Source organism: Stigmatopora nigra, unplaced genomic scaffold, assembly GCF_051989575.1.
Source record: "Stigmatopora nigra isolate UIUO_SnigA unplaced genomic scaffold, RoL_Snig_1.1 HiC_scaffold_30, whole genome shotgun sequence".
Lineage (NCBI taxonomy): Eukaryota > Metazoa > Chordata > Actinopteri > Syngnathiformes > Syngnathidae > Stigmatopora > Stigmatopora nigra.
The window spans coordinates 1,554,990-1,696,604 of NW_027551609.1; the positions used below are offsets into that span (position 1 = coordinate 1,554,990).

Sequence of the window (141,615 nt, forward strand, 5' to 3'; positions counted from 1 at the left end):
GGTTATTGTTAGGGGTTGGGGTTATGGTTTGGGTTATGGTTGGGGTTATGGTTGGGGTTATGGTTGGGGTTATGGTTGGGGTTATGGTTGGAGTTATGGTTGGGGTTATGGTTAGGGTTATGGTTAGGGTTGGGGTTATGGTTGGGGTTATGGCTAAGGTTGGGAATATGGTTTTGGTTGGGGTTATGTTTATGGTTGGGAATCTGGTTATGGTTGGGGTTATGGTTTACGTTAGGGTTATTGTTAGGGGTTGGGGTTATGGTTTGGGTTAGGAATATTGTAAGGGATAAGGGGTTATGGTTTGGGTTTTGGTTATGGTTCGGGTTAGGGTTATTGTTAGGGGTTGGGGTTATGGTTTGGGTTAGGGTTATTGTTAGGGGTTGGGGTTATGGTTTGGGTTAGGGTTATTGCTAGGGGTTATGTTTTGGGTTATGGTTATGGGTTGGTGTTACGGCTGGCAGCCTGGACACACACTATGTAGGAGGTGTGTGCTTTCCTTTCTTTACCGGTATCTGCCACTGTGGCTCCACCCCTGTGACAGAGCCCCTCCCAGGCCAACACGGCTGTAATTAATTCCCCAATCATCCCTCCTGCCCTTATTTAAAGCCTTTTCAGTTGTCAGTTCACCCTTTGCCCTTGCCCTGGCCTTTGCCCTTGTCCTTGATGCCTTGCTGAGTTGCAGGCTTGTGAGTATGTTACTCCCTGTTATATTTAGTATGTGTTGTTAATGATTTTGGGTTGCATAGGGGGACTTCTTGAGATAAGTTTAGACACCCATGGGTATACATATAGTTTGTGCATTTAGACACAGTTATTCCCCTGTCTAGATTATATTACATCAGTTTAACAGTGGCATCCTTCGGTCTTATTTCCTGTATTTTGTGGGTGTTCATTTGAACACCTGTCTGGGAGGGGTTTTTTACCGTGTTTATTTGAGGGTGCCACTTTAATATCTCGTGCTTCCCCTATGTTATCCCGTAGTCTGTTTTATTGACTTTATTGTAAATAAAAATAACTGAAGGCTACTTGCAATGTGTGTCCGAACTCATCTTTGACCGAACCTGTCTGCTGTGATAGTTGCGACTCCCTGGTATATCATACCCCAGGGGGAGTCGTAACAGTTGGGTTAGGGTTATTGTTTGTGGTTGGGGTTATGGTTTGGGTTAGGGTTATTGTTAGGGTTATGGTTATGGTTTGGGTTAGAGTTATTGTTAGGGGTTGGGGTAATACCTTGTGTTAGGGTTATTGTTAGGGTTTAGGGGTTATGGTTTGGTTTACGGTTATGGTTAAGGTTATGGTTGGGGTTATGGTTTGGGTTAGCGTTATTTTTAGGGGTTAGGGGTTATGGTTTGGGTTATGGTTATTGTTGGGGTTACTGTTATGGATGGGATTATGGTTTGGGTTAGGGTTATTGTTAGGGGTTGGGGTAATAGTTTGTGTTAGGGTTATTGTTAGGGTTTAGGCGTTATGGTTTGGTTTACGGTTATGGTTAAGGTTATGGTTGGGGTTATGGTTTGGGTTAGCGTTATTTTTAGGATTCAGGGGTTATGGTTTGGCTTATGGTTATTGTTGGGGTTATGGTTATGGATGGGATTATGGTTTGGGTTAGGGTTATTGTTGGGGGTTGGGTGTTATGGTTTGGGTTATGGTTATGGTTTGGGTTATGGTTATGGTTGGGGTTATGGTTTGGGTTAGGGTTATTGTAAGGGGTTATGGTTTGGGTTAGGGATATTGTTAGGGGTTAGGGGTTATGGTTTGGGTTAGGGTTGGGGTTATGGTTGGGGTTATGGTTGGGGTTATGGTTGGGGTTATGGTTATGGTTATGGTTGGGGTTATGGTTGGGGTTATGGTTGGGGTTATGGTTGGGGTTATGGTTGGGGTTATGGTTGGGGTTATGGCTATGGTTGGGAATATGGTTTTGGTTGGGGTTATGGTTATGGTTGGGAATCTGGTTATGGTTGGGGTTAAGGTTTGGGTTAGGGTTATGGTTTGGGTTAGGGTTATGGTTTGGGTTAGGGTTATGGTTTGGGTTATGTTTTGGGTTCGGGTTATGGTTTGGGTTTGGGTTATTGTTAGGGGTTTGGGGTTATGGTTTAGGTTATGGTTATGGTTGGGGTTATGGCTATGGATGGGATTATGGTTTGGGTTAGGGTTCTTGTTAGGGGTTTGGGTTAGGGTTATTGTTAGAAGTTAGGGGTTATGGTTTAGGTTAGGGTTATTGTTGGGGTTATGGTTTGGGTTAGGGTTATTGTTAGGGGTTGGAGTTATGGTTTGGTTTAGGGTTAATGTTGGGAGTTAGGGGTTATGTTTTGGGTTATGGTTATGGTTGGGGTTATGGTTTAGGTTAGGGTTATTGTTATGGGTTGGGGTTATGGTTTGGGTTAGGGTTATTGTTAGGGGTTATGGTTTGGGTTATGGTTATGGTTGGGGTTATGGTTGGGGTTATGGTTTGGGTTAGCGTTATTTTTAGGTGTTAGGGGTTATGGTTTGGGTTATGGTTATTGTTGGGGTTATGGTTATGGATGGGATTATGGCTTGGGTTAGGGTTATTGTTGGGGGTTGGGTGTTATGGTTTGGGTTATGGTTATGGTTTGGGTTATGGTTATGGTTGGGGTTATGGTTTGGGTTAGGGTTATTGTTAGGGGTTAGGGGTTATGGTTTGGGTTATGGTAATGGTTGGGGTTATGGTTTAGGTTAGGGTTATTGTTAGGGGTTGGGGTTATGGTTTGGGTTAGGGTTTTTATTAGGGGTTATGGTTTGGGTTAGGGATATTGTTAGGGGTTAGGGGTTATGGTTTGGGTTAGGGTTATTGTTAGGGGTTGGGGTTATGGTTTGGGTTATGGTTGGGGTTATGGTTGGGGTTATGGTTGGGGTTATGGTTGGGGTTATGGTTGGAGTTATGGTTGGGGTTATGGTTAGGGTTATGGTTAGGGTTGGGGTTATGGTTGGGGTTATGGCTAAGGTTGGGAATATGGTTTTGGTTGGGGTTATGTTTATGGTTGGGAATCTGGTTATGGTTGGGGTTATGGTTTACGTTAGGGTTATTGTTAGGGGTTGGGGTTATGGTTTGGGTTAGGAATATTGTAAGGGATAAGGGGTTATGGTTTGGGTTTTGGTTATGGTTCGGGTTAGGGTTATTGTTAGGGGTTGGGGTTATGGTTTGGGTTAGGGTTATTGTTAGGGGTTGGGGTTATGGTTTGGGTTAGGGTTATTGCTAGGGGTTATGTTTTGGGTTATGGTTATGGGTTGGTGTTACGGCTGGCAGCCTGGACACACACTATGTAGGAGGTGTGTGCTTTCCTTTCTTTACCGGTATCTGCCACTGTGGCTCCACCCCTGTGACAGAGCCCCTCCCAGGCCAACACGGCTGTAATTAATTCCCCAATCATCCCTCCTGCCCTTATTTAAAGCCTTTTCAGTTGTCAGTTCACCCTTTGCCCTTGCCCTGGCCTTTGCCCTTGTCCTTGATGCCTTGCTGAGTTGCAGGCTTGTGAGTATGTTACTCCCTGTTATATTTTGTATGTGTTGTTAATGATTTTGGGTTGCATAGGGGGACTTCTTGAGATAAGTTTAGACACCCATGGGTATACATATAGTTTGTGCATTTAGACACAGTTATTCCCCTGTCTAGATTATATTACATCAGTTTAACAGTGGCATCCTTCGGTCTTATTTCCTGTATTTTGTGGGTGTTCATTTGAACACCTGTCTGGGAGGGGTTTTTTACCGTGTTTATTTGAGGGTGCCACTTTATTATCTCGTGCTTCCCCTATGTTATCCCGTAGTCTGTTTTATTGACTTTATTGTAAATAAAAATAACTGAAGGCTACTTGCAATGTTTGTCCGAACTCATCTTTGACCGAACCTGTCTGCTGTGATAGTTGCGACTCCCTGGTATATCATACCCCAGGGGGAGTCGTAACAGTTGGGTTAGGGTTATTGTTTGTGGTTGGGGTTATGGTTTGGGTTAGGGTTATTGTTAGGGTTATGGTTATGGTTTGGGTTAGAGTTATTGTTAGGGGTTGGGGTAATACTTTGTGTTAGGGTTATTGTTAGGGTTTAGGGGTTATGGTTTGGTTTACGGTTATGGTTAAGGTTATGGTTGGGGTTATGGTTTGGGTTAGCGTTATTTTTAGGGGTTAGGGGTTATGGTTTGGGTTATGGTTATTGTTGGGGTTACTGTTATGGATGGGATTATGGTTTGGGTTAGGGTTATTGTTAGGGGTTGGGGTAATAGTTTGTGTTAGGGTTATTGTTAGGGTTTAGGCGTTATGGTTTGGTTTACGGTTATGGTTAAGGTTATGGTTGGGGTTATGGTTTGGGTTAGCGTTATTTTTAGGATTCAGGGGTTATGGTTTGGCTTATGGTTATTGTTGGGGTTATGGTTATGGATGGGATTATGGTTATGGATGGGATTATGGTTTGGGTTAGGGTTATTGTTGGGGGTTGGGTGTTATGGTTTGGGTTATGGTTATGGTTTGGGTTATGGTTATGGTTGGGGTTATGGTTTGGGTTAGGGTTATTGTAAGGGGTTATGGTTTGGGTTAGGGATATTGTTAGGGGTTAGGGGTTATGGTTTGGGTTAGGGTTGGGGTTATGGTTGGGGTTATGGTTGGGGTTATGGTTGGGGTTATGGTTGGGGTTATGGTTATGGTTGGGGTTATGGTTGGGGTTATGGTTGGGGTTATGGTTGGGGTTATGGTTGGGGTTATGGCTATGGTTGGGAATATGGTTTTGGTTGGGGTTATGGTTATGGTTGGGAATCTGGTTATGGTTGGGGTTAAGGTTTGGGTTAGGGTTATGGTTTGGGTTAGGGTTATGGTTTGGGTTAGGGTTATGGTTTGGGTTATGTTTTGGGTTCGGGTTATGGTTTGGGTTTGGGTTATTGTTAGGGGTTTGGGGTTATGGTTTAGGTTATGGTTATGGTTGGGGTTATGGCTATGGATGGGATTATGGTTTGGGTTAGGGTTCTTGTTAGGGGTTTGGGTTAGGGTTATTGTTAGAAGTTAGGGGTTATGGTTTAGGTTAGGGTTATTGTTGGGGTTATGGTTTGGGTTAGGGTTATTGTTAGGGGTTGGAGTTATGGTTTGGTTTAGGGTTAATGTTGGGAGTTAGGGGTTATGTTTTGGGTTATGGTTATGGTTGGGGTTATGGTTTAGGTTAGGGTTATTGTTATGGGTTGGGGTTATGGTTTGGGTTAGGGTTATTGTTAGGGGTTATGGTTTGGGTTATGGTTATGGTTGGGGTTATGGTTATGGTTTGGGTTATGTTTATGGTTTGGGTTATGTTTATGGTTGGGAATCTGGTTATGGTTGGGGTTATGGTTTAGGTTAGGGTTATTGTTAGGGGTTGGGGTTATGGTTTGGGTTAGGAATATTGTAAGGGATAAGGGGTTATGGTTTGGGTTTTGGTTATGGTTGGGGTTATGGTTCGGGTTAGGGTTATTGTTAGGGGTTGGGGTTATGGTTTGGGTAAGGGTTATTGTTAGGGGTTGGGTTTATGGTTTGGGTTAGGGTTATTGCTAGGGGTTATGTTTTGGGTTATGGTTATGGGTTGGGTTAGGGTTATTGTTTTTGGTTGGGGTTATGGTTTGGGTTAGGGTTATTGTTAGGGGTTATTTTTTGGGTTATGGTTACTGTTAGGGTTATGGTTATGGTTTGGGTTAGAGTTATTGTTAGGGGTTCGGGTTATGGTTTGGGTTAGGGTTAGGGTTATTGTTAGGGGTTATGGTGATGGTTTGGGTTATGGTGATGGTTTGGGTTATGGTGATGGTTTGGGTTATGGTGATGGTTTGGGTTATGGTGATGGTTTGGTTTATGGTTATGGTTGGGGTTATGGTTAGGGTTATAGTTTATGTTAGGTTTATTGTTAGGGGTTGGGGTTATGGTTTGGGTTAAGGTTGGGGTTATGGTTAGGGTTATGGTTTAGGTTATGGTTGGGGTTATGGTTGGGGTTATGGTTGGGGCAATGGTTGGGGTTATGGTTGGGGTTATGGTTAAGGTTATGGTTATGGTTGGGGTTATTGTTGGGGTTATTGTTGTGGTTATGGTTGGGGTTATGGTTGGGGTTATGGCTATGGTTGGGGTTATGGTTTTGGTTGGGGTTATGGTTATGGTTGGGAATATGGTTATGGTTGGGGTTATGGTTTGGGTTAGGGTTATGGTTTGGGTTATGGTTTGGGTTATGGTTTGGGTTCGGGTTATGGTTTGGGTTAGGGTTATGGTTTGGGTTAGGGTTATGGTTTGGGTTAGGGTTATGGTTTGGGTTATGGTTATGGTTGGGGTTATGGTTTAGGTTAGGGTTATTGTTAGGGGTTGGGGTTATGGTTTGGGTTAGGGTTATTGTTAGGGGTTATGGTTTGGGTTATGGTTATGGTTGGGGTTATGGTTATGGTTATGGTTTGGGTTAGGTTTTGGGTTAGGTTTTGGGTTAGGTTTTGGGTTAGGTTTTGGGTTAGGTTTTGGGTTAGGTTTTGGGTTAGGGTTCTTGTTAGGGGTTGGGGTTATGGTTTGGGTTAGGGTTATTGTTAGGGGTTAGGGGTTATGTTTTGGGTTATGGTAATGGTTGGGGTTATGGTTTAGGTTAGGGTTATTGTTAGGGGTTGGGGTTTATGGTTTGGGTTAGGGTTATTGTTAGGGTTTAGGGGTTATGGTTTTGTTTACGGTTATGGTTAAGGTTATGGTTGGGGTTATGGTTTGGGTTAGCGTTATTTTTAGGGGTTAGGGGTTATGGTTTGGGTTATGGTTATTGTTGGGGTTACTGTTATGGATGGGATTATGGTTTGGGTTAGGGTTATTGTTAGGGGTTGGGGTAATAGTTTGTGTTAGGGTTATTGTTAGGGTTTAGGCGTTATGGTTTGGTTTACGGTTATGATTAAGGTTATGGTTGGGGTTATGGTTGGGGTTATGGATTGGGGTAGCGTTATTTTTAGGATTTAGGGGTTGTGGTTTGGGTTATAGTTATTGTTGGGGTTATGGTTATGGATGGGATTATGGTTTGGGTTAGGGTTATTGTTGGGGGTTGGGTGTTATGGTTTGGGTTATGGTTAGGGTTATGGTTATGGTTGGGGTTATGGTTGGGGTTATGGTTGGGGTTATGGTTGGGGTTATGGTTGCGGTTGGGAATATGGTTTTGGTTGGGGTTATGGTTATGGTTGGGAATCTGGTTATGGTTGGGGTTATGGTTAGGGTTATGGTTATGGTTGGGGTTATGGTTGGGGTTATGGTTGGGGTTTATGGCTATGGTTGGGAATATGGTTTTGGTTGGGGTTATGGTTATGGTTGGGAATCTGGTTATGGTTGGGGTTATGGTTTGGGTTAGGGTTATGGTTTGGGTTAGGGTTATGGTTTGGATTCGGGTTATGGTTTAGGTTAGGTTTATTGTTCGGGGTTGGGGTTATGGTTTGGGTTAAGGTTGGGGTTATGGTTAGGGTTATGGTTTAGGTTAGGTTTATTGTTAGGGGTTGGGGTTATGGTTTGGGTTAAGGTTATTGTTTGGCGTTGGGGTTATGGTTTGGGTTAGGGTTATTGTTAGGCATTGGGGTAATAGTTTGTGTTAGGGTTATTGTTAGGGTTTAGGGGTTATGGTTTGGTTTATGGTTATTGTTAAGGTTATGGTTGGGGTTATGGTTTGGTTTTTGGTTATTGTTAAGGTTATGGTTGGGGTTATGGTTTGGGTTAGTGTTATTTTTAGGGGTTAGGGGTTATGGTTTGGGTTATGGTTATTGTTGGGGTTATGGTTGGGGTTATGGTTATGGTTGGGGTTATGGTTGCGGTTATGGCTATGGTTGGGAATATGGTTTTGGTTGGGGTTATGGTTATGGTTGGGAATCTGGTTATGGTTGGGGTTATGGTTAGGGTTATGGTTATGGTTGGGGTTATGGTTGGGGTTATGGTTGGGGTTATGGCTATGGTTGGGAATATGGTTTTGGTTGGGGTTATGGTTATGGTTGGGAATCTGGTTATGGTTGGGGTTATGGTTTGGGTTAGGGTTATGGTTTGGGTTATGGTTTGGGTTATGGTTTGGGTTCGGGTTATGGTTTGGGTTAGGGTTATTGTTAGGGGTTTGGGGTTATGGTTTGGGTAATGGTTATGGTTGGGGTTATGGCTATGGATGGGATTATGGTTTGGGTTAGGGTTTTTGTTAGGGGTTTTGGTTAGGGTTATTGTTAGAAGTTAGGGGTTATGGTTTGGGTTATGGTTGGGGTTATGGTTTAGGTTAGGGTTATTGTTAGCGGTTGGGGGTATGGTTTGGGTTAGGGTTATTTTAAGGGATTAGGGGTTATGGTTTGGGTTTTGTTTATGGTTGGGGTTATGGTTTGGGTTAGGGTTATTGTTAGGGGTTGGGGTTATGGTTTGGGTTATGGTCGGGGTTATGGTCGGGGTTATGGTTGGGGTTATGGTTGGGGTTATGGTTGGGGTTATGGTTGGGGTTATGGTTGGAGTTATGGTTGGGGTTATGGTTAGGGTTATGGTTAGGGTTGGGGTTATGGTTGGGGTTATGGCTATGGTTGGGAATATGGTTTTGGTTGGGGTTATGTTTATGGTCGGGAATCTGGTTATGGTTGGGGTTATGGTTTAGGTTAGGGTTATTGTTAGGGGTTGGGGTTGTGGTTTGGGTTAGGAATATTGTAAGGGATAAGGGGTTATGGTTTAGGTTATGGTTTGGGTTATGGTTTGGGTTATGGTTTGGGTTATGGTTTGGGTTATGGTTTGGGTTATGGTTTGGGTTAGCGTTATTGTTAGGGGTTGGGGTTATGGTTTTGGTTAGGGTTATTGCTAGGGGTTATGTTTTGGGTTATGGTTATGGTTATGGGTTGGGTTAGGGTTATTGTTTGTGGTTGGGGTTATGGTTTGGGTTAGGGTTATTGTTAGGGGTTATGGTTTGGGTTATGGTTATGGTTTGGGTTAGGGTTATTGTTAGGGGTTGGGGTTATGGTTTGGGTTATGGTTTGGGTTATGGTTTGGGTTATGGTTTGGGTTATGGTTTGGGTTATGGTTTGGGTTATGGTTTGGGTTATGGTTTGGGTTATGGTTTGGGTTATGGTTTGGGTTATGGTTTGGGTTATGGTTTGGGTTATGGTTTGGGTTATGGTTTGGGTTATGGTTTGGGTTATGGTTTGGGTTATGGTTTGGGTTATGGTTTGGGTTATGGTTTGGGTTATGGTTTGGGTTATGGTTTGGGTTATGGTTTGGGTTATGGTTATTGTTAGGGGTTGGGGTTATGGTTTGGGTTAGGGTTATTGCTAGGGGTTATGGTTACTGTTAGGGTTATGATTATGGTTTGGGTTAGAGTTATTGTTAGGGGTTGGGGTTATGGTTTGGGTTAGGGTTATTGTTAGGGGTTATGGTGATGGTTTGGGTTATGGTGATGGTTTGGTTTATGGTTATGGTTGGGGTTAGGGTTATGGTTTAGGTTAGGTTTATTGTTAGGGGTTGGGGTTAAGGTTTGGGTTAAGGTTATTGTTTGGCGTTGGGGTTATGGTTTGGGTTAGGGTTATTGTTAGGCGTTGGGGTAATAGTTTGTGTTAGGGTTATTGTTAGGGTTTAGGGTTTATGGTTTGGTTTACGGTTATGGTTAAGGTTATGGTTGGGGTTATGGTTTGGGTTAGCGTTATTTTTAGGTGTTAGGGGTTATGGTTTGGGTTATGGTTATTGTTGGGGTTATGGTTATGGATGGGATTATGGTTTGGGTTAGGGTTATTGTTGGGGGTTGGGTGTTATGGTTTGGGTTATGGTTATGGTTTGGGTTATGGTTATGGTTTGGGTTATGGTTGGGGTTATGGTTTGGGTTAGGGTTATTGTTAGGGGTTATGGTTTGGGTTAGGGATATTGTTAGGGGTTAGGGGTTATGGTTTGGGTAAGGGTTGGGGTTATGGTTGGGGTTATGGTTGGGGTTATGGTTGGGGTTATGGTTGGGGTTATGGTTGGGGTTATGGTTGGGGTTATGGTTGGGGTTATGGTTGGGGTTATGGTTGGGGTTATGGTTATGGTTGGGGTTATTGTTGGGGTTATGGTTGGGGTTATGGTTGGGGTTATGGTTGGGGTTATGGTTATGGTTGGGAATATGGTTATGGTTGGGGTTATGGTTTGGGTTATGGTTTGGGTTAGGGTTATGGTTTGGGTTAGGGTTATGGTTTGGGTTATGGTTTGGGTTATGGTTTGGGTTCGGGTTATTGTTAGGGGTTAGGGTTATTGTTTGGGTTAGGGTTATTGTTAGGGGTTATGGTTTGGGTTATGGTTATGGTTGGGGTTATGGTTATGGTTTGGGTTAGGTTTTGGGTTAGGTTTTGGGTTAGGTTTTGGGTTAGGTTTTGGGTTAGGGTTCTTGTTAGGGGTTGGGGTTATGGTTTGGGTTAGGGTTATTGTTAGGGGTTAGGGGTTATGGTTTGGGTTATGGTAATGGTTGGGGTTATGGTTTAGGTTAGGGTTATTGTTAGGGGTTGGGGTTTATGGTTTGGGTTAGGGTTATTATTAGGGGTTATGGTTTGGGTTGTTATGGTTTGGGTTAGGGATATTGTTAGGGGTTAGGGGTTATGGTTTGGATTATGGTTATTGTTGGGGTTATGGTTATGGATGGGATAATGGTTTGGGTTAGGGTTATTGTTAGGGGTTATGGTGATGGTTTGGGTTATGGTGATGGTTTGGTTTATGGTTATGGTTGGGGTTATGGTTAGGGTTATGGTTAGGGTTATGGTTAGGGTTATGGTTAGGGTTATGGTTTAGGTTAGGTTTATTGTTAGGGGTTGGGGTTATGGTTTGGGTTAGGGTTATTGTTAGGCGTTGGGGTTATGGTTTGGGTTAGGGTTATGGTTTGGGTTAGGGTTATTGTTAGGCGTTGGGGTAATAGTTTGTGTTAGGGTTATTGTTAGGGTTTAGGGGTTATGGTTTGGTTTACGGTTATGGTTAAGGTTATGGTTGGGGTTATGGTTTGGGTTAGCGTTATTTTTAGGTGTTAGGGGTTATGGTTTGGGTTATGGTTATTGTTGGGGTTATGGTTATGGATGGGATTATGGCTTGGGTTAGGGTTATTGTTGGGGGTTGGGTGTTATGGTTTGGGTTATGGTTATGGTTTGGGTTATGGTTATGGTTGGGGTTATGGTTTGGGTTAGGGTTATTGTTAGGGGTTAGGGGTTATGGTTTGGGTTATGGTAATGGTTGGGGTTATGGTTTAGGTTAGGGTTATTGTTAGGGGTTGGGGTTATGGTTTGGGTTAGGGTTTTTATTAGGGGTTATGGTTTGGGTTAGGGATATTGTTAGGGGTTAGGGGTTATGGTTTGGGTTAGGGTTATTGTTAGGGGTTGGGGTTATGGTTTGGGTTATGGTTGGGGTTATGGTTGGGGTTATGGTTGGGGTTATGGTTGGGGTTATGGTTGGAGTTATGGTTGGGGTTATGGTTAGGGTTATGGTTAGGGTTGGGGTTATGGTTGGGGTTATGGCTAAGGTTGGGAATATGGTTTTGGTTGGGGTTATGTTTATGGTTGGGAATCTGGTTATGGTTGGGGTTATGGTTTACGTTAGGGTTATTGTTAGGGGTTGGGGTTATGGTTTGGGTTAGGAATATTGTAAGGGATAAGGGGTTATGGTTTGGGTTTTGGTTATGGTTCGGGTTAGGGTTATTGTTAGGGGTTGGGGTTATGGTTTGGGTTAGGGTTATTGTTAGGGGTTGGGGTTATGGTTTGGGTTAGGGTTATTGCTAGGGGTTATGTTTTGGGTTATGGTTATGGGTTGGTGTTACGGCTGGCAGCCTGGACACACACTATGTAGGAGGTGTGTGCTTTCCTTTCTTTACCGGTATCTGCCACTGTGGCTCCACCCCTGTGACAGAGCCCCTCCCAGGCCAACACGGCTGTAATTAATTCCCCAATCATCCCTCCTGCCCTTATTTAAAGCCTTTTCAGTTGTCAGTTCACCCTTTGCCCTTGCCCTGGCCTTTGCCCTTGTCCTTGATGCCTTGCTGAGTTGCAGGCTTGTGAGTATGTTACTCCCTGTTATATTTTGTATGTGTTGTTAATGATTTTGGGTTGCATAGGGGGACTTCTTGAGATAAGTTTAGACACCCATGGGTATACATATAGTTTGTGCATTTAGACACAGTTATTCCCCTGTCTAGATTATATTACATCAGTTTAACAGTGGCATCCTTCGGTCTTATTTCCTGTATTTTGTGGGTGTTCATTTGAACACCTGTCTGGGAGGGGTTTTTTACCGTGTTTATTTGAGGGTGCCACTTTATTATCTCGTGCTTCCCCTATGTTATCCCGTAGTCTGTTTTATTGACTTTATTGTAAATAAAAATAACTGAAGGCTACTTGCAATGTTTGTCCGAACTCATCTTTGACCGAACCTGTCTGCTGTGATAGTTGCGACTCCCTGGTATATCATACCCCAGGGGGAGTCGTAACAGTTGGGTTAGGGTTATTGTTTGTGGTTGGGGTTATGGTTTGGGTTAGGGTTATTGTTAGGGTTATGGTTATGGTTTGGGTTAGAGTTATTGTTAGGGGTTGGGGTAATACTTTGTGTTAGGGTTATTGTTAGGGTTTAGGGGTTATGGTTTGGTTTACGGTTATGGTTAAGGTTATGGTTGGGGTTATGGTTTGGGTTAGCGTTATTTTTAGGGGTTAGGGGTTATGGTTTGGGTTATGGTTATTGTTGGGGTTACTGTTATGGATGGGATTATGGTTTGGGTTAGGGTTATTGTTAGGGGTTGGGGTAATAGTTTGTGTTAGGGTTATTGTTAGGGTTTAGGCGTTATGGTTTGGTTTACGGTTATGGTTAAGGTTATGGTTGGGGTTATGGTTTGGGTTAGCGTTATTTTTAGGATTCAGGGGTTATGGTTTGGCTTATGGTTATTGTTGGGGTTATGGTTATGGATGGGATTATGGTTTGGGTTAGGGTTATTGTTGGGGGTTGGGTGTTATGGTTTGGGTTATGGTTATGGTTTGGGTTATGGTTATGGTTGGGGTTATGGTTTGGGTTAGGGTTATTGTAAGGGGTTATGGTTTGGGTTAGGGATATTGTTAGGGGTTAGGGGTTATGGTTTGGGTTAGGGTTGGGGTTATGGTTGGGGTTATGGTTGGGGTTATGGTTGGGGTTATGGTTGGGGTTATGGTTATGGTTGGGGTTATGGTTGGGGTTATGGTTGGGGTTATGGTTGGGGTTATGGTTGGGGTTATGGCTATGGTTGGGAATATGGTTTTGGTTGGGGTTATGGTTATGGTTGGGAATCTGGTTATGGTTGGGGTTAAGGTTTGGGTTAGGGTTATGGTTTGGGTTAGGGTTATGGTTTGGGTTAGGGTTATGGTTTGGGTTATGTTTTGGGTTTGGGTTATGGTTTGGGTTTGGGTTATTGTTAGGGGTTTGGGGTTATGGTTTAGGTTATGGTTATGGTTGGGGTTATGGCTATGGATGGGATTATGGTTTGGGTTAGGGTTCTTGTTAGGGGTTTGCGTTAGGGTTATTGTTAGAAGTTAGGGGTTATGGTTTAGGTTAGGGTTATTGTTGGGGTTATGGTTTGGGTTAGGGTTATTGTTAGGGGTTGGAGTTATGGTTTGGTTTAGGGTTAATGTTGGGAGTTAGGGGTTATGTTTTGGGTTATGGTTATGGTTGGGGTTATGGTTTAGGTTAGGGTTATTGTTATGGGTTGGGGTTATGGTTTGGGTTAGGGTTATTGTTAGGGGTTATGGTTTGGGTTATGGTTATGGTTGGGGTTATGGTTATGGTTTGGGTTATGTTTATGGTTTGGGTTATGTTTATGGTTGGGAATCTGGTTATGGTTGGGGTTATGGTTTAGGTTAGGGTTATTGTTAGGGGTTGGGGTTATGGTTTGGGTTAGGAATATTGTAAGGGATAAGGGGTTATGGTTTGGGTTTTGGTTATGGTTGGGGTTATGGTTCGGGTTAGGGTTATTGTTAGGGGTTGGGGTTATGGTTTGGGTAAGGGTTATTGTTAGGGGTTGGGTTTATGGTTTGGGTTAGGGTTATTGCTAGGGGTTATGTTTTGGGTTATGGTTATGGGTTGGGTTAGGGTTATTGTTTTTGGTTGGGGTTATGGTTTGGGTTAGGGTTATTGTTAGGGGTTATGGTTTGGGTTATGGTTACTGTTAGGGTTATGGTTATGGTTTGGGTTAGAGTTATTGTTAGGGGTTCGGGTTATGGTTTGGGTTAGGGTTAGGGTTATTGTTAGGGGTTATGGTGATGGTTTGGGTTATGGTGATGGTTTGGGTTATGGTGATGGTTTGGGTTATGGTGATGGTTTGGGTTATGGTGATGGTTTGGTTTATGGTTATGGTTGGGGTTATGGTTAGGGTTATAGTTTATGTTAGGTTTATTGTTAGGGGTTGGGGTTATGGTTTGGGTTAAGGTTGGGGTTATGGTTAGGGTTATGGTTTAGGTTATGGTTGGGGTTATGGTTGGGGTTATGGTTGGGGCAATGGTTGGGGTTATGGTTGGGGTTATGGTTAAGGTTATGGTTATGGTTGGGGTTATTGTTGGGGTTATTGTTGGGGTTATGGTTGGGGTTATGGTTGGGGTTATGGCTATGGTTGGGGTTATGGTTTTGGTTGGGGTTATGGTTATGGTTGGGAATATGGTTATGGTTGGGGTTATGGTTTGGGTTAGGGTTATGGTTTGGGTTAGGGTTATGGTTTGGGTTATGGTTTGGGTTATGGTTTGGGTTATGGTTTGGGTTCGGGTTATGGTTTGGGTTAGGGTTATGGTTTGGGTTAGGGTTATGGTTTGGGTTAGGGTTATGGTTTGGGTTATGGTTATGGTTGGGGTTATGGTTTAGGTTAGGGTTATTGTTAGGGGTTGGGGTTATGGTTTGGGTTAGGGTTATTGTTAGGGGTTATGGTTTGGGTTATGGTTATGGTTGGGGTTATGGTTATGGTTTGGGTTAGGTTTTGGGTTAGGTTTTGGGTTAGGTTTTGGGTTAGGTTTTGGGTTAGGTTTTGGGTTAGGTTTTGGGTTAGGGTTCTTGTTAGGGGTTGGGGTTATGGTTTGGGTTAGGGTTATTGTTAGGGGTTAGGGGTTATGTTTTGGGTTATGGTAATGGTTAAGGTTATGGTTGGGGTTATGGTTTGGGTTAGCGTTATTTTTAGGGGTTAGGGGTTATGGTTTGGGTTATGGTTATTGTTGGGGTTACTGTTATGGATGGGATTATGGTTTGGGTTAGGGTTATTGTTAGGGGTTGGGGTAATAGTTTGTGTTAGGGTTATTGTTAGGGTTTAGGCGTTATGGTTTGGTTTACGGTTATGATTAAGGTTATGGTTGGGGTTATGGTTGGGGTTATGGATTGGGGTAGCGTTATTTTTAGGATTTAGGGGTTGTGGTTTGGGTTATAGTTATTGTTGGGGTTATGGTTATGGATGGGATTATGGTTTGGGTTAGGGTTATTGTTGGGGGTTGGGTGTTATGGTTTGGGTTATGGTTAGGGTTATGGTTATGGTTGGGGTTATGGTTGGGGTTATGGTTGGGGTTATGGTTGGGGTTATGGTTGGGGTTATGGTTGCGGTTGGGAATATGGTTTTGGTTGGGGTTATGGTTATGGTTGGGAATCTGGTTATGGTTGGGGTTATGGTTAGGGTTATGGTTATGGTTGGGGTTATGGTTGGGGTTATGGTTGGGGTTTATGGCTATGGTTGGGAATATGGTTTTGGTTGGGGTTATGGTTATGGTTGGGAATCTGGTTATGGTTGGGGTTATGGTTTGGGTTAGGGTTATGGTTTGGGTTAGGGTTATGGTTTGGGTTAGGGTTATGGTTTGGGTTCGGGTTATGGTTTAGGTTAGGTTTATTGTTCGGGGTTGGGGTTATGGTTTGGGTTAAGGTTGGGGTTATGGTTAGGGTTATGGTTTAGGTTAGGTTTATTGTTAGGGGTTGGGGTTATGGTTTGGGTTAAGGTTATTGTTTGGCGTTGGGGTTATGGTTTGGGTTAGGGTTATTGTTAGGCATTGGGGTAATAGTTTGTGTTAGGGTTATTGTTAGGGTTTAGGGGTTATGGTTTGGTTTATGGTTATTGTTAAGGTTATGGTTGGGGTTATGGTTTGGTTTTTGGTTATTGTTAAGGTTATGGTTGGGGTTATGGTTTGGGTTAGTGTTATTTTTAGGGGTTAGGGGTTATGGTTTGGGTTATGGTTATTGTTGGGGTTATGGTTGGGGTTATGGTTATGGTTGGGGTTATGGTTGCTGTTACGACTCCCCCTGGGGTATGATATACCAGGGAGTCGCAACTATCACAGCAGACAAGTTCGGTCAAAGATGAGTTCGGACACACATTGCAAGTAGCCTTCAGTTATTTTTATTTACATTAAAGTCAACAAAACAGACTACGGGATAACATAGGGGAAGCACGAGATATTAAAGTGGCACCCTCAAATAAACACGGTAAAACCCCCTCCCAGACAGGTGTCCAAATGAACACCCACAAAAATACAGGAAATAAGACCGAAGGATGCCACTGTTAAACTGATGTAATATAATCTAGACAGGGGAATAACTGTGTCTAAATGCACAAACTATATGTATACCCATGGGTGTCTAAACTTATCTCAAGTCCCCCTATGCAACCCAAAATCATTAACACCACATACAAAATATAACATGGAGTAACATACTCACAAGCCTGCAACTCAGCAAGGCAAGGGCCAGGGCAAGAAGGCAAGGTAAAAGGCAAGGGGGCTAGAAGCAAGGGCTGAACTGACTACTGAAAAGGCTTTAAATAAGGGCAGGAGGGATGATTGGGGAATTAATTACAGCTGTGTTTGGCCTGGGCAGGGCTCGGTCACAGGGGTGGAGCCAGAGCTGGAGATAAAACACCTCCTACTGGTGTGTCCAGGCTGCCAGCCGTAACACCTCCCCCCTCAAGAGTCAACCTGTTGACGAAACCGAACCACCAACCTGCCCCAATCAATCAATACACTCCTGTTAAAACTCTCCTAAACTTGAGATAGGGCATTGTCCGGTGGGCGTCCGCGCCAGCCGATGACAAGGCGCGGCCGGTCCGGCGGGCGTCCGCGCCGGCCGGTGATGAGCCGTGGCCGATCTGGCGGGCGTCCACGCCAGCCGAGGACAAGGCGTGGCCGGTCTGGCGGGCGTCCGCGCCGGCCGGTTATGAGCTGTGACCGATCTGGCGGGCGTCCACGCCAGCCAGAAACGAGACGAGGAAGAGGTCGGTCCGGCGGGCGTCCGCGCCAGCCGATGACAATGCCTGGCCGGTCTGGCGGGCGTCCGTGCCGGCCGGTGATGAGCCGTGGCCGATCTGGCGGGCGTCCATGCCAGCCAGAAACGAGACGAGGAAGAGGTCGGTCTGGCGGGCGTCCGCGCCAGCCGATGACAATGCCTGGCCGGTCTGGCGGGCGTCCGTGCCGGCCGGTGATGAGCCGTGGCCGATCTGGCGGGCGTCCATGCCAGCCAGAAACGAGACGAGGAAGAGGTCGGTCCGGCGGGCGTCCGCGCCAGCCGATGACAATGCCTGGCCGGTCTGGCGGGCGTCCGTGCCAGTCCTTTAAGTCTTGGCCAAGCCCCCTTCCTTTAGGAGACACTAGAATTTTAGAACGGTCAGGCACCTTACCCTGGTTGCTTGGAGGGTCGCCAACTCCCTCGTCCAGGGGTGCCAGAGCTTTGCCGCTCTTGCAGTCGCCGGCACCATCATCCAGGGGCGCCGGAGCATTGCTACCACTTCTGGGCGGGCAGTCGCTGGCCAGAACGGTGCTGGGCAGAACAGTGCTAGAAAGAACTGTGCCTGGAAGGCCGGCCGGCACCGGAAGCCTGGTTAGTGGCTTCGGCACGGGTGCGACTGGCGGCTCCAGGGGCGACAGGAGTACTTTGCGTGGCCTCGGCACCGAAACTTGGGGTGCTTTCTGCAGGCTGATCTCCGCGGCGGACATTTTCTTCTTGCTTTGTTCTTTTTCAAGCCGCTCTTGCTCCAATTTTTTTCTTTCTAAATTTTCCTGCTCCAAAATATTTTCTCTTTCAATCAGTTCTTTTTCTTTTCGCTCTGCTTTCAAGGCCTTTTCTCTTTCTAGTCGATCTTGCTCTAAGGCCTTTTCTCTTTCTAGTCGATCTTGCTCTAAGGCCTTTTCTCTTTCTAGTCGATCTTGCTCCAAGGCTTTTTCTTTCTCTTGCCTCTTAAATTCCAAAACTCTTTCTTTCTCAAGCCGTTCTTGCTCAAGACGTGCTTTCTCTAAACGTGCAAACTCCAAAGCTTTTTCTCTCTCTTGCCTCTTAGATTCCAAAACTCTTTCTTTCTCAAGCCGTTCTTGCTCAAGACGTGCTTTCTCTAGACGTGCAAACTCCAAAGCTTTTTCTCTCGCAAGCCATTCTTGCTCCACACGTGCTTTCTCTACACGCTCTAACTCCAAAGCTTTTTCTTTTGCAAGCCATTCTTGAGCTACACGTGCTTTCTCTACACGCTCAAGCTCCAAAGCTTTTTCTTTCTCAAGTCGTTCTTGAGCTACACGTGCTTTCTCTACACGCTCAAGCTCCAAAGCTTTTTCTTTCTCATGGCCAAACTCAGCCACGGCCTGTCCAGGCTTTAATTTGTGATTTCTGAACCTTTGGCGGTACGTCTCAGGCACCAGTCCGTAAACGCGCAACACTGCTCTATTTACCTTATCATATACCAACCTGTCTTCTATCGACAGTGTACTCAAAGCTTCGAGGCCTTTCCCTGTCAGTTTCCTTTGTAAGACTAGAGCCCAGCCCTCTTCTGGCCATTTATTGGACAGTGCTATCCGTTCAAACACACCAAACCACGCCTCGACGTTCGTTTCACTGAAAGGCTGTACAAGCGGAAGGTTTTCACTAACTTTAAACCCCCTACTTTCTACCATATTAGTACTCTTTAAGAGTTCAATCTCCCGCCTTTTTAGTTCAATCTCAAACTCCATTTTCTTGAGGGCCAGCTGATGAGCATACTCCCTTTCCCTAGCCTCATATTGCATACGTAATATCTTTAGAGCAATGGGGGCATTTTCCCCAATAGATACAGCACCATATCCCTCTGGTTTTCCTTTTAAACGAGCCCTGGGGTTTATAACTAGAGCCTTTACATTCAAGGTGACACCATCCCTGCCTACCTCATCTTTCTCCATCCTGCCTTCACCGGCCTACTGCACATGCAGTCCGTACCACCAATGACCAAACTGCTGCTGTGATAACAGATCTTAATGACATCCCGGACGAGCCCCCACTTGTTACGACTCCCCCTGGGGTATGATATACCAGGGAGTCGCAACTATCACAGCAGACAAGTTCGGTCAAAGATGAGTTCGGACACACATTGCAAGTAGCCTTCAGTTATTTTTATTTACATTAAAGTCAACAAAACAGACTACGGGATAACATAGGGGAAGCACGAGATATTAAAGTGGCACCCTCAAATAAACACGGTAAAACCCCCTCCCAGACAGGTGTCCAAATGAACACCCACAAAAATACAGGAAATAAGACCGAAGGATGCCACTGTTAAACTGATGTAATATAATCTAGACAGGGGAATAACTGTGTCTAAATGCACAAACTATATGTATACCCATGGGTGTCTAAACTTATCTCAAGTCCCCCTATGCAACCCAAAATCATTAACACCACATACAAAATATAACATGGAGTAACATACTCACAAGCCTGCAACTCAGCAAGGCAAGGGCCAGGGCAAGAAGGCAAGGTAAAAGGCAAGGGGGCTAGAAGCAAGGGCTGAACTGACTACTGAAAAGGCTTTAAATAAGGGCAGGAGGGATGATTGGGGAATTAATTACAGCTGTGTTTGGCCTGGGCAGGGCTCGGTCACAGGGGTGGAGCCAGAGCTGGAGATAAAACACCTCCTACTGGTGTGTCCAGGCTGCCAGCCGTAACAGTTGCGGTTATGGCTATGGTTGGGAATATGGTTTTGGTTGGGGTTATGGTTATGGTTGGGAATCTGGTTATGGTTGGGGTTATGGTTAGGGTTATGGTTATGGTTGGGGTTATGGTTGGGGTTATGGTTGGGGTTATGGCTATGGTTGGGAATATGGTTTTGGTTGGGGTTATGGTTATGGTTGGGAATCTGGTTATGGTTGGGGTTATGGTTTGGGTTAGGGTTATGGTTTGGGTTATGGTTTGGGTTATGGTTTGGGTTATGGTTTGGGTTCGGGTTATGGTTGGGGTTATGGTTTGGGTTAGGGTTATGGTTTGGGTTATGGTTTGGGTTATGGTTTGGGTTCGGGTTATGGTTTGGGTTAGGGTTATTGTTAGGGGTTTGGGGTTATGGTTTGGGTAATGGTTATGGTTGGGGTTATGGCTATGGATGGGATTATGGTTTGGGTTAGGGTTTTTGTTAGGGGTTTTGGTTAGGGTTATTGTTAGAAGTTAGGGGTTATGGTTTGGGTTATGGTTGGGGTTATGGTTTAGGTTAGGGTTATTGTTAGCGGTTGGGGGTATGGTTTGGGTTAGGGTTATTTTAAGGGATTAGGGGTTATGGTTTGGGTTTTGTTTATGGTTGGGGTTATGGTTTGGGTTAGGGTAATTGTTAGGGGTTGGGGTTATGGTTTGGGTTATGGTCGGGGTTATGGTCGGGGTTATGGTTGGGGTTATGGTTGGGGTTATGGTTGGGGTTATGGTTGGAGTTATGGTTGGGGTTATGGTTAGGGTTATGGTTAGGGTTGGGGTTATGGTTGGGGTTATGGCTATGGTTGGGAATATGGTTTTGGTTGGGGTTATGTTTATGGTCGGGAATCTGGTTATGGTTGGGGTTATGGTTTAGGTTAGGGTTATTGTTAGGGGTTGGGGTTGTGGTTTGGGTTAGGAATATTGTAAGGGATAAGGGGTTATGGTTTAGGTTATGGTTTGGGTTATGGTTTGGGTTATGGTTTGGGTTATGGTTTGGGTTATGGTTTGGGTTAGCGTTATTGTTAGGGGTTGGGGTTATGGTTTTGGTTAGGGTTATTGCTAGGGGTTATGTTTTGGGTTATGGTTATGGTTATGGGTTGGGTTAGGGTTATTGTTTGTGGTTGGGGTTATGGTTTGGGTTAGGGTTATTGTTAGGGGTTATGGTTTGGGTTATGGTTATGGTTTGGGTTAGGGTTATTGTTAGGGGTTGGGGTTATGGTTTGGGTTATGGTTTGGGTTATGGTTTGGGTTATGGTTTGGGTTATGGTTTGGGTTATGGTTTGGGTTATGGTTTGGGTTATGGTTTGGGTTATGGTTTGGGTTATGGTTTGGGTTATGGTTTGGGTTATGGTTTGGGTTATGGTTTGGGTTATGGTTTGGGTTATGGTTTGGGTTATGGTTTGGGTTATGGTTTGGGTTATGGTTTGGGTTATGGTTATTGTTAGGGGTTGGGGTTATGGTTTGGGTTAGGGTTATTGCTAGGGGTTATGGTTACTGTTAGGGTTATGATTATGGTTTGGGTTAGAGTTATTGTTAGGGGTTGGGGTTATGGTTTGGGTTAGGGTTATTGTTAGGGGTTATGGTGATGGTTTGGGTTATGGTGATGGTTTGGTTTATGGTTATGGTTGGGGTTAGGGTTATGGTTTAGGTTAGGTTTATTGTTAGGGGTTGGGGTTAAGGTTTGGGTTAAGGTTATTGTTTGGCGTTGGGGTTATGGTTTGGGTTAGGGTTATTGTTAGGCGTTGGGGTAATAGTTTGTGTTAGGGTTATTGTTAGGGTTTAGGGTTTATGGTTTGGTTTACGGTTATGGTTAAGGTTATGGTTGGGGTTATGGTTTGGGTTAGCGTTATTTTTAGGTGTTAGGGGTTATGGTTTGGGTTATGGTTATTGTTGGGGTTATGGTTATGGATGGGATTATGGTTTGGGTTAGGGTTATTGTTGGGGGTTGGGTGTTATGGTTTGGGTTATGGTTATGGTTTGGGTTATGGTTATGGTTTGGGTTATGGTTGGGGTTATGGTTTGGGTTAGGGTTATTGTTAGGGGTTATGGTTTGGGTTAGGGATATTGTTAGGGGTTAGGGGTTATGGTTTGGGTAAGGGTTGGGGTTATGGTTGGGGTTATGGTTGGGGTTATGGTTGGGGTTATGGTTGGGGTTATGGTTGGGGTTATGGTTGGGGTTATGGTTGGGGTTATGGTTGGGGTTATGGTTGGGGTTATGGTTATGGTTGGGGTTATTGTTGGGGTTATGGTTGGGGTTATGGTTGGGGTTATGGTTGGGGTTATGGTTATGGTTGGGAATATGGTTATGGTTGGGGTTATGGTTTGGGTTAGGGTTATGGTTTGGGTTAGGGTTATGGTTTGGGTTATGGTTTGGGTTATGGTTTGGGTTATGGTTTGGGTTCGGGTTATTGTTAGGGGTTAGGGTTATTGTTTGGGTTAGGGTTATTGTTAGGGGTTATGGTTTGGGTTATGGTTATGGTTGGGGTTATGGTTATGGTTTGGGTTAGGTTTTGGGTTAGGTTTTGGGTTAGGTTTTGGGTTAGGGTTCTTGTTAGGGGTTGGGGTTATGGTTTGGGTTAGGGTTATTGTTAGGGGTTAGGGGTTATGGTTTGGGTTATGGTAATGGTTGGGGTTATGGTTTAGGTTAGGGTTATTGTTAGGGGTTGGGGTTTATGGTTTGGGTTAGGGTTATTATTAGGGGTTATGGTTTGGGTTGTTATGGTTTGGGTTAGGGATATTGTTAGGGGTTAGGGGTTATGGTTTGGATTATGGTTATTGTTGGGGTTATGGTTATGGATGGGATAATGGTTTGGGTTAGGGTTATTGTTAGGGGTTATGGTGATGGTTTGGGTTATGGTGATGGTTTGGTTTATGGTTATGGTTGGGGTTATGGTTAGGGTTATGGTTAGGGTTATGGTTTAGGTTAGGTTTATTGTTAGGGGTTGGGGTTATGGTTTGGGTTAGGGTTATTGTTAGGCGTTGGGGTTATGGTTTGGGTTAGGGTTATGGTTTGGGTTAGGGTTATTGTTAGGCGTTGGGGTAATAGTTTGTGTTAGGGTTATTGTTAGGGTTTAGGGGTTATGGTTTGGTTTACGGTTATGGTTAAGGTTATGGTTGGGGTTATGGTTTGAGTTAGCGTTATTTTTAGGGGTTAAGGGTTGTGGTTTGGGTTATGGTAATTGTTGGGGTTATGGTTATGGATGGGATAATGGTTTGGGTTAGGGTTATTGTTAGGGGTTGGGGTAATAGTTTGTGTTAGGGTTATTGTTAGGGTTTAGGGGTTATGGTTTTGTTTACGGTTATGGTTAAGGTTGTGGTTGGGGTTATGGTTTGGGTTAGCGTTATTTTTAGGGGTTAGGGGTTATGGTTTGGGTTATGGTTATTGTTGGGGTTACTGTTATGGATGGGATTATGGTTTGGGTTAGGGTTATTGTTAGGGGTTGGGGTAATAGTTTGTGTTAGGGTTATTGTTAGGGTTTAGGCGTTATGGTTTGGTTTACGGTTATGATTAAGGTTATGGTTGGGGTTATGGTTGGGGTTATGGTTTGGGTTAGCGTTATTTTTAGGATTTAGGGGTTGTGGTTTGGGTTATAGTTATTGTTGGGGTTATGGTTATGGATGGGATTATGGTTTGGGTTAGGGTTATTGTTGGGGGTTGGGTGTTATGGTTTGGGTTATGGTTAGGGTTATGGTTATGGTTGGGGTTATGGTTGGGGTTATGGTTGGGGTTATGGTTGGGGTTATGGTTGGGGTTATGGTTGCGGTTATGGCTATGGTTGGGAATATGGTTTTGGTTGGGGTTATGGTTATGGTTGGGAATCTGGTTATGGTTGGGGTTATGGTTAGGGTTATGGTTATGGTTGGGGTTATGGTTGGGGTTATGGTTGGGGTTTATGGCTATGGTTGGGAATATAGTTTTGGTTGGGGTTATGGTTATGGTTGGGAATCTGGTTATGGTTGGGGTTATGGTTGGGGTTATGGTTTGGGTTAGGGTTATGGTTTGGGTTAGGGTTAGGGTTATGGTTTGGGTTATGGTTTGGGTTATGGTTTGGGTTATGGTTTGGGTTATGGTTTGGGTTATGGTTTGGGTTATGGTTTGGGTTATGGTTTGGGTTATGGTTTGGGTTCGGGTTATGGTTTGGGTTAGGGTTATTGTTAGGGGTTTGGGGTTATGGTTTGGGTAATGGTTATGGTTGGGGTTATGGCTATGGATGGGATTATGGTTTGGGTTAGAGTTTTTGTTAGGGGTTTTGGTTAGGGTTATTGTTAGAAGTTAGGGGTTATGGTTTGGGTTATGGTTGGGGTTATGGTTTAGGTTAGGGTTATTGTTAGGGGTTGGGGTTATGGTTTGGGTTAGGGTTATTTTAAGGGATTAGGGGTTATGGTTTGGGTTTTGTTTATGGTTGGGGTTATGGTTTGGGTTAGGGTTATTGTTAGGGGTTGGGGTTATGGTTTGGGTTATGGTTGGGGTTATGGTTGGGGTTATGGTTGGGGTTATGGTTGGAGTTATGGTTGGGGTTATGGTTAGGGTTATTGTTAGGGGTTGGGGTTATGGTTTGGGTTAGGGTTATTGTTAGGGGTTATGGTTTGGGTTATGGTTATGGTTGGGGTTATGGTTATGGTTTGGGTTATGTTTATGGTTGGGAATCTGGTTATGGTTGGGGTTATGGTTTAGGTTAGGGTTATTGTTAGGGGTTGGGGTTATGGTTTGGGTTAGGAATATTGTAAGGGATAAGGGGTTATGGTTTGGGTTTTGGTTATGGTTGGGGTTATGGTTCGGGTTAGGGTTATTGTTAGGGGTTGGGGTTATGGTTTGGGTAAGGGTTATTGTTAGGGGTTGGGTTTATGGTTTGGGTTAGGGTTTTTGCTAGGGGTTATGTTTTGGGTTATGGTTATGGTTATGGGTTGGGTTAGGGTTATTGTTTTTGGTTGGGGCTATGGTTTGGGTTAGGGTTATTGTTAGGGGTTATGGTTTGGGTTATGGTTACTGTTAGGGTTATGGTAATGGTTTGGGTTAGAGTTATTGTTAGGGGTTGGGGTTATGGTTTGGGTTAGGGTTAGGGTTATTGTTAGGGGTTATGGTGATGGTTTGGGTTATGGTGATGGTTTGGTTTATGGTTATGGTTGGGGTTATGGTTAGGGTTATAGTTTAGGTTAGGTTTATTGTTAGGGGTTGGGGTTATGGTTTGGGTTAAGGTTGGGGTTATGGTTAGGGTTATGGTTAGGGTTATGGTTTAGGTTAGGTTTATTGTTAGGGGTTGGGGTTATGGTTGGGGTTATGGTTGGGGTTATGGTTGGGGTTATGGTTGGGGTTATGGTTGCGGTTATGGCTATGGTTGGGAATATGGTTTTGGTTGGGGTTATGGTTATGGTTGGGAATCTGGTTATGGTTGGGGTTATGGTTAGGGTTATGGTTATGGTTGGGGTTATGGTTGGGGTTATGGTTGGGGTTATGGTTGGGGTTATGGCTATGGTTGGGAATATGGTTTTGGTTGGGGTTATGGTTATGGTTGGGAATCTGGTTATGGTTGGGGTTATGGTTTGGGTTAGGGTTATGGTTTGGGTTAGGGTTATGGTTATGGTTTGGGTTAGGGTTATGGTTTGGGTTAGGGTTATGGTTTGGGTTATGGTTTGGGTTATGGTTTGGGTTATGGTTTGGGTTATGGTTTGGGTTATGGTTTGGGTTATGGTTTGGGTTATGGTTTGGGTTCGGGTTATGGTTTGGGTTAGGGTTATTGTTAGGGGTTTGGGGTTATGGTTTGGGTAATGGTTATGGTTGGGGTTATGGCTATGGATGGGATTATGGTTTGGGTTAGGGTTTTTGTTAGGGGTTTTGGTTAGGGTTATTGTTAGAAGTTAGGGGTTATGGTTTGGGTTATGGTTGGGGTTATGGTTTAGGTTAGGGTTATTGTTAGGGGTTGGGGTTATGGTTTGGGTTAGGGTTATTTTAAGGGATTAGGGGTTATGGTTTGGGTTTTAATTATGGTTGGGGTTATGGTTTGGGTTAGGGTTATTGTTAGGGGTTGGGGTTATGGTTTGGGTTATGGTTGGGGTTATGGTTGGGGTTATGGTTGGGGTTATGGTTGGAGTTATGGTTGGGGTTATGGTTAGGGTTATGGTTAGGGTTGGGGTTATGGTTGGGGTTATGGCTATGGTTGGGACTATGGTTTTGGTTGGGGTTATGTTTATGGTCGGGAATCTGGTTATGGTTGGGGTTATGGTTTAGGTTAGGGTTATTGTTAGGGGTTGGGGTTGTGGTTTGGGTTAGGAATATTGTAAGGGATAAGGGGTTATGGTTTGGGTTTTGGTTATGGTTGGGGTTATGGTTCGGGTTAGGGTTATTGTTAGGGGTTGGGGTTATGGTTTGGGTTAGGGTTATTGTTAGGGGTTGGGGTTATGGTTTGGGTTAGGGTTATTGCTAGGGGTTATGTTTTGGGTTATGGTTATGGTTATGGGTTGGGTTAGGTTATTGTTAGGGGTTGGGGTTATGGTTTGGGTTAGGGTTAGGGTTATTGTTAGGGGTTATGGTGCTGGTTTGGGTTATGGTGATGGTTTGGTTTATGGTTAAGGTTGGGGTTATGGTTAGGGTTATGGTTTAGGTTAGGTTTATTGTTAGGGGTTGGGGTTAAGGTTTGGGTTAAGGTTATTGTTTGGGGTTGGGGTTATGGTTTGGGTTAGGGTTATTGTTAGGCGTTGGGGTAATAGTTTGTGTTAGGGTTATTGTTAGGGTTTAGGGGTTATGGTTTGGTTTATGGTTATTGTTAAGGTTATGGTTGGGGTTATGGTTTGGGTTAGTGTTGTTTTTAGGGGTTAGGGGTTATGGTTTGGGTTATGGTTATTGTTGGGGTTATGGTTGGGGTTATGGTTAGGGTTATGGTTATGGTTGGGGTTATGGTTGGGGTTATGGTTGGGGTTATGGTTGGGGTTATGGTTGGGGTTATGGTTGGGGTTATGGTTGCGGTTATGGCTATGGTTGGGAATATGGTTTTGGTTGGGGTTATGGTTATGGTTGGGAATCTGGTTATGGTTGGGGTTATGATTAGGGTTATGGTTATGGTTGGGGTTATGGTTGGGGTTATGGTTGGGGTTATGGTTGGGGTTATGACTATGGTTGGGAATATGGTTTTGGTTGGGGTTATGGTTATGGTTGGGGTTATGGTTTGGGTTAGGGTTATGGTTTGGGTTAGGGTTATGGTTTGGGTTTGGGTTAGGGTTATGGTTTGGGTTATGTTTTGGGTTATGGTTTGGGTTCGGGTTATGGTTTGGGTTAGGGTTATTGTTTGGGGTTTGGGGTTATGGTTTGGGTAATGGTTATGGTTGGGGTTATGGCTATGGATGGAATTATGGTTTGGGTTAGGGTTTTTGTTAGGGGTTTTGGTTAGGGTTATTGTTAGAAGTTAGGGGTTATGGTTTGGGTTATGGTTGGGGTTATGGTTTAGGTTAGGGTTATTGTTAGGGGTTGGGGTTATGGTTTGGGTTAGGGTTATTTTAAGGGATTAGGGGTTATGGTTTGGGTTTTGTTTATGGTTGGGGTTATGGTTTGGGTTAGGGTTATTGTTAGGGGTTGGGGTTATGGTTTGGGTTATGGTTGGGGTTATGGTTGGGGTTATGGTTGGGGTTATGGTTGGAGTTATGGTTGGAGTTATGGTTGGGGTTATGGTTAGGGTTATGGTTAGGGTTATGGTTAGGGTTGGGGTTATGGTTGGGGTTATGGCTATGGTTGGGAATATGGTTTTGGTTGGGGTTATGTTTATGGTCGGGAATCTGGTTATGGTGATGGTTTGGGTTATGGTGATGGTTTGGTTTATGGTTATGGTTGGGGTTATGGTTAGGGTTATAGTTTAGGTTAGGGTTATTGTTAGGGGTTGGGGTTGTGGTTTGGGTTAGGAATATTGTAAGGGATAAGGGGTTATGGTTTGGGTTTTGGTTATGGTTGGGGTTATGGTTCGGTTTAGGGTTATTGTTAGGGGTTGGGGTTATGGTTTGGGTTAGGGTTATTGTTAGGGGTTGGGGTTATGGTTTGGGTTAGGGTTATTGCTAGGGGTTATGTTTTGGGTTATGGTTATGGTTATGGGTTGGGTTAGGTTATTGTTTGTGGTTGGGGTTATGGTTTGGGTTAGGGTTATTGTTAGGGGTTATGGTTTGGGTTATGGTTACTGTTATGGTTATGATTTGGGTTAGAGTTATTGTTCGGGGTTGGGGTTATGGTTTGGGTTAAGGTTGGGATTATGGTTAGGGTTATGGTTTAGGTTAGGTTTATTGTTAGGGGTTGGGGTTATGGTTTGGGTTAAGGTTATTGTTTGGCGTTGGGGTTATGGTTAGGGTTATTGTTAGGCGTTGGGGTAATAGTTTGTGTTAGGGTTATTGTTAGGGTTTAGGGGTTATGGTTTGGTTTATGGTTATTGTTAAGGTTATGGTTGGGGTTATGGTTTGGGTTAGTGTTATTTTTAGGGGTTAGGGGTTATGGTTTGGGTTATGGTTATTGTTGGGGTTATGGTTATGGATGGGATAATGGTTTGGGTTATGGTTATTGTTGGGGTTATGGTTATGGATGGGATAATGGTTTGGGTTAGGGTTATTGTTAGGGGTTGGGGTAATAGTTTGTGTTAGGGTTATTGTTAGGGTTTAGGGGTTATGGTTTGGTTTACGGTTATGGTTAAGGTTATGTTTGGGGTTATGGTTTGGGTTAGCGTTATTTTTAGGGGTTAGGGGTTATGGTTTGGGTTATGGTTATTGTTGGGGTTACTGTTATGGATGGGATTATGGTTTGTGTTAGGGTTATTGTTAGGGGTTGGGGTAATAGTTTGTGTTAGGGTTATTGTTAGGGTTTAGGCGTTATGGTTTGGTTTACGGTTATGGTTAAGGTTATGGTTGGGGTTATGGTTGGGGTTATGGTTGGGGTTATGGTTGGGGTTATGGTTGGGGTTATGGTTTGAGTTAGCGTTATTTTTAGGATTTAGGGGTTATGGTTTGGGTTATGGTTATTGTTGGGGTTATGGTTATGGATGGGATTATGGTTTGGGTTAGGGTTATTGTTGGGGGTTGGGTGTTATGGTTTGGGTTATGGTTATGGTTTGGGTTATGGTTATGGTTGGGGTTATGGTTTGGGTTAGGGTTATTGTAAGGGGTTATGGTTTGGGTTAGGGATATTGTTTTGGGTTAGGGGTTATGGTTTGGGTTAGGGTTGGGGTTATGGTTATGGTTGGGGTTATGGTTATGGTTATGGTTGGGGTTATGGTTGGGGTTATGGCTATGGTTGGGAATATGGTTTTGGTGTGGGTTATGGTTATGGTTGGGAATCTGGTTATGGTTGGGGTATGGTTTGGGTTTGGGTTATGGTTTGGGTTATGGTTTGGGTTATGGTTTGGGTTATGGTTTGGGTTATGGTTTGGGTTTGGGTTATGGTTTGGGTTAGGGTTATTGTTAGGGGTTTGGGGTTATGGTTTGGGTTATGGTTATGGTTGGGGTTATGGCTATGGATGGGATTATGGTTTGGGTTAGGGTTCTTGTTAGGGGTTTGGGTTAGGGTTATTGTTAGAAGTTAGGGGTTATGGTTTGGGTTATGGTTGGGGCTATGGTTTAGGTTAGGGTTATTGTTAGGGGTTGGGGTTATGGTTTGGGTTAGGGTTATCTTAAGGGATTAGGCGTTATGGTTTGGGTTTTGGTTATGGTTGGGGTTATGGTTTGGGTTAGGGTTATTGTTAGGGGTTGGAGTTATGGTTTGGTTTAGGGTTAATGTTGTGAGTTAGGGGTTATGTTTTGGGTTACGGTTATGGTTATGGTTGGGGTTATGGTTTAGGTTAGGGTTATTGTTAGGGTTATTGTTAGGGGTTGGGGTTATGGTTTGGGTTAGGGTTATTGCTAGGGGTTATGTTTTGGGTTATGGTTATGGTTATGGGTTGGGTTAGGTTATTGTTTGTGGTTGGGGTTATGGTTGGGGTTAGGTTATTGTTTGTGGTTGGGGTTATGGTTGGGGTTAGGGTTATTGTTAGGGGTTATGGTTTGGGTTATGGTTATTGTAAGGGATAAGGGGTTATGGTTTGGGTTAGGGTTCTTGTTAGGGGTTTGGGTTAAGGTTATTGTTAGGGGTTAGGGGTTATGGTTTGGGTTATGTTATGGTTGGGGTTATGGTTTAGGTTAGGGTTATTGTTAGGGGTTGGGGTTATGGTTTGGGTTAGGGTTGTTGTAAGGGATAAGGGGTTATGGTTTGGGTTAGGGTTCTTGTTAGGGGTTTGGGTTAGGGTTATTGTTAGGGGTTAGGGGTTATGGTTTGGGTTATGGTTATTGTTGGGGTTATGGTTATGGATGGAATTATGGTTTGGGTTAGGGTTATTGTTGGGGGTTGGGTGTTATGGTTTGGGTTATGGTTATGGTTTGGGTTATGGTTATTCTTAGGTTCATTAATAATTACCTTCGTCCGTAATTATCAATAACTGCAGGAAGACATCTTATTCAATTATTGACATTTAATTAAATAGAAATGGATACAACAGATAAAAAGCCTCCGGAGGGGAGCGTTACAGCAAGCGTCACCTTACGACTTCCGAACGTTTTCTCGAATAGACATTTTCGTCCTATTCTTATGGTCACAAGTTACAGAGTTGTTGATCATTCCATCACGTATGAGTATAAACAACATCTGGGACTACAATAACAATCAAGGTATTTTACTAATAACAAAAACAGGGACTAGACCTAACAACATTTAGATTAGAGTAATTATACAACCTCCTTGACCTAAGAATCATATAATATAATCATAATCATATAATCGTTACATACAGAAAAACCCGAAGTGTACGGTTACATAACGATAACAATATTCTTGTTATTGTCCGAATAGCCCTGTCCTCGTCACCAAGGGCCCACCAAATCTCATGGACCGAGATTGGGTGGATTGTTTGTATAACCATCCTGGAACAGGCTGTCTAGGTTAAAGATGACTTGGCGTGACCTCAACACTTTTGAAAAACAGAAAGAGAATGATTTAACAAAGTAATGAATTAATACAGAGAAAAGAAAGAGATTGATTTAATAAAGAAATGAATTAATATAACTATTATAATAATAAAACAGAATAAACCCAACATTCCCCCGTTTTTATAATATGTATGTTATTAGTCATTTCTTAGTAATCACTAAATGGTAATGTCGGGTTACTGTGATTTTTCCCGCCTACTCCTTACTCCCATGGCTGGTCTGAAAGAGAAAGAACATAGTTATATTCGTCCAACTGGTCCTCGGACCGTACTCCTGGACCTCACTGCTTTCCCCAGGCCGTCCCATAAGATACAACTCATGTACTTTAGAATTTGTAGGGGCAATTGCAGTAGCTATAAGTCGGCTTAGCAAGGAGCGCAAACAGGGGATAATACAGCACCCACACAATGTTAGGGTAGCGGTAATTGTGCCTATAGTCATCATGAATGATGTAGCCAAATCTTTATATTTTCCAAAGGTCTTATCCCACCAATCTGACAATGCGGACGTATTTACTCCAGAATGCTCTTGCATATTGCGGTTCAGTGTTTGCAGGCCAGTAATGGCCCTGGTGAGAGATCCACTGGGTGACGTGTTGTTTGGTATGAAGGTGCAACATTCTTTTCCAAACATTGCACACACGCCCCCTGTTTCAGCAAGGATCATATCCAGCGCTATGCGATCCTGGAACGCCATCAGACTGGTAGCTGCCAGTTGCTCCTTTATGGCCACAAATCCCTGTTCAGTATAATTTCCGAGTTTTTGGACATTGTAATGTAAGTAATTTATTCTATCCACATTTTTGTTTGGGGTGATTAGAAGGAAGATAGACTCCCAACCTGCTGCGATTTGATTAGCCAGCTTATACTCATCTGGTACGCCCCGGGGGATGCCAATCGCATCAATGTATGTTGGATCTCCTTCCCTCCATGCCTCTCGACGATGTCGGGAGGGACGACCCTTCAGCATCTCCGAATTTTGAGCCGCCAATTGTATCTCCTCCACTGTGGATGGAAAAACAGACACTGGTAAGAGCAGTGAGACCAAAGCACATAGTCCTGCCGCGTTTTGACAGGAATCGTATATTTTATCTCCACCACACCACCACCACAGGTCAGATCGTGATATTAGGGGTGCAGTTGTTTTTAGAACGCCGGTACACCACTTCTCATTTATCGCCCCCAGCTTCAGACCATGCCCTGTAAGGTTTAAGCAGGAAAAATGATTAAAGGCAACATGTTTTGAAAATGTGGGTATCTCCTTTTCTCCTTTTGTAACAGAGTATACCTTATTCCACTTCTCACAATTTGGACTTACATCTTTTTTTGTCATTACCTCTATTACACAATCAAAAGTAATCTGTGCGGGTATTATTCGTAAAAGAGGCCGAGGCCCCATACATGCTACACAAGATTGATTTATAGCGCCAACTGTACTTCCCATTAGCAGTAACCAATTATTCCATGTTTGGGAAACCCCTGTCGCAGTAATGAATTCCTCATCCCTGGTCATTTTCCCCTTTAATCTGATTATGGCCGAACCGGGCGTCCCCTTCTCCAAATTTTCTCCCTCAAGATCCATAAGCGTTTTTATTTCTGTTGAGACACAAATGTAGAATTTGAAAAACATGTCTTCCCCACTTGCCCATGGTCTTAGGAAATACATTTGACAAGGCCCTTTTCCACATTTAATTTTTTCCGTCTGGATCACTATCTTTAATCCTTTCAACGTATGGGTTAATTTTATCAGGGGTCTGATGATTTTCGCGCAAGGTTGTGTACTCCACGTTTTCCAATCTTGACCAGTTTCTGCGACAAGGCTCCCCCAATCCTCATACTGAACCGTTATATACCACTCATACCCTCCCCCATAGGCTGATCCCTTGTATGTTGTTTGGGATAATCGTGTTTCTAGATTTAATTTCTCCCAGAAAAGGTAGATTTCCGCGGTCTTATTTTCTGGAAAACAGAATATTGTGTGTGCGTTTTCCCTTGGAACAATATCTTTGAAACACGTTTGTAAATTTGATTTGGTGGGTGTTATCATGTCGTATAATTTTTTCCCAGGGACAGCTTCCCTTTTTACCCTTTTGTAAGAAGGTGTATCTTCGATTGAAACGCCTCCTCCTCTTTCTCCAATTGTAGAAAGCAGCCCTACTGTGGATGGGAATAGAATCACAAACATCAATCCCATTGCCCTAAGGGCAATGATTGTTTTTGTTTTTAACATGACCTTTTGGTTTCTCTGGGAGAGTTTTCCTTTGGAACGTTTCAATTGAGATAACCTTCTTACTGTGGGAAAGATGGATCCAGGTAGCTCTCTCAGCTATCTTGATAGCAGTTGGGGTGGTCAGCAACACTTGGTATGGACCTTCCCACTTGGCGTCGCTCCAGTGTTTCTTTTTAATGCTGCGTATCAGCACCCAGTCTCCAGGAACCACTGTCGCTTCGTCCGTTTCCTGTTGAGAAGCAAAATCTCCCTCTGGTAACTTAAGTTCGGTGCGCTTTTCTAAAGATTTCCGCATGTAGTCTGCTAAATTTGCCTCATCATCCAATTCCCATTGTGTAGTGAATAATGGTAATTTGTAGGGTCTACCGAACAGGACTTCATATGGGGTTAATCCATTTGAAGCCGTGATGTTAATATATAATTTTACTAAATCAATGCATTCTGTCCATGGCCTTTTTGTTTCTTCCATGCATTTTTTTAGTCTATTTTTTATAGTTCCATTCATTCTTTCAACAAGGCCAGCTGATTGTGGATGGTATGCGCAATGATTTCGCAGCGGAATATGGAACCTAGTGCCAATTCCTTCAATTATTTTATTAACAAAATGAGTACCATTATCACTATAGATGGTTTCTGGTATTCCATATCTTGGAATTATATCCTTACATAATGCCTTTGCTACTGTTAAAGCATCCGCGGTTTTTGCTGGGAAAATCTCAACCCATTTTGAAAAGGCATCTACAATGACTAAACAATATTTTTTCCCTGCACTCTTACTTAATTCAATAAAATCCATATGTATTTTTTGAAATGGATATGTAGCTTTTGGGAATTGTCCGCGTTTTGGCCGTACGGCCCCTTGGGAATTATGCCGAGCACAATTCAAACATGCTCTACAGAAATGTTTTGCGTATAAATTAAAACCGTACGTCTTGTAGTGGCGTTGTACTAAGGCCACCATCCCCCCTGTTGAGACATGTGACTTCCCATGACTCAAAATAGCAGCCCATCTAAACAAGTTTTTTGGTAAGATTGGCTTCCCCTCGATACTGGTATAAACCCCATCTTTTAATTTTGCCCCATTGTCAATCCATTTTTTAAATTCCAATTGTGGACTCTGTATCTGCATTTTTGCCAAAATGTCTTCCGATAGTATATTGTTTTTATATACAGAGTCAATCATCCCAATAAAGGGTCTCCCCGCAGCTTCCTTCGCTGTCTTATCAGCAAAGGCATTTCCCAGGGAAACCTGATCCTTTTTTGAAGTGTGTGCCGCACATTTACAAACAGCGATTTGTTTTGGAAGCTGAACTGCGGCTATCAGTTGTTGCAATAATTTGGCATGAGTCACTGCTTTACCCGTAGACGAAACCATGCCCCTATTTGCCCAATAGCTAGCAAAAACATGGCACGACGAGTACGCATATTGACTATCAGTGTAAATCGTAACAACACCGTTGGTCATCAAAATGCATGCTTCCCTTAACGCAACCAATTCTGCTGCTTGTGCTGAGTAATTTGGCGGCAATGGTTCTGCTTTTAAAACTTTAGTCGCGGTGACAACCGCATACCCTGCCCTTAATTTTCCCATTTCATCTATCCTGGCAGAACCATCAACAAATAGGACTTCACCGCTGTCTAGCGGTTGATCTTTCAAATCTTTCCTACACCTTGTAGCCTCTTCAGCTAATGCTTGGCAATCATGCCGTTCCCCATCCCCTGGAATTGGCAACAAAGTAGCTGGGTTAATTTTGACGCACCTCTCGAGTGTGAGATGCGGTTGTGAAAGTAAAATGGCTATGCAAGACAAATGCCTGGCAGGGGACAAAAATTTCATATTAGTCTGTAATAACAATGCAGCCACTGCATGCGGCACCCTAAGGGTTAAAGAATGAAAAAGTACTATTGTGGCGCTGCTCTCTACTGCCATGGAAGCAGCCACAACTGCTCGCACACAGTGAGGTAGCGCGCAGGCCACCTTATCTAATCTGGTTGAAAAATATGCAACAGGCCTCAATTTCCCTCCGAAATCCTGAGTTAAAACAGACGTCATGTACTCTCCTCTACAGTCCACCATTTGTACAAAGGGTTTATTATAATTTGGTAACGCCAAAATCCCACTAGTAACTAGCATCTGTTTTATTGTACAAAACGCATTCTCAGCCTCTGCCGTCCAATTCAGAGCCGAGTTCATTTTTAACCCCTCTTCATTCATTAATTTAGAAAGGGGGGAAACAATTTCTGCATAATTTGGAACCCACGCCCTGCAGTAATTAGTAAGACCCAAAAATGACATGATTTGTCTTTTAGTTAGCGGCTTGGGTGCTTCCAACACCACCCTCTTTCTGTCATCCAAAATCTTTTTCCCACCTTTCACCAGATTATGTCCCAAATATTTCACTTGTTCTTTACAAAACTGCAATTTATTTCTGCTTATTTTGTGGCCCTCCGACGCCAGGTGCCTTATCAATGTTACAGTGTCCTTTTTACACACTTCCACACTAGGCGACGCCACAAGCACATCATCCACATACACAATAATCTGGCTGCCCCCCGGTGGCTGGAATCTTGCTACACTGCTACTCATTATCTGTGAATATATCGTGGGGCTTTCACAGTATCCTTGTGGTAATCTTGTAAAAGTATATTTTTTCCTACCAAACGTAAACGCAAACCAATATTGACTATCTCGATCTAATGGGATGGAGAAAAAAGCATTACTTATGTCAATTACCGTAAAAAATGCTGCCTCTGGATCCAAATTATTCAGAAGTGTGTGTGGATCTGGCACACACGGCGCGCGTTGAATTACTGCAGAGTTTACCGCTTGTAAATCCTGAACCATTCTCCATCCCACAGAAGGAGCCGCCTTTTTTACTGGAAAAATTGGGGAATTACAAGGTGAATCATCACATTCAATTATCACTCCCGCCTTTAACAAATCTTCAATTACCGGACTTATTCCTTTTAAGGCATCAGGTTTTAGTGGATATTGTCGTATACATGGCCTAAATTCACTTTTTGGTCTAATTACTACAGGTATAACCCCTTTAACGAGCCCTACATCGGAAGGTCCTTTTGACCATATTTCAGGAGGAACTGTTGCTAACAACTCCTCCTCCTCTTCCGATAATAGATATACTTCCCTAGTTGTTTGTGATTGTCAAAGCAGGTAAATTCCCACATTCACATTCACCCCCACCGTCTGAAACACTGCCTTTCTGTATGTTTCCGTACTTTCGCTATACTCAAGACCTGTATCCAACATTATCCAATCACTCGTCTCGCGGGCTGTTTGTATAAAGTCACGTATCACCTCCTTTCCCTGATTATGTGGCTTGCATAATACAATGTGTGAAGTTCCCCACTCGAGAAAAAGAATCTTATATTCCCTTGACAACTCGACCCCTGCCACAACTGTAGAAATTCCGTCCGTGTACATATATTCCAATTTAATTTCAGACGGCGTGACTCGTCTCAATTTGTTTTCATAAATTTCGTCAGGCCCCTCCGTCATTTTGTACCACATTATAACATGGAGGGAGTTTACGCTCGCCACACTCTGCCGCGTCTCAATCAAACTAGCAGCTGTAGATAACAAACTGTTTCCCACACAAGCCGGCGTATTATTAGACACATCCAGAGTATAGTAAAAGAAAGCAGGTTGCTCTACATGTAAAACATTTAATTGGCCACAATTAATTTCCTTTCGCCTTTTAACCACCATATTTCCACTAGCGGAGGGTACTAACGCCAATCCCAATTGTAATAGTCCATCCCTACCCAGTAAATTGACAGGACACTCTTTTACCACTAACACCGACATTTTACATGTTTCCCCTTCCGGATCCCTTATCCAAACCGGAAACGTCTCTGAAGCAGTAGCAACCTGTCCATCAGCTGTCGCCACATAAACCTTATCTTTCATGAATTTAATTCCCGGAACATCCTGTGTAATTGCAGTTTTACAAGCTCCAGTATCACACAAAAAGGTTAAACGTACCCCATTCACAAACAATGTAATTTCAGGTTTAATTGAATCAAGTGTCAGTATTTCCGCTAAATTTAGCTCCACTCCCCTAGACTGGACCCCACCAGTTGTCCCACTGGGCCCTGGCCCCACGCCAGGCCTTGCTGATTGAGTCCCAGCCCTAGAGGCTCTGTTGTCTGGGCTATCCCGCGAAATGTGCCCAGTTCTCCCACAAATCCAGCATACATTACTTTTAAGTCTCCGATATTTATTTAACTTACCCCCATCTTTTTTCCAGTTAATTTTGTTAAACTTTTTATGTCCTTCTTCTCTTTCTTGGTAAAACATTTCTTCCCCCGCAGAGGACGGCCCCCCATGTTTTTTACCTTTTTTCTTTAGCACCCCTTCTGCATGCAACGCTTGATTTACGTATTGGTCAAGCGTGCCCGTGGGCCTATCTACCCAATATTTCTCAATCCATTCCCGGAGGGCATGATTCGAATTAGCGTGTAACACATTTTTTAGTTGCTCTTGATAAAGGCTGCCCACCGTGTTATCCTCAGGAATGCCACTGTTGATTTTAAAACAAGCAGACATCCTGATTAAATATTCATCAAAAGCCTCATTATCTTTTTGTTTAGCTCTACCAATCGCAGTATAATTTGCTTTTGTTTTAAATTTTTTCGTGGCACGCTCTATCAGCTCACGCACTCTTATTTCCAATTCACGGCTATCATGAGTTAATGATCCACACTTTGATTTTGGATCCCAATCTCCTCTAATAGCATGCCAATCACCTTTTAACGCGGCCATCCAAATCTGCTGCGTTTCTACTCCATTTAAGTGATATGACCGTCTAATATCTTCCATCTGCACGACAAATTCCCCCACATCTATTTTGTACGACGTGACGCCGTCTACGGCTTTTTTCACGTCGTCCTGAGTCCAGGTTCTATGCACCAAAATAACACGGGGTTGGTCACTCTCCACATTAGGGTTAGCAACCTCGATCATGGGGAATTGTTCAAGCACCATGTTATTCATTAGCGGCTTTTCAGGCGGTGATAGCGTTTGTCCCAATGTTTTTGACCATTCCCCCACGGATCCCCCCGACCTGGTCAAACGGTCTTGTGCATCTGTTGGAAAGGGTACAAACGGATTTGTTGACCGTACCCCCCCAACCTTCCCCGACAATTGCTCATTGGTTTCCTCTTTTTTCACGTCCCGTTTCTTACCCACCGGGCCCGTCTCCGAATCCTCTTTTCTTTGGAAAAACACAGCCTGTTCTGTGCTTCCAGCCCCACCTTTATCAGCATTTTTGGCATTCCCATCACAACGTTTTTTCGCCATTAAAAACCAAAAATAGGTGTCATTATAACCATCCTTCTCCATTTTCCTTAGGTCCCCTTTATGTTTAGCGCGTATTTTATCTTGTAATTCAAAATTTTTTTGTAAATCAAGCTGGCCAGCAAACCCATAATTTTTTATCCATTTATTTAAATGTTTAACTTTTGAAGCGCTTTGTCTTTCCACAAATTTCCAATCCTTACAAGCTAGACATATTTTTGGATCGTCATCCAAACCCGTCTTGCCACACTTGTTTCCCATATTTTACTTTTATTTTTTGTAGTGAGTTCGTGTGCCTCACACAGTTAACTCTATTATTTATAATTATTATTAATATTATTATTATCTATTCGACTGTATCGACTGTATCTCCTAGGCCTTTCCTAATTTTACTGCAGAAAACACACAAACACCATACAACGTATATTCGTGCCTACCCTTTAGACACAGGACACTCCCCGGCCCCAATATTGTACCTCTAGTACAATATATTCGTGCCTACCCCTGAGACACAGGACACTTTCCAGCAAAGTGCCCCACCGTACCTGCCATTGACTAGTATAAACACAGGGTTTTATCGCCGTCACCCAGGACGCGAAACCAGCCCAACAATGGGCCTCACATACAATGTCCCTTTAACGCATTTGTAAACACCTTCACAACATGCAGACATTAATGTGGACTTACCCGAGATCCATCAGATGTCTCCCTCCAGCAGGAAAAGTCTTCAACCGCCGAGAATCCAGGCGCCCCCGTCGAAAACTCCGGCCCTGGAAAAGGGTATTGAAGACGCCGTGCACGGTCTTAATCCAGATGTCGGTCAGCAGCGCCTGGGTTCCCGCGTCGGTATATTAATAAATTAATAAATACCTTCGTCCGTAATTATCAATAACTGCAGGAAGACATCTTATTCAATTATTGACATTTAATTAAATAGAAATGGATACAACAGATAAAAAGCCTCCGGAGGGGAGCGTTACAGCAAGCGTCACCTTACGACTTCCGAACGTCTCCTCGAATAGACATTTTCGTCCTATTCTTATGGTCACAAGTTACAGAGTTGTTGATCATTCCATCACGTATGAGTAAAAACAACATCTGGGACTACAATAACAATCAAGGTATTTTACTAATAACAAAAACAGGGACTAGACCTAACAACATTTAGATTAGAGTAATTATACAACCTCCTTGACCTAAGAATCATATAATATAATCATAATCATATAATCGTTACATACAGAAAAACCCGAAGTGTACGGTTACATAACGATAACAATATTCTTGTTATTGTCCGAATAGCCCTGTCCTCGTCACCAAGGGCCCACCAAATCTCAAGGACCGAGATTGGGTGGATTGTTTGTATAACCATCCTGGAACAGGCTGTCTAGGTTAAAGATGACTTGGCGTGACCTCAACACTTTTGAAAAACAGAAAGAGAATGATTTAACAAAGTAATGAATTAATACACAGAAAAGAAAGAGATTGATTTAATAAAGAAATGAATTAATATAACTATTATAATAATAAAACAGAATAAACCAAACAGTTATGGTTTGGGTTATGGTTATGGTTGGGGTTATGGTTTGGGTTAGGGTTATTGTTAGGGGTTATGGTTTGGGTTAGGGATATTGTTAGGGGTTAGGGGTTATGGTTTGGGTAAGTGTTGGGGTTATGGTTGGGGTTATGGTTGGGGTTATGGTTGGGGTTATGGTTGGGGTTATGGTTGGGGTTAGGGGTTGGGGTTATGGTTTGGGTTAGGGTTATTGTTAGGGGTTGGGGTTATGGTTTGGGTTAGGGTCATTGCTAAGGGTTATGTTTTGGGTTATGGTTATGGTTATGGGTTGGGTTAGGGTTATTGTTTGTGGTTGGGGTTATGGTTTGGGTTAGGGTTATTGTTAGGGGTTATGGTTTGGGTTGTGGTTACTGTTAGGGTTATGGTTATGGTTTGGGTTAGAGTTATTGTTAGGGGTTGAGGTTATGGTTTGGGTTAGGGTTATTGTTAGGGGTTATGGTGATGGTTTGGGTTATGGTGATGGTTTGGTTTATGGTTATGGTTGGGGTTATGGTTAGGGTTATGGTTAGGGTTATGGTTAGGGTTATTGTTTGGGTTATGGTTTGGGTTCGGGTTATGGATTGGGTTAGGGTTATTGTTAGGGGTAGGGGGTTATGGTTTGGGTTATGGTTATTGTTAGGGGTAGGGGGTTATGGTTTGGGTTATGGTTATGGTTTGGGTTATGGCTATGGATGGGATTATGGGTTGGGTTAGGGTTCTTGTTAGGGGTTTGGGTTAGGGTTATTGTTAGGGGTTAGGGGTTATGGTTTGGGTTAGGGTTATTGTAAGGGATAAGGGGTTATGGTTTGGGTTAGGGTTCTTGTTAGGGGTTTGGGTTAGGGTTCTTGTTAGGGGTTTGGGTTAGGGTTATTGTTAGGGGTTAGGGGTTATGGTTTGGGTTATGTTATGGTTGGGGTTATGGTTTAGGTTAGGGTTATATTTAGGGGTTGGGGTTATGGTTTGGGTTAGGGTTATTGTAAGGGATAAGGGGTTATGGTTTGGGTTAGGGTTCTTGTTAGGGGTTTGGGTTAGGGTTATTGTTAGGGGTTAGGGGTTATGGTTTGGGTTATGGTTGGGGTTATGGTTTAGGTTAGGGTTATTGTTAGGGGTTGGGGTTATGGTTTGGGTTAGGGTTATTGTAAGGGATAAGGGGTTATGGTTTGGTTTATGGTTAAGATTATGGTTGGGGTTATGGTTGGGGTTATCGGTTAGGGTTATGGTTATGGTTGGGGATATGGTTGGAGTTATGGCTATGGTTGGGAATATGGTTTTGGTTGGGGTTATGGTTATGGTTGGGAATCTGGTTATGGTTGGGGTTATGGTTAGGGTTATGGTTTAGGTTAGGTTTATTGTTCGGGGTTGGGGTTATGGTTTGGGTTAAGGTTGGGGTTATGGTTAGGGTTATGGTTTAGGTTAGGTTTATTGTTAGGGGTTGGGGTTATGGTATGGGTTAAGGTTATTGTTTGGCGTTGGGGTTATGGTTTGGGTTAGGGTTATTGTTAGGCGTTGGGGTAATAGTTTGTGTTAGGGTTATTGTTAGGGTTTAGGGGTTATGGTTTGGTTTATGGTTATTGTTAAGGTTATGGTTGGGGTTATGGTTTGGGTTAAGGTTGGGGTTATGGTTAGGGTTATGGTTTAGGTTAGGTTTATTGTTAGGGGTTGGGGTAATGGTTTGGGTTAAGGTTATTGTTTGGCGTTGGGGTTATGGTTTGGGTTAGGGTTATTGTTAGGCGTTGGGGTAATAGTTTGTGTTAGGGTTATTGTTAGGGTTTAGGGGTTATGGTTTGGTTTATGGTTATTGTTAAGGTTATGGTTGGGGTTATGGTTTGGGTTAGTGTTATTTTTAGGGGTTAGGGGTTATGGTTTGGGTTATGGTTATTGTTGGGGTTATGGTTATGGATGGGATAATGGTTTGGGTTAGGGTTATTGTTAGGGGTTGGGGTAATAGTTTGTGTTAGGGTTATTGTTAGGGTTTAGGGGTTATGGTTTGGGTTAGGGTTCTTGTTAGGGGTTTGGGTTAGGGTTATTGTTAGGGGTTAGGGGTTATGGTTTGGGTTATGGTTGGGGTTATGGTTTAGGTTAGGGTTATTGTTAGGGGTTGGGGTTATGGTTTGGGTTAGGGTTATTGTAAGGGATAAGGGGTTATGGTTTGGTTTATGGTTAAGATTATGGTTGGGGTTATGGTTGGGGTTATCGGTTAGGGTTATGGTTATGGTTGGGGATATGGTTGGAGTTATGGCTATGGTTGGGAATATGGTTTTGGTTGGGGTTATGGTTATGGTTGGGAATCTGGTTATGGTTGGGGTTATGGTTAGGGTTATGGTTTAGGTTAGGTTTATTGTTCGGGGTTGGGGTTATGGTTTGGGTTAAGGTTGGGGTTATGGTTAGGGTTATGGTTTAGGTTAGGTTTATTGTTAGGGGTTAAGGTTATGGTTTGGGTTAAGGTTATTGTTTGGCGTTGGGGTTATGGTTTGGGTTAGGGTTATTGTTAGGCGTTGGGGTAATAGTTTGTGTTAGGGTTATTGTTAGGGTTTAGGGGTTATGGTTTGGTTTATGGTTATTGTTAAGGTTATGGTTGGGGTTATGGTTTGGGTTAAGGTTGGGGTTATGGTTAGGGTTATGGTTTAGGTTAGGTTTATTGTTAGGGGTTGGGGTAATGGTTTGGGTTAAGGTTATTGTTTGGCGTTGGGGTTATGGTTAGGGTTATTGTTAGGCGTTGGGGTAATAGTTTGTGTTAGGGTTATTGTTAGGGTTTAGGGGTTATGGTTTGGTTTATGGTTATTGTTAAGGTTATGGTTGGGGTTATGGTTTGGGTTAGTGTTATTTTTAGGGGTTAGGGGTTATGGTTTGGGTTATGGTTATTGTTGGGGTTATGGTTATGGATGGGATAATGGTTTGGGTTAGGGTTATTGTTAGGGGTTGGGGTAATAGTTTGTGTTAGGGTTATTGTTAGGGTTTAGGGGTTATGGTTTGGTTTACGGTTATGGTTAAGGTTATGGTTGGGGTTATGGTTTGGGTTAGCGTTATTTTTAGGGGTTAGGGGTTATGGTTTGGGTTATGGTTATTGTTGGGGTTACTGTTATGGATGGGATTATGGTTTGGGTTAGGGTTATTGTTAGGGGTTGGGGTAATAGTTTGTGTTAGGGTTATTGTTAGGGTTTAGGCGTTATGGTTTGGTTTACGGTTATGGTTAAGGTTATGGTTGGGGTTATGGTTGGGGTTATGGTTGGGGTTATGGTTTGAGTTAGCGTTAATTTTTAGGATTTAGGGGTTATGGTTTGGGTTATGGTTATTGTTGGGGTTATGGTTATGGATGGGATTATGGTTTGGGTTAGGGTTATTGTTGGGGGTTGGGTGTTATGGTTTGGGTTATGGTTATGGTTTGGGTTATGGTTATGGTTGGGGTTATGGTTTGGGTTAGGGTTATTGTAAGGGGTTATGGTTTGGGTTAGGGATATTGTTTTGGGTTAGGGGTTATGGTTTGGGTTAGGGTTGGGGTTATGGTTGGGGTTATGGTTGGGGTTATGGTTATGGTTATGGTTGGGGTTATGGTTGGGGTTATGGCTATGGTTGGGAATATGGTTTTGGTGTGGGTTATGGTTATGGTTGGGAATCTGGTTATGGTTGGGGTATGGTTTGGGTCAGGGTTATGGTTTGGGTTATGGTTTGGGTTATGGTTTGGGTTATGGTTTGGGTTAGGGTTATTGTTGGGGGTTTGGGGTTATGGTTTGGGTTATGGTTATGGTTGGGGTTATGGCTATGGATGGGATTATGGTTTGGGTTAGGGTTCTTGTTAGGGGTTTGGGTTAGGGTTATTGTTAGAAGTTAGGGGTTATGGTTTGGGTTATGGTTGGGATTATGGTTTAGGTTAGGGTTATTGTTAGGGGTTGGGGTTATGGTTTGGGTTAGGGTTATCTTAAGGGATTAGGCGTTATGGTTTGGGTTTTGGTTATGGTTGGGGTTATGGTTTGGGTTAGGGTTATTGTTAGGGGTTGGAGTTATGGTTTGGTTTAGGGTTAATGTTGGGAGTTAGGGGTTATGTTTTGGGTTATGGTTATGGTTATGGTTGGGGTTATTGTTTAGGTTAGGGTTATTGTTAGGGGTTGGGGTTATGGTTTGGGTTAGGGTTATTGCTAGGGGTTATGTTTTGGGTTATGGTTATGGTTATGGGTTGGGTTAGGTTATTGTTTGTGGTTGGGGTTATGGTTGGGGTTAGGGTTATTGTTAGGGGTTATGGTTTGGGTTATGGTTACTGTTATGGTTATGGTTTGGGTTAGAGTTATTGTTAGGGGTTGGGGTTATGGTTTGGGTTAGGGTTAGGGTTATTGTTAGGGTTTATGGTGATGGTTTGGGTTATGGTGATGGTTTGGTTTATGGTTATGGTTGGGTTTATGGTTAGGGTTATGGTTTAGGTTAGGTTTATTGTTCGGGGTTGGGGTTATGGTTTGGGTTAAGGTTGGGGTTATGGTTAGGGTTATGGTTTAGGTTAGGTTTATTGTTAGGGGTTGGGGTTATGGTTTGGGTTAAGGTTATTGTTTGGCGTTGGGGTTATGGTTTGGGTTAGGGTTATTGTTAGGCGTTGGGGTAATAGTTTGTGTTAGGGTTATTGTTAGGGTTTAGGGGTTATGGTTTGGTTTATGGTTATTGTTAAGGTTATGGTTGGGGTTATGGTTAGGGTTATGGTTTAGGTTAGGTTTATTGTTAGGGGTTGTGGTTATGGTTTGGGTTAAGGTTATTGTTTGGCGTTGGGGTTATGGTTTGGGTTAGGGTTATTGTTAGGCGTTGGGGTAATAGTTTGTGTTAGGGTTATTGTTAGGGTTTAGGGGTTATGGTTTGGTTTATGGTTATTGTTAAGGTTATGGTTGGGGTTATGGTTTGGGTTAGTGTTATTTTTAGGGGTTAGGGGTTATGGTTTGGGTTATGGTTATTGTTGGGGTTATGGTTATGGATGGGATAACGGTTTGGGTTAGGGTTATTGTTAGGGGTTGGGGTAATAGTTTGTGTTAGGGTTATTGTTAGGGTTAAGGGGTTATGGTTTGGTTTACGGTTATGGTTAAGGTTATGGTTGGGGTTATGGTTTGGGTTAGCGTTATTTTTAGGGGTTAGGGGTTATGGTTTGGGTTATGGTTATTGTTGGGGTTACTGTTATGGATGGGATTATGGTTTGGGTTAGGGTTATTGTTAGGGGTTGGGGTAATAGTTTGTGTTAGGGTTATTGTTAGGGTTTACGCGTTATGGTTTGGTTTACGGTTATGGTTAAGGTTATGGTTGGGGTTATGGTTTGGGTTAGCGTTATTTTTAGGGGTTAGGGGTTATGGTTTGGGTTATGGTTATTGTTGGGGTTATGGTTATGGATGGGATTATGGTTTGGGTTAGGGTTATTGTTGGGGGTTGGGTGTTATGGTTTGGGTTATGGTTATGGTTGGGGTTATGGTTTGGGTTAGGGTTATTGTAAGGGGTTATGGTTTGGGTTAGGGATATTGTTTTGGGTTAGGGGTTATGGTTTGGGTTAGGGTTGGGGTTATGGTTGGGGTTATGGTTGGGGTTATGGTTATGGTTATGGTTGGGGTTATGGTTGGGGTTATGGCTATGGTTGGGAATATGGTTTTGGTTGGGGTTATGGTTATGGTTGGGAATCTGGTTATGGTTGGGAATCTGGTTATGGTTGGGGTTATGGTTTGGGTTAGGGTTATGGTTTGGGTTATGGTTTGGGTTCGGGTTATGGTTTGGGTTAGGGTTATTGTTAGGGGTTTGGGGTTATGGTTTGGGTTATGGTTATGGTTGGGGTTATGGCTATGGATGGGATTATGGTTTGGGTTAGGGTTCTTGTTAGGGGTTTGGGTTAGGGTTATTGTTAGAAGTTAGGGGTTATGGTTTGGGTTATGGTTGGGGTTATGGTATAGGTTAGGGTTATTGTTTGGGGTTGTGGTTATGGTTTGGGTTAGGGTTATTTTAAGGGATTAGGGGTTATGGTTTGGGTTTTGGTTATGGTTGGGGTTATGGTTTGGGTTAGGGTTATTGTTAGGGGTTGGAGTTATGGTTTGGTTTAGGGTTAATGTTGGGAGTTAGGGGTTATGTTTTGGGTTATGGTTATGGTTATGGTTGGGGTTATGGTTTAGGTTAGGGTTATTGTTAGGGGTTGGGGTTATGGTTTGGGTTAGGGTTATTGTTAGGGGTTATGGTTTGGGTTATGGTTATGGTTGGGGTTATGGTTATGGTTTGGGTTATGGTTATGATTGGGGTTATGGTTATGGTTTGGGTTATGTTTATGGTTGGGAATCTGGTTATGGTTGGGGTTATGGTTTAGGTTTGGGTTATTGTTAGGGGTTGGGGTTGTGGTTTGGGTTAGGGTTATTGTTAGGGGTTGGGGTTATGGTTTGGGTTAGGGTTATTGCTAGGGGTTATGTTTTGGGTTATGGTTATGGTTATGGGTTGGGTTAGGGTTATTGTTTTTGGTTGGGGTTATGGTTTGGGTTAGGGTTATTGTTAGGGGTTATGGTTTGGGTTATGGTTACTGTTAGGGTTATGGTTATGGTTTGGGTTAGAGTTATTGTTAGGGTTTGGGGTTATGGTTTGGGTTAGGGTTAGGGTTATTGTTAGGGGTTATGGTGATGGTTTGGGTTATGGTGATGGTTTGGTTTATGGTTATGGTTGGGGTTATGGTTAGGGTTATGGTTTAGGTTAGGTTTATTGTTAGGGGTTGGGGTTATGGTTAGGGTTATGGTTTAGGTTAGGTTTATTGTTAGGGGTTGGGGTTATGGTTTGGGTTAAGGTTATTGTTTGGCGTTGGGGTTATGGTTTGGGTTAGGGTTATTGTTAGGCGTTGGGGTAATATTTTGTGTTAGGGTTATTGTTAGGGTTTAGGGGTTATGGTTTGGTTTACGGTTATGGTTAAGGTTATGGTTGGGGTTAAGGTTTGGGTTAGCGTTATTTTTAGGGGTTAGGGGTTATGGTTTGGTTTATGGTTATTGTTGGGGTTATGGTTATGGATGGGATAATGGTTTGGGTTAGGGTTATTGTTAGGGGTTGGGGTAATAGTTTGTGTTAGGGTTATTGTTAGGGTTTAGGGGTTATGATTTGGTTTCAGGTTATGGTTAAGGTTATGGTTGGGGTTATGGTTTGGGTTAGCGTTATTTTTAGGGGTTATGGTTTGGGTTATGGTTATTGTTGGGGTTACTGTTATGGATGGGAATATGGTTTGGGTTAGGGTTATTGTTAGGGGTTGGGGTAATAGTTTGTTTTAGGGTTATTGTTAGGGTTTAGGGGTTATGGTTTGGTTTACGGTTATGGTTAAGGTTATGGTTAGGGTTATGGTTTGGGTTTTGTTTATGGTTGGGGTTATGGTTTGGGTTTTGTTTATGGTTGGGGTTATGGTTTGGGTTATGGTTATTGTTAGGGGTTGGGGTTATGGTTTGGTTTAGGGTTATTGTTAGGAGTTAGGGGTTATGTTTTGGGTTGTGGTTATGGTTTGGGTTATGGTTATGGGTTAGGGTTATGGTTTAGGTTAGGGTTATTGTTAGGGGTTGGGGTTATGGTTTGGGTTAGGGTTATTGTTAGGGGTTATGGTTTGGGTTATGGTTATGGTTGGGGTTATGGTTATGGTTTGGGTTAGGTTTTGGGTTAGGTTTTGGGTTAGGGTTATTGTTAGGGTTTGGGGTTATGGTTTGGGTTAGGGTTATTGTTAGGGGTTGGGGTTTATGGTTTGGGTTAGGGTTATTATTAGGGGTTATGGTTTGGGTTAGGGATATTGTTAGGGGTTAGGGGTTATGGTTTGGGTTAGGATTATTGTTAGGGGTTGGGGTTATGGTTTGGGTTATGGTTGGGGTTATGGTTGGGGTTATGGTTTGGGTTAGGGATATTGTTAGGGGTTAGGGGTTATGGTTTGGGTTAGGATTATTGTTAGGGGTTGGGGTTATGGTTTGGGTTATGGTTGGGGTTATGGTTGGGGTTATGGTTGGGGTTATGGTTTGGGTTATGATTGGAGTTATGGTTGGGGTTATGGTTGGGGTTATGGTTAGGGTTGGGGTTATGGTTGGGGTTATGGTTGGGGTTATGGCTATGGTTGGGAATATGGTTTTGGTTCGGGTTATGTTTATGGTTGGGAATCTGGTTATGGTTGTGGTTATGGTTTGGGTTATGGTTTGGGTTATGGTTTGGGTTATGGTTTGGGTTAGCGTTATTGTTAGGGGTTGGGGTTATGGTTTTGGTTAGGGTTATTGCTAGGGGTTATGTTTTGGGTTATGGTTATGGGTTGTGTTAGGGTTATTGTTTGTGGTTGGGGTTATGGTTTGGGTTAGGGTTATTGTTAGGGGTTACGGTTTGGGTTATGGTTATGGTTTGGGTTAGGGATATTGTTAGGGGTTGGGGTTATGGTTTGGGTTATGGTTTGGGTTATGGTTTGGGTTATGGTTTGGGTTATGGTTTGGGTTATGGTTTGGGTTATGGTTTGGGTTATGGTTTGGGTTATGGTTTGGGTTATGGTTTGGGTTATGGTTTGGGTTATGATTTGGGTTATGGTTTGGGTTATGGTTTGGGTTATGGTTTGGGTTATGGTTTGGGTTATGGTTTGGGTTATGGTTTGGGTTATGGTTTGGGTTATGGTTTGGGTTATGGTTTGGGTTATGGTTTGGGTTATGGTTTGGGTTATGGTTTGGGTTATGGTTTGGGTTATGGTTTGGGTTATGGTTTGGGTTATGGTTTTGGTTATGGTTTGGGTTATGGTTTGGGTTATGGTTTGGGTTATGGTTTGGGTTATGGTTTGGGTTATGGTTTGGGTTATGGTTTGGGTTATGGTTTGGGTTATGGTTTGGGTTATGGTTTGGGTTATGGTTTGGGTTATGGTTTGGGTTATGGTTTGGGTTATGGTTTGGGTTATGGTTTGGGTTATGGTTTGGGTTATGGTTTGGGTTATGGTTTTGGTTATGGTTTGGGTTATGGTTTGGGTTAGGGTTATTGTTAGGGGTTGGGGGTTATGGTTTGGGTTATGGTAATTGTTAGGGGTTGGGGGTTATGGTTTGGGTTATGGTTATTGTTAGGGGTTGGGGTTATGGTTTGGGTTATGGTTATTGTTAGGGGTTGGGGTTGTGGTTTGGGTTAGGGTTATTGTTAGGGGTTATGGTTTGGGTTAGGGATATTGTTAGGGGTTAGGGGTTATGGTTTGGGTTAGGGTTAGGGTTATTGTTAGGGGTTGGGGTTAGGGTTTGGGTTATGGTTGGGGTTATGGTTGGTGTTATGGTTGGGGTTATGGCTATGGTTGGGAATATGGTTTTGGTTGGGGTTATGGCTATGGTTGGGAATATGGTTTTGGTTGGGGTTATGGTTATGGTTGGGAATCTGGTTAGGATGGGATTATGGTTTGGGTTAGGGTTCTTGTTAGGGGTTAGGGGTTATGGTTTGGGTTAGGGTTATTGTTAGGGGTTGGGGTTATGGTTTGGTTGAGGGTTATTGTTAGGGGTTAGGGGTTATGTTTTGGGTTATGGTTATGGTTTGGGTTATGGTTATGGTTGGGGTTATGGTTTAGGTTAGGGTTATTGTTAGGGGTTGGGGTTATGGTTTGGGTTAGGGTTATTGTTAGGGGTTAGGGGTTATGGTTTGGGTTATGGTTATTGTTAGGGGTTGAGGTTATGGTTTGGGTTAATGTTATTGTTAGGGGTTATGGTTTGGGTTAGGGATATTGTTAGGGGTTAGGGGTTATGGTTTGGGTTAGGGTTAGGGTTATTGTTAGGGGTTAGGGTTTGGGGTTAGGGTTTGGGGTTAGGGTTTGGGGTTAGGGTTTGGGGTTAGGGTTTGGGGTTAGGGTTTGGGGTTAGGGTTTGGGGTTAGGGTTTGGGGTTAGGGTTTGGGGTTAGGGTTTGGGGTTAGGGTTTGGGGTTAGGGTTTGGGGTTAGGGTTTGGGGTTAGGGTTTGGGGTTAGGGTTTGGGGTTAGGGTTTGGGGTTAGGGTTTGGGGTTAGGGTTTGGGGTTAGGGTTTGGGGTTAGGGTTTGGGGTTAGGGTTTGGGGTTAGGGTTTGGGGTTAGGGTTTGGGGTTAGGGTTTGGGGTTAGGGTTAGGGTTTGGGGTTAGGGTTTGGGGTTAGGGTTTGGGGTTAGGGTTTGGGGTTAGGGTTTGGGGTTAGGGTTTGGGGTTAGGGTTTGGGGTTAGGGTTTGGGGTTAGGGTTTGGGGTTAGGGTTTGGGGTTAGGGTTTGGGGTTAGGGTTTGGGGTTAGGGTTTGGGGTTAGGGTTTGGGGTTAGGGTTTGGGGTTAGGGTTTGGGGTTAGGGTTTGGGGTTAGGGTTTGGGGTTAGGGTTTGGGGTTAGGGTTTGGGGTTAGGGTTTGGGGTTATGGTTTGGGGTTAGGGTTTGGGGTTAGGGTTTGGGGTTAGGGTTTGGGGTTAGGGTTTGGGGTTAGGGTTTGGGGTTAGGGTTTGGGGTTAGGGTTCGGGGTTAGGGTTCGGGGTTAGGGTTCGGGGTTAGGGTTCGGGGTTAGGGTTCGGGGTTAGGGTTCGGGGTTAGGGTTTGGGGTTAGGGTTTGGGGTTAGGGTTTGGGGTTAGGGTTTGGGGTTAGGGTTTGGGGTTAGGGTTTGGGGTTAGGGTTTGGGGTTAGGGTTTGGGGTTAGGGTTTGGGGTTAGGGTTTGGGGTTAGGGTTTGGGGTTAGGGTTTGGGGTTAGGGTTTGGGGTTAGGGTTTGGGGTTAGGGTTTGGGGTTAGGGTTTGGGGTTAGGGTTTGGGGTTAGGGTTTGGGGTTAGGGTTTGGGGTTAGGGTTTGGGGTTAGGGTTTGGGGTTAGAGTTAGGGTTTGGGGTTAGGGTTTGGGGTTAGGGTTTGGGGTTAGGGTTTGGGTTATGGTTGGGGTTATTGTTGGTGTTATGGTTGGGGTTATCGGTTAGGGTTATGGTTATGGTTGGGGATATGGTTGGAGTTATGGCTATGGTTGGGAATCTGGTTTTGGTTGGGGTTATGGTTATGGTTGGGAATCTGGTTATGGTTGGGGTTATGGTTTGGATTAGGGTTATGGTTTGGGTTAGGGTTATTGTTTGGGTTATGGTTTGGGTTCGGGTTATGGTTTGGGTTAGGGTTAGGGTTATGGTTTGGGTTAGGGTTATGGTTTGGGTTAGGGTTATGGTTTGGGTTTGGGTTAGGGTTATGGTTTGGGTTAGGGTTAGGGTTTGGGTTAGGGTTTGGGTTATGGTTTGGGTTATGGTTTGGGTTATGGTTTGGGTTATGGTTTGGGTTATGGTTTGGGTTATGGTTTGGGTTATGGTTTGGGTTATGGTTTGGGTTATGGTTTGGGTTATGGTTTGGGTTATGGTTTGGGTTATGGTTTGGGTTATGGTTTGGGTTATGGTTTGGGTTATGGTTTGGGTTATGGTTTGGGTTATTGTTAGGGGTTGGGGGTTATGGTTTGGGTTATGGTTTGGGTTATGGTTATGGTTGGGGTTATGGCTATGGATGGGATTATGGTTTGGGTTAGGGTTCTTGTTAGGGGTTAGGGGTTATGGTTTGGGTTATGGTTATGGTTGGGGTTATGGTTTAGGTTAGGGTTATTGTTAGGGGTTGGGGTTATGGTTTGGGTTAGGGTTATTGTAAGGGATTAGGGGTTATGGTTTGGGTTATGGTTAATATTGGGGTTATGGTTTGGGTTATGGTTAATATTGGGGTTATGGTTTGGGTTAGGGTTATTGTTAGGGGTTGGGGTTATGGTTTGGTTGAGGGTTATTGTTAGGGGTTAGGGGTTATGTTTTGGGTTATGGTTATGGTTTGGGTTATGGTTATGGTTTGGGTTATGGTTATGGTTGGGGTTATGGTTTAGGTTAGGGTTATTGTTAGGGGTTGGGGTTATGGTTTGGGTTAGGGTTATTGTTAGGGGTTAGGGGTTATGGTTTGGGTTAGGGTTATTGTTTGGGTTCGGGTTATGGTTTGGGTTATGGTTTGGGTTATGGTTTGGGTTATGGTTTGGGTTATGGTTTGGGTTAGGGATAGGGTTAGGGTTAGGGTTAGGGTTATGGTTTGGGTTAGGGTTATGGTTTGGGTTAGGGTTATGGTTTGGGTTAGGGTTATGGTTTGGGTTAGGGTTATGGTTTGGGTTAGGGTTTGGGTTATGGTTTGGGTTATGGTTTGGGTTATGGTTTGGGTTATGGTTTGGGTTATGGTTTGGGTTATGGTTTGGGTTATGGTTTGGGTTATGGTTTGGGTTATGGTTTGGGTTATGGTTTGGGTTATGGTTTGGGTTATGGTTTGGGTTATGGTTTGGGTTATGGTTTGGGTTATGGTTTGGGTTATGGTTTGGGTTATGGTTTGGGTTATGGTTTGGGTTATGGTTTGGGTTATGGTTTGGGTTATGGTTTGGGTTATGGTTTGGGTTATGGTTTGGGTTATGGTTTGGGTTATGGTTTGGGTTATGGTTTGGGTTATGGTTTGGGTTATGGTTTGGGTTATGGTTTGGGTTATGGTTTGGGTTATGGTTTGGGTTATGGTTTGGGTTATGGTTTGGGTTATGGTTTGGGTTATGGTTTGGGTTATGGTTTGGGTTATTGTTTGGGTTATGGTTTGGGTTATGGTTTGGGTTATGGTTTGGGTTATTGTTAGGGGTTGGGGGTTATGGTTTGGGTTATGGTTTGGGTTATGGTTTGGGTTATGGTTTGGGTTATGGTTTGGGTTATGGTTTGGGTTATGGTTTGGGTTATTGTTAGGGGTTGGGGGTTATGGTTTGGGTTATGGTTATGGTTGGGGTTATGGTTTAGGTTAGGGTTATCGTTAGGGGTTGGGGTTATGGTTTGGGTTAGGGTTATTGTAAGGGATTAGGGGTTATGGTTTGGGTTATGGTTATGATTGGGGTTATGGTTTGGGTTAGGGTTATTGTTAGGGGTTGGGGTTATGGTTTGGTTGAGGGTTATTGTTAGGGGTTAGGGGTTATGTTTTGGGTTAAGGTTATGGTTTGGGTTATGGTTATGGTTGGGGTTATGGTTTAGGTTAGGGTTATTGTTAGGGGTTGGGGTTATGGTTTGGGTTGGGGTTATTGTTAGGGGTTAGGGGTTATGGTTTGGGTTATGGTTATGGTTTGGGTTAGGGTTATTGTTAGGGGTTATGGTTTGGGTTAGGGATATTGTTAGGGGTTATGGTTTGGGTTATGGTTATGGTTGGGGTTATGGTTATGGTTTGGGTTAGGTTTTGGGTTAGGGTTATTGTTAGGGGTGGGGTTATGGTTTGGTTGAGGGTTATTGTTAGGGGTTATGTTTTGGGTTATGGTTATGGTTTGGGTTATGGTTATGGTTGGGGTTATGGTTTAGGTTAGGGTTATTGTTAGGGGTTGGGGTTATGGTTTGGGTTAGGGTTATTGTTAGGGGTTAGGGGTTATGGTTTGGGTTATGGTTATGGTTGGGGTTATGGTTATGGTTTGGGTTAGGTTTTGGGTTAGGGTTATTGTTAGCGGTTGGGGTTATGGTTTGGGTTAGGGTTATTGTTAGGGGTTAGGGGTTATGGTTTGGGTTATGGTTATTGTTAGGGGTTGGGATTATGGTTTGGGTTAGGGTTATTGTTAGGGGTTATGGTTTGGGTTAGGGATATTGTTAGGGGTTAGGGGTTATGGTTTGGGTTAGGGTTAGGGTTATTGTTAGGGGTTGGTGTTAGGGTTTGGGTTATGGTTGGGGTTATGGTTGGTGTTATTGTTGGGGTTATCAGTTAGGGTTATGGTTATGGTTGGGGATATGGTTGGAGTTATGGCTATGGTTGGGAATATGGTTTTGGTTGGGGTTATGGTTATGGTTGGGAATCTGGTTATTGTTTGGGTTAGGGTTAGGGTTTGGGTTAGGGTTATGGTTTGGGTTAGGGTTATGGTTTGGGTTAGGGTTATTGTTTGGGTTATGGTTTGGGTTCGGGTTATGGTTTGGGTTAGGGTTATGGTTTGGGTTAGGGTTATTGTTTGGGTTATGGTTTGGGTTCGGGTTATGGTTTGGGTTAGGGTTATGGTTTGGGTTAGGGTTTGGGTTATGGTATGGGTTATGGTTTGGGTTATGGTTTGGGTTATGGTTTGGGTTATGGTTTGGGTTATGGTTTGGGTTATGGTTTGGGTTATGGTTTGGGTTATGGTTTGGGTTATGGTTTGGGTTATGGTTTGGGTTATGGTTTGGGTTATGGTTTGGGTTATGGTTTGGGTTATGGTTAACGGTGCGCCTGAAAATTCCCATTGCGGGGAAGCCCACCCCCAAGGTGTCCTGGAAGAAGGGCGAGGAGGAAGACTTGAGCGACGGCGGCCGCGTTTGCGCCGAATCCTCGGCGGTCAACACCACGCTTCTGATCAGGGATTGCCAGAGGAGCGACGCCTCCAAGTACACCGTCGCCCTGAGGAATAGCGCCGGCAGCAAGGAGTCCACCGTCTTTATCAGGTAACGGGTCGGAGGAAACTCCTCCTCGCCGCCACGCCTGTGCGCTGGCCTTGCGCTCGCCTTGCGCTGGCCATTCGCTGACCATGGTCTGTCTTTCTTGCAGGGTGGTGGGTAAGCCCGGCATCCCCGTGGGACCGGTCAAGTTCAAGGACGTGACGGCCGACGGGGCCACGCTGAAGTGGGCCGCCCCCAAAGACGACGGGGGCTTGGAGATCACCAATTACATCCTGGAAAAGCGCGACTCGGTCACCAACATGTGGGTGACCGTCTCCTCGGCGGTGGACAAGAATGCCTTCAGGGTGACGGCTCTCCACGAGGGCACGGAATACGTCTTCCGCGTCTGCGCCGAGAACAAGTACGGCGTGGGCGAGGGACTCAAGTCGGAGCCCGTGGTGGCCAAACATCCCTTCGGTGAGTTCTTCTTTCCCTCGGCTCCCCTGAACTTGACTTTGAGGGCCGGCCCCTCGGCGTCAAAGAGGAAACGGTCAAGGTGAAAGTTTTAGACGTCTCCGCCGCCCCCGGCCCCATCCACTGCGCCGGCGTCTCCTCCGAGAAGGTCACCCTCCGCTGGGCGCCGTCCCCCGAGGACGGCGGCTCGCCCATCAAGCACTACAAGCTGGAGAAGCGGGAAACCGGCCGCCTCCTCTGGACCATTCTGGAGGAGGAGGTGCCGGACTGCCACTACGTGGCCACCAAACTCATCCAGGACAACGAGTACATCTTCCGAGTGTCGGCCGTCAACCAGCACGGCGCCGGCGAGGCGGCTCACTCCCGGCCCGTCAAGATGGTGGATAGGTTTGGTGAGTGGCGCTTGGGTTACCGCCCGCACGTATCTGGCCCCGGCGTGTCACTGAAAGCCGAGGCGCCCCTTTTCCCAGGTCCTCCCGGCCCGCCGTCCAAGCCCGAGATCCTAGAGGTCCACGGACACTCGGTGACGCTGACGTGGAGGAGGCCGGCCGACGACGGCGGCGGCGACATCCTCGGCTACGCCGTGGAGAAGAAGGAGAAGAAGGGCAGCAGGTGGCTCAGGGCCTCCAAGAAGTCGCTGACCGAGCTGAGCTACGCCGTGACCGGCCTGACCGAAGGCTTGCAGTACGAGTTCCGCGTCTCGGCCGAGAACAAAGGCGGCTACAGGGAGCCCGGCGAGCCCTCGCTACCGGTCACCACCGTCGTCGCCACCTGTGAGTCGTAACCGAGGCCCGCCCGGCTGGGCAAAATGCCCAATGGAAAAATGTCCGCGCCGTCGCTAATCTTCCACTCCTCCCGGCGGCAGATGTTCCCGGTCCGCCCGTCAACCCCAGGGTGACGGACACCGGCCAGACCACGGCCACTCTCAATTGGGGAAAACCACTGGACAACGGCGGGCTCCACGTCACCGGCTACGTGATCGAGCACCGCAAAGAAGGCGCGGAGGAATGGATCAAGGACACGGCGCCCTCGTCCCCCCTGAGAATCACCGAGTTCGTGGTGCCCGGACTGGAAAACGCCGGCAGATACCACTTCCGGATTAGGGCCGTCAACCCCAAGGGTACGGCCCCAGCGGCCCAAACGGCAGAACTGGTGGAGGTGGCGGAGCGCGCCGCCCAGCCGGACCTGGAATTGGACGCCGAGCTGAGGCGCACCCTGGTGGTCAGGGCCGGATGCCCCGTGCGCCTCTTTGTGCCCATCGGGGGACGTCCCGCGCCCACCGTGGCCTGGAGCAAGGAGGGCGCCACCGTGCCCCGCGCCGTCATCGACAGCACCGAGTCCTACACCATGCTGCTGATTCCCGAGAGCGTCCGGACGGACGCCGGCAGATACCAGCTGACCCTGGAGAACTCGGCGGGGAAGAAGAGCGGCGATATTCACGTCCGAGTGCTGGATTCGCCCGGGCCGCCGCTCAACCTCAAAGCGGCGGGCGTGGACAAGGAATCCATCGTCCTGGAGTGGGAGATGCCGCTGGTGGACGGCGGCACCAAGGTCACCAATTACATTATCGAGAAGAGGGAGTCCACACGCAAGGCCTTCGCCACCGTGGTGACCCACTGCCCCACCACCCGGGTCAGGATGGGCGATCTGGGCGAGGGCTGCGAGCACTACTTCCGCGTCTACGGCAAGAACGAGTACGGTGTGGGCGAAGGCGCCGAGACCCCCGATCCCATCCGCGCCTCGCAGGCGCCGGGCCCCCCGGCGAGCATCGTGCCCGTGGACATGACCAAGAACTCGGTCAGCCTGGCCTGGACCAAACCCAAGCACGACGGAGGCAGCCGGCTGACGGCCTACGTCCTGGAAGCCCAGAAGAGGGGCACCGATCAGTAGGCCCACGTCAGCAGCCTGAGAGGCATGGACTTTACCGTCAAGAACCTCAACGAGAAGGAGGAATACACCTTCCGCGTGATGGCCGTCAACTACTCGGGCAGGAGCGCCCCCCGCCAGAGCAAGCCCATGCTCGTCCGGGATTCCTCCTCCCCGCCCGACCTGGACCTGCGCGCCCTCTGCCAGGCCACCGTGGTGGCTCGGGCCGGAGAGGACATCAGGGTGGAGATTCCCGTGGCCGGACGCCCCAGGCCGGCCGTCAGCTGGCAGAAGGACGGCGGCGCCCTGAAGCTGACCCAGAGGACCAACGTGGAGCGCACCCCGGCCACCGTGGTCCTCAGCGTCAAGGAATGCACCAGGGCCGACAGCGGCACCTACGCCGTGACGGCCAAGAACCTGGCGGGTACCGTCAGCGACAACGTGTGGATCAGAGTGCACGACGTCCCGGGCCCCCCCAAGGGACCCGTGCTCATCACGGAAATCTCCCGCACCTACTGCGTCTTCGCCTGGGACGCGCCGGAAAACGACGGCGGCGTCCCCATCAACAACTACGTGCTGGAGATCCGAGACACCGCCACGCAGACTTGGAGCGAGCTGACCTCCGCCGCCATCCGCACCACCTTCAAGGCCACCCGCCTGACCACGGGCTCGGAGTACCAGTTCCGGGTCAGGGCCAAAAACCGCTACGGCGTGGGCCCGGCCATAACCTCCGAGTCGGTGGTGGCCGCCTACCCCTTCAAAGTTCCGGGACCGCCCGGCACGCCCCGAGTGGTGGCCTTCACCAAGGACTCCATAACCGTCGGCTGGAACGAGCCCGTGTCCGACGGCGGGGACCAAGTGGCCGGCTACCACGTGGAGAGGAAGGAGCGGAGCAGCATCACGTGGCAGAGAATCAGCCTGGGTCTGGTCAAAGGGAACCTCCTCAAGTCCAGCGGCCTGGAGGACGGCGCCGCCTACGAGTTCCGCGTCATGGCGGAGAACAAGGCCGGCATCGGCAAGGCCAGCAAGGCCTCGGAGCCCATCGTGGCCCTGGACCCGGTGGACCCCCCGGGCGCGCCCGTGCCCACCTCGGTCACCGACAACGCCGTCACCGTGGCCTGGACCAAGCCCGAGTACGACGGCGGATTCAAGATCACCGGCTACACGGTGGAGAGGCGAGAACTGCCCGCCGGTCGCTGGACGAAGGCCAACTTCACCAACGTCACGGAGAGCGCCTTCACCGTCAGCGGACTGACCCGCGACGCCCTCTACCAGTTCCGCGTGACGGCGAGGAACTCTGCCGGAGCCGTGAGCACCCCGTCGGAGCCCTCGGAGCCCGTGGCCTGCAAGGACGACGTGGTGGAGCCGCGCATCATGGTGGACGCCGTCTTCAAGGACGTGCTCCTGGTCAAGGCCGGGGAGTCCTTCAAGCTGGACGCCGACGTAGCCGGGCGACCCGCCCCCCGCCTGACTTGGACCAAGAACCAAAAGGAAGTGGAGAACACCTTCAAGCTGGACGTCAAGCACGGCGAGCTGACCTCCACGCTGACCAACAAGGACTCTGTCCGGGCCGACGGAGGAGGATTCCTCTTGACGGCCGCCAACGCCGGCGGCTTCTGCAAGCACGTCTTCAGGGTCAAAGTACTGGACAGGCCCGGCCCGCCGCTGGGACCCCTGGCCGTCGGCCGGGTCACGGCCGACGACTGCCTGCTGACGTGGGCCCCGCCCGCCGACGACGGCGGTTCCCAGATCGAAGGCTACGCGGTGGAGAAGCGGGAATCCGGCAGACTGCTGTGGAGCGAGGCGGCCTCCCACCTGCGGGACACCCAGCTCAAAGTGGGCAAGCTCCTCAAGGGAAACGAGTACATCTTCAGAGTGAGGGCGCTCAACAAATACGGCAGCGGCGAGCCCCTGGACTCGGAGCCCGTTCTGGCCGACGACCCGTACCGGGTCCCCGACGCGCCCCGGAACCCGCTGGTGGCCGCCACCGCCGAGGATTCCATGCTGGTGAGCTGGCAGGCGCCCGAGAGCGACGGCGGGGCGCCCGTCGACAACTATCACGTGGAGAGGAAAGACCGGCAGGGCCTGCGCTGGGTCAAGTGCAACAAGAGGAAGGTGAAAGACCTGCAGTTCAAGGCCACGGGCCTGGTGGCCGGACACGAATACGAATTCCGGATCAGTGCGGAGAACGCCGCCGGCGTGGGCCCGTCCAGCCCCTCCAGCCCTCTGTACAAGGCCAGCGACGCCCTGTACAAACCGGGGCCCCCCTGCAACCCCAGAGTTCTGGACACCACCAGCTCGTCCATCACCGTGGCCTGGAACAAGCCCGCCTACGACGGCGGCTCCGACATCACCGGTTACGTGGTGGAGCGCTGCGTCCCCGCCGCCGGCAAAGAGGAGGAGGAGGAGGCGGAGGATTGGCGAATCGCCACGCCCAAGGAGGGACTACTGCCCACCTCCTTCACCCTGATCAAGCTGACGGAGGACGCCGAGTACAAGATCAACATCTCGGCCGTCAACGGCGAGGGGATGGGCCAGGCGGCCGGCGTGCCCGGCCGGCCCAGGGCCGAGGACCGACTCCTCCCGCCGGAGCTTGACTTGGACGCCGAGCTCCCGTCAGATCGGCGTCCCCGTCATCGTGAAGGAGCTGGTGACGGCGCCGGTCGTCAAGACGCCCTTCCACACCTTCAGCGTGTTGGCGGGCCAAGACCTGACCCTCTGGTGCTCTCCTGGCACCGTGGCGGCCAACCGCTCAAGAGGACCACCCGCGTCAACTTTGCCGCCTCGGAAACCCTGCTGACCCTCGCCATCAAGGAGGCCCGCGGGGAGGATTTCGGAGAGTACCGGGTGGCCCTGGTCAACACGGCGGGCCGGGCCACCGCGCAGGTCGCCGTGGTGGTGCTGGACAAGCCCGGTCGGCCGCTGGGTCCCATCCGGGTGGAGGAGGTCACCTCGTACAGCGTGACCATCTCCTGGGGACCGCCGGAGTACGACGGCGGTTGCACCATCAACAACTACATCGCGGAGAAGAGAGACACCTCCACCACCAATTGGACCCTGGTGTCCGCCAACCTGGCCAGGTGCAAAGTGAAAGCCTGTCGCCTGAAAGCCGCCGCCGAATACCAGTTCCGGATCACGGCGGAAAACCGCTACGGCAAAGGTCCGGCCCTCCAGTCCGAGTGCCTCGTGGCCCAGTACCCGTACAAAGTCCCGGGCCCCCCGGGAACTCCCAGCGTGGCCTCCTCCACCAAAGACAGCATGGTGGTGACCTGGAACGAACCGGTCAGCGACGGAGGCAGCGCCGTTTTGGGCTACCATCTGGAGCGCAAGGAGAGAACCAGCATCCTCTGGGTCAAACTCAACAAATTGCTTATCAAGGAGCAAAGCTCGAAGATCTCCGGCCTGGAGGCGGGAATGGAATACGAGTTCAGAGTCTACGCCGAGAACATAGTGGGCGTGGGCAAAGTCAGCAAAGTCTCCGAGGGCCAGGTGGCCAGAGACCCCTGCGACCCCCCGGGCGCGCCCGAGTCCACCGAGATCACCGGCCATTCGGTCCGCATCGCCTGGACCAAGCCCGAGTACGACGGCGGCGCCAAGATCACCGGCTACACGGTGGAAAAGAAGGAGCTTCCCGAAGGACGCTGGTCCAAAGCCAACTTCACCAACGTCACGGAGACGGAGTACGCCGCCACGGGACTGCTTCCGGACGGCCGCTACGAGTTCTGAGTCATCGCCAGAAACGCCGCCGGGGTCTCCAGTCTCCCCTCCTACAGCAGCGGCCCCATCACCGCCAGAGATGACATCCGGCCCCCCCGCGTCAGCATGGACCCCCAGTACACTCAGACCCTGGTGGTGAAGGCGGGGGAGAGCTTCAAGATCGACGCCGACGTTCACGGAAAGCCCCCCCCCCTTCATCGCCTGGCTGAAGGACCGGCAGGAAGTGGCCGACACCCCGCGCCGAGAGATCAGGAACACGGCCACCCGCGCCTGCCTGGCCGTCAAAGAAGCCCGACTCCACGACGGAGGCCTCTATACTCTCTTGCTGAAAAACCCGGGGGGTGAAAAGGCCACCCCGGTCAAGGTGGTGGTCCTGGACAGACCGGGACAGGCGCAGGGCCCCCTGGCCGTGACGGACATCCTCAAGGACCGTTGCCGCCTCACGTGGCGGGAGCCGCTCCAGGACGGCGGCAGCAAGATTAGCCACTACGTGGTGGAGAGGAGAGAGAGCAGCCGGCTGGTCTGGACGGTGGTGGAGTCCGACGTGGCCGACACCTGGTTGGACGTTGCCAAGCTCCTGGAGGGCAACGAGTACGTCTTCCGAGTGCACGCCGTCAACGAGATCGGCGCCGGCGCGCCGCTCCTGTCCGAGCCGGCCACCATCAGAGACCCCAACACGGTCCCCGGATCGCCCAGAGCTTTGGAGGTCTCGGAGGTGAAGAAGGATTCCGTGCTCCTGACCTGGGAGGCCCCTACTGACCACGGAGGCACTCCCATCACCACCTACGTCATCGAAAAGCACGACAAAGAGGGCGTGCGTTGGACCAGATGCAACAGGGGCCCCGTCCCGCATTTGTCTTTCAAGATCACGGGACTCCTGGAAAGTCACAGTTACGAGTTCAGGGTGGCCGCCGAGAATGCCGTCGGCGTGGGCCGGCCCAGTTCCGCCACCGTCTACCACCGAGCCCTGGACCCCGTCTTCAGGCCCGCCGCAGAATCCCAGAGTGACCGACACCACCAAATCTTCCGTCTTCCTGTCGTGGGGCAAGCCCCTCTGCGACGGCGGCTCGGAGATCCAGGGATACGTGGTGGAACGCCGCGCCGCCACCGGCGGGGCGCAGACGGAAGCCACCGAGGCGTCGGCCCCCGAGGAGGACTGGGTCATGTGCACGCCGGCCACCGGTGTCAAGAAGACGAATTTTGAGGTGGCCCAGCTGACGGAGAATCAGGCTTACCACTTCAGAGTGTGCGCCAGCAACAAGGTCGGACTCGGCGAGGCCGCCCAGGTGACCGGGGTGGTGGTGGCCCAAGAGAGGGAGGAGCAACCCGACCTGGACATCGATCCGGAACTGCGGAAGACCGTGAGCGTCCGGGCCAGACTCACGCTCCGACTTTTCATCCCCGTCCGGGGAAGACCGGCCCCCGCCGTCCGGTGGGACAAGGACGAGGCGCCGCTGAAGGACGGGGCTCAAGTGGAAGTGACCGGCAGCTACACGGCGTTGACCTTCGACCACGCGAGCAGGACGGACAGCGGCAAATACACGGTCACGGCGGTCAACGCCAGCGGAAGCAAGTCGGCCGGCGTGGCGGTGCGGGTACTGGATACGCCCGGCGCACCCGTCAACTTGAGCGTGAAGGAAATCACCAGCCAGTCGGTGACGCTGGCCTGGGACGCGCCTCTCTTGGACGGCGGCTCCAAGGTCAAGAACTACATTGTGGAAAAGAGGGAGAGCACGCGCAAAACCTACGCCGCCGTGGACACCAATTGCCACGCGCTCTGCTGCAAGATCGAGCCGCTGCAGGAGGGCTGCTGTTACTACTTCCGCGTCCTGGCGGAGAACGCCCACGGCGTGGGCCCGCCCGCCGCCACCCTGGACCCGCTCAAGGTCTCGGAGGTGCCTCAGGCCCCCAGGAGCCTGAGCGTGACGGACCAGACCGACACTAGCGTGTCTCTGGCCTGGGAACGTCCCGAATACGATGGCGGCAGCCGGGTGGCCCAGTACCTGTTGGAGGTTCAGCTCAAGGGTCAGGAGCAGTGGTCCGGCGTCAACACCTACAAGGGCACGGCCGCCACCGTTTCCAATTTCAACCCGGGAGAGGAGTACCTCTTCCGAGTCACGGCCATCAACGACAAGGGCAAGAGCCAGCCCCGGGTCCTGTCCGGCCACATCGCCGCCAAGAACTTGGTGTTCCAGCCCGACTTGCGACCGGCTTTCAGCAGCTACAGCGTCCACGTGGGCAAAGACCTCCGGGTCCGAGTACCCGTCTTCGGGCGGCCCAAGCCCACCGTGGCGTGGACCAAGAATGGCGCGCCCCTCAAGTTCACCACCAGAGTCAACATTCACAACGAGCAGAGCCACACCAGTCTGAGCATCAAGGAGGCGGCGGCCGACGACGGAGGCATGTACGGCATCCGGGCCACCAATCCGGCCGGCGAGAAGGAGGCCACGCTGGAAATCGTGGTACTGGACAAACCCGGCCCGCCCACCGGCCCCGTCAAGTTCGACGAGATCACCACGCAGAGCGTGACGCTGTCCTGGGCTCCGCCCCAGCGCGACGGCGGTTGCCAGATTTCCAACTACATCGTGCAGAAGAGAGAGACCGTCGGCACCACTTGGGAAAACGTCAACGCCAACTACGCCAGGACCACCATCAAGGTGCCCAGGCTGAAGGCCGGAGCCGAGTACCAGTTCAGGATCGTGGCGCAGAACCGCCACGGCAAGAGTCACGGCTTGGACTCGCCCGCCGTGGTGGCTCGGTACCCCTACAGGGAACCCGGGCCGCCGGGCACGCCCTTCGTCACTTCGCTCTCCAGAGACCACCAGGTGGTGGAGTGGCACGAGCCCATCTCGGACGGGGGCACTCCCGTCCTGGGCTACCACCTGGAGAGGAAGGATCAACAAGACGCTCATCCGCCAGACGGACTACAAGAGCCACCCTCTGGAGGAAGGCGTGGAGTACGAAAACCGGGTCTACGCCGAAAACATTGTCGGCGTGGGACGCTGCAGCAAGCTCTCGGAGGGCCGCGTGGCCAGGGACCCCTGCGACCCCCCCGGCATCCCCCGGGCCGTCCACGTGACCAAAGACGCCATCGTCATCCGCTGGACCAAGCCCGAGTACGACGGCGGCAGCAACGTCACCGGCTACCTGGTGGAAAGGTGCGACCTGCCCGAGGGCCGTTGGGTGAGGGCCAACTTCACCAACGTGATGGAGATCCAATTCACCGCCACGGGCCTCAGCGAGAACTCCCAGTACGACTTCAGGGTGGCGGCCAAGAACGCCGCCGGCACCGTCAGCAAGCCGTCGTACAACAGCGGGCCGATCACGGCCGGCGACGGCACCGAGGCGCCCACATTCTCCGTGGACCCCGCCTTCGCCAAGGCCGTGGTCCTGAACGCCGGCGAGACCTTCAAGCTGGACGCCGACGTGGGTGGCAAGCCCCCGCCGGCCATGCGCTGGTTCAGGGGCGAAGTGCCGCTGGAAAATACCCTCAGGCTGGACATCAAGAACATGGAGAGTCGCGCCCTGATCCTGGTCAAAGACGCGGCCAGGGAGGACAGCGGCACCTACACGCTCCAGTTGACCAACCAGGCCGGCAGCCAAAGCGCGCACTTCCAAGTCTCCGTCTTGGACCGGCCCGGTCCTTGCCGGGGACCCCTTCACGTGGCCGGCGTGGCCGAGGATCGCTGCTCGCTGGCTTGGCGTCCGCCTTCCTCCGACGGGAGTTGTCCCGTCACCCATTACGTCATCGAGAGGAGAGAGACCAGCCGTCTGGCCTGGACGGTGGTTTCTCCCGCCTGCACGGCCACCTGCTACAAGGTCACCAACCTGCTGGAGGGCAACGAATACATTTTCCGCGTGACGGCAGTCAACCGGCACGGCGCCGGCGGCCCCCTGGAGTCCGAGCCCGTGCTCTGGAAGACTCCCTTCGTACTCCCCGGTCCGCCTCACGTGGAGGACGTGGCCGACATCACTCGCGACGGCATGACCGTCAGGTGGAGCCCCCAGGAATCCGACGACGGCAGCCAGATCTCAAACTACGTGGTGGAGAAGAAGGACAGGGCGTCAAGTGGACCAGGTGCAACCGCCAGAAGGTCACGGACCTCTCCTTCAGAGCCACCGGCCTGAGCGCCGGCCACGACTACGAGTTCCGGGTGAGCGCCGAGAACGCAGTGGGCTCGGGAGAGCCGTCCCTGCCGACCTCCTACTACAAGGCGGCCGATCCCAAGTAGAGGCCGGGCTCCCCCGCCTACGTGAGTGTGGTGGACTCCACGGCCAGCTCCATCACCGTCTCCTAGGGCAAGCCGCCGTCGGACGGGGGCAGCCCCGTCCAGGGCTACCTGGTGGAGGTCTGCAAGGCCGAGACGGAGCAATGGACCATGGTCACCCCCCCCGACCGGCCTGCGTCTCAACAAATACCAGATCCCCCGGCTGAAAGAGGGCCAGGAATATCGAATTCAAGTGTGCGCCCTCAACAAGGTCGGCGTGGGCGAGCCGGCCGTCCTCCCGGGAACCGCCAGAGCGGAAGAGAGGCTGGAGGCGCCTCAGATCCACCTGGACTCCGAGCTGCGCAAGGGAATATCCGTGAAGGCCGGCGGCTCGTTCAGGATACACGTTCCCTTCAGGGGCAGGCCCGCCCCCGAGGTGAAGTGGTCCAAGGACCAGGGCACCCCCACCGAAAAGGCGGTGGTGGAAAAGGGCCCCACCTTCACCCAGCTCTCCGTGGACTCCTGCGACCGGTGCGATTCGGGGAAGTACACGCTCACCCTCAGCAACGGCAGCGGCTCGGCCACCGAAGCGGTGGCCGTCAAAGTCCTGGACACGCCGGGGGCCCCGCTCAACCTGGCGGTGAAAGACGTGAGGAAGGACTCGGTCACCCTCGTCTGGGAGGCGCCGCCCAACGACGGGGGTTCCAAAGTCAAGAGCTACGTGGTGGACAAGCGGGAATCCACCCGCAAGGCCTACGCCAACGTCTCGGCCAAGTGCGCAAAGACCACCTTCAAGGTAGAGAACCTGACGGAAGGCGCCTCCTACTACTTCAGGGTCATGGCCGAGAACGAGTACGGCGTGGGCCAGGCGGCGGAGACCAAGACGATTGAGCACCGATTGAGCAACCTGCTGGCGGGCAACGAGTACCTGCTGCGAGTCAGAGCCGTCAACAAGTACGGCACGGGCGACTACCTGGCGGGCGAGCCCTTCGTGGCCCGCAGCCCGTACAAGCCCCCGGGCCCCCCCTGGCACGCCGGAGGCCGGCCAGATCACCAAGGATTCCATGCTGCTTTCGTGGGCCGTCCCGGAACAGACCGGCGGGGCCGACATCCTGGGCTACCACCTGGAGAAACGCGACCGAGACGGCGTGCGCTGGACCAAGTGCAACAGACAAAAACTGACCCAAACGCTCTTCACGGCCACGGGACTGAGCGCCCGTCACTTTTACGAGTTCCGGGTGGCGGCCGAGAACCGGGCCGGGGTGGGAGAGCCCAGCGAGCCGTCGCTCTTCTACAGAGCCTGCGACGCCACCCAGCCCCCCGGACCCCCTCGCCACCCCAAAGTGACGGACTACTCCAAGTCGTCCGTCTCGCTCTCCTGGTCCAAACCCGACTCTGACGGCGGGGCCTACGTCAAGGGCTACGTGGTGGAGATGCGCCAGTACGTGCCCCCGCCGGAGTCGCCGGAGGAGGAGGTGGAAGTGGCCCCGGCGGTGGACGCGCCGGCCCAAAAGGAGTGGCGCGTGTGCACGCCGCCCTGCGGCATCCAGGCCACCCGGCTGACCGTGGCCGACGTCACGGAGGGAGAAGAATACCAGTTCCGCGTGTGCGCCCTCAACTCCGAGGGCGTGGGCGAGGCCGCCCACGTCCACGGCACGGTGGTGGCCGTGGACAGGCTGGAGGCGCCGGAGATGGAGCTGGACGCCGACCTGCGGAAGGTGGTGTCGGTGCGCGCCGGAGGCACCCTGCGCCTGTTCGTGGCCATCAGGGACAGGCCCCAGCCCGCCGTCAAGTGGCAGAAAGTGGACGGCGCTCTCGCCCAGCGCGCCCTGATCGACTCCACCGGCTCCTACACCATGCTGGTGGTGGACAACGTCAACCGCTGGGACAGCGGCAAGTACTCGCTGTCCCTGGAGAACGCTGGCGGCTCCAAGTCCGCCGTGGTGGCCGTGAGAGTCTTGGACACGCCCGGCGCACCCCAGAACCTGGCCGTGAAGGAGTCGACCAAGGATTCCCTGACCTGGGACGCCCCGGCGGCCGACGGCGGCTCCAAAATCACCAACTACGTGGTGGAGAAGCGGGAGTCGGTCCGCAAGGCCTACACCACCGTGGCCAGCAACTGCACGGCCAACGGCTTCAAGATCCAAGAGCTGCCCGAGGGGGGCGTCTTCTACTTCCGCGTCTGCGCCGTCAACCAGTACGGCCAGGGTCCCTCGGCCGAGACCGAGGAGGTCAAGGTGTCCCAGGTGCCCCTCCCGCCCGCCAACGTCGCCCTCAGCGACGTGACCAAGAGCAGCGTGTCGCTCTCGTGGGACAAGTGCGCCCACGACGGCGGCAGTAAAGTCATCTGCTACTACGTGGAATTCAAGCCCAAGGGCGGCGACAAGTGGGGCACGGCCTGCACGGTCAAGGCCACGGAGGCCACCGTTCCCAACCTCACCGCCGAGCAGAGCTACCTCTTCAGGGTGCTGGCCATCAACGAGAAGGGAAAGAGTCAACCCGGGGAGCTGGGCTTGCCCGTCCTGGTCAGGGAAGCGGCCATCCCGCCCTCCGTCTCTCCGCCCTTCACCGCTTACAGCGTGAAGGCCGGAGACGACTTGACCGTGGAGGTTCCCTTCGGCGGCAGACCCAAGCCCGCCGTCTCGTGGAAGAGGGACGGCCTCCCCGTCAAGCAGACCACCTCGCTGACGGTGGTGAACGGGGCCTCCTCCTCCAAGATCGTCCTGACCAAGGCCGGCCGGGAGCACGTGGGCGAGTACCAGATCACCGTGGCCAACGGCGCGGGAACGGCCACCTCCCACCTGCAGCTGGTCGTCCTGGACAAGCCCAGCCCGCCCACCGGCGTCAGGGTGGACGCCGTGACCTCCGACAGCATCTCGCTCTCCTGGTCTCCGCCGGAATACGACGGCGGCTGCTGCGTGAGCAACTACGTGGTGCAGAAGCGAGATACCAACACGCAAGACTGGCAGATGGCGGCGGGCGACGTGGCCCGGACGGCCTACAAGGCCGTGCGCCTGGTGCACGGCGCGGAGTACCAGTTCCGCATCTACGCGGTCAACCGCTACGGCAAGAGCGCGCACGTGGACTCCCCCGCCATTACCGCTCGCTACCACTTCAAGCAACCCGGACCGCCTTCCACGCCCGCCGTGAAGCTGGCCACCAAGTCTCACATGCTGGTCACCTGGAACGAACCCGTCTACGACGGCGGCAGTCCCGTCCTGGGCTACCACCTGGAGCGCAAGGAGCGCGCCAGCATCCTCTGGACCAAGATGAACAGGGGAATGATCCGGGACTCGGAATACAAGGTGGGCGGGGTGGAGGAGGGCGCCGTCTACGAGTACCGCGTCTACGCCCAAAACATTGCCGGCATCGGCAAGGTCAGCAAGGCCTCGGAGCCCGTGGCGGCGCGGGACCCCTGCGATCCCCCCGGCGCCCCCGTGGTCACCTCCGTGGGCAAAAGCTCCGTCTCCCTGTCTTGGGACAAGCCCCAGTACGACGGCGGCGCCAAGGTGTCCGGTTACGTGGTGGAGAGCAGGGAGCTCCCGGAGGGCCGCTGGACCAGGTGCAACTTCACCAACGTGCCCGAGACGCACTATCGGGTGACGGGCCTGACGGAGAACGCCCAGTACCACTTCCGCGTGGTGGCCAAGTACGCGGCCGGCCTGCTGAGCCCGCCCTCCGACCACACGGGACCCGTGGCCGTCAAGGACGACGTGGAGCTGCCCCGCATCGTGATGGACGTCAAGTACCGGGAGACCGTGTCGGTCAAGGCCGGCGAGACCCTGAAGATTCGGGCCGACGTGGCCGGTCGCCCCGCCCCCGTGCTGGCCTGGTGCAAGGACGGCGGCGAACTGCTTCCCCGAGCCAGAATCCAGATCCTTTCCACCGACACGGCCACCTCGGTGACGGTGAAGGACTGCGTCCGGGGAGATTCGGGCCGCTACGTCCTCACGCTGCAGAACATCGCCGGCAAGGTCAGCACGCCCATCCATTGCGTGGTCCTGGACAAACCGGGGCCCCCCGCCGGGCCGCTGCAGGTGACGGATCTGACGGCCCAGGGATGCACGCTGTCCTGGGGTCCGCCCCAAGAAGCCGGCGGCGCCGACATCACGCGCTACGTGCTGGAGAAGCACGAGACCAGCCGCCTGGCCTGGACTGGACGTTAATGAAGGACGACGTGACCAAAACCTATCACGCCGTGACGGGACTGCTCAAGGGCAACGAGTACGTCTTCAGGGTCTCGGCCGTCAACAAACACGGGATCGGCGAGACCTTGGAGAGCCACGCCGTCAAGGTGGCCGATCCGTACTCCCCGGCCGGCGCGCCGCTCGACGTCACCGACGTCGCCGGAGATTCCATGAGGCTGGTGTGGCGCCCGACCGGCCAGCGACGGCGGCAGCCCCGTCGCCGGCTACGTGGTGGAGCGCCGGGAGAAGACGGCCATGCGCTGGATCCGCGTCAACCGGGATCTCATCGCCGTCTGCCACGCCTCGGTCACCAAGCTGCGCCGGGGTTGCGAGTACGACTTCAGGGTCTACGCCGAGAACGCCGCCGGTCTGAGCCCGCCCAGCGAACTGTCCGCCTCCTTCCGAGCCCTGGCCCCCTTGACGGGTCCCGCCGCACCCTCCAAGCCCAAGATTGTTCACTCTACCCGGGACAGCGTGTCCATCGTTTGGAAAGCGCCCGCCGACAGTGGCGGCGCCCCCGTCCTGGGATACGCCGTGGAATACAGGGACTACGTAGGCAAGCTGGCCAAAGAGGGGGAAGGATATGAAGAGGAGGAAGAGGAGGAGGAAGAGGAGGAGGAAGAGCCGCAGAGATGGCTGGAAGCCATGGCGCTCACCAAGAGCTTGGAGATGACAGTCACCGGCCTAAAAAACGCCGCCCAATATGAATTCTGCGTCAAAGCCATCAACAAAATGGGAAGCAGCGTGCGCAGCCGGCGCTCGGACGCCGCCGCCGCCACCGAGAGGACGGCGCCGCCCACGTTCGACGTCGACGTGGAGACGCGCAAGGTCCTGGTGGTGAAGCGCGGCCTGGCCTTCACCCTCAAGGTTCCCTTCAAGGGTCAACCCGTTCCCTCGGCCGTATGGTCCAAGGAGGGCACCGAACTGAAGGCCAGGGGAACCGCGGAGGCCAGCGACTCCGACGCTTCGCTGACCATCGAAAACTCGGGCAGGAACGACTCCGGAGAGTACCGCCTGACCATCGCCTCCGACTTGGGAGAGGCCACGTTACCGCTGAGCGTCAAGGTGCTGGACTCCCCGGGCCCCCCGCTCAACGTCAAGGTTTCGGCGGTCACTCGGGACTCGGCCGCTCTCACGTGGGAAGCCCCCGACAACGACGGCGGCGACGCCGTCAAGGCCTACCACGTGGAGAAGCGCGAGGCCAGCAAGAAGGCCTGGGTTTCCGTGACCACCAACTGCCACGCCCCGGCCTGCAAAGTAGAGGACCTGCTGGAAGGGGCCGTCTATTACTTCAGAGTAATGGGGGAGAATGAGTATGGAGTGGGCGTACCTCAGGAAGTGAAGGCCGGCACCAAGATCACAGGTAAGCTCCCGTCCGAGGCCCCAATCCGGCCAAATCCGGCCAAATCCGGCCAAATCCGGCCAAATCCGGCCAAATCCGGCCAAATCCGGCCAAATCCGGCCAAATCCGGCCCACTCACTCCTCAATTGTCTTTGCAGAGGTGCCCAGTCCGCCCGCCAAATTGGGAGTGGCCGACGTCACCAGGGACAGCGTGACCATCGCCTGGACGCGGCCAGAGTACGACGGCGGCAGCCGAGTCAAGGCCTACCTGCTGGACGCCCTGGAGAAGGGCCAGACCAAATGGGTCAAGTGCGCCACGGTGAAGACCACCAGCCACTCCGTCAAAAGCCTGCGGGAAGGCGCCGAGTACTTCTTCAGAGTGCGAGCCGAGAACCACGCCGGTCTGAGCGAGGCCAAAGAGATGATTGCACCCGTCCTCGTCAAAGAAATTCTGGGTAATTCCCCGGCCCGCCGTCTCCGCGGCCGAGTTCATCCGTCCGATCAAATGTCACCGCCAGAGTCTTCTCTTTGACCCCGCTACGGGGCTTGTTCTACCCGGCCCCGCTGAGCCGACTTTTGCTTGAATTTTGACAAAGGCTCCAGAGTTCGACCTGAAGAACTACCCCAAAAATACCGTCTACGTGAGAGCCGGATCCAACCTGACCTTTGACATCCCGCTGAGCGGCAAGCCGATGCCAAAAGTCAGCGTGTCCAAGAACAACGTGCCGGTCAAGGGATCCAAGAGACTCTCCGCCCGGGTCACCCCCGACAGCCTGAGCGTCAGCCTGGAGCAAAGCGTCGCCGGCGATGCCGGGAAGTACCAACTGAGTGCCAGCAATGCGGGCGGCACCAGCCAGATCTCGGTGAACGTGGTGGTGCTGGATAGGCCCGGACCACCCCTGGGGCCCGTGGAGATCCTGGAGGTGGGAGAGACTACGGCGCACCTGAAATGGACTCCTCCGGAGTACGACGGCGGAAGTCCCGTCACCAACTACGTGCTCCTGAAACGGGAAACCAGCACCCCCACCTGGACAGAGGTGTCGGCCAACGTGGCGCGGAGCCAGATCAGAGCCACCAAGCTGACCAGGGGAGAGGAGTATCAGTTCCGAGTCAGGGCCCAGAACCGTTACGGTCTCAGCGAGCACCTCGACAGCAAGCCGGTGACGATCCGGCTTCCTTTCGGTGAGTCGCCGGGCGGATTTTGTTTTCTCCGACCCCCCCTCACGCACCCTTCCCAAAGCCACCGCCAACTGACTTGTGGCTCTGCGCTTTGAATTCCAGTGGCTCCGGGGCCTCCGTCCACCCCCTGGGTTAGTTTTGTCTGTCGAGACAACCTGACCGTCTGCTGGAACGAACCGGTCAACGACGGCGGCAACGCCGTGACGGGCTACCACCTTCACATGAAGGAAAGGAGCAGCATCCTCTGGCAGAAGATCAACAAAAGCGCCATAGCGGGGAACCAGATGCGGGTCAGCAACATCTGCCCGGGTCTCATCTACGAGTTCAAGGTCACGCCGGGGTGGGCAAAATGAGCAAGACCTCGGAAGAGGTTCTGGCTATCGACGCGTGCGGTGAGTAGCCCTTCTTCTCTGTCACCTAATCGCCGGCCAAGTGGCGGCGAGGCGACGTGGTGCCACGTCCTAACCCTAATTGAAAAGCAAGTATAATGATTATCTTTGTACTGGCTCTTGACTAATTCCTTTCAGTTCACAAAGATAATCATTTTACCTGCTTTTTAATATTAAACACATTATCAATAAGCAGCCATTCTAAAAATGAGTTCATTCTTTGACTTTTAGCTTTTTGTGATGCATTACTGGTCCCCGCTTGACTTTTTTTCTTCTCCTTGGATTTCTTCTGTTCTGAATGCCCTTGTTATTCCTCAATGAATGTTAACTGTAAGGGGCCGCCTGTGGCCCGCGGGCCGAGGTCGGAACCCCCCCGCACAAACACGACCGGGGGCGGGGCCAGCGCGTCGGTGGCGCGACGTCCGCTCGGCCAGCTAACCGGCCTAACCTAATGGCGACGCGCCGTTGTGTCCGCCACAGAGCCCCCCGCAAATGTCCGCGTCAGCGAAGTCACCAAGAACTCGGTGCGCCTGACCTGGCAGAGGCCGCCGTACGACGGCGGCAGTCAGATCAGCGGCTACAGCGTGGAGAGGAGGGATGCGGCTAGCGGAAGGTGGGTGAAGGCCAACTTCACCAACATCCCGGAGATGGGCTTCACGGCGTCCGGACTGACTCAGGACGAGACCTACGAGTTCAGGGTGTACGCCAAAAACGCCGTGGGCTCCGTCAGCAACCCTTCTCTGATCGCCGGCCCGGTCACTTGCGTGGACGCCTGCGGTGAGTGCTCCTTCCGTCCCTCTACGGCTCTCGTGGGTTTCGTCACCGGGCGGGGCCGTCATCCGCCCGCTCTGTCGCGCAGGCGCTCCGGCCATCTACCTGCCTCCCGAGTACCTGGACGTGGTTCGCTACAGAGCCGGAACCTCGGTTAAGATCCGAGTGGGAATCCTCGCCGTGCCACTGCCCGGCATCGAGTGGCTGAAGAACGGAAGGGAGCTGGTGGCCTCTTCGTCCTTGTGCGTGGAGAGCACAACGGACTCCTCGGCCATTTTGATCAAGGACGCCACGCGCCAACACACCGGCTCTTATGAGATCAAAATCAAGAACACACTGGGCTCAGCTAGCGCCACCATCGCCATGGAGATCCTGGGTAGGTGCATTATTTTTCTTCTTTTGCGGTCGCCTCTGAATAGTTGTTTTGGTTTTTAAGGCCAAGCCCACTTGACTCTTTCTCAGACAAACCCGGACCGCCGAGCGGAAGCATCAGCTTCAACCTCGTCACGGCAGACCGGATCGCCTTCCGCTGGGAGCCCGTGTGCGAGGCCGACCTGGGAGGCTCCCAGGTGACGCACTACATCGTGGAGAGGCGCGAAACCAGCAGAGTGGTCTGGGCGACCGTCTCGGAGGATCACCGGCAGACGTACATCTCGGTGGGCAAACTGGTGCGGGGAAACGAATACGTCTTCCGCGTCATGGCCGTCAACAAGTACGACGTGGGAGCCCCGCTGGAGTCGGAGCCCGTGGTGGCAAAGAATGCTTTCGGTAAGCCCGGGGAGCACCCCGGCCTTTCCGCCCGGAGCCTTTCCGCCCGTCGGGTGCCTTCGGGCAACCTTCTCACCTCTGGTTTCTGCCCGTCTCCCTCCGCCAGTCACCCCGGGGCAGCCGCACACTCCCGAAGTCAGCCTCATTACCAAGACCACCATGGTGGTGGAGTGGGAAAGTCCGGGCGTAGACGGCGGTAGCGCGGTGACCGGCTACTACCTGGAGCGGCGTGACAAGAAAAGTCTGCGCTGGTTCCGCGTTTACAAGGAGCCCATTCCCGACAACAAAAAGACCGTCTACCACCTCACCCAAGGGAACCGGTACCAGTACCGCGTCTGCGCCATCAACAGGGCCGGAGAAGGCCCCTTCTCGGAAGAATCCGACTTTTACGAGGCCGCCGATCCCATCGATGAGTCGTCCGGGTCACCGCTTTGGGGAAGGCGCCACCGAGTCGGGCGCCCTCGCCGACGACTTCTCTCGGTTTTTCCAGAATGCCCCGACGAGCCTCGCAAGCTGAAGGTGCTGGATTCCACCAAGACCTCCATCACTTTGGCCTGGTCCCAGCCCGAATGGGACGGGGGCAGCCAAGTGACCGGCTACGTGGTGGAGAAGCTGGTGGAAGGAGAGGAGGACTGGGCCACGCTCACGTCCAAAGGAGAGGTCAAGACCACCGAGTACACCGTCCACGACTTGAAGCCGGACGTCAACTACTTCTTCCGAGTTTCTGCCGCCAACTGCGCGGGCCGCGGGGAAGCCCTGCAGATGAGCGAGCCCGTCCAGGCTAAAGATATCCTGGGTAGGTGTGACTCCACGCTTCACCCTTTCTTCTGGAAGGGAAAACCGGACGTGGCAAATTGACCGGCTGTCTTCCTTCCACAGAGGAAGCTCAGATCGACTCCGACGTGGCCACGAGGACCCACTACATCGTGAAGGCCGGCAAGGACGTGGAGCTCTCGGTTCCGCTGAAGGGACGACCTTCGCCCTACGCTTCCTGGAGCAAAGGAGACTCGCGCATCGACGACGACCCCTCCTACGAATTCCACCACTCGGACACGGCCACCGTCCTGGTTTTGCGGCGGGTCACCAAGCTGGACACCGGCAAATATAGCGTCAAGATCCAGAACGGCGTGGGGGAGCCCAAGACCCTGAGCTTGTGGGTGAAGGTCCAGGACACCTCAGTGCAGGAACCTGAGGCTGAAAGACGTGACCCGCGGAAGAGTCACCCTGTGCTGGGAGAGCCCCTCGCTGGACGGGGGCGCCGAAATCACCAACTACATCGTAGAAAAGAGGGACTCCTCCAAGAGATACTACTCGGCGGTGAACGGCAAATGCACGGAGACCAGCTGCGGCGTGGAGGACCTCTCGGAGAAGACGTCCTACTTCTTCCGCGTCCTGGCCGAGAACGAGAACGGCGTGGGCGAAGCCTGCGAGACTCCGGAGCCGGTGAAGGCCACGGAATGCCCCGGCCCCGTCAGACAAGTCTCCGTGAGGGACTCCTCCAAGACCTCGGTCACCCTGCAGTGGCTGAAGCCCGACCACGACGGCGGCAGCATCATCTCCGACTACGTGGTGGAGAGGAAAGCCGCCGCCGGCGAGGACTGGTCGCTGGGAGGGACCAGTCGCCACTGCCACTTTGAGGTCCCCAAACTTAAGGAGCACTCGGAGGTGTTCTTCAGAGTGGCCGCTCGAAACGAGAAGGGTCAGGGCGACTATGTGAAGACGGGGCCCGTCAAGGTGGCGGACTACGTCATCACCCCCGAGGCCAGCCTGGCCGAGTACCCGGACGGGAGGATCTGCGTCCGCCTGGGACACAACGTCCACCTGGAGCTGCCGTACCGGGGCAAACCAAAGCCCTCGCTGTCGTGGCTGAAGGACAACCTTCCCCTGAAGGAGAGCGAGCGGGTCCGCTTCAAGAAGACCGACGACAAAGCCACCCTCACCATAAAGCGGGTGAAGAAAGAGAACGAGGGCAAGTACACCCTGACGCTGGACAACGTGATCAGCAGAAAGTCCTTCCACGTCCACGTCCTGACCCTGGGTCCCCCGTCCAAGCCCCTCGGGCCCCTCCGCCTGGACGAGGTCAGGGCGGAGAGCGTGCTGATCTCCTGGGACCAGCCCAACGACGACGGCGGCGGAGACATCGCTTGCTACACGGTGGAGAAGCGGGACGCCTCTCGCCCCGACTGGAAGATGGCCTGCTCGGCCGTGCGGGACACGCAATTCAGAGTGCCCAACCTGATCAAGGGGCTCCAGTATCAGTTCCGAGTGTGCGCGGAAAACCGATACGGCGCCAGCGAAGCCTTGCTCTCTCAGCTGGTCCTAGCCAAGCACCAGTTCAGGCCCCCGGGCCCGCCCGGCAAGCCCCTGGCCTACAACGTCACCAACGACGGCATGACCGTCCGCTGGGAGAGGCCCAGCTACGACGGCGGCACGCCCGTCCAGGGCTTCCACCTGGAGAAGAGGGAAAAGAACAGCATCCTGTGACAGAAGGTCAACGCGGCGCCCATCAAGGACAACGACTACAGGGTCCCGGATCTCATCGAAGGCCTGGAGTACTCCTTCCGGGTCTGCGCGCAGAACGACGCCGGCTGCGGCCGGGCCGGCGACGCCAGCGAGCCCGTCATGGCCGTCAGTCCCGTCGGTGAGTTTGGACCGCGGCCGCGCGCCCGTCCAGTGGCGCGTCGTTACTCCGGAAAAAATGCCTTTTGTCAGCCCCCGGAAAAAAAACAAAAATAATGATTCGAGGCCCGCGCTGTGTTTGTCAGATCCTCCCGGCCAGCCGGACTACACTGACGTGACGGCTAACTCCATCACCCTCAAGTGGGAGGCGCCCAAACGTGACGGGGGGAGCAAGGTCACCGCCTACACCGTGGAGAAACGCCAGGGCGAGGGTCGCTGGTTCAAGGCCAACTTGAGCGACGTCCACGACTGCCAGCACACGGTGACCGGCCTGACGCTCAACGAGCGCTATGAGTTCAGGGTCGTGGCCAGAAACGCCATGGGGGTGGTCAGCCCCCCGTCCAACTCGTCCGGTTTGATCGTGGTCCGAAGCGAGAACGGTAAGTGGCACGCAGAAGCCGGCTAAAAGACTGATAATGATCAAACCGTCACGGCCTCATCCCCCCCCCCCCCCCCCCGACCAGCTGCGCCTCACATCGAGTTTGGCCCAGAATATTTTGAGGGTTTGACGGTGACGGCGGGCGACAACATCAGGGTGAAGGTGGCCATCGGCGGACGGCCCGTTCCCAAGGTGGTCTGGTACCGAGACGGCGTGGAAATCACCAAGAAGATGATGGACATCATCACCGTGGCCGGGCACAGCACTCTTTTCATCAGAGACGCCGACCGCACTCACCGCGGCCTCTACACCGTGGAGGCCACCAACGGCTCCGGCAGCAAATAGGAGGATCTCCTCATTAAAGTGCAAGGTACGAGGGAGCGGGCTCGGGGACGCTCTCCTTCTCCCCGCCCTCTTTTCGCCCCACTAACCCCGAACCGGATTGTGCGACGCAGACACGCCAGGAGAACCGGTGGGACCCATCGCCTTCAGCGACATCTCCGAGGGCAGGTGCCGTCTGTCGTGGAATCCGCCGGAGAACGACGGCTGCTCGGAAATTTCCCATTACGTGATCGAGAAGCGCGAAACCTCCAAGATCTCCTGGGCGCTGGTGTCCGACAGCTGTCGCGAGTGCAGCTTCACCGCCTCCAAACTCATGAAGATCAACGAGTACCAGTTCAGAGTGTCCGCCGTCAACAAGTTTGGGCTGGGCAGACCTTTGGAATCCTGCCCCGTGGTCGCACAGCTGCAATACAGTAAGTCGCGTCGCCCCACCGACACGGACATTTGAATTGAGTTGCGTTGAATTGAATGGAGCGAGCGGCGTCCAGTCCGATGCTTTTGTCGTCACCGTACATGTCTAATGAGATTTCAGACCTTCACCACAAAGTCTTGACTTGTCTCCCTTCGTTGGCTATCCCTCCTCAGCCACCCCCGATTCTCCGGGCACTCCCGACGCCACCGGGGTGACGGGAGAAAGCATCGCTTTGGCCTGGACTCCTCCCACGTCCGACGGAGGAAGCCCCATCCGCCACTACATTGTGGAAAAACGAGAGAAGAAGACTTCCGCTTCTACAAGGTGCTCTCTAGGAAACCCATCACGGAATGTGCCCACACGGTGCTTCACCTGGCCGAGAATACCGAGTACGAGTTCCGGGTCACGGCGGTCAACGACGCCGGCGTGGGAGGGCCCAGCAACGTCTCCCTGCCCATCAAAGCCGTGGAGCCCAAAGACATCCCGTGCGCTCCGTCCGTGGTCTGCGTGTCGGACTCCACCCACTCCTCCATCAGTCTGGAATGGAGCAGACCCGCCGACGACGGCGGCTCCGACATCCTGGGCTACGCCATTGACGTGCAGGAGGGCCCGGAAGCCGACTGGACCAGAGCCAACCCCGAGCTGGTCCCGGACACCAAGTATACGGCCACCGGGCTACGTGGCGGGGTGGACTACAAGTTCCGCGTGGCGGCCGTGAATCAAGTGGGGAGGGGCGAGGACGCCGTCACCCCGGAACCGGCCCGGGCCGTCGAGAGACTGGCGCCGCCCCAGGTGGATATTGACGCCAGCTTCAAGCAGACGCATATTGTCAAGGCCGGCGGCGCCGTCAAGCTAAGCCTCCACTTCAGGGGCAAGCCCGTCCCCCTCGCCACTTGCCAGAAAGAGGAAGGGGAACTGGGTGTCGCGGCGGAGGTCACCAGTGGCGAGGGAAGCAGTACTCTCCATCTGGAAAAGTGTACCAGAAATGATTCGGGCAAATACACCGTCAACCTGGAGAACAGCAGCGGCGCCGCTCACGGCCATACCACCCTGAAAAGGCCCGATCTCGTCCGATCTCGGAAGCCAAGCATGGTTCGGCCTGTTTAGTACCTGATTGGGAGACCGCTTGGGAATACCAGGTGCTGTGAGCATCATACCCCGCATCTTTGGGAGACAAAGTTGGAAACCTTCACGTGGTGTCTCCTGAGAGGCCGCTCGCTGCGGCCTGCGAATTCCAACAAATACCACTCAGAGCTGCCAACAAGGACCGTGGCACCCTACGTTTTTCATCCAGCCGGAGACATTTGACTGCCCCTCACCTCCGACTACCCCCCGGATGAAATAATCCGCGTTCCAGTGGCAGCTCTAGCGCTATCTGAGGGCAATCCTCAGGCGCTTGTAGTGCAAAAACAAAACAAACAAACAGCAGCGGCGGCCAGGCCATGACTTTCACCGTCAAAGTCCTGGACACCCCCGGCCCTCCTCGGGCTCTAGCCTTCCGAGAGGTCTCCAGGGGTTCGGTCACCCTGGCTTGGGAGCCTCCGCTCAACGACGGCGGCGCCCGCGTCCACCACTATATCGTGGAGAGACGGGAGGCCACCCGCCGCACTTGGCAGCAGTCGGGGGGCAAGTGCGCCCAGAATGTCCTGAAGATCCAGGACCTCCTGGAGGGCGTGCCCTACTTCTTCCGGGTCTCGGCGGAGAACCAGCACGGCGTGGGCGAGGCGCTGGAGATCACCGATCCCGTGGTGGCCACGGCCGAGCCGGCGCCACCAAAGAGGTTGGACGTGGTGGACACCACAGACAGCTCGTTGTCGCTGAGCTGGCCCAAGCCGGAGCACGACGGCGGAAGCCGCATCCAGTTCTACGTGGTGGAGGCCCGGCCCCGGGGGACGGACAAGTGGGTCCCGGTCGGCAACACCAAGAACCTCTCCTACGTCATGGACAAGCTCAACAAGGGCGACGAGTATCACGTCCGCGTGAGGGCAAAGAACCAGTCGGGCCTGAGCGGACCCAGGGAGACGCCGGCCCCGGTGACGGTCAAGGAGCCTCACGTCCCGCCGGCGGCCGACCTCAGCGAGATCACCAACCAGCTGATCACCTGCAGATCCGGCAGCACCTTCACCATCCGAGTGCCCATTTCCGGCAGACCCGCTCCCAAGGCGGCCTGGCGGCTGGAGGAGATGAGGCTGAAGAACACGGACCGAGTCTCCATCGGGGTGACCAAAGACTGGGCCAGCATATCCGTCAAGGAGGCCATGAGGGGCGACGGTGGCAAATATCACCTGACCCTGGAGAACGTGGCCGGAAGCCAGACCTTCACCATCGACGTGAACGTCATGGGCAAACCCGCCGCGCCGTCGGGCCCCGTCGCCGTCTCGGCCATCACTTCGGAATCCTGCGTGGTCAGCTGGGAGGCGCCGGAAGATGACGGCGGTACGGACGTCACCAACTACATAGTGGAGAAGCGAGAATCGGGTTCCACCGCCTGGCAGCTGATCAACTCCAGCGTGAAGCGGACGTCTCTGGACATCGCCCATCTCACCGAGTACATGCAGTACACCTTCAGAGTCTCTGCCGAGAACAGATTTGGCGTCAGCAAGCCCGCCGAGTCCGAGACCATCGTGGCCGAGCACCCGTTCGGTGAGTAGAGCCCAGCCGAGCGATCATTCTTCAGCGGCAGAAGCCCCGCCCGGTGGTAACGTGCCGTCTGGACTCTTTGCAGCGCCGCCCGGGCCCCCGACCAGGCCGACCGTGTCCAATGTTTCCGCCAACGCCGTGACCTTGAAGTGGGAGGAGCCCTATCACGACGGCGGCAGCAGAGTCACCAGCTACTGGATTGAGAAGAAAGAGAGAAACAATATTCTCTGGGTGAGGCAGAACAAGATCCCATGCTTTGAGTGCTTCTACCGGGCGGAGGAACTGGTAGACGCTCTGGAGTACCAGTTCCGAGTCTACGCCATGAACGGCGCTGGTCTGAGTAAAGCCAGCGAAGCCTCCAAAGGAGCGGTCACCCAAAATCCAGTCGGTGAGTATCGCCGCCGGCACGTGACCTTACCGGAGCGGGGCTCCGCCGGGCCCGCCGGCTGACGCCGGCCCCACCGGCTGACGCCGGCCAAACTGCTCTCTTCCCAGATCCCCCGAGTAAGCCGGAGGTGACAAAAGTCACCAGGACCACGGTGTCGCTCAAATGGCCGGCTCCACTCAATGACGGCGGCAGTCCCATCGTGGGCTACGTTATCGAACGGAAGCCGTATACCCCCACGGGCGAGGGCCGCTGGCTCAAGTGTAACTACACAAATGTGACCGACACCTTCTACACCGTGACCGCTCTGGGAGAGGGAGAAGCGTACGAGTTCAGAGTCATCGCCAAGAACTCCAACCAGGTCTTCAGCAGCCCGTCCCAGTCCACGGGCTCGGTGCAGTGCATGACCGACTTTGGTGAGCCATCCTTTCCAGCAGAGTCGCCCATCGCCGGGTACACTCTATCTAACCCGCGTCGACGGTTCGGCCCCGATTATCCCAACAGAACCCCCGAAGGCTCAGCTGGACGGAAAACTCCTCTCTGAAGTGGTTCTGGTCAGAGCGGGATCCGATCTGGTCCTGGACGCCGCGGTGGGCGGCAGACCCGAGCCCAAGGCTTCCTGGTCCAAGGGCAACAGGGAGCTGGACCTGTGCGAGAAGTACCACTTGCATTACACGCCCCAGCGGGCCACGGCCGTGGTCAAGTTCTGCGACAGGGACGACAGCGGCAAGTATATTCTCACCGTGAGGAATGCCAGCGGGACCAAGACTGCCGAGGTCAACGTCAAGGTGCTAGGTGAGCGGGGGCCCCCCTCGCCACTCCTCGTCCAATTCCCGCCGGGGCCGCCAGGTGACCGGCGGCGCCGCCGCGTCCCTTCTTTGCAGACACTCTGGGGGTATGCCAAGGCGGCATCCAGATCGGCGGGCTGACCGAGGAGTCGTGCACCCTGAGCTGGAAGCCTCCCCTGGAAGACGGGGGCGACGAGGTCTCTCACTACCTGGTGGAGAGGAGAGACACCAACAGACCTGGGTCTTCATGAATGCCGAGTGCAAGGAGCTGACCTGCGCCATCAGAGGCCTGTTCAAGAACACCGAATACTTGTTCAGAGTGCGTGGGATCAACAAGTACGGCGCCGGAGTCCCGCTTGTCTCGGAGCCCGTGCTGGCCAGAAACACCTTCAGTGAGTTCCCCCGTCCGTCCCAGCTCCGTCATACGCTCCGGGGGCGAGCGAGCGACACTCGCCTTCCCACCGGAGTCCTCTTTCCCACCCGGGCCTCGAACAAAGCTCTCTTTTTTTCTCCAGCCGTGCCGAGTCCACCCGGCGCCCCAGAAATCCTGGCGTCCGGAAAGGACTTTGCCAGCGTGGAGTGGCTGAAGCCCGAGAGCGACGGCGGCAGCCCGTTGACCCACTACCTGCTGGAGAGACGGGAGAAGAAGAGCGCCCGCTGGGTGAAGGTGAACAGGAGCGGAGCACACTTGGACACCTCGCTGAAAGTCTCCGGTCTGACGGAAGGGAGCGTTCAGAGCAGTTCAGAGTGACGCCCATCAACAAGGCCGGAGAGAGCCAACCCAGCGAGCTTTCTCTCTACGTCGTGTGCAGAGTGCCGACGTGTGAGTACCCCACCGGGGAGTCGTCTGGGACCCCCTTAGGTCCGACGCCGCCATCCTTTTGGTCATCCCGGCGTGTTGGGTTTATTCTGTTTTATTATTATAATAGTTATATTAATTCATTTCTTTATTAAATCATTCTCTTTCTTTTCTTTGTATTAATTCATTACTTTGTTAAATCATTCTCTTTCTGTTTTTCAAAAGTGTTGCCAAGTCATCTTTAACCTAGACAGCCTGTTCCAGGATGGTTATACAAACAATCCACCCAATCTGGGTCCTTGAGATTTGGTGGGCCCTTGGTGACGAGGACAGGGCTATTCGGACAATAACAAGAATATTGTTATCGTTATGTAACCGTACACTTCGGGTTTTTCTGTATGTAACGATTATATGATTATGATTATATTATATGATTCTTAGGTCAAGGAGGTTGTATAATTACTCTAATCTAAATGTTGTTAGGTCTAGTCCCTGTTTTTGTTATTAGTAAAATACTTTGATTGTTATTGTAGTCCCAGATGTTGTTTTTACTCATACGTGATGGAATGATCAACAACTCTGTAACTTGTGACCATAAGAATGGGACGAAAACGTCTATTCGGGGAGACGTTCGGAAGTTGTAAGGTGACACTTGCTGACTCTCCCCTTCGGAGGCTTTTACCCATTGTTGTATCCATTTCTATTTAATTAAATGTCAATAATTGAATAAGATGTCTTCCTGCAGTTATTGATAATTACGGACGAAGGTAATTATTAATGAACCTGACATTTTGGTCCTTCTGAGCCATGGAGGTCAATATACCGGAGCGAGAACCCAGGCGCTGCTGTTCGACATCTGGTAAGTGACCGTGCGCACGGCGTCTTCAAAACCCTTGGTGGGCCGGAGTTTTTCGACGGGGGCGCCTGGATTCTCGGCGGTTGAAGACTTTTCCTGCTGGAGGGAGACATCTGATGGATCTCGGGTAAGTCCACATTAATGTCTGCATGTTGTGAAGGTGTTTACAAATGCGTTAAAGGGACATTGTATGTGAGGCCCATTGTTGGGCTGGTTTCGCGTCCTGGGTGACGGCGATAAAACCCTGTGTTTATACTAGTCAATGGCAGGTACGGTGGGGCACTTTGCTGGAAAGTGTCCTGTGTCTCAGGGGTAGGCACGAATGTATTGTACTAGAGGTACAATATTGGGGCCGGGGAGTGTCCTGTGTCTAAAGGGTAGGCACGAATATACGTTGTATGTTGTTTGTGTGGTTTCTGCAGTAAAATTAGGAAAGGCCTAGGAGATACAGTCGATACAGTCGAATAGATAATAATAATATTAATAAGGAGTGTAAAGAAGGCAAGCACTAGGTGGAGCTACTTTGGTAAAAGGGTGGTCTCAATTGAAACATTGAGGGGACGGGGAAGATAAACTTTCTGACTTAATAAAATACGGGAAACACCAATATTAATTGAAAAGATTATTGCTCAGCAAGCAATACCATAAAACTATAGGGAACTCTTGTATATTGGGTTTGACGTCTCCATATGGTTTCAATTGAGACTAAACCATCTTACAAAAGATTAGGATAAACTACCAGACAAGGGAAAATACGATGGGATCTAACAACTCCCTCAATCACCATTCATTTGGGGAAAAGTGTTTTTACAAATAAAAAAACGTGTCCTACTTGGCAAGAAAAAAATATTGAAGCAGTGTTTATCCTGTTACGCGGTAAATAGGAAGTCAATTTTTCCACTGTTTAATCATTTTACCTGCTTAAACCTTACAGGGCATGGTCTGAAGCTGGGGGCGATAAATGAGACGTGGTGTACCGGCGTTCTAAAACAAACTACACCCCTGATACCACGTTCTGGCCTACGGTGGCGGGGTGGTAGATAAATTATACGACTCCTGCCGAAACGCGGCAGGACTAGGTACTTTGGTCTCACTGCTCTTACCGATGTCTGTTTTTCCATCCACAGTGGAGGAGATACAATTGGCGGCTCATAATTCGGAGGTGAAGGGTCGACCCTCCCGACATCGTCGAGAGGCATGGAGGGAAGGAGATCCAACATACATTGATGCGATTGGCATCCCCCGGGGCGTACCAGATGAGTATAAGCTGGCTAATCAGATCGCAGCAGGTTGGGAGTCTATCTTCCTTCTAATCACCCCAAACAAAAATGTGGATAGAATAAATTACTTACATTAAAATGTTCAAAACTTGGAAATTATACTGAACAGGGATTTGTGGCCATGAAGGAACAACTGGCAGCTACCAGTCTGATGGCGTTCCAGAATCGCATAGCGGTGGATATGATCCTTGAAACAGGGGGCGTGTGTGCAAGGTTTGGAAAACAATGTTGCACCTTCATACCGAACAACGCGTCACCCAGTGGATCTCTCACCAGGGCCATTACTGGCCTGCAAACACTGAACCGCAATATGCAAGAGCACTCTGGAGTAGATACGTCCGCATTGTCAGATTGGTGGGATAAGACCTTTGGAAAATCTAAAGATTTGGACTATAGGCACAATTACCGCTATCCTAACATTGTGTGGGTGATGTAGTATCCCCTGTTTGCGCTCCTTGCTAAGCCGACTTATAACTACTGCAATGGCCCCTACAAATTCTAAAGTACATGAGTTGTATCTTATGGGACGGTTTGGGGAAAGCAGTGAGGTCCAGGAGTACGGTAAATCCGAGGACCAATTGGACGAATATAATTATGTTTTTTCTCTTTCAGACCAGCCATGGGAGTAAGGAGTAGGCGGATAAAATCGCAGTCACCGACATTTCCATTTAGTGATTACTAAGAAATGACTAATAACATACATATTATAAAAACGGGGGAATGTTGGGTTTATTCTGTTTTATTATTATAATAGTTATATTAATTCATTTCTTTATTAAATCATTCTCTTTCTTTTCTTTGTATTAATTCATTACTTTGTTAAATCATTCTCTTTCTGTTTTTCAAAAGTGTTGCCAAGTCATCTTTAACCTAGACAGCCTGTTCCAGGATGGTTATACAAACAATCCACCCAATCTGGGTCCTTGAGATTTGGTGGGCCCTTGGTGACGAGGACAGGGCTATTCGGACAATAACAAGAATATTGTTATCGTTATGTAACCGTACACTTCGGGTTTTTCTGTATGTAACGATTATATGATTATGATTATATTATATGATTCTTAGGTCAAGGAGGTTGTATAATTACTCTAATCTAAATGTTGTTAGGTCTAGTCCCTGTTTTTGTTATTAGTAAAATACTTTGATTGTTATTGTAGTCCCAGATGTTGTTTTTACTCATACGTGATGGAATGATCAACAACTCTGTAACTTGTGACCATAAGAATGGGACGAAAACGTCTATTCGGGGAGACGTTCGGAAGTTGTAAGGTGACACTTGCTGACTCTCCCCTTCGGAGGCTTTTACCCATTGTTGTATCCATTTCTATTTAATTAAATGTCAATAATTGAATAAGATGTCTTCCTGCAGTTATTGATAATTACGGACGAAGGTAATTATTAATGAACCTGACACGGCGTTTCCATCTCTTTACCACCGCTGCTCTTTTCCGGTTTAAAGGCACCCCCTCCCCGCCTTCGGCGCCTCGTATCACCGACACGCACGGCGACAGCATCGCCTTGGCCTGGTCTCGTCCCGCCGAAGACGGAGGGGCCGACGTCTTGGGCTACCTGCCGGAACGAAGGAGTGGACCAGGGCCCACCAGAAAACGCTGCGCACCTCCGAGCACACGGTGACCGGACTTTGCTCGGGGAAGAAGTATCGCTTCAGAGCGGCCGGCGTCAACATCAACGGCACCGGAGACTTCAGCGAGCACAGTGCCGAGACTGAGCCGACCGAGAGGATCGGTACGTCGCCCGTTCGGGCCAAGGAAGAAAGGCCTCGGAACAACCGGAAGTGGGACGCCGTTAGATACCGGCGTTCCACTTCCATTTGTCGTGACGCCAAGTAGTCGAGTAGCTGGCTCAACTGACCTCATTTGACCTCCGCCCAACAGAAACGCCCGACTTTGACCTGCCCGACGACTTGAAAAAGACCGTCTGCCTGCGTGCCGGCGGCTCCCTCCGCCTCTCTGTTAACGTTAGCGGGCGTCCCGCGCCAACCGTGGCCTGGACCAAGCCGGGCGTCGATCTGAACAACCGGGGCTTCGTGGAGGTCACGCGCAAGTCCACCACGCTCATCGTCGACAAGGTCCACCGCTACGACGCGGGCAAATACACGCTGGTCGCCGAGAACTCTGCCGGGAAGCGGGAAGTCTTTGTGGTGGTCAAAGTCTACGGTGAGCCATCGCCGTCCCTCGTCCGAATGCCGTCGTGGCCGTCTCGGCACTCCTCGGCCGACGACAAACTCTGAATCCTTCCAGACACGCCGGGACCGACGGGAGCCATCCAGGTCAAGGAATTGACCAGAGAAGCCGCCACCATCACCTGGGAAGTGCCCACCGTGGACGGCGGGGAGCCCGTCAACAACTACATCATCGAGAGGCGCGAGGCATCCATGAGGGCCTACAAGACGGTGACCTCCAAGTGCAGCAAGACCTGCTTCAAAATCCAAGGCCTGCTGGAGGGCACGCTGTACTACTTCCGAGTCCTCCCGGAAAACATATACGGCGTGGGCGAGCCTCGCGAGACCCCGGACGTGGTCCTGGTTTGCGAGGTCCCTCACCCGCCGGCAAAACTGGAGGTGACGGACGTCACCAAGAGCAGCGTTTCCTTGGCCTGGGAGAAGCCCGAGCACGACGGGGGCAGCAGAGTGACCGCCTACGTCTTGGAGGCCTGCCAGTTTGGCGGCGACAAATGGATGAAGGTGGCCTCGCTGAAGATGACCGACTTTGAGCACACGGTGGAGAAGCTGAACGAGAAGGAGCAGTACTCCTTCCGAATCAAAGCCGTCAACAGCCGAGGTGCCAGCCAGGCCAAGGAGCTGGTGGCGCCCGTGACCGTGCAAGAGCAAAGAGGTGAGCGCTGGGGTGAACCCCAAATGTTTACTGGCTCTCTGCAGTCCTTGGCCTTTTTTTTGTAATCCTTTGATTTGTCTCTGCCAGTCATGCCCGTAGTGGATTTCAGCAGCCTCCCCCAGAAGAGCATTCACGTGCTGGCCGGCAAGACGCTGGAGCTCCACCTGCCCATTGTCGGCAGGCCTCCCCCGTCCTGCCTCTGGTTCCTCGGTGAGGACAGGATCAAAATCACCGAGCGTGTCAAGATCCAGAGCGGCGGCAAGTTTTCCAAACTCACCGTCTCGGACGCAACCATCGCCGACACCGGCGACTACGCCCTGGAGCTGAAGAACGCCGTCGGGGTCACCACCGAGGTCGTCCGAGTTGTCGTCCTCTGTAAGGAAAGCTTTCATTTGTCGTAACCCGAGCCGGACGTGGCGCCGGCTTTGGGACGAGCGGGTGGCTTGGAACTGACGGAATATCCTCCCTTCTCAGCCAAACCCGACCAACCCCAAGGAGCCATCCGATTGGACGAGATCGACGCCACCTCCGTCACCTGTAGCTGGGATCCCCCTCTCAGGGACGGCGGGGCTCCCGTCAGCGGCTACGTGGTGGAGCAGCGAGACGCCCACCGACCGGGCTGGGTGCCCATTTGTGGGTCGGTCAGCCGACCCACCTTCAAATTTCACAACCTGATCGAGGGAGACGAGTACGTCTTCCGCGCGGCCGCCTTCAATCGCTACGGCGTGGGGGAATTCTCGCAGTCTGGCATCGTCACCTGCAAGAGCTTGACAAGTAAGTGCTCCTCCTCTATGGCCGTGAAGGCCGCCACCCCTTTTGGGAGGGGGCGGGCTGGCGTTAGCCCGTTCACCCGCACTCGCCTGACACCGACCGGTAGACAGCAGGGCTGTGGAGAGAAAAATGCGTCCTTATGGTACCACGTGCGTCGTTATGGTACCACGTGCGTCGTGCGTAACCCCCTTAACCCGCTGCCCTCCAAGCTAGGCGTGGACAGAAGCCAACCCGCTGTCCATCTTCAACAGATGTTTCCGGATCTCCCGGACGACCCACCGTCTTTGACGTTTCACGCGACGGAATGACCGTGGCGTGGAACCCGCCGGAAGAGGACGGCGGACTGGAGGTTTCCGGTTATATCATTGAGCGCAAAGAAGTCAGGTCTGACAAATGGGTGCGAGCCAACAGGAATCCCATCACCATGACCAGATACCGCTCGACAGAGTTAACTGAAGGTCTGAAGTACGAGCACAGAATTCTGGCCGTCAACGCCCGCGGAATAAGCAAACCGAGTTTGCCTTCCAAACCGGCGGTGGCAGCGGATCCCATTGGTGAGAGACCGCCCAAATCCCCCCCGTCTCATTGAAAGAATCTGGTGGGAGTCGGTAAAAAAAAAGAAGGATTTTGCACTCCAAAAATGTGAGTTTTTTTTGTTGTTTTCTCGGTCAGATCCACCCGGTTGTCCGCAGAACCCTCGGATTACAGAAACCACCAAGTCGTCCGTATCGTTGGCCTGGAGTCCCCCCGATGACGAGGGAGACGCAAAAGTGGACGGCTACCTGATCGAGATGCAGAAGGCGGGCACCGTGGCTTGGCTCAAATGCAACACCACTCCGTCTCTGATTTGCGAGTACACTTTGTCCAACATGCCGCAAGGAGACCAGTTGAAATTCCGAGTGCTGGCCTGCAACGCCGGCGGTTGCGGCGAGGCCGCCGAAGTACCCGGGACCGTCTCGGTCACCGAGATGTCGGGTGAGCCGGCGCGCCGGGCACCGTCCAAACGCCTGGTCTTCGGCCAGCTGGGCCAAAAGTCTCACGCCTTGTTCTACTCCCACAGAACCTCCCGATTATGAACTGGAGCTGAAATACAAGGATGTGTACGTGGTTCGCCACGGCGGCGTGGTCCGGCTCTCCCTCCCCGTCAAGGGAAAACCTCCCCCGAATTGCTCGTGGTCCAAGGACGGCGCGGTCGTGTCCAACAGGGCCATGGTGGCGCACACCGAGGACACCAGCGAACTGGTGATCAAAGGGGCCGAGAGGACCGACTCGGGTGTTTACGAGCTCCTCCTTCAGAACAAAGTGGGCAAGAAGAAGGCCCAAATTAAGGTCAACGTCATCGGCCGCCCCGGCGCCGCCGAAGGACCGTTGACCTACGAGGAAATCCAGGCAAACTCGGTGAAATTGTCCTGGGGGGTGCCCGGCGACAACGGCGGCGCCGAGATACTGGGCTACATCGTGGAACGGGGGGAGGTGTGCAGGAACGCCTGGTACACCGTGGACGGCAGGGTGACCGATACTCAGCTAGTGGTCAAAGGCCTGAAGGAGGGGACAGAATACCACTTCAAGGTTACCGCCGAGAACACTTAAGGCATCGGTCCCTCTCTGAAGTCGGCGCAGCCGCTGGTTCCCCGGACTCCGCTCTGTAAGTATAGAGTAAAAGTGAGTCACCGGCCCCCCGTGAGTCCCGTGACTCGTTGACGTCTGCTCTGCCAAACAGGCCCGCCGGAACCCTCCGGCGCTCCGCCCGAGATCATGGATTTCACCAAGAACTCGGTGGCACTGGCCTGGTCCCGACCAAAGGACGACGGGGGTTCTCGCGTCACGGGTTACTACTTGGAGTACAAGGAGGTGGCCTCCGAGCAATGGCGCCGTCACTCCGCCCGGATTCTCTCCACCATGTTCACGCTGTCCGGACTCACAGAGGACGTGGACTATCATTTCCGCGTGGTCGCCCTCAACGATATCGGCGAGAGCGAGGCCGGACCCGCCTCCGATTCCGTCGTGTGCAAAGATCCCTTCGGTGAGTACCGCTCCCACGTGCCAAGTGGCGGACTAAGCCTAGAGCACGTCCGCTAGAGTGTATTACAAAATAGTTTTTTTTTGGTTTTTTTTTGCAGATAAGCCGAGCCAGCCGGGCGAAATTGATACGACGCAAGTGACCAACAACACCATAAGCATTCACTGGCAAGCTCCAGAATGTGATGGTGGGAAGGAGGTCCTGGGATACTGGCTGGAATGTAGGAAGTCCACCGAAAGTAGCTGGCAGAAATGCAACAAGCAGAGGCTGAAAGAACAGGAGTTCACCATGCGCGGTCTGTCCGAAGCCACCGAATACGAGTTCAGAGTGTATGCCGAGAACGAGACGGGAATGAGCAGACCACGACGAAGCGCCGCTTGCGTCAAGACCAAACTGAGCGGTGCGTATAATAACCCCCGCGGCGGAGACGGCGCCGTGGGTAGGCGTCACGACAACGAGCTGACAGTTAACATTTGGTTTCTGGCCCCCCCCGTCCGCATGGCCCGCACAGGTGAAACCAAACCCAGTCTCAGAAAGGAAATGGACGAAGTCACCGAAAAACTGGGCCAGCCCGCCGTCATGAAGTGCCAGATTATCGGCAGGCCCATGCCCGAGATCCGGTGGTACCACGCGGGCAAGGAGATTGCCGAGTCGCGCAAATACGAGATGAGCTCCAACGGCCGCAACCACTCCCTTTCCATCACGACCGACTGACAGGAGGACGAGGGAGCGTACACCTGCAAGGCCAGCAATGATGCCGGAGAAGCGGAAAGCACGGGAACGCTGGTCTTGGAAGCGGCTGCGGCCTTCAGCGCCGACCACCCGCTCAAGAGCACCTACTACGCCGGTCTGGGAACGACCCTTCGCATCCACGCCGCCTACGTTGGCCGCCCCGTGCCCAAGATTACATGGCTCCACGAAGCCAAGACCCTGGAGGACTCGGACGACATTAGCATCGAGAGCACCGAGCATTACACCCACCTGGTCATCAAGAACGTGCAGCGCAGAGTCCACGGAGGAAAATACAGGATCCGACTGCACAACCACTTTGGCCGGGCCGACGCCGCCTTCAACGTGGAAATCCACGGTACGTGGCCGCCGTTACATTCCAGAGTCGCCCTGGTTGCATTCCAGAGTGGCCGCCGCTGACCACGCCGATTGCGTTTGTCGCGCAGACAAGCCTGACGCGCCCCAGGGTCCCATCGTTCTGGAGGCCCTCCTGAAGAACTCGGTGATCATCGGCTGGAAGGTCCCCAAGGACGACGGGGGTTGCACTGTCACCAACTACATCGTGGAGAAGCGCCAAGACAGGGAAGGAAGCCAGTGGGAGTTGGTGTCCATCTCGGTGAACGGCACGTCTTGCCGGGTGCCCAACCTTATTTCTTCCGGGTCTATGCCCAGAATCGCTATGGCAACAGCAACCCCCTGGAACTGGCCTCGCCTATTGTCATCAAGACCCAATTGGGTGCGTTCGCGTCGGGCAAAAAGAAAATAGTTTCAAAAAAAAAAAAAAAAAAGCCAGGACAAATCGTGGCCTGTTTGACTGACCAACGGCTGTCGTTTTTCCACAGAGAAACCATCTGCGCCTCTGGCAGTGGTGGTTTCTGCCATCACCAAGGACTCCTGCGTGCTTTCCTGGAAGCCTCCGCTCAGCGACGGCGGCTCCAAAATCAAGAGCTATTGCCTGGAGAAGAAGCAAAAGAAGGACAAGAAGGAATGGGGCGAATGGACGCCCGTGACCACGGGCGAGATCAAACAGACGGTCTTCTCCGTCAAGCATTTGTCGGAGGGCGCCGAGTACGTGTTCCGGGTCAAGTGCGAGAACCTCGGGGGACAGAGTGACTACAGCGAGGAGAGTGGCGCCATCGTGCCGGCCACGGCCGTCGACGTCCGCGCGCCCGCTTTCAAGGAGGAGCTGAGGAACATGAGCGTGAAGTACAAGAGCAACGCCACGCTGGTCTGCAAGATCACGGGACAACCCAAACCCGTGATCAAATGGTTCCGACGAGGAAAGGAGATGTGTTCGGATGGAACCAAGATCAAGATCCAGGAATTCAAGGGAGGTTACCACCAATTGGTCGTCGCCCAAGCTGACGAGGAGGACTCCACCATCTACCAGATCAGGGCCACTAACCAAGGAGGGTCCATTTGCGCTACCGTCTCTCTGGATGTCGAAGGTAAGCACACCAGTCACTAGTGCATTCTATTTCTCTCTCTCTCTGTCTCTCTCTCTCCGTCTCTCTTTCTCTCCGTCTCTCTCTCTCTCTCTCTCTCTCTCTCTCTGTCTACACCTTTCCCCGTTGGTCTCCGGCCACTGCTTCTTGGCCCGGCGCGTTGTTCTCCTCGCATTGACCGCCTCTTTTTTCTCTGTGAGCAGTTCCTGCTAAGATCAACTCCCCAAGAACCTGAAGGACAAAGAAGCTATTCCTGCCCTGCGAGGAGAGATGGTCAACATCAAGATACCTTTCGGAGGCAAGCCGGATCCGGTCATCACCTGGCAGAAGGGGCAAGATCTCATCGACAGCAACGGCCACTACCAAGTCATCGTCACGTGATCTTTCACTTCTCTGCTCTTCCCCAACGGCGTGGAGAAGAAGGACGCCGGCTTTTACATCGTCTGCGCCAAGAACCGATTTGGAATCGATCAGCAGACGGTGGAGCTGGATGTGGCGGATGTGCCCGACGCCCCCAGGGGCGTCCAAGCCAGCGACGTCTCCAGAGACTCGGTGGCCCTGAACTGGGTGGCTCCGGCCAACGACGGCGGCAGCAAGGTCGTCAGCTACGTCATCGAGAAGTTCCCCACCACCTCGGAGCGGTGGGAGCGCGTGGCTCAATCTCGCGACACCCGCTACACAGTGGTGGGCCTCTTCGGAGGGACCGGCTACCAGTTCAGGGTCATCGCCGAGAACAAGTTTGGACAGAGCGCGCCGTCCGAGGCCGGCGGCCCCGTCGTGACCAAGGAGGACAAATCCAGGGTGCTGCTGTACGACAGGGAGGTGGACGAGGCGGGGCACGTTCCCAGGGGCAAAGCGCCGCACTCGGACACAAAGAACCTGCACGGCAAACTCGCCATCGCCGAAGAGCTGGGAAGGGGTCAGTTTGCCATCGTCCACCGTTGCGTGAGCGTCGGCTCCGACAAGACCTACATGGCCAAATTTGTCAAGGTCCGGGGTGCCGATCAGGCCCTGGTCAAGAAGGAAATTGCCACGCTCAACCTGGCCAGGCACGCCAACTTCCTCCTCCTCCACGAGTCCTTTGAGAGCCCCGAGGAGCTGGTGATGATCTACGACTTTGTCTCGGGCGCGGACATCTTCGTGCGCCTCCACGCTGCCGACTTTGAGCTCAACGAGCGAGAAATTGCCAATTACCTCCGGCAGATTTGCTCGGCCCTGCACTTCCTGCACGCTCAGAGCTACGGGCATTTCGATGTCCGCCCCGAGAACGTGGTGTACGAGACCAGAAGCGGCAGCCGCGTCAAAATCATCGAGTTGGGCCAGTCCAGGCACCTGACGCCCGGAGAGCAGATCAAGATCCAGTACACCACCGCCGAGTACGCCGCCCCCGAGATCCACCGTGGCGATGCCGTGAGCGCCGTCACCGACATGTGGTCGGTGGGCGTCCTGGCCTACGTGCTCCTCTGCGGGCTCAACCCCTTTGCGGCCGAGACCCACCAGCAGATGATCGACAACATTTCCAACGCCGCCTACGGTTACGACGACGAATCCTTCCAGCGAGTCAGCGTGGAAGCCATGGACCTTACGGACCACCTGATGACCAAAGAGCGCAAGCACCGCATGACCTCCGCCGAGGCGCTGGCGCACCCGTGGCTCTCCGCCCCCCCGGAAAGTCTGAGCGGGAGAAGCATCCCCAGCGACAGACACGGGCGGTACTACCGGGCCGCCGCCAAGAAGGAATGGAGCACGGTGGTCTCTGCGGCCCGTGTGGCCAGCGGTGGCTCGGTCAGATCCCAACGCGGAGTGCTGGTGGCCAAGGTGAAGATCGCGCCCTTCGAGCACGGACCGGTGGGAGGCCAGCTGGGCCACCGGGCGGCCGCCGAGGGCGACGACGTCAAGTTCGTCTGCAACATCGACAACTACGACGGCGCCACCGAAGTCACTTGGTACTGCGGCGTCAGGCAGCTGGAAGCCGGCGACAAGTACGCCGTCCACTACGAGGACGGCACGGCCACCCTGGCCGTAGCCGGCGTGACCAGGGCCGACGACGGCACGTACAGGTGCAAGGTGGTCAATGAGTACGGCGAAGACAGCGTCTACGGCGAGCTGTTTGTGGACGGCGTCCGCTCCTACCGCCGCTTCTTCACCGCCCGCGCCATCAAGAGGACCAAGCGGCGAATGGACGCGGCCCGAATGCTTCAGAAGTCGCCCGAGTTCACCCTGCCCCTTGTCAACCACCGGGCCCACGTGGGCGAGGACGTGCGCTTCAGCGTGACCGTCACCGTGCACCCCGAGCCCCGTGTGACCTGGCACAAATCGGGCCAGAGGCTGATCCCGGGAGAGGACAACAAAAAGTACACCTTCCTCAGCGACAAGGGCCTGTACCAGCTCATCGTCCGCGCGGTGGACCACGACGACGACGCCGAATACAGCGTGACGGCCCGCAACAAGTACGGGGACGACAGCTGCAAGGCCCATCTCACCGTGGTCCCTCGGCCCAAACCGGCCGACCTCACCCTCAGGCCCATGTTCAAGCGTCTCCTGGCCAACGTGGAGTGCAAGGAAGGCCAGGACGTTCGCTTCGAGATCCGGGTGTCGGGCCGCCCCGCACTCAAGTGGGAAAAGGACGGCGCGCCCGTGGCCTTCGGCCCGTCTATCCAACTGGTCCACGAAGGCTTGGATTACTTCATTCTACACGTGAGAGACACTCTGCCCGAAGACTCGGGCCTGTACAGGGTGACCGCCACCAATTCGGCCGGATCGGCCAGTTGCCAGGCCACGCTTCGGGTGGAACGGGTCGCTCGTGTCAAGAGGGACGACGAGAGCGGACCGAGGCAGGATCCGGGCTGGGCTCAAAAGGAAGCGCTGGACAAGAAGGTGCGGCTTCATCAGATTTTGACCGACACCGTGGTCCTCCCTCTGCCGCCGGCCGCGGCGCAGGCGGTCAGGGAGGCGGCCACCGCCTACAAGCCCGCCGTGGCCACTAAGAAGAGCGAAAAGACCCAGGCCCAGGTGAAGCTGGAGAAAGCGAAGAGAAAGAAACGGGCCGACGAGAAGAGACTGCGCATGCCCTACGACGTGCCGGCGCCGCGGCCCCTCGACCCGCTGGCGCTGGAAGAGGACATGGGGATCAAACACTTCCGGCCTCTCTCCGACATGAAGTGGTACAGGAAACTCAGGGACCAGTACGAGTTCCCCGAGCCCCTGGAGAAAGTCCAACGCAAGAGGATGAAGCCGATTCGTCTCTCCAGGTGGGAGCGCTTCTACGAGGTGCCCGTGAGGATCAAAGACCAGTACAAGCCAAAGTGGCGCATCCCCTCGGCCACCCGGGACGACCTGGAGACGGTCAGGCCCTCCAGGCGCCGCACGCCTTCCCCAGGAACCGACTTCTACCGCCGAGTGCGAAGAAGGTCGCTGGGCGACCTGTCGGACGAGGAGCTGCTGCTGCTGCCGGTCGGCGAATATCTGTCCGTCAAGAGGACGGAGGAGGAGCGCCTTCGCCTGGAGGTGGGAGAGCCGGAGCTCGGCTACTCGGCCTCCCCGCCCGGCCTGAGCCCCGTGCGCTTCCGAGCGTCGTCGCCCGTCAGGGTACGCGCCGTCGTCGACCGGGAGACGGAAGCCGGCCCCAGCTACCAATCCTACCGAATTCCTTCCAAACACGAAGCCGGCCCCAGCTTCCTCGACCTGCGTCAGCGCCACGACAAGGCCACGTACAAACCTCCCGGACAGAAGCAGAGAGTGTACGAAGACAGAGAGGATCAGGAGCTACTCCGACCTCACGCCACCGCCCACAGAATCACCACCTACAAGAGCCAACTCAAGCGAATGGAGTTGGAGGAGAAGAGCCAAAGTTTTCAAAAGGACACCCGCCGCGTGGCGGTGGCGGCGGCGGCGGCAAGAGCTTCGGAGGCCACCTGGTCCGAGCACGTGACGTTTCAGGCCGCCGAATATATCCCCAAAGTTGTCAAGAAGCTCCCCGAGGCGGAGAGCGAAACTCCCCGCTGGGAAAAGCCGGTGGTGTCGGAGTCTGCCTTGCCCCAGGTGGATTTTCTCTCCCGCTACGAGGAGAGAAAGCAGACGCTCAGGTCTGAGCGGAGATGCGTCCAGCCAACGCCGGAGTCTCCTTTCAGCCTGGACCACGTCCTGCGCATGGGCATCCGCTTGCGCTCTCAACGCGTGGCCGCCGGTTCCGACGCCCGTTTCACCCTCAACGTCCAAGCCAAACCGGAGCCCAGAGTCAAGTGGTTTCACGACGGCAAAGATGTGGTGCCGGGCGCCAAATACCGCATCGCCAACTCGGGCGGACTGCTGACGCTCCAGATCAACGACTGCGTGACCACAGACGCCGGCACCTACTCGGTGGTGTGCGGAAACATCAAAGGGGAGATCTCCGACAGCGCCACTTTGGACGTGGTGGAGAGATACGCCGCCTTCTCTTGCGCCCGCGGGGACGAGGAGCCGCCGTCATGCCGTCCCGCCGATCCCACCCGACCGGACGCCTACCACATCTCGTCGACGACCGCCGAGGAATCGCCGGCCCAATCCGTGGGGGTGGTGGAGAGAGCGCGGCCCGCCCAAATCCTGAACACGCCGCAGTCTCTGAGTGTCGAGGAGGGAGATCCCGCCAGATTCACCTGCGACCTGGACAGTGACCCGGCTCCTTCCGTGGCGTGGCTTCGCGGGGGCGTGGAGCTGGGGTCCTCTGCCCGTCACCGTGTCGTCTCCACGCGGTACGGCTCCTCCCTTGAGATCTTGTCCGTGCTGGTGTCCGACCAAGGAAGTTATACTTTAATGGCAGTAAATCCCGCCGGTAAGCAGGAAGCCCATTTTACTCTGACTGTTGGAAAATCCCAGTCCCGGCAAAAAGTGACGGCCTTCCCGAGAGTCGCCTCTCCCGAAGCCGAGTGCCCCGAACCTGTCGAGAGCGGGCGGCCGATGGAGTCTCTCTCCTCTCCTGAACCGGTCAAGACGCCGCAGCGGATCAAGTCCCCCGAAGATGTCCAAACGCCGCAGCGGATCAAGTCCCCCGAAGATGTCCAAACGCCGCAACGGATCAAGTCCCCCGAACCGGTCAAAACGCCGACACGGATCAAGTCCCCCGAACCCGTCAAAACGGCGACACGCATCAAGTCCCCCGAACCCGTCAAAACGCCGACACGCATCAAGTCCCCCGAACCGGTCAAAAGCCCGCAAAGGATGAAGTCCCCGGAGGCCGTCAAGTCGCCTGGCGCCAAATCTCCGCCGCCGCCTTCCGTTGCTGAAATCAAATCATTGAAAGGAGCGGCATCGGGGTTAGGGTTCAAGGACAACTCGGCCGTGAGTATTTTCCTTTTTCTGCGCTCCAACGTTGCCAGTCGCCTCCTCCCCGTTCTTCACGTGGCCCCGGTCCTTCGCAGGTTTCGGCCACATCCGACTTGACCACGAGCCGCACCGACGAGGCCTACTCTGTGGAGATACGCGGAGCGACGGCAGCGGACAGCGGAAAATACACCGTGGAGGCCAGAAACCAGCTGGGTCAGTATTGGTCCACTTCCGCTTTCAACCTCCTCGGTAAGTAGTTACAATTGTGACGCCACGGAAAACGTACCCGCCGGCAAACGTGCTGTTCCCATTCCCGCAGGCCATGCAGAAGAAGCCACCCAAGAGACGACACACCTGGAACAAAAAGCCGAAGCTTTCTCAACCTCTTCCGTCCAGGTGAAGACCACGGCCACGCGCTCCACCACTTTTAGCTCCACCGAGACAAAGAGCGTGCGCGTGGAAGCCTCCTCTTCTATCTCGCAGAGCCAGCGTGCAGCCGAACTTAGCTTCTTGTAAATAGGAACTTTTTTGTACCAAATTTGACATTCATGGAGTGACATTCGCATTCATGGATTGACATTCACATTCATGGATTGACATTAGTCCATCGTCCAACTAGCGTCTCGAATTGTTTTGAAACACGACGACACTTTTGCAGTTCCGTGTACATAATGTATATAGCCGGATCGGACGGTTATGCCAAATGTCTGCCTTGTTATTTCTAGCAAGAATATGAAGTGAAAGAGTGAACGCAAATGCGCTTCAACGGGGGAAAGTCCCACACGGAACGAATACCCTGGCAAGCGTGGAAACCAAATCCCTGCGCCTCAACGCTACGTTGATGTCTAAGATGGCCTCGGCGGGTGGAGCGTCTCCCCGCCAAAGTTCAATCACCGGTGAAAGCAACCTCTGCTTTTTTTGACTCGTGTCGCCATTACCGTTTCCCGCCAAGGCGAGTCCCCCAGCGCCACTTGCGTCACCCTCTCGTGAGAGGCCTCGGCGGATTTCACTCTTGCTTTGGCTCGGAGCGACCATTCATTTTGTGACCAGCGGAGCGCGCGAGTGGCCTGCTCTTTCCCCTTGACATAGTGGCGCCGCTCCCGCCCGCAATGGTCCCCGGGGCCTTTCCCCAGCCTGGTTGCCCGACTATATCTGGGGGCAGTATAGTGGCGTACCCTCTCGGAGGATCTGGCTCGTTAGCGTGTTTGTGTGTGTGTGTGTGTGTGTGTAGCTTTCAGTCGGCATTGCCTCGTGCGCCTGCCGGCGAAAGCTTTTTTTTTCTTCTTCTTTTCTTTACTTGGTCCTCCTTGAGTGTTTGTTTGTCGTTTTGTTTTAATAAAGCATGATTTCAGCACCACACATTCTCTGGCCTGTTTTCTGACCAAAATACTGTGAATCACTTCTGGGTGGCGCTGTCAGGAGCGCCCAGTTTTGTCCCTCCTTGTTGGGTCCGAAATAACAGATCAACGCAATTACCAACCGTGCACCAAGGAAAAACGAGGCAGAGACTGTGTTATATTTTAAAGGCACCGGCCGGCGGAAGAGAGGTCGAGGCGCGAGGCGGTATCTCGCGCTCGGCTCGGTGGTTCTCTCTTATCTTTTCGAGGTGGAGGATGCCTTTATTGAATTTCAGCATGATGTCACGGAAAAGTACAGAAGTTGAGATTATAGGCATCATGGAAAAATACAACAGTTGAACACTGAGGTGAGTTGAGAAGATATTATAGACATCATGGAAGAGCATAAGATGAGGACAGAGATTATAGACGGGGTGTTCTTTAGAAATGCACATTATATTAAGACTCCTGTTTTAAGCAACTTCACACTCCTGGCCTGCAACGACACCAAGGAGGTCACCTCGGAGCAGGCCGCGGCGTCCTTGTCATCGGGCTCCTCTGCGTCCGGCGACGGCAACTGGACGGCCGAGGCCAAAGTCACGCTCACACCTTTCATCAACGGAGGTACGTGTGCGCCACAACACCATGTCCAGAAACCGTTACCTGCACTTTTTTTTATCAAATCATCTTTGTGTCATGAGAAAAAGCCAAGGTGGAGCCCATCTATTCGCCACGCTCATCTGTTGCTCACACGATCGTCACTGTCCCGTGTTCCCGTTAGTTTGAAGAAGTTGGTGTCAGAGAGCTGTCCTTTAACAAAGGAGGGTCTCTGACAGGGCCCCAGGGGAAACAAGTCCCAGAATATATGACAGGCTGATGATTGGCTCCAGAAGGAGGGTTTGGACATTTTATATGAAGTGCTAAATGTATACTAGAGTGATTGTTAAAAAATATATATCCACTCTCACCAGTCTGCATACCTTTCCCATTACTTACTCTGAAAATGTACATTGTTTATTATATCACCCAAGTCTTGTATACGTTCTATACATTCCACACTTATCTTGAGACCCATTATTCCTTCTTCCTAGCTGCACAAGAAACCGCAAAGATCTCAAGGCCTAGGTACTAAATCATGTTAATTAAAAGACGAGCAAGCTTTAAAAAATCTTAATATAAAAATTCCTTTGTAACTGAAACCCACCCACACATTTTCAAATTCATGCCCACTGTGAGAGAGAGTTAGCATACAAACCGTCTTTTTATTTATTTATCTTTTACAGCGATTTTGAAGTGTTACTGTCAACTCAATCTTTAAACTCTTCAATTTATAAACAAGCAACCAAAATGTCCGGAGGTCGAAACTATAGAGATAAAATTAAACTCACTAAATGTTTTCGCTAATCATTGTAATTATACTTGTTTACGAGGGGCAATGTTCTGATACTACTTGCATGTTAAATGTAAGATATAGCCCCTACGGCGTACAACTGTGAACCTGTATAAAATCTCGCGAGAAATTAAATAACCGCATATCAGTATTTTATTTTGTAAAACGGAAGTCTCCATTTTGAAGGAACGCAATGACGTCACTTCCTTTTTCGCCACGGTCCTCTCAAACGGCACTATGTTAGCGAGCTCCAAATGTTTGTCGGAAGAATTTGGACTGTGTTCGTCCGTAAAAGAACGTGAGTACATTCTATCCTAATAACTCTAAAGTTGGCTATTTGTATCTCTGTGTTGTACATGCGCCGCAGTTGCAATGTTGCCCGAATCATGACCGTAGTAAGTTACTGTATTGACCACATGGCCGCCATGTCTGGTCGGCGTTTGGCTTTGAGGTTTGGTAATTATCTCCTTGCAATTGATTTCTCTCTCTTTATTGCGTTTAGTGGGACGTTCTTTCGGCTTTAGTAGCATTTTAACCTGTAACCTTTTTTGGTAGGCGTGATAGACCTCGAATTTGCCCATTTAAATGTTAGCATTCCCGACGTGAGGCTTTTGTTCAAAATGGCGACTATTAAAAAAAAGTTCATTCGTTCGTTCCTCTAATCTGCCATTTATTGACAAAGTAACACATGTCTAGTGGGTTAATATTACTAAAATGTGTTTAATAGTAGTGCTTAAATTATACAGATTTTGAAGGGGAGGGAGAGAGAGATACAGAGAGAAATGGGGGGGGGGATTTATTGCCACCCTCTGAAAAACAAAAGACAGGATATTGAATTGGAAAATAACGTTTTATTTCTTCTAATTCGACATATATTTATAAAGTAACACAAAAATAGTAGTTTAATATTACCAAAATGTTTACTATGAAGACCCGGATAATAGTACTATGAAGACCCTAACAGTAGTACTATGAAGAGCCGAACAATAGTATTATGAAGACCCGAATAATACTACTACTACTAATATTCATTATCTTTGGAATTTTCCACTGCCTACTATTATTCCGGTGCCTACTATTATTCGGGTGTTCATAGTAATAGTAGTACTAAAAATATACAGATTTCGAAGGGGGCTGGATGTTAATCCTTTCCCACCCTCTGGGAAAAAAAACAAGAGGATATTGGATTGAAACAATGTTGTATTTCTTCTAATCCACCATCTATTGACAAAGTAACACAAAACTAGTGTTTAATGTTATTAAAATGTGTTTTTTAGTAGTACTAAAATTATACAGATTTTTGAAGGGGGAGAGAGAGAGAGATGGACTCCAACCCTTTTTGCACATCAACACGCTCGTTTCAAAGCAACATTTTTTAAATAAACTTGGAAAATAAGTTTAATCTAACCTTACACTAAACATAATTCTAATTTTGTTCTGCATTTTCATATCTTCCTTTTTCCCGGCCGGCCGGGTTCGCTGTTTATTCCGCTTCCAACCTGATTTTCACTATCGATGGGCTGTTTGCTTTCATATTCCCTTCAAAATATTCCGAAAATGATGCACACAAATGTCCTCACAATGGGATAACGCACGACCACTTGCCAACGATAAGTAATATATATTCCTCGTAATAGAGATCGCTACGCCATTTGCGCGAGTGACGGGGGGAAAACACTGTTATAAACGAAAGAGATGCAGCAAAAAAGACTAGTGCGCTATAGTCAAACAGCTACATGTCTTGCTTTCTCGTATCTCGAAATTGGTCTTGTATCTAGAGATTATTTGCTCGAAACTTTACTCGTATCTCGAATTGCTCGTATGTCGAGCTACCACTATATATTGTCAATTTTAAATGATAATATATATTGTTGTGCCTTGTATTTTTTTCAAAGTAAAAAGTACTGCAGCTGTAAATAGTTTGGGAAACACGTTCTAACTCCATACCACTTTACAGGTTCTTCTGGGCCCCAACGCAAGTCGTCTCAAGATGTCGTCTCATGTAAGTTTCTTTGAATTGATTTGACTTTTAATTGACTATAACTAACCCTGAAACTAGTTTATTCGTTGGCATGATTGATGACATAACCCGCAATTGGTCTTGAAACCCAAAATGCCTCCCATACGCTTTGATTTAAAAAGTATTTCCCATTAATATGGTCTCTTCCTGCCATCTTGTGGCTGTTTTGAAAAAGTTCACCATACAATTATTTTCCCGACCAAAAACTCAGCCCTCCTCTTTGATTTGAAAATTACTTCCCAGTAATATGATCTCTTGCTGCCATCTTGTGGCCGTTTGGAAAAAGTACACCCTGCAATTATTTTTTTCCGACCCAAAAACCCTGCAATATTGTCCAGTAATATGGCGCCCCAAAAGAGGTGACCCCCCCCCCCCTCCCACACACACACACACACACACACACAGTCGGTCATTAAAAGGCTTTCGGTTTATGTGATGACAAAGTAACACATGTCTAGTGGGTTAATATTACTAAAATGTGTTTAATAGTAGTGCTTAAATTATACAGATTTTGAAGGGGAGGGAGAGAGAGATACAGAGAGAGAAATGGGGGGGGGGGGATTTATTGCCACCCTCTGAAAAACAAAAGACAGGATATTGAATTGGAAAATAACGTTTTATTTCTTCTAATTCGACATATATTTATAAAGTAACACAAAAATAGTAGTTTAATATTACCAAAATGTTTACTTTGAAGACCCGGATAATAGTACTATGAAGACCCTAACAGTAGTACTATGAAGAGCCGAACAATAGTACTATGAAGACCCGAATAATACTACTACTACTAATATTCATTATCTTTGCAATTTTCCACTGCCTACTATTATTCCGGTGCCTACTATTATTCCGGTGCCTACTATTATTCGGGTGTTCATAGTAATAGTAGTACTAAAATTATACAGATTTCGAAGGGGGCTGGATGTTAATCCTTTCCCACCCTCTGGGAAAAAAAACAAGAGGATATTGGATTGAAACAATGTTGTATTTCTTCTAATCCACCATCTATTGACAAAGTAACACAAAACTAGTGTTTAATGTTATTAAAATGTGTTTTTTAGTAGTACTAAAATTATACAGATTTTTGAAGGGGGAGAGAGAGAGAGATGGACTCCAACCCTTTTTGCACATCAACACGCACGTTTCAAAGCAACATTTTTTAAATAAACTTGGAAAATAAGTTTAATCTAACCTTACACTAAACATAATTCTAATTTTGTTCTGCATTTTCATATCTTCCTTTTTCCCGGCCGGCCGGGTTCGCTGTTTATTCCGCTTCCAACCTGATTTTCACTATCGATGGGCTGTTTGCTTTCATATTCCCTTCAAAATATTCCGAAAATGATGCACACAAATGTCCTCACAATGGGATAACGCACGACCACTTGCCAACGATAAGTAATATATATTCCTCGTAATAGAGATCGCTACGCCATTTGCGCGAGTGACGGGGGGAAAACACTGTTATACACGAAAGAGATGCAGCAAAAAAGACTAGTGCGCTATAGTCAAACAGCTACATGTCTTGCTTTCTCGTATCTCGAAATTGGTCTTGTATCTAGAGATTATTTGCTCGAAACTTTACTCGTATCTCGAATTGCTCGTATGTCGAGCTACCACTATATATTGTCAATTTTAAATGATAATATATATTGTTGTGCCTTGTATTTTTTTCAAAGTAAAAAGTACTGCAGCTGTAAATAGTTTGGGAAACACGTTCTAACTCCATACCACTTTACAGGTTCTTCTGGGCCCCAACGCAAGTCGTCTCAAGATGTCGTCTCATGTAAGTTTCTTTGAATTGATTTGACTTTTAATTGACTATAACTAACCCTGAAACTAGTTTATTCGTTGGCATGATTGATGACATAACCCGCAATTGGTCTTGAAACCCAAAATGCCTCCCATACGCTTTGATTTAAAAAGTATTTCCCATTAATATGGTCTCTTCCTGCCATCTTGTGGCTGTTTTGAAAAAGTTCACCATACAATTATTTTCCCGACCAAAAACTCAGCCCTCCTCTTTGATTTGAAAATTACTTCCCAGTAATATGATCTCTTGCTGCCATCTTGTGGCCGTTTGGAAAAAGTACACCCTGCAATTATTTTTTTCCGACCCAAAAACCCTGCAATATTGTCCAGTAATATGGCGCCCCAAAAGAGGTGACCCCCCCCCCCCTCCCACACACACACACACACACACACACACAGTCGGTCATTAAAAGGCTTTCGGTTTATGTGATGACAAAGTAACACATGTCTAGTGGGTTAATATTACTAAAATGTGTTTAATAGTAGTGCTTAAATTATACAGATTTTGAAGGGGAGGGAGAGAGAGATACAGAGAGAGAAATGGGGGGGGGGATTTATTGCCACCCTCTGAAAAACAAAAGACAGGATATTGAATTGGAAAATAACGTTTTATTTCTTCTAATTCGACATATATTTATAAAGTAACACAAAAATAGTAGTTTAATATTACCAAAATGTTTACTTTGAAGACCCGGATAATAGTACTATGAAGACCCTAACAGTAGTACTATGAAGAGCCGAACAATAGTACTATGAAGACCCGAATAATACTACTACTACTAATATTCATTATCTTTGCAATTTTCCACTGCCTACTATTATTCCGGTGCCTACTATTATTCCGGTGCCTACTATTATTCGGGTGTTCATAGTAATAGTAGTACTAAAATTATACAGATTTCGAAGGGGGCTGGATGTTAATCCTTTCCCACCCTCTGGGAAAAAAAACAAGAGGATATTGGATTGAAACAATGTTGTATTTCTTCTAATCCACCATCTATTGACAAAGTAACACAAAACTAGTGTTTAATGTTATTAAAATGTGTTTTATAGTAGTACTAAAATTATACAGATTTTTGAAGGGGGAGAGAGAGAGAGATGGACTCCAACCCTTTTTGCACATCAACACGCTCGTTTCAAAGCAACATTTTTTAAATAAACTTGGAAAATAAGTTTAATCTAACCTTACACTAAACATAATTCTAATTTTGTTCTGCATTTTCATATCTTCCTTTTTCCCGGCCGGCCGGGTTCGCTGTTTATTCCGCTTCCAACCTGATTTTCACTATCGATGGGCTGTTTGCTTTCATATTCCCTTCAAAATATTCCGAAAATGATGCACACAAATGTCCTCACAATGGGATAACGCACGACCACTTGCCAACGATAAGTAATATATATTCCTCGTAATAGAGATCGCTACGCCATTTGCGCGAGTGACGGGGGGGAAAACACTGTTATACACGAAAGAGATGCAGCAAAAAAGACTAGTGCGCTATAGTCAAACAGCTACATGTCTTGCTTTCTCGTATCTCGAAATTGGTCTTGTATCTAGAGATTATTTGCTCGAAACTTTACTCGTATCTCGAATTGCTCGTATGTCGAGCTACCACTATATATTGTCAATTTTAAATGATAATATATATTGTTGTGCCTTGTATTTTTTTCAAAAGTAAAAAGTACTGCAGCTGTAAATAGTTTGGGAAACACGTTCTAACTCCATACCCTTTACAGGTTCTTCTGGGCGCCAACGCAAGTTGTCTCAAGATGTCGTCTCATGTAAGTTTCTTTGAATTGATTTGACTTTTAATTGACTATAACTCTAACCCTGAAACTAGTTTATTCGTTGGCATGATTGATGACATAACCCGCAATTGGTCTTGAAACCCAAAATGCCTCCCATACGCTTTGATTTAAAAAGTATTTCCCATTAATATGGTGTCTTCCTGCCATCTTGTGGCTGTTTTGAAAAAGTTCACCATACAATTATTTTCCCGACCAAAAACTCAGCCCTCCTCTTTGATTTGAAAATTACTTCCCAGTAATATGATCTCTTGCTGCCATCTTGTGGCCGTTTGGAAAAAGTACACCCTGCAATTATTTTTTTCCGACCCAAAAACCCTGCAATATTGTCCAGTAATGTGGCGCCCCAAAAGAGGTGACCCCCCCCCCCCCACACACACACACACACACACACACACAGTCGGTCATTAAAAGGCTTTCGGTTTATGTGATAGATGGCACTTTTCCCCCCCATTTTGTCATCCAGAGTGGCACGAGTTGTCGTCAGACGAAGAATCTAAAGACCAGGACGATTCCCGGTAGGCGTGCCAGGAGGCCGTCTATCCGTCTGTTTTCCAGGGAGAGAGAGAGGTGAACCGAGGCCGGCCTGTCTTCAACAAGGTATTCACCGGGCGTGCCGAGGTCCTCTGGCAGCACGTGGTGAAGCTCCACGCCCTGGCCGGCCACCTGGCCACCTTCCACCAGAAGGCCAAAGTAGCCGGCGTGACGGCCATCGCCGGCCTGGCCCTGGCACCCTTCACCTTTGGGGCATCGCTCATCGCCACGGCCGGAGGGATCAGATCGGCTTCCGCCAGCATCTCGAACAACGTCAATAACATCCAGTAGTGCAAGAAGGTGAGCGCCTAGTTTGGGATAACACGTTCTTACCCTATACTACTTTACAGTTTCTTCTGCAGACCCTTAATAAATGCCACATCCACTTCTGCAGACCCTTAATGCCACATTTGGACATCAACGCAAGTCATCTCAAGATGTCGTCTCGTGTAAGTTTCTTCTAATTGATTAATGTTTTTCTGTTTAGTGTATTCTGGCACTTTTAATTGACTATAACCATAACCCTGAAACTAGTTTATTCGTAGGCGTGATTGATGACATAACCCGCAATTGGTCTTTAAACCCAAAATGCCTCCCATACTCTTTGATTTAAAAAGTATTTCCCATTAATATGGTCTCTTCCTGCCATCAGGATCTTCTGCTCCCGAGAGGACAAAAGCCAATTGGGCCGGCTGATCTAGGGTGGGGGAGCATTTGGGGGGGTTGAGATGCTTTCATACCTCCACACCCTCCTTGCTGATGGCAAAGTCGTCAAAGTTGAGGATGGCGCTCTTGATGACGTGAACGGCGGGCAGGACCGTCATCCCGATGTTGATGGCGGTGCTCCGCTTGGAGTCCAGAACCAGGATCTCGGACTTTTTGCTCTCTGGCGCTTTCTGTGCGCATGCCACCCCCGCGGTCAAAGGGGCCCCCCCACCAAACGTCGGCGACGGTCGTCCCGGCTTACCTTGGCCCATGGCGTCTCTTTGGCCCTGGACTCAAAGAGGTGCTCCAGCTTCCCCATGTCCACTTGGACCTTGTCCAGTGACGTCCACAGGGTGCCCCGTCCGAAGCGGCACTTGGCCGGCGTCTCCGTCTGCTTCAGTTCGCGCCAGAATAACTTGACCGTCTTCTTCTTCTTTGTCCCCGACGGCGGGGGAGGAGGAGGAGCTGGAGCGCCGGGTAGCGGTGGTGGAGGAGGAGGAGGAGCCAGACTGCCTGGAAGGTGCGGAGGAGGAGGAGGTAACCGCTCCAGGGGTGCTGAAAGGCAGGAAAAGTCTGTGGTGTCCAGAACGTCCAGGTCCTCCTCCTCCAGGAGGTCTGAGAAGTCCAAGTCTTTAATCCGAAGGCTGGCGCCGCACAACTGGAAATGGTCCCACGCGTCCCCGGGTCCCAGCGAGGCGGTCTCCAGGCGCTGACGGGGACTCTCGGCGTCCACTCTGTTCGGCTGACGCGTCTGAGGCTTTTGGAGACGGCAGAAGAAAAAAAAAAAAACATCTCGTCAAGTTCCGTGAAGAGCAAAATCCATAGCGGGTGATTCATAATGCACAGAAAGGGAGCTCAAAATGACACAATTGACCCAGAATCGCCCCAAAGTGTGCCAGCTGTGCCGCGCCAGGGGTCTTGACCTGCTCTTCTCGGTCCATCTGCTCGGACGCTTCCGGCTCCGTGCCGCGCGAGGAGGTCACGTCCTTGTCGGGGGCGGCCACGTCCTCGTCGGGGGCGCCCGCCTCCTCCGTCGAGACGGAGAATCTCGCCGGGACCCCTGCCCCGAGTTGGCCGTCGTCACGGCCGGCGGCGGACGCTTTGGAGAAGAGCATGTCCAGAAGGAACTTCCTGTCGTCGGACAGCGTGCTGATCTGGCGGCGAACGGCGGGGAGCTCAGGTATGCCTGGAGACAAAAGGCATGCTGAGGTTATTAGGATTTAAAAACAACAACAAATACGCCCCTTCACCACCCTACCCTCCCACATCAAAAGGATCGGACAACTACGGCCATCGAGGACCGCCAATGAGTTCATTGGGACATCAAACTTTTTGCACATTTCCATTCTTTATCAAGATTTTGTTTCCTGGGTTAGGGTCAACCATACACCGAGGGGGGAAAACAAACTTTCTAAGCCTGGAATGAGGCACTCGAGCAGGTGAAAATCAGCCGCGGACTGGGCGGGGGGGTTAACCCGAGTTTGTGGCGACTGCACCGTGGATCCTTGACCCGTGTGGTATTTTCAAATACATGGAACTATTTTATTTATTTTTTTTACAAATTCAAACAAGACAACGCTCCGTCGACTAAAAAAAAAATACATCTATTAGAAGATGACCATTTTTGTTCATCCGATCATTGTACGACTGCAAAGTGACGTATATCGTCACGGCCAAAAAAAGATGGCCTTGGAAGGGCAACTTTCCCATGTTTTCTTTTTGAGCCATCCGCTTTTGTTAAAATGATCAGATAGCCAATAGCACAGGGATAGGAAGGGGTGTCCAAAGCGGCCACAACGCAAAGGGCCACAAGAACGGCCGCAGGACCTCGGCGGAGCGGGCAAAGAAAGTCCCATTGATGTTTCAGGAGATCGCCGAGCCCCTGTTTGACCTGAAGTTGGGCATGGAGCAGCTGGCCGGCAACCGGACCTTCAAGAAGATCCTGGCCACGCTGCTGGCCGTGGGGAACTTCCTCAACGGCTCCGAGGTGAGTGCGGGCGGGCGGGCCTGCGGCAGTGCGGCACGCCTTAATCCCTTGTAAGCCCTCCACCCATCCCTCCTTCAGGCCGGCGGCTTCGAGCTGGCTTACTTGGAGAAGGTGGCAGAGGTGAAGGACACGGTACACCGCCAAACTCTGCTCCATCACGTCTGCGCCTTGGTCACGGAAAGCGAGCCGCGCTCGTCCGACGTCTACTCCGAGATCCCCGCCGTCACGCGTTCCGCCAAGGTGCGTCCCGGACACGGGGTTAGCTTAGGCCGGAGTTTAAAAGAGCCCGCCGCCGGACTCGTGGACCACTTTTCTGGCGGTGGTGAAAGCCACCTTTTTATTTTATAAATGGATGAAAGAAAGAAGATCAAACCACCGAGAATGGAGTGCAATTTTGGGCCGAGAACGAGTCGGGGTCTACTTCTAGTTCTCTCTCCCTCCGCTCTCTTTAGGTGGACTTTGAGCTGCTGGCGGACAATCTGCTCCAGCTGGAAAGACGCTGCAAGGCATCCTGGGAAAACCTTCAGGTGGTTTCCAAGCACGAGACCAAAAGCGCCCTGAAGAACAAGATGGCCGACTTCCTGAAGGACTGCACTCAAAGGATTCTCATTCTCAAGGTGGTCCACAGGAGAGTCATCAACAGGTCCGTCCTCCCGTCCGTCCTCCCGTCCGTCCTCCCGTCCCCTATGCCGCCGTGCTCGCCGGCGGCGTTTGTCAGTCCCGTTGCCGGAGAATTCAAATCCAACAATCGCGAGGTGTTGCGTCCACGGGAGACGTCCAGGCCGGGTGGGAGGAATTCTCATGAATTTAGCTGCCTGAAGTAGTACGGGGAAGAAGAAGTGGTAACATTACGAGATTTAAGTCTGTTCCCCTTTTGACGCTAACTGAACCGGAAGTTGTTTTGGGTTCGGGGGCATCTCCGTGGGCGCGTGGCATTTTGCATAATATCTGGAGGAAAAGTCCAACATTAAAACGAGGTTTAAAAACGTCCCATTCATTAGTTAAACATCAGTCGAACTGAAAGCTGTTCGAGTTCTCCGGACATCAACGTTGATGACGTTAGATCCAACTGGGAAAAAATGGATTTGTGAATATTGGGGGTTGGGGTGATTTACTTCCCCTTGATCAAACTTTAATGATAATGAGTTTCTAATGAGAATATAGGCAACAGTTTGAAGTCGGAAGACTTTCAGCAAGTTTCGCCTTGAGATTATTTCAATGCAAAAAGTGTGCCTGCCGCAGCTCAGACGACAGTAAAGAAATGATTTCAAAGTTTCATTTTTCGTAAATGCGCCCATGGATGCGGGCGATAATGTCATCATTTACTTACGCTTTTGCTTATCAACAAATATTCTTGATTCAACCGCTTTACGCACGTGCGTTTCTAGGTGGGGAAGGCAATCACTAAAGGCGCCCTGCCCTCCCTCCACAAGTCGTGTAGTGTTCATGCCATCCACAACTTTACTAAGGCTCGTGGCGTTGCTCGCAGGTTCCACTCGTTCCTTCTGTTCCTGGGTCAGCCGGCGGCATCGGCCCGGGACACCAAAGTGACGGGCTTCTGCCGGATCATCAGCGAGTTTGCGCTGGAGTACCGCACCACCAGAGAGGCGCTCACCCTCAAACGCAAGCGTGACAAACACAGGGAGAGGACCAAAACGCGGGGGAAGCTGATCACCGAGGTCAAACTCTTTTTCAAAGCATTTTCTTCTGCATTCTTTCTGCTAGACTCATCTTTTGCTCTCCATTGAAACGACTCTGCCCCAACTGGGCGTCCCAAAACGACTCTGCTCCAACTGGGCGCCCCAAAACGACTCTGCCCCAACTGGGCGTCCCAAAACGACTTTGCCGCTAGTGTGCATCCCGTCCGTTTGCACTGCGAGATTGACGGTTATCCCGTACATACTCTTTGGCCTGGTTTCAGACGGAGAAGTTCTCTGGAGCGCTGCCACGCCCCGAGGGCTCGGCCCCCGTCTCGCCGGAGGCCAAGCACCGGACCATGACCCGGTCCATGACCCGGATGCTGACCCAAGATGACGGCAACCGGAGACGCTCTCACGCCGTCGGCGGTAAGGAGCCGTCCGATGGCCTTTCAAAGGAGCACTCTAATCCAGGGTCGCCCGCGCCACAGCGTCCCGCGGCCAGTCTCCGTCGCCTCGGGACCACCGAGACCGGTCGGACGACATTATGGAGCGTCTGGTGGAGTTGGTGACCCGCGACCCAGAGGCCAGGGCGTCCGCCCCCAAAACCCGGAAGCGCTCCCGGATCAACAGGAAGTCCAGTAAGCCACGTGCCGCCGCCGCCGGCTTCGGACGCGCTCTCCGTCTTGCGGCTGGGTTTTGGCCCATACCTTTCCTGGCGTTTTCCTAAGGCGTAAACTGTTGCCTGCCATTCACCTCCAATGACATCCAATTGGCTTAAAGTGGGAGCGCCCACGCATACCTTTCGTCCATCGCTGTTCGCTAAGTGCCGGCTAGCGATAACATTATCTTTTAAAAGTTGATTTTATGAGATCTTCTAAGGATTAAATTTGGAAATATTCAGGCCACTCTAAGGACTAATGCAGTACGTCAGGGAGAATGGAGATCAGCGGTCCCCAACCTTTTTCCCCACCATGGACCGGTAAAGCTCTTTCTATTTTCATGCGGACCGGTGAATGGGGAGGGTTATCACTTGAGTCAAAATTGTGTGGGGTCGGTGCACAAACGACACCCAAGACGACAAAAAAAACATTTCCCAAGCATAGTAGCAAGTATTTGTTATTATAACAACTTTCATCATTTCAAGTAGGAGAACGAGATTGAAAAGGTTAATATTTCTTACTCCGACGAACCGGCACTAGGCGGCCCGCGGACCGGTGGTTGGGGACCACTGATGTAGATGACTTTTTCCAAGTAGATTCACAAAGTATTTTAAGAATGAGTACCACTCCTTGAAATCATTTCACGTCTCCTGAAATTTTCGGTGACGGATAACCACACAACTTCAAAGTATTGCAAATTCTCCAGTCCCACTCCCTAGAAAAATAAAATAAAATATTTCTATTTTTTTTTTTAAAAGCATCTATTCCCCGAGGGACAGGATGGAGCCCAGTTTGGGACGCATTGTACTTTTGGACCCGCCACCACGTGCATTGTTTTGGTCAAAACACACTAATCCGGCCGAATGTCTCCCTCCCTTCTTCTCTGCTGGCGGCGGCGGCCGTCCGCGGCCGTCTGCCCTCGCCGACATCGCGGCGGCCATCTCCGCTTCCGTCCGTTTGACGACAAGCGATTTACGTGGGCCCCAGTCCGACTGACCCCGACCTTTGGCGAAAAAAAAAAGCCACAGGTACGGACGGTACTTTGGTCGGCGTCCGCGTCTCGCCGTGGCTTCTCTTCTGCCCGATGTTTGCTTTTGCAACAATCCGGCCGGAAACAAGCGGCGCCCGTGCCAGTTTTTGCTTCCAGATAGCCGTCCGTTCGTCCACCCGCTTGGAATGAGCTTAACCCCTTCCTGTAGCCATAGCAAGTCTTTAGAAGATATGTTCCCCTTTCTTTTAACGCTAAATGACGACAAAGTGTTTTTGACATGGGTTTCTGTGCAGTGAGGAGGACGCTGAAAAGCGGAGTGAGCGCCGAGACGTTGCGGGCCCTGGGGCTCCAAAAAAGCGCAGAGGACATATGACCATGGGCCGACGGAAAATGGCAAATACAGAGCACAAATGAAGAAATGCGACTATTTTTGGGTGCTGTCGAGGGAGGGCTACTGTGCACCTTTTTTGCAGTATTTTTCGCCCCTCTTCCACTAATCTTGGGTTTTTCTGCATTTTTAAAATTCTCTCTTCGCTTGGTCTTGTTTTTAACTGTTTGTTTATTGGGAAAAGTACTACTCGAATAAAAATGATTTTTTTAAATACATGTACAATTGTGTGCGTTTGGAGCTATTTTGTCTACAGTACATTGCAGTTTTGCCTTGATGCTTTTGTGGAAGTATTGTACGTAGTTGAGTAGGGAGTATTGAGGCTGCTTTGTTCTCCTCGCATGACTTCAAGGGAGTATTGTCCATTTGGGAGTGTTTAAACCAGTGGTGTCAAATGCATGGCCTGTGGGCCGAAACCGGTCCCCAAGGAGGTTCTGTCAGGCTCTCAGGGTGATTGAAAGTGAAGAAAACAGGAAACCATGAATATGGAGGTGAAAATTGTGAATCAGGGGTGTCTCGTACGCCAGAAATTGCAAACGTCAACCATTTTCAGGCAATTTTAAGGGTGCAGCTCATACACGGGGGCAGGCTTATTTACGAGAAAATGCGTTAAATTTCAAATGTCAATGTGTTCCTGTGCTTCTTTACACCAAAACAAAGGAAAGACGTGATATTTGGGTTATGCATAGCCAAGTGTGCTATAATTTTAATGGTCCGGCCCGCAAAGTCTACCCAGGCGTCTTATGTGGCCCGCGATGGGGAACAAGTTTGACATCCCTGGTTTAGATGACTTTGAGGGCTGTTTGACCTTTTTCGAGAGTATTTTGGCTGTGCAAGTAATTGATGTCTTTTGAATTCTAGGAAAGATACTTGGAAAACACACCTTAAGGCTACTTTTAGGCAGTAATCACAGTAGTCCGCAGAGGTCCAAATGGGGGTTCTGAGGTCCCGCCCCTAAGCTTACCTCCTGGGATTTAAAAGCCTTCCCGCCTCCCGCGGACTCCCAGACGCATCAAGTGGCCGCCATGCTCGCTCGTGCGTCCGCTGCGCTGCTGCTGCCGCCACTGCTTTTCCTCGCGCCCAGGGCGAGGGCGAGCTCGGACCCGGCAGAGGCAGAGGAAGAGCGAGCGGGGCACGGCCACGGCGGCGGGGGATACCGGGTGGTGCAATGGGAGTGGAGCTACGTGCAGACGCCTTACGTCATCGCCGTGTGGCTACTGGTGGCCAGCGTGGCCAAAATCTGTGGGTCCCTCCTGACGTCATGCCTCATGGGATATGTTTAGGAAGCAGGTTTCATTTGTGGACATTTGCACCGTGCCAATGGCGTTTCCTCCTTTCAGTGTTCCAGCTTTCACGGCGTTTGACGCGGGTGGTCCCCGAGAGCGTGCTTCTGATCCTGCTGGGATTGGCGCTGGGCGGCCTGGCGCTGCTGGCCGACGACAAGCAGCCGTACCAGCTGGAGCCCGCCCTCTTCTTCCTCTTTCTGCTGCCCACCATCGTGGGCGACGCCGGCTACTTCATGCCGGCGCGCCTCTTCTTCGACAACCTGGGCGCCATCCTCACCTACGCCGTGGCCGGCACGCTGTGGAACGCCTTCGGCACCGGCTTGGCGCTGACCGCCGCCCACCGCCTGGGAGTCATCGGTCAGTCCCTTTCCGTGTCGTGATGGCGAGCAGCTGAAAGGCCTGGAGTATTTGGAAGGAGAATTCCAATCAGTGACCGTGCCTCTTTTTAGCGAGCTGTGGCGTCGATCGAGATTGGCGCTCTTTCATTTGCATTCGTACGAAACCGTTCCAATGTTCAAAGGTTACTTTGCTATAGATTTGACAAATGAATAGCCAAAAATATACAGCACGTGACCCGAGTTGACTGATCAACCAGGGGTATACAATTTCTCCGCAAATGGTAACTACTAGTTCTCTTTGTAACCATGTTTTTTTTTTCCTCTTTGGCTTTAATCACCATTTTGATACTAATGTTTTTGGATTGTGGTTAGCGCCTCGGGCTCACAGCTCCAGGGTGATGGGTTCAAATCCAGGTCACGTCCACCTGTGTGGAGTTTACATTTTCCCCTGGGCGTGTGTGTGGTTTTCCTACGGGTACTCCGGTTCCCTTCCACACTCCAGTCTGTTTTCCCATATCCCTCTCCTCCACCACACCCGAATCAAGGGATCAACTCTTCAGCGAGATGTCCCGGTGCTCAATCACCATCCTGATTATTGATTGGGGTATGTTGGTGGAGGGAGACATGGAATACAGACTGGATAGGGGCCCTCCAGGACCACAGCCATTCAGGCTTCCCTAGACTACAGCTTTCGGCGCCGTTGACGGCAGTAGGGTGAGACCGAGGTCCTTTGGTCGAAATGACGGTAGCCGCCTTTTTGTTTTGAACGCGAGCCTGTGTTTTTGGCCATTTATGCTTGACCTTGTTTCTTCTTTGTTCCCACACGACGGAGCAGACGAGCGCGTGGAGGCGGGGCTGCTGGACTTTTTGCTCTTCGGCGCCCTGATCTCGGCGGTGGACCCCGTGGCGGTGCTGGCAGTCTTTGAGGAGGTTCACGTCAACGACACGCTCTTCATCATTGTCTTCGGAGAGTCGCTGCTCAACGACGCCGTCACTGTGGTGATGATGCGCTTCCTTCCGTCTAAGATGTATTTTTTTTTCCCCGCTGCGGGGCGGCGAGCGTTCCGTCGCGAACGACCGTGACCTTTCCGTCCGTCCGTCTCGGTTGCCGGGAAGAGGCGCGGGAATGCGCGCCGCTCGTTACTTATTCCTTCTCCGTCCCCCGTCGCCGACCATCCGTCACTTAAACCTGGGAAACGGCCCGGCGCACAGTGGAGGTATTTGGGGTTGTACTCATCGCCGTTCCGATAAATCCACAACCATTTAGGATGGACCGGAACCCCCTTGGTCGGCAGCGGCGGTGGAGCATTTAACGATTAGACTTTTGAACAGATTAGCTAGCCCCGCTAATCCTCATCAGAACTCGGAATATGAGCTAATCCCGGCAACTAGCGAAGCGTGATGACCCGACACGCGACGGACGGCCGACACGCGAGCCAGGCCGCTGCGCTGCCATGCCCCCTTGGGCGGCCTTTTTTGCAATGAGCCATTTTGGGTTGTCTTCCAGGTGTTGTACAAGGTTTACATCTCCTTTGTGGAAGTCGGGACAGAAAATGTGCAGATGGCGGATTACTTTAAAGGAATGGGTGAGTGGGCGTCTGTCTCCAAGGCGCTTCCATTGTTACTGGTTCAAAAAAACTTCCTGATCAATCTCATTTATGCCATTTCTCCAACAATTGTGTGATGCTTAAGGTGGCTTAACTCTCCCGTAGGTCAGTGGTTCTCAAATAGGGGGTTGCCCCCCCCCCGGGGTGGGCCCCCCCGGGTGGGCCCCCCCTTGGGTCCGCCGGACTGCCACATTCCGCCCGAGTGCGCTCCGGCGTTCCGAGACCTTACGTGTGTGTGTGTTTCTTTTTTTGGCTCCTAGCGTCCTTCCTGGTGGTGAGCGCGGGCGGCACCTCGGTGGGCCTGGTCTTCGCCGTCATCCTGAGCTTGCTGACGCGCTTCACCAAGAAGGTCCGGATCATCGAGCCGCTCTTCGTCCTGCTGCTGGTCTACCTGGCGTACCTCACCGCCGAGCTGTTCTCCCTGTCATCCATCTTGTCGTGAGTTGGCCCGGCCGCCCAAGTTGTTGGACTCGCCTCTGTCCTGACGCGCCGGGAGGTCCGTTCGTCCGTCCAGGATGACCTTTTGCGGCATCGGCGCCAACAAGTACGTGGAGGCCAACATCTCGCAGAATCTCGGACGGCGGTCAAGTACACAATGAAGACCCTGGCCAGCATCGCCGAAACCCTCATCTTCATCTTCCTCGGCATCTCCGCCGTGGACAAGTCCAAATGGGCCTGGGACACGGGCCTGGTGGCGTGCACCCTCATCTTCATCTTCATCTTCAGAGCCCTAGGTCAGTAAGTAGGTCAGGAGTGGAAAGATTATTCTTGGGACTTCCCTTCTTAAGGGTCTGACTTTTTCTGGAGGCGATTGGATTCTCTATTTAGAGAATGTAACTCCCTCTGTTGGACTTGTGACTCCCTGAGCCCAAATTGCGACTTGATGCTCAAAGAAAATGTGACTTCCAGTGGCCGAGATAGGACATTCCGTAGAAAGAACGTGAATGTGCGCGGAGAGATTGCCACTTCCTTCGGAAAGAACACCACTTCCCTTTGTCCAGGAGTGATGGGTCAAACCTGGGTGCTCAACCGTTTCCGCCTGGTCCCGCTGGACAAGATCGACCAGGTGGTGATGTCGTATGGCGGGCTACGGGGGGCGGTGGCCTTCGCTCTGGTGGTCCTCCTGGACGGTCAACGCGTCAAGGCCAAAGACTACTTTGTGGCCACCACCATTGTGGTGGTCTTCTTCACCGTCATGTTCCAGGTGTGAGACCGCGCCAAACCAATGGTATGCCACCATTTTATGGGTCACTGCAGCCAGACAGAACTTCCCCGACCCATTCCTTAGGGTTTGACCATCAAGCCCCTGGTCAAGTGGCTGAAAGTTCCTCGCTCCACCAGCAGGAAACCGACCATCAACGAGGAGATTCACGAGAGGGTGAGGCCTCGTCATCTTTTCCACGCTTTTCACGGCATCGTCATCATCCTCATCAAAATTCATCCAAATGATCCGGGACACACCGATGTGCTCCGGGGTGTATTGTATTGCTCCTGAAAAAAGATCATCCAGAAACTTTGAAATCCATCCAAAAGTCATCGACATATTAGTTGGCCGAGACGTTTTTCCACCTTACCAAAAAGGACGCTCTCTTCTTGAAAGGCCTTCGATCACATCCTAACGGCAGTGGAGGACATCGCCGGTCTTCAGGGCTTCCACCACTGGCGGGACAAGTGAGTTGCTCGCCGGGCCAGTCTCATCGGCGCCGTGGGACGGATTACTTAGGTCGTCCCTCGACGCCGACGCACAGATTATTTCATATTATTATCTTGGCCGCTCGTCGCCGCCGTATGCCTCAGGTGGGAACAGTTTGACAAGAATTACCTGAGCAAGCTCCTTCTGAGGAAGTCGGCGTACAGGAAGAGCGAGCTTTGGGAGGCGTATCAGAAGATCAACATCCGAGACGCCATCAGCGTCATCGACCAGGTGGGTGGGGCGGGCCGCCCGGCGCCGACAAGGCACTTGACGGCCATTGGGAGCCGGTGTCATTCGGTCAACGTCACGTCGGCCGTGGCGGGCAAGCCGTCGGCCTCTGCTTTGCATTTCAGCTGGCAAATGCTCCCTTTTCGACACCTTTTAATGTTTGTCATCAATGTCAAATGAACTCCATACATTGCTTGTTATTGGCCGTTGCCATCGATGCTGCTCCACGTCCAACCCATTTGGGCTGAGAGGGCCCAATTCACATTGATAGAAAATGACAGTTTTTTTTCAATGATCATGTTATACAATCCTCATTTCTTATTATGATAAACACATCTACATCATTTATTGACGGAGGACTTACCAATAAGGGTGATTATTAAGAAATGCAATTTAAACAGCTAACAATGAAACTCTAACCCCTTTCCATCATCAAGTGCTTATTTTATATTCAACCTTTTTTTGTTGGAAGTCATAGATTAAAGTAGAGTATTGACATGACATTTAATGCGTGTTCTGCCGTATTTTGGTCAAGTAGTAGAAAATATTATGAGTAAACTCAAGAAAAAGAATTGTCCATGCCACTGCATCTTTTTCCAAGTGATATCAACGGGCTTTCATCTCGGCGTGTGCGCAGGGTGGAAATGTGGTGAACGCCGCTAGACTCTCGCTTCCCTCCGTGACCAGCGGGGCTTCTTTCCCGGATGCCTCCAACGTCACCAGTTACCTGTCGGTCCACCCGGCAGGCGTGGCCCGCCACTCCCATTTTTGCCAGCATTGTCTGTGTTATATTTTTTTGTTTTTTTACAGACGTGAAAACTGCAGCAGGGTTTGTTTGGACCTCCAGGTCGTGGACAAGGTTCCCGGTGCAAAAGTGGAAGAGGAAACGGAGACTCATCATGTCCTGGCGGAAAATCTCTACAAGCCCAGGAGACGAGTAAGGTGTTCGCACCCGCCCGCGTCTCTGCGCACGCTTCTAACGTCGTCCTGCCGCAGTACCAGTCCCACTACAGTCGCCATTTCATGCCGGCGGGTGAGAAAGAACGGCAGGATCGAGAGGTTTTCCAGAGGAACATGAAGAGCCGCATGGAGACTTTCAAGTCGGGACGACACAAGCGCCACAAAAAGGAGCGCGGCCTGAAGAAGGTCAGTCTATTTCTGACGCTTCTGACGCCAGGGACGACGGCGGAGACAAGCCCAGAAGAGGCATCGACCGGCAGGACAAAGGTAAGGGGTGGCCCGAAGTGATTCAGAAACGCTCACAACAACCTTTTTGACATTGCGGAACTTGTTTTCTGCTTGTGCACATTAGATCCCGTAGTGATTCCTGTAGTCTCGGACGAGGACGATGAGTTCCAATGCCGGCGTAAGGAACCGGAGACGGACGACGACGTGGGAATCACCTTCGTTGCCCTCAAAGCCGAAGCTCCCCAAAAACGTCCACACTCGAGTAGGCTCGCACACAGTAACATGAGCGCACACGCGCCTTCCTTCGTCGATGTTTGACCGACGGGATATGCGTGCGGCAGTGACGGGGGCGCCCCCCGCAGCGGACGCTCATCTCCCATGGAAAGGCGGCGGCGCGCCGTGGCCGCCGCCCTGCCTGTCGCTGGAGGCCACCAAGGTGATCCCGGTGGACCTCCGACAGGCATGGAACCAAAGCATCTCGTCCCTGGAGAGCGTGTCCGAAGCCGCTGGCTCGCGCGCCGGGGCTTCGACCCGCCCCGCCTCTTACGCGGGGGCCGCACCTATCGCACCCGCGCCACTGCTAGAAAAAAACCAAGAGGAGGAGGAGGAAGAAGACGAGACTGTGCCGCTGGTGCCGTCCCGCAGGCCGCCCGTGCCATCGCCTTTGCCCGCCGCCCTGGCACCAGGCAGGCACAGGAAACCACGAGTGTACTTGAGGAGCCTCGTGACGTCGCCTCCGTCCGGCGGCAGCGAGGGACCGGCCGGAAAAGGACCCACGCAGCTTTAGCTTTTGGCCAATGGCAAGACACGCCGGTGCTCTGTGTTCCGCTTCCTGAACAGTTCACAAATAAAAAGAATAATGGTGTGAAATTGAGACAAATTTTTAGCCTCCCATTTTCTCGTATGTACCCCAACTTTGAGCCATAATAACCAGAGAACTAATAAATAATATATATAAATACATAATATATATCATATCTATAATATATATAATATATATAATATATATAATATATATAATATATATAATATATATAATATATAATATATATAATATATATAATATATATTATCAGCAGTCTGCAAACCTTTACCATCACTTACACTGAAGATGTACTTTGTTTATTAATATAAAATATATAATCTTAATATAAAAATTATTTTGTAACTGAAACCCACCCACTAATTTTCAAATTCATGCCCACAATGAGAGAGAGAGAGAGAGTTAGCAAGCAAAACGTCTTTTTATTTAGTTATTTTTTATAGCGATTTTGTGTTACTGTCAACTCAATCTTTAAACTCTTCAATTTATAAACAAACAACAAAAATGTTAAGAGCTTGTTTAGAATCTGATACCTTTTTGGTGCACGTCATAAAAAATGAGACTATAGAGATGAAATGAAACTCATTAAATGTTATCACTAATCATTGTAATTATACTTGTTTACGAGGTGTAATGTTGTGATACTACTTGCACGTTAAATGTAAGAAAAAATTAAATAACCACATACATTTTTTTTCTTTGTAAAACGAAAATTTCCCTCATTTTGAAGGTGGAGGCAATGACGTCACTTCCTGTCCGCCATTTTACTCGCTAACAGCGCGATGTTAGCAAGTTACAAATGATTGTCGGAAGAATTTGGACTGTGTGCGTCCGTAAAAGAACGTGAGTACATTCTATCATAATAACTCTAAAGTTGGCTATCTGTATCTCTGTGTTGTACATGCGCCGCAGTTGCAATGTTGCAAGTTACTGTATTGACCGCATGGTCTCCATGTCTGGTCGGCGTTTGTTTGGCTTTCTCCTCGTGATTGATTTTCTCTCTTTTTTTCGCGTTTAGTGGGACGTTCATTCGGCTTTAGTAGCATTTTAACCTGTAACTTTTTTTGGTAGAAGTGATTGACGTCGAAATTGGCGATTTAAATGTTAGCATTCCGGACGTGAGGCTATTGTTCAAAATGGGGACTATTAAAACAAAAGTTCATTCGTTCTTTTAATCTGCCATTTATTAACAAAGTAACAAGTCTGGTGGGTTAATATTACTAAAATGTGTTTAATAGTAGTGCTTAAATTATACAAATTTCGAAGGGAGAGAGATAGAGAGAGGGAGAGAGAGAGAGGGAGAGAGAGAGAGAGAGGGAGAGAGAGAGAGAGAGGGAGAGAGAGAGAGGGAGAGAGAGAGAGAGGGAGGGAGGATCTGTAACTTCAGACCCAACAAGTTAAATGTTGGGTCTGAAGTTACAGATCCCCATACTTACCAACCGTGCACAAAGGAAAAACGAGGCATGAGACTGTGTTATATTTTAAAGCAACCGCGCGGCTGGGGAAGGTTGGAGGCGCGAGTCCATTATGGACACGCACTCGGCTCCGCGGACCTTCTCCTCCTCCTAAGTCCCAAGTCGCGCTTTTATTAGGTTTCAGCAATGATGTCATGGAAAAGGTACAACAGTCACTGAGACATGTTAAAGACATCATTATGATTATTGACAGGTTGTTCTTTGTTATAGGGAATTTGGATGTCACGAATCCTTGCATATAATCTCTCAATACGTGTCACGGTTAAATGTCATAGGGACCTTCAATCAATATTACAATCATCAGTGTCACCACCATCATAGGTGTCACTAAGTGTCACTGTTTGGCTGCGGATTTGTCATAGAGCCAATAGGAAATATGTATGTCCTTTGAAATGCACTTGTTATTGTTTTACGCAACTTTACATTCCCTCCTGTAGTGGATTTAAAAGGACATCAGACTAAAACAATTAAGCCTTCTCAGTATTACATCACTAGTAGATTTACAACATTAGAACCATTCTCAGGAATTGGCGAGAACCTCTTGGACTGAGAATGGAACTCAAATTGAAGTCAGGGAAGTAGCAATGTTCTCCAACTATGGCACACACACCTCCATCTTTTGCTGTTATCAAATCTAGGACCATCCGGTCTTGCAACTCCATTTCTCTAAGGGCTCTTGATTCATCTGCTATACCTTGTAGGGCTTTGACAGTTTAGTTAATGAACACTCGTGTAACACTTCAATGTCCAAGTTGGGAAATTAGTGACAATGATTTGGGGGGTGTGGACCACAACTTATGGTCACCAGGCACTGCCCCAAATGGAATCACGTGGTTTGACTTGCACCGACTTTGATCTTATATATCTTATCACCATTTGAACAATATTTGCTAAACATAGTAACCATCATTTCCAGCACAATCTTTGCCTTAGTCACGTCTGTGGCTGTGCACTCAACAAAGACATTTTTTTGTCACCAGAGTAATTTTTGAGTGATCTCCATTGATGATGGGAGGCATTGACAGAACAACACCATTGCTATCATAAATAACAGGCTACAAAGGCTTGTCTTCAATAATATGGAGGAAATGTTTCAGGTGGCTGTCAGTCTTGTACAGGCTCATGAGTTGGGTGGCTGTGTATTCTTTGAGCTGGTTTAGGGGCTTGGAGAGGATGTCTCCTGGTGGTTTAATTGTATACGTGAAAGGACCTGAGATGGTGTCTAGGTCATGAGTCCCTATCGCCACCAGACTCCTCTTTCTGCAGATGTTTTGAAGCAGTTTGTCCTGGAACTCGATGAAGCTATCATAGCGTTCCTGCATGAATGTGATGTTCCTACATCTGACGCTCCCGCTGTCTTTACATCACCTTGCTCACGGCTGATTATCTCCTTCTCAGAGGTGACTTCTGCTAGCTCCAGTCGAAATTCGAAACATAGTTCGTCAAACTCCTCATCAGTATAGGTTTTCCCCAACGCTTTAGAGAGATCTCTTTTTACGCCAACAGTCCGCATGCTTTCTACTATCCTTCCTCTCTTCAGCCACGGTGAAAAGGACCCAGCCAGACGCCTGTAGCTGCCTGCAGAGGTGCCTGACTACACAGGCACGCACATATTTTCTTGGTTCTTTGAATTGTTCTTTTCATACGACTTCACTTTCCTCTGTGACAGCAGCACGGCATAGTCTCATTTTTCAAATCGAATCTCTGGGGGCGGGGCGTTCAGCCACACTCAGGCTGCCACTGATAGATAGTACAGTCACAGTGATGAGGGTGGCAGCGGATTTCATTTTGGCTTCTGTGTGATGGTGTAAAAACTATGAGAGGTCAAGGTTAGGTGAAAGGTGCTCGTGGCAGGTGAGTAGACGTCAGATGATTTTTTCCGCGGACAAGGGTTTTGGAACCGTCCGACTTCCAGTCTACTCAGAGTCACCGATGTCTTGAACTACTTTGACTTGGGATTGGTGAATCCACGTCGACCTCTCAGCAATCTATTACTGCGGTGGGGGTGGTGAGTTGGACCACGAAGGGGCCTTCCCAACATGGCGAGGACCAAGACTTCCTTTTTTTTTTTTTTTTTGACTCAAATCAGGATCTGGTCACCAGACTTCACCACCTCCATTTGTTCGCTCTTCAAGTCCCACGCTATTTTGGACGTTGCACTTGTTGTTGTTGTTGTTAGGCCACCCAGGCGTCTAAGGGTTACCCTCAGCTGCGCTAGAGTTGGCCCTGGAACGCGTATTAGTTCATCCTGGGGGTAGCCGTTGGTGGTATTTGTTGCATTCGAAGGCGGCGACGGGCGGCCGCTCAGGAGACACCTCGCGAAGGTTCCAACTTTCTCCCTGTTGCACTTGTTTGGGCCTGAGGTCATCTTGCACATTGTAACAAATTAAACAGTTCCTACAAAAATTTTAAAGTAGGTACTTAGACCTCTGGGACATGGAACACATGCTCTGCCATGTACATCATCCCTCCTGTTGAGACATGGCTTCCATGGCTCACTTTTGGAATAAATTCTTTGGTAGGCACGGTAGGCCTTTAGCTGTAAATAGGCCGTCTGTAGATTGTTCTGCTTCTTCATGTATCCATGCATCTTTTCTTTCTGTGGTGCAATGTTTTCAAATAAATTAACAGTTTTTCGATCTACTCAGTTTTTGTTGTTGTGTATGCTGTATGGTAAGTGTTGTCTGCTGCTGCTTTAGCTGCTGTATTCTGTCGTTGTCTTCACCGTGTGCTTAACATTTGCTTACCGCTATGTGGTTGGGCTTAAAACCCCAATGAACAAAATCACAACAATCTTACTTATTTTCTAACTATAGTTTGTAAAAATTTAAAATCCTTATCAGTCAAAATTAAATATGCTAGCTGGTATTCTATTTTGATCCCTGCTTCCTTGTTAAGATCAATAATTATTTTTGTTGTTTCCTTTCCTGCAATTTCACAAATTAACTCATCATACCAAAAATCGAAAAAATACAAAAAGCAAATCAGGCTGCTCTCTCCTCAGGAAAACAGCTTTTCCGTTCTCTGCAACAGTTACATTCAAATCAAGTAGTATCCCGAAACAAATGCACACATGTATACCTCTGAATAGAATTGAACCCACTAAATTGTAACCACCCCTTGTTTGTTAGGGTTAATAATTTTAGCTTAATTGAGTAATTTAGAGCAATTAAAACTCATTAATTAGAAAATGCATACTAATCAAGTCCAAATGCATGCAATAATGTGTATCGTGTGGCCTATTATACTCAGTCGTGTTGCATATTAAAATTGAATATATCCCAATTTAGTAGTCTTTTTATCAAATGTCACATTCCATTGTCTTTGAAGTTTGCCCATCATCTCCTGTAAAACTTTCTCAATCAATATTTTTCAATTTCTAATCATTCACATTACACATTAACTATCTGTAAGAAGGTTTGGTCTCAATTGAAACGCTTTCGCTTTTTTTTTTTTTATGGAGACAATAAAATCAATATCAAAAGTTCCTAATGGCTTACGGTATTTCTCTCGGAGCAATAATCTTTGCGATCCACATTGGAGTGCTTGCCACTACGTCTGATCACGTCAAAAAGTTTCTTACTTATCTCCTCAAACGTTTCCACTGAGAGAACCTCCTTACTTTTCAGCTATTTTCATGTCTGCTGGTTGGTCAGCAAAACTTGGAACAGATGTTCTCATTTGGGTTGCTCGTGCGTCTTTTCCATGTTTCCTGTAGAGAAGCACAGTCTCCATCTGCTAACTCAAAATTAGTGCGTTGCTTTAAAGTTTTTTTTTTTTTTTTATATTTTAATGCAGATAGCCAGATTACTCATCATGCAGCTCCAATCGTGTAGTGAATGATGGCGGTTTGTCTATAGTCTACTAAATAAGATTTCCATATTTTGTCGTCCGGGAGACCTCGTCCTGTGGGCGCAATGATTTCATAATGCAATATGGAACCTTTAATCAATCCCGTCAATTAGTCAGTTAACACACTATTACTATAAATCAACGGTACTTTGGAATTTCATATGATGCACTGTTTTTGGTTTTTCATTTCAGTGCCAAAATTTTGCATTGCAGATTTGTTCCTCCAAGTCAATGCATTATCAGCAAAAAAATTCTGATTGTCCATAATTTTTCATCACCATCCAAAAAGGCTTCTTGGCGATTTCAGAAATTGATTTCCAAATTTCTAAATCCTTTGCCACCTTGATATCTAACTGATTGATTATATCTTGGTGGTTTTCCAATCAAAAACACAAAAAGACAAACAACTACGCTCACAGACATCAGTGGTCTGTAATTTGTTATCACTAGTGGAGAGCACCACCTGCCACCTTTTGCTGTCCTATCAGCACTAATTATCCGCAAAAGAAAAAGAAATAGATTAAAGGCATTAGGTTATCAACAATTGTTTATACTTATGCAATCCGTTGTATTCTAATAGTCATTAATATGACTCGCGCTAAAGCATCTTGGATCTGTTCAGGGCAAACTTCATCCAAGATAAATCATGCTTATCCTAAATCAGGGGTGTCCAAACTTTTTGCAAAGAGGGCCAGATTTGGTAAGGTGAAAATGTGTGCGGGCCGACTATTTAGCCTGACATTCTTTGAACCATTAACATTAAATACAAATTAACCTTTTGGGATTTTTTTTAATTACAAATGGCATACTTTTACTTTTACATTTTTTTTACATTTAGGTTTTTACCGAAATCACAAACCACAAAAAATTAAGAAAACTATCAAGGATATCTAAGTTCATGTGAAACATCACATATTATTCACTATTATATGCTCACTGTAGGAACAGTGCTGAAAACAAAACAATGATCACTGCATATTCAAACTGTGATTTTGACCATCACAAAAAAATAATGAACTCATGTATTTTATACTGTGGTCAACAGTGCTGGCGGGCCGTGTATTATTGATTTCATGATAGAGGCCACGGGCCGGTAAAAATTTGTCCACGGGCCTTAATTGGCCCGCGGGCCGGACTTTGGACATGACTGTCCTAAATGAATTTGTAATTTACCCTCTATGCATTGTCTTTATGCTTGATATCCTTAATATTGTTAATTTCCTCTGCTTCTAAATCCTTATCTCTTAAATACTTGGTATATTATTATAATAACTTGTATATAATTACATCTTATTTATCCGTCTAAGTTTATCTTTCGCCGTTTAAAGTCCTATTTTGCGCGGCAATCATCAAGATTTATGAACGTTTCACAGCGTTCTTGTATATATGTATGTATATATTTATATTTATATCTATTCATATGAAGATTACTTGCATGCTTTTCTCAGTGACTGGCCCAGTTTTTCTACTCTTTTTTTCTCTTTTTCCTATTTTCTACTCCGGAGCGGGCGGCGGCTACGCCTTTCCCTTCACTCACACACAGACAGACAGGGACACGTACACACACGCAGACACACGCAGAGACACGCACACGCGCGCGCACGCACTCACTCTACTAGGAGACTCCTATTTTTTTGGTGCACCGTTTCCTAATTAAAGTTTTACGAAATATTAGCTATTTTATGAGCGTGGAGTGGGGAGGTGCAAATTGTTACGTATTTGCGGCGACGTTTAATTTCCTCTGACCGACGACACCCGATAACGCCACTTTTGTTTAACAGGTTAGAAAAAACGAGTTAAATAAGTGTTACGGATCTCTTCGAATACTACAGTGATCCCTTTGATGTCTGGCCTATGTGTACCATGGGTTTTTTTCTTCACGGGCCCAGCCCTAGCGCTTCTCTTTACTCCCCACGTCCTCTAGAGCGTTCCTCTTGAACGTTCCTACCGGTATTTGGTGTTTATGTTTCAAAACACTGCCTCTCTTATGTTACTCATTTGGTGTTTGTTTCAAAACCCTACCTCTTTTATGTTACTCATTTGGTGTTTATGTTTCAAAACCCTACCTCTTTTATGTTCCTTGTGAACTTTTGTAAATCGTGATAAGCGTAATAATTAAACAGCAAATACCTGTTAGTCCTTGGTGCTGGTCTGGTTCGCGGGACCCGGTCTCCGGGCGGACGGCCGGGGCCGGAGGGGGAGACCCGTCTCGCAATGGGAGACGCTGTCGACAGATTCTCGGTGTCCTCAGTCCGGCGGCGGTCGTCAGCCCAGATACAGGTCGGGTTTTCGGCACCAGTTAAATGTTGGGTCTGAAGTTACAGATCCCCATACTTACCAACCGTGCACAAAGGAAAAACGAGGCATGAGACTGTATTATATTTTAAAGCAACCGCGCAGCTGGGGAAGGTTGGAGGCGCGAGTCCATTATGGACATTGAAGTAGAAAGTTTGTTGTTGCTGTTAGCTAATTTCAATATTAGCCTGTATCTACTTCCACAAGTTCTTTTAATTCATAAATGGAAAAAGTCAGCAGAGTCTCGTTCAAAAGGCGTGGCTTTATATAACAGATATATCTGGACCTAACACCTCATACAGAAGCAAGAGGAAGAAAGGTAACTCAATACAGTTTACAAAGCACATATATAGCAATGATCTCCGTCCCTCTAAGTATGAGTGTGTGTGTGAAAAGACCCCCTATGACCCCACACATGGGTCATCCTTTTAACTCATGTCTGTCGGCAGTAACTTCTCTTTCTCTGAGCCGAGGGGGCCATAACTTCTGGTAACACAAACAAAACTGGAAAAAGGAGTGAGACACTAGGGTTCACATTGGTCATTCTAAGATAACGGAACTGAAAGTGACTTCAGCGTCTATGCCATAAAGTATAGATAGCTCATTATTTACGCGATAAATCATACAGGGTTTAACAAGCGGCTGTGTTCCACATAGTGAAGTCGTAAAAACACTATTAAACATATATATAGTGGTTCAGCCTTAGTTTCATTTGCTTACTTATTAATGTATTAGTAAGTTGCATAATTGTCGTTAGTTAACATTTTAATATATAATTCCAACAATCCCTCTCTTGATCCCAGAAAGTTCTGGGATCACATAAACAAGCGGAGAGGGGAAAATCAACAAAGTTACTCCAGGGCGTCTAAGACGTCAGAAGAAACAGGAGGGGGACACGACCCTACATATGAACCAGAGTTAACTAGAAGTGGCATCAAATAGGCCGGAGGTGGCCCTAGATCACGTTTTTCAAGGCCCGTCGAGATCAGACGTTCGGACAGACGACATAAACAGGGAATACAACAACAACCACACGTGACCAGAATGGCGGTGAATACAGCAAGGGAGAGTAAGACGGATGAGACAATGCCTTTAAATTTACCGAACCATGCGCCCATTGTGTCATCCCACCATGAAGTGTCGACTCCCGAATGAGATTTTAATTCGACAGAGAAAGAACGCAGCTTAAGTTGACTCCCGTTGCAGCCCCAACGGGAGCTGATGGCTCCATGGCAGTGTTCAGTCTGAAAGGCAAATCAGAGTTGCGTCTGGGCCTCCGTTTGGTGGATGAGCCAACATGAGGGAGACTGGAGGCCCTCACACGGGCCTTGTGGGGATCAGGAGAAATGGGAGGCGGCGTTGTGGGATCTATGGGAAATGGCGACGCACTGGATACAGGGTTGGCGCTATCTGTGTCGTTGGCTTGGAGTGCTCCCCATAGGTATGATTGGGGGTCGCCTCCGGAAGCTGCATCGCCCACACCAAGGACGATGAAGGGTATTATGAATATTATGGTACAGACGACGATGACCAGGACCACGGTCGGGTTGAGACTCCGTCTGGATGCTGTAGCCCAAGGGGGTGCTTGTTGTCGGGATCAACTGGAACTCTCCGACGGAACATCCTGAAGCGATGACTGTTGGGCCGGGGGAGGCCGGCCAACGGGAGCAGGTGAGCACTGCGACTTGTGGAACCAGGTGTCTCCTTTGCCTTCCAGCCGGTAGGCGTGCGTAGTCCTTTCCACCACTCGATATGGACCAGACCAACGAGGCTCGCTCCACTTCCGCCGGTACACCTTCAGGAACACCTGAGTGCTGTAGCTTTCTACTTTTCCCTGGGACTGTAGCACGGTATCGTCTCGTTTCTCGACTCGAATCTCTGGGAGCGGGCCGTTCAGCCACACTCAGGCTGCCACTGATAGTACAGTCACAGTGATGAGGGTGGCAGCGACTTTCATTTTGGCTTCTGTGTGGGGGTGTAAAAACTATGAGAGGTCAAGGTTAGGTGAAAGGTGCTCGTGGCAGGTGAGTAGACGTCAGATGATTTTTTCACGGACAAGGGTTTTGGAACCGCCCGATTTCCAGTCTACTCAGAGTCACCGTTGTCTCGAACTACTTTGACTTGGGATTGGTGTATCCATGTCGACCTCTCTTTACTGCGGTGGGGGTGGTGAGTTGAACCACGAAGGGGCCTTCCCAACGTGGCGAGGACCAGGATTTCCATTTTATGACTCAAATCAGGATCTGGTCACCATACTTCACCACCTCCTGCAGGATAGACAAAAAGATCACGGCAGCTTACATGTTCTTTGACAAGTTTATCGGTTTCTTGGTTTTATTGTACCATTTGTGCGCTCTTTAAGTCCCACGGTCTTTTGGACGTTGCACTTGTTGTTGTTATTGTTGTTGTTAGGCCATCCAGGTGTTTAGGGGTTACCCTCAGTCGCACTCGTGAAGGTTGCAACTTTGTCTCCCCGCTGCACTTGTTTGGGCCTCTGGGACATGGAACACGTGCTCTGCCATGTCCATCTTCCCCCTTGTTGAGACATGGCTCCTTCCATGGCTCAATCTTGGAATAAATTCTTTGGTAGGCACGGTAGGCCTTTAGCTGTGAATAGGCCGTCTGTAGATTGTTCTGCTTCTTCATGTATCCATGCATCTTTTCTTTCTATGGTGCAATGTTTTTAAATCAATTAACACAGTTTTTTAGATCGACTCAGTTTTGTTGTTGTGTATGCTGTCTGGTAAGTGTTTTCTGCTGCTGCTTTAGCTGCTGTATTCTGTCGTTGTCTTCAGCGTGTGCTTAACATTTGCTTATCGCTATGTGGTTGGGCTTAAAATCCCAATGAACAAAAATCATAACAATCTTACTTAATTTCTAACTATATGCCTTATCAGTCAAAATTAAAAATGCTAGCTGGTATTCTATTTCGATCACTGCTTCCTTGTTAAGATCAATAAGTATATATCTATATATTTTTTTTAATTATTATTTTATTTATTTATTATTATTATTATTATTTTTTTTGCAATTTCACAAATTAACTAATCATACCAATAATAGGAAAAATACAAAAAACAAATCAGGCTGCTCTCTCCTCAGGAAAACAGCTTTTCCATTCTCTGCAACAGTTACATTCAAATCAATTAGTATTCAGAAACAAATGCACACATTTATAATTCTGAACAGAATTGAACCTACTAAAATGTAACCACCCCTTGTTTGTTAGGGTTAATAATTTTAGCATAATTGAGTCATTTAGAGCAATTAGATTTCATTACTTATAAAATGCATGCTAATCAAGTCCCAATTAATTCAATAATGTGTATTGCGTTGCATATTAAACTCAGTCGTTCGAAATTGAAAATATCCTAATCTAGTAGTCTTTTTTATCAAATGTCACATTGCATTGTCTTTGAGGTTTGCCAATCATCTCCTATAAAACTTTCTTAATCAATATTTTTCAATAGTCAGGCATAAAATTGAAATCCAGTTCCATTTCTATCAATTTTCTTTCTAGTTGTTCACATTAACTGTCTGTAAGAAGGTTTGGTCTCAATTGAAACGCTTTCACTCTTTTTATGGAGACAATAAAACCAATATAAAAAGTTCCTTATGGTTTATAGCATTGCTCCTCGAGCAATAATCTTTCCAATCAATATTGGATGCTTTCCATTACGTCTGATCGCGTCAATAAGCTTATCTTACCTGTCTCCTCAAACGTTTCAACTGAGAGAACCTCCTTACAGTGCAAAGATGGATCTGCATCCTCCGCTATTTTCATGTCTGCTGTTTGGTCAGCAACAGTTGTACGGACGTTCTCATTTTGGGTTGCTCGTGCGTCTTCTCCGTGTTTCCTGTTGAGAAGCACAGTCTTCTTCTGCCAGCTCAAAATTAGTGTGTTTCTGTAAAGTTTTTCTTTTATGCAGATAGCCAGATTAGTCTAATCATCCAGCTCCAATCGTGAAGTGAATAATGGCGTTTGGTATGGTCTACTAAATAGGCTTTCCATATTTAACACAATTTGAATGCCATTTCACTATAAATCAATGGTACTTTGGAATTTCATATGATGCACTGCTTTTGTTCTTTCATTTCAGTGCTCCAAAATTTCACATTGCAGATTTGTTCCTCCAATTAATTCAATGCATTATCTTCAAAACATTTGTTTGGACTAAACAATTTTCCACAATTTTTTCATCGCCATCCAAAAAGGCTTATTGGCGACTTCAGAAATCGATTTCAAATTTCCAATCCTTCGCTGCCATCCCTGAAAAGGGCTTATTGGCGATTTCAGAAATCGATTCCAATTTGCAAAATCCTTTTCCACCTTGATATCTAACGGATTGAATACATCTTGGTGGTTGGCCAATCAAAAACACAAAAAGACAAACAACCATTCACACTCACAGACATCAGTGGTCTGTAATTTTTTATCACTAATCGTTCTCAAAAGAAATAGGTTAATGTCATTTGGTTAACATGAATTGTTTGATGCTTATGCAATCCGTTATATTCTAATAGTCATTAATATGACTTGCGCTAAAGCATATCTCATCTGTTCATGGGCGACCGAGACACATCATTCCGTGCACTGAATGATCTGTGATGCTCACACACTCCCAGAGAAATCATGCCTATCCTAAATTAATTATTTTATCTAAACTTGCCAGGTAATTTACCTAATAATTTGGAAAAAGGCCATTTATGCATTGTCTTTATGTTTGATATCATTAATATTGTTGATTTCCTCTGCCTCTGAATCTTTATCTCTCTCTGTTCCTCCTTTCTCCATCGCTTGGTGCGAGGCAAGCATTCCAGGAACCCCCCCGCACGCACCCTCCCTGTGTCCTTGGAGTTTGTAAAAGTTGCCTGGTACGAGTCTTTACGACGAGGGGGCGTAGGTGGGGGCTACTGTCTCTCAGCAGGCCTGGGATCTATCAAAGATTTTATGTTGGCGAGTTTTGGGATGGGTTAGTAGGAGATGGGCTAGGGGAAAAGGCTTTTTTTTTTTCATTCCAGTTGGCGGCCATTTTTCCTTTGTCTCTATCGGCTTGGCCATTTTTTCTTCACGTGTGCTTTGGTTTTGAACGTTTTTCAAACAATAGTCAAATGTTACGCTATTAATTTATTTCTCTAGGTTTTTATTTTTATTTTTTAGGGACGTCCCAACTATGGAGGCGTGGGTGTAATTTTGTTCCCTTTAATTTTTGCCACAGAGGCCAACAGCTGAGCCAGGGTACGCACAAAAGCTACCACAGTCTTTCCTTTGACTTTAGATATCTTTTCCTGCAGTACCTTCTCATTCTCCGCTTGGTCCATACGTTGTGTGACTAGGGCCTCTGCCATAGCACACGCTTTCCAAAGATCAACATTCATATTACCCTCGGTCAGCAATTTAGCTTCTTGCAAATCAATAATCATTCTCCGTTTCTCCAACACCAATTTATCTTTTGCCCTAGAATCTGCACACAAACTCTTTCCATATTCTACAAAACACATTCTCAGCTGATCATCCACTGATTCCGGGAATTTGTACATTTTTCCAAAATCCGGTAATTTAAAGTTTTTAAACCATCCTTGATCCATTTTTGTATGTAATTTGGTTCTCAAGTGAGTGTCCTTTTTCTCCTCTGTGTTCACACACACTGGCTCACACTCGCTCAAAAGGGTGCAAAGAGGAAAACAGAGGCAGCAGTGCCCCCCCCCCCCCCCCCCTTTTCCTTTCTTCTCGACAGGGACGGGGTCGGAGTGTAGCTGCCCCTAGGAGTACGCTAGCTGAAACAAACCAAAACAGTAATTATCTTTGCAATATGAAGGAGAACACTATGATGTTATTCAATCTACACAAAGGAAAATCTGGCGATTTTCCACTACTTTCTCAACACAAAGAGAAAACACAAACCTAAACAAAAAATGACACACTACTACAACCGGCAACATATAACAAAATGAGATCCCACAGACAACAAATATGAGTAAATATGAACGTTTTTTAAGACCGAGTGCTCCAGGTTTGTAAACACAAGCTTTTAATGTTATCCTAGAGACAACAATGGTTCAGCTCCCTAAACCTTAAAAACCTTTCTACGGCCGGGCAAAGAGCGATAAACCCCATAAGAAAAACCCTAACTATCGTTTTTTAATACCGAGTGTTCCAGGTTTGTAAACACAAGCTTTTAATGTTATCCTAGAGACAACAATGGTTCAGCTCCCTAAACCTTAAAAACCTTTCTACGGCCGGGCAAAGAGCGATAAACCTAATAAGAAAAAACATAACTATCGTTTTTTAATACCGAGTGTTCCAGGTTTGTAAACACAAGCTTTTAATGTTATCCTAGAGACAACAATGGTTCAGCTCCCTAAACCTTAAAAACCTTTCTACGGCCGGGCAAAAAGCGATAAACCCCATCAGAAAAAACCTAACTATCGTTTTTTAAGACCGAGTGTTCCAGGTTTGTAAACACAACCTTTTAATGTTATCCTAGAGACAACAATGGTTCAGCTCCCTAAACCTTAAAAACCTTTCTACGGCCGGGCAAAGAGCGATAAACCCCATAAGAAAAAACCTAACTATCGTTTTTTAATACCGAGTGTTCCAGGTTTGTAAACACAAGCTTTTAATGTTATCCTAGAGACAACAATGGTTCAGCTCCCTAAACCTTAAAAACCTTTCTACGGCCGGGCAAAAAGCGATAAACCCCATCAGAAAAAACCTAACTATCGTTTTTTAAGACCGAGTGTTCCAGGTTTGTAAACACAAGCTTTTAATGTTATCCTAGAGACAACAATGGTTCAGCTCCCTAAACCTTAAAAACCTTTCTACGGCCGGGCAAAAAGCGATAAACCCCATAAGAAAAAAGAAAGCAAGCCACACTTTTAGAACTACCGTTTCAGACAACACAAGGCAGGACAGTGAGTTTTTTTTTTTTTTTTGCAGTACTCTAATTAAGAAGTACTAGAAGCCAATTTGACACTTTTGACTGATTTTCAGTAACAGGGAGTGTCTTACCTTTTTGTTGTGGTCGACCTTTTCACTGTCCCGGCCTGGATCGCCGTTCACGTATCTGCAACTCCTCCAATGAATCCTGTCCGTGACGCCAATTGAAGTAGAAAGTTTGTTGTTGCTGTTAGCTAATTTCAATATTAGCCTGTATCTACTTCCACAAGTTCTTTTAATTCATAAATGGAAAAAGTCAGCAGAGTCTCGTTCAAAAGGCGTGGCTTTATATAACAGATATATCTGGACCTAACACCTCATACAGAAGCAAGAGGAAGAAAGGTAACTCAATACAGTTTACAAAGCACATATATAGCAATGATCTCCGTCCCGCTAAGTATGAGTGTGTGTGTGAAAAGACCCCCTATGACCCCACACATGGGTCATCCTTTTAACTCATGTCTGTCGGCAGTAACTTCTCTTTCTCTGAGCCGAGGGGGCCATAACTTCTGGTAACACAAACAAAACTGGAAAAAGGAGTGAGACACTAGGGTTCACATTGGTCATTCTAAGATAACGGAACTGAAAGTAACTTCAGCGTCTATGCCATAAAGTATAGATAGCTCATTATTTACGCGATAAATCATACAGGGTTTAACAAGCGGCTGTGTTCCACATAGTGAAGTCGTAAAAACACTATTAAACATATATATAGTGGTTCAGCCTTAGTTTCATTTGCTTACTTATTAATGTATTAGTAAGTTGCATAATTGTCGTTAGTTAACATTTTAATATATAATTCCAACAACACGCACTCGGCTCCGCGGACCTTCTCCTCCTCCTAAGTCCCAAGTCGCGCTTTTATTAGGTTTCAGCAATGATGTCATGGAAAAGGTCCAACAGTCACTGAGACATGTTAAAGACATCATTATGATTATTGACAGGTTGTTCTTTGTTATAGGGAATTTGGATGTCACGAATCCTTGCATATAATCTCTCAATACGTGTCACGGTTAAATGTCATAGGGACCTTCAATCAATATTACAATCATCAGTGTCACCACCATCATAGGTGTCACTAAGTGTCACTGTTTGGCTGCGGATTTGTCATAGAGCCAATAGGAAATATGTATGTCCTTTGAAATGCACTTGTTATTGTTTTACGCAACTTTACAATTTTTTTCAAAGTAAAAAGTACTGCAGCTGTAAATAGTTTGGGAAACACGTTCTCAATCCATACCACTTTACAGGTTCTTCTGGGCGCCAACGCAAGTCGTCTCAAGATGTCGTCTCATGTAAGTTTCTTCTAATTGATTTGACTTTATTTGACTATAACCCTAACCCTGAAACTAGTTTATTCGTAGGCATGATTGATGACATAACCCGCAATTGGTCTTGAAACCCAAAATGCCTCCCATACGCTTTGATTTAAAAAATATTTCCCATTAATATGGTCTCTTCCTGCCATCTTGTGGCTGTTTTGAAAAAGTTCACCATACAATTATTTTTCCGACCAAAAACTCGGCCATCCTCTTGGATTTGAAAATTACTTCCCAGTAATATGGTCTCTTGCTGCCATCTTGTGGCCGTTTGGGAAAAGTGCACCCTGCAATTATTTTTTTCCGACCCAAAACCCTGCAATATTGTCCAGTAATATGGCACCCCAAAAAGAGGTGACCCCCCCCCCCCCCCCACACACACACACACACAATCGGTCATTAAAAAGCTTTCGGTTTATATGTGATAGATGGCACTTTTTCCCCCATTTTGTCATCCAGAGTGGGACGAGTTGTCGTCAGACGAAGAATCTAAAGAGCAGGACGATTCCCGGTAGGCGTGCCAGGAGGCCGCCTATCCGTCTGTTTTCCAGGGAAGTTGGAACCGACATCTCCCCCCCTCCCCACAGGTCCTTTGCCACTTTGGCCAACAAGGTGAACCGAGGCCTGCCTGTCTTCAACAAGGTATTCACCGGGCGCGCCGAGGTCTTCTGGCAGCAGGTGGTGAAGCTCCACGCCCTGGCCGGCCACCTTCCACCAGAAGGCCAAAGTAGCCGGCGTGACGGCCATCGCCGGCCTGGCCCTGGCGCCCTTCACCTTTGGGGCCTCGCTCATCGCCACGACCGGAGGGATCAGATCGGCTTCCGGAAGCATCTCGGACAACGTCAATATCTTCTCCTCCCCCCGACCGCCCCCCATTCTCCTCCCCCTGACCGCCCCCCTTCTCCTCCCCCCGAGCGCCGCCTCTTCCCCCTCTCCCTCCTCTTCCCCCCTCTCCCTCCTCTTCACCTCCCTCATCCCCCTCCTCCTCTTCTTCCTCCTCTTCCTCTTCTTCTTCCTCTTCTTCCTCTTCTTCTTCCTCCTCTTCCTCTTCTTCTTCCTCCTCTTCCTCTTCTTCTTCCTCCTCTTCCTCTTCTTCCTCTTCTTGTTCCTCTTCTTCTTCCTCTTCCTCCTCTTCTTCTTCCTCCTCTTCTTCTTCTTCTCTTTTTTTCTCTTTTTCTCTTTCTTTTTTTCTCTCTTTTTTTCTCTTTTTTCTCTTTTTCTCTAGTGCTCGCGCTCGTTCTCGCTCGCGTGCTCGCTCGTTTGCTCTCGCGCTCGCTCGTTCGCTCGCTCGTTCGCTCGCTCGCTCGTTCGCTCTCGCGCTCGTTCGCTCGCTCGCTCTCGCGCGCCTGCTCGTTCGCTCGCTCTCGCGCGCCTGCTCGTTCGCTCGCTCTCGCGCGCCTGCTCGTTCGCTCTCTCGCACCCGCTCGTTCGCGCTCGTTCGCGCTCGTTTGCGCTCGTTTGCGCTCGTTTGCGCTCGTTTGCGCTCGTTTGCGCTCGTTTGCGCTCGTTCGCCCTCGCGCTCGCTCTCTTTTGGTCTCTTTTGCTCTCTTGCGCCCTCTTGCGCTCTCTTGCGCTCTCAGCCGCCGCCTCTTTCCGTCTCGTCTTACTTACGCCGTTCCTTTTCTTCTTCACAGGATACGGACAGTTTGATGGGGTGGTGGAATACAGTGAAACGTGAGTAATTGAAACTTAAATGTACAAGATGTTATTTTTTTCCATTTTGGAGCCAGCCAAGGCAAGATTAGAGTCGGTAATTGGCAGATGTTCAGTCCATTTTTAACCGAGAGGGCCGGCCTGCCGGTCTTGTCTGGGACGTTTACCATTAAAAGGCTTTCGGTTTATAAGTGATAGATGGCACTTTTTTCCCCATTTTGTCATCCAGAATGGGAAGAGTTATCGTCAGACGAAGAATCTAAAGAGCAGGACGATTCCCGGTAGGCGTGCCAGGAGGCCGTCTATCCGTCTGTTTTCCAGGGAAGTTGGAACGGATATCTCCCCCCTCCCCACAGGTCCTTTGCCACTTTGGCCAACAAGGTGAACCGAGGCCTGCCTGTCTTCAACAAGGTATTCACCGGGCGCGCCGAGGTCCTCTGGCAGCACGTGGTGAAGCTCCACGCCCTGGCCGGCCACCTGGCCACCTTCCACCAGAAGGCCAAAGTAGCCGGCGTGACGGCCATCGCCGGCCTGGCCCTGGCGCCCTTCACCTTTGGGGCCTCGTGCATCGCCACGGCCGGAGGGGTCAGATCGGCTTCCGCCAGCATCTCGGACAACGTCAATAACATCCAGGAGCGCAAGAAGGTGAGCGCCTAGTTTGGGATAACACATTCTTACCCTATGCTACTTTACTGTTTCTTCTGCAGACCCTTAATAAATGCCACATCCACTTCTGCAGACCCTTAATGCCACATTTGGACAACAACGCAAGTCGTCTCAAGATGTCGTCTCATGTAAGTTTCTTCTAATTGATTAATGTTTTTCTGTTTAGTGTATTCCGGCACTTTTAATTGACTATAACCATAACCCTGAAACTAGTTTATTCGTAGGTGTGATTGATGACATAACCCGCAATTGGTCTTGAAACCCAAAATGCCTCCAATGCACTTTGATTTAAAATATATTTCCCGGTCGTACGGTCTATTCCTGCCATCTTGTGGCTATTTTAAAAAAGTTCACCATACAATTATTTTTTTCGACCTAAAAACCCTGCAATATTGTCCAGTAATATGGCGCCCCAAGGATAATGTGACCCCCACCCCCCGCCGGGTAATGTGACCCCCACCTAGACCTGGACACCCACCCCTGGACCTTCATCTTCACCGCCGCCGCTCTCTCTCCCCCCCACCGCCGCCGCTCTCTTACTCTCTCCCCCTGACCGCCGCCGCTCTCTCTCTCCCCCCGACCGCCGCTCTCTCTCTCCCTCTCTCTCCCTCCTCTTCTTCTCCTCTCTTTCTCTCCCTCCTGTTCTTCACCTCTCTCTCCCTCATCTTCTTCTCCTCCCTCTCTCTCTCTCCCTCCTTTTCTTCTCCTCCCTCTCCCTCCTCCCTCTCCCTCCTCTTCCCCCTCTCCCTCCTCTCTCCGTCCTCTTCCCCCCTCTCCCTCCTCTTCTTCCTCCTCTTCTTCCTCCTCTTCTTCCTCCTCGTCTTCTTCCTTTCTTTCTCTCTCTCTCTTTCTCTCTCTTTCCTCTTTCCCTCCCCCCTCTTTCTCTCTTTCCCCCCCTCCCTCTTTCTCTCTTTTCCCCCCTCCCTCTTTCTCTCTTTTCCCCCCTCCCTCTTTCTCTCTTTTCCCCCCTCCCTCTTTCTCTCTTTTCCCCCCTCCCTCTTTCTCTCTTTTCCCCCTCCCTCTTTCTCTCTTTTCCCCCCTCCCTCTTTCTCTCTTTTCCCCCCTCCCTCTTTCTCTCTTTTCCCCCCTCCCTCTTTCTCTCTTTTTCCCCCTCCCTCTTTCTCTCTTTTTCCCCCTCCCTCTTTCTCTCTTTTTCCCCCTCCCTCTTTCTCTCTTTTCCCCCCTCCCTCTTTCTCTCTTTTCCCCCCTCCCTCTTTCTCTCTTTTCCCCCCTCCCTCTTTCTCTCTTCCCCCTCTTGATCTTTCCCCCCCTATCTCTATTTTTCCCCCACCACCTCTTACCCCCCCTCTCCCCCCACCACCTCCTCCTTCTCCTACTTTCCCACCACCACCACCCTCACCTCCACCACCACCCTCACCACCACCACCACCTCTTCCCCCCTCCACCACCACCACCACCACCACCCTCACCTCCACCCTGACCTCTTTTACCACCACCACCACCACCACCACCACCACCACCACCACCACCACCACCACCACCACCTCTTTCCTCCCTCCACCACCACTACCCTCACCTCCACCCCGACCTCTTTTCCCACCACCACCACCACCACCACAACCACTGCCACCACCACCGCTTTTCCCACCACCACAACCACAACCACTGCCACCACCACCACCACCCTCACCACCGCGCGGGAACTAACCCGGGTAGCCCCCCCACCGCGGGGGATCCAACCCGGGGAGCCCCCCTCCCACCGCGTGGGACCCAACCCAGGTAGCCCCCCCCACCGCGCGGGACCCAACCCGGGTAGCCCCCCCACCGCGCGGGACCCAACCCGGGTAGCCCCCCCCTCACCGTGCGGGACCCAACCCGGGTAGCCCCCCCACCGCGTGGGACCCAACCTGGGTAGCCCCCACTGCGCGGGACCCAACCTGGGTAGCCCCCCCACCGCGCGGGACCCAACCTGGGTAGCCCCCCCACCGCGCGGGACCCAACCTGGGTAGCCCCCCCACCGCGCGGGACCCAACCTGGGTAGCCCCCCCACCGCGCGGGACCCAACCTGGGTAGCCCCCCCACCGCGCGGGACCCAACCTGGGTAGCCCCCCACCGCGCGGGACCCAACCTGGGTAGCCCCCCCCACCGCGCGGGACCCAACCTGGGTAGCCCCCCCACCGCGCGGGACCCAACCTGGGTAGCCTTCCCACCGCGCGGGACTTAACCCGGGTAGCCCCCACCGCGCGGGACCCAACCCGGGTAGCCCCCCACCGCGGGGGACCCAAACTGGGTAGCCCCCCACTGTGCGGAACCCAACCCGGGTAGCCCCCCACTGCGTGCCACCCAACCCGGGTAGCCCCCCACTGCGTGCCACCCAACCCGGGTAGCCCCCCCCACTACGCACGCCCCACTGCGCGCCACCCAACCCAGGTAGCCCACCCCACCGCGCGGGACCCAACCCGGGTAGCCCCCCACCGCGCGGGACCCAACCCGGGTAGCCCCCCACCGCGCGGGACCCAACCCGGGTAGCCCCCCACCGCGCGGGACCCAACCCGGGTAGCCCCCCACCGCGCGGGACCCAACCCGGGTAGCCCCCCACCGCGCGGGACCCAACCCGGGTAGCCCCCCACCGCGCGGGACCCAACCCGGGTAGCCCCCCACCGCGCGGGACCCAACCCGGGTAGCCCCCCACCGCGCGGGACCCAACCCGGGTAGCCCCCCACCGCGCGGGACCCAACCCGGGTAGCCCCCCACCGCGCGGGACCCAACCCGGGTAGCCCCCCACCGCGCGGGACCCAACCCGGGTAGCCCCCCACCGCGCGGGACCCAACCCGGGTAGCCCCCCACCGCGCGGGACCCAACCCGGGTAGCACCCCACCGCGCGGGACCCAACCCGGGTAGCTCCCCACCGCGCGGTACCCAACCCGGGTAGCCCCCCACCGCGCGGGACCCAACCCGGGTAGCCCCCCCACCGCGCGGGACCCAACCCGGGTAGCCCCCCCACCGCGCGGGACCCAACCCGAGTAGCCCCCCCACCGCGCGGGACCCAACCCGGGTAGCCCCCCACCGCGCGGGACCCAACCCGGGTAGCCCCCACCGCGCGGACCCAACCCGGGTAGCCCCCCACCGCGCGGGACCAAGCCCGGGTAGCCCCCCACCCGCGGGACCCAGCCCGGGTAGCCCCCCACCGCGCAGGACCCAGCCCGGGTAGCCCCCCACCGCGCGGGACCCAGCCCGGGTAGCCCCCCACCGCGCGGGACCCAGCCCGGGTAGCCCCCCCCCACCACGCACCCCCCACTGCGCGCCACCCAACCCAGGTAGCCCCCCCCACTGCGTGCCACCTTACCCAGGTAGCCCCACCCCCCACCGTGCGCCACCCAACCCGGGTAGCCCCACCCCCCACCGCGTGCACCCCCCACTGAGCGCCCCCCCCCCCACCGCGCCACCCAACCCGGGTAGCCCCACCCCCCACCGTGTGCACCCCCCCACTGAGCGCACCCACCACTGCGCGCCACCCAACCCAGGTAGCCCCCCCCACTGTGCGCCACCCAACCCGGGTAGCCCCACCCCCCACAGCGCGCCACCCAACCCGGGTAGCCCCACCCCCCACCGCGTGCACCCCCCACTGAGCACACCCCCCACCGCGCGCCACCCAATCCAGGTAGCCCCCCCACCGCGCGCTACCCAACCTGGGTAACCCCGCCCCCCACTGGGTGCCACCCAGCCTGGGTAGCCCCACCCCCCACTGCGCGCCACCCAACCCGGGTAGCCCCACCCCCCACCGCGCGCCACCCAATGTGGGTAGCCACCCCCCCACCGCACGCCACCCAATCTGGGTAGCCCCACACCCCACTGCATGCACCCCCCCACTGAGCGCACCCCCCAGTGCGCGCCACCCAACCCAGGTAGCTCCCCCCCACCGCGCGACACCCAACCTAGGTAGCCCCCCCCCCACCGCGCGACACCCAACCTAGGTAGCCCCCCCCCACCGCGCGCCACCCAACCCAGGTAGCTCCCCCCCACCGCACGACACCCAACCTAGGTAGCCCCCCCCCCACCGCGCGACACCCAACCTAGGTAGCTCCCCCCACCGCGCGCCACCCAACCCAGGTAGCCCCCCCCCCCCACCGCGCGCCACCCAACCCGGGTAGCCCCCCCACCGGGCGCCACCCAACCTGGGTAGCCCCAACCCCACTGTGCACCACCC

The 141,615-nt window shown here is 50.3% G+C and overlaps 3 protein-coding genes and 3 pseudogenes across 6 annotated transcripts; 5 read left to right on the plus strand and 1 right to left on the minus strand.

Moving 5' to 3' along the window:
* The first annotated feature begins 54,078 nt into the window (after window positions 1–54,078).
* LOC144192937 (titin-like) lies at window positions 54,079–98,053 on the plus strand (annotated as a pseudogene).
* LOC144192942 (5S ribosomal RNA) lies at window positions 77,982–78,100 on the plus strand (annotated as a pseudogene).
* Window positions 98,054–99,752: 1,699 nt separating the features above from the next.
* On the plus strand, window positions 99,753–112,309 carry LOC144192941 (FH1/FH2 domain-containing protein 3-like). 4 transcript variants are annotated; one of them, XM_077711786.1, is made up of 14 exons: window positions 99,753–99,843; window positions 101,503–101,547; window positions 103,307–103,351; window positions 105,112–105,156; window positions 105,647–105,780; window positions 105,865–106,014; window positions 106,109–106,163; window positions 106,367–108,406; window positions 108,485–108,646; window positions 108,859–109,049; window positions 109,896–110,085; window positions 110,328–110,472; window positions 110,535–110,684; window positions 111,464–111,727. In XM_077711786.1, the coding sequence occupies exons 8-14, from the start codon at window positions 108,278–108,280 to the stop codon at window positions 111,664–111,666; spliced, it is 1,170 nt and encodes a 389-aa protein (XP_077567912.1). In that variant the 5' UTR covers window positions 99,753–99,843; window positions 101,503–101,547; window positions 103,307–103,351; window positions 105,112–105,156; window positions 105,647–105,780; window positions 105,865–106,014; window positions 106,109–106,163; window positions 106,367–108,277; the 3' UTR covers window positions 111,667–111,727. The 4 variants fall into 4 exon arrangements, with proteins under 4 accessions (XP_077567912.1, XP_077567913.1, XP_077567910.1 ...); XM_077711787.1 differs by lacking the exon at window positions 111,464–111,727 and adding an exon at window positions 111,990–112,309 and having other exon boundaries at window positions 105,647–106,014; XM_077711784.1 differs by having other exon boundaries at window positions 105,647–106,014.
* On the minus strand, window positions 106,405–107,735 carry LOC144192938 (FH1/FH2 domain-containing protein 3-like). The gene is made up of 4 exons (XM_077711781.1): window positions 107,678–107,735; window positions 107,343–107,605; window positions 106,682–107,176; window positions 106,405–106,610 (listed from the first exon to the last, which is right to left on the minus strand). Exons 1-4 carry the CDS (start codon window positions 107,733–107,735, stop codon window positions 106,449–106,451), a joined length of 978 nt encoding a protein of 325 aa, XP_077567907.1. The 3' UTR covers window positions 106,405–106,448.
* A 141-nt stretch (window positions 112,310–112,450) lies between the features above and the next one.
* On the plus strand, window positions 112,451–119,304 carry LOC144192940 (sodium/hydrogen exchanger 5-like; annotated as a pseudogene).
* Window positions 119,305–130,844: 11,540 nt separating this feature from the next.
* Window positions 130,845–136,790, plus strand: LOC144192939 (uncharacterized). The gene is made up of 3 exons (XM_077711782.1): window positions 130,845–130,854; window positions 135,588–135,639; window positions 135,716–136,790. Exons 1-3 carry the CDS (start codon window positions 130,845–130,847, stop codon window positions 136,776–136,778), a joined length of 1,125 nt encoding a protein of 374 aa, XP_077567908.1. The 3' UTR covers window positions 136,779–136,790.
* The last annotated feature ends 4,825 nt before the right edge of the window (window positions 136,791–141,615 follow it).

Bases quoted from the DNA above. Each gene is read 5' to 3' on its own strand.
- LOC144192939 (XM_077711782.1), top strand. The intron at 135,640-135,715 runs GTAGGCGTGCCA...CCCTCCCCACAG, and splicing joins AAAGAGCAGGACGATTCCCG to GTCCTTTGCCACTTTGGCCA.
- LOC144192938 (XM_077711781.1), bottom strand. From the start codon at position 107,735: ATGAACTCATTGGCGGTCCTCGATGGCCGTAGTTGTCCGATCCTTTTG. The intron at 107,606-107,677 runs GTAGGGTGGTGA...TTTTGTCTCCAG, and splicing joins GATCCTTTTGATGTGGGAGG to GCATACCTGAGCTCCCCGCC. The intron at 107,177-107,342 runs GTCAAGACCCCT...CGTCTCCAAAAG, and splicing joins AGATGGACCGAGAAGAGCAG to CCTCAGACGCGTCAGCCGAA.
- LOC144192941 (XM_077711784.1), top strand. From the start codon at position 108,278: ATGTTTCAGGAGATCGCCGAGCCCCTGTTTGACCTGAAGTTGGGCATG. The intron at 108,407-108,484 runs GTGAGTGCGGGC...TCCCTCCTTCAG, and splicing joins ACTTCCTCAACGGCTCCGAG to GCCGGCGGCTTCGAGCTGGC. The intron at 110,473-110,534 runs GTAAGGAGCCGT...CCCGCGCCACAG, and splicing joins ACGCTCTCACGCCGTCGGCG to CGTCCCGCGGCCAGTCTCCG.